Below are 134,784 nucleotides of genomic sequence, written 5' to 3'. Positions count from 1 at the left end.
GTGTCCCTTTAAATAGCCTGTTAGAGTTTAGACTTGTTCATAATCATCGTTAGAATAGGCCAGGTGTTGCAAATTTCAAAGCTTTATAAATATAGTTCTAGAAAGGGCATAAGCGAGCACTCACACTATGGCATCAAATAGAATTGATTTATTTATAAAACAATAGTGAATGTAGATAAGGTGTTGAAATATGTTGAAATGGTAGCAGCCTGGATAATAACAGTAGCAGCGTTAAGTAATTATCTGGGGGAGAAGAACAGAACTGGATCGCACATCCACAATGCTATGCTTTGATCTAACTCGCTTCTCAGCGCTATATTTAAGTGTACAGCCCCCCATACTGCATGCTGTACAAGATCATTTTGATCAAAAGGCATAAGCCCACTCACCACGCCAAGGTCGCCTCTTTGAGTGAGACCTACTCTGACAAAAAGGCGCAGCAACAATGCGGTGACAAAGCGGCATTGCCCTAGTAGCCGGTGGGACCCAGGAGTCAAACAGCACCTCTGCTGTCTGACAATGCCACCCATTGCACTGGGTCCCACCAACCCACCAGCACAGCACCACAAAAACAAAGGCCACCACGCAGTACTGCACCATGTGAACAGTTGTCTAACACAACATGTCCATTGCTATCAGGAGCTACAGGTCAATGACCACTTATATGCAGACTTAAGTAATAGCAGCAATCCGGTGTCACAATAATGGCAGCAATAGGAGGTCACATTAATACTCCTGGTATGTTTATACCAATGAATGTAAATCAAATCGGTTAATAGATATAACAAGTAAAATGGAACAAGTGGTAAAAATGATAAAAAAGTGAAAAAATAGTGAAAGATGTTGAAAGAATTCAAATAGAAATAAAAATTCCAAGAAAATTCCAAAAATGGTTATACAATTGTCTTAATAATATATGTCAACAATAATCCTGGTCACACGTGATCGGTGTAAAGAAATCTCAAAAGATATAATAGGTCCGGTGCGTTGGTTATTTGTATTGGAGTATATGGTCGCAAAGATGGCGGTTGCGTCTTAGTATTCCAAATCGCTATATTTGAATTGCGATATTAGTCTTTTTTATAAAGAGTTATTATTGTTATTCATTTGGATTATAGACCAGTAGGTGTAGTATGTCTTACCTCCTTCTGTATATTTCAGAATAGGCTGCTCTCGAGTTGACTCGGAGGCGAGTGGTGCGGAAGGCGCTGTGGCGTCTCACTTCGCGTGTCTCCAACTGGCAGCACCCGAGTATCGCAATGGTTCAGGTGAGACTTTCTCTTTCTCTTTGCTGATGTAATCCCAGTGTTGGTAGGTAGCAAAGGTCTGAGCAATTGAATTAAATATTCGGATCCTGCAAACTTAAAATCGCATGGCCATGCTTTTTCGTTGTTTTTAGTGGAGGTATTGCAAAGATATCCGATATGAATCTACCAGACGCGTTTCGGGATGATTCCACATCCCTTCCTCAGTGGTCATATATGGATCTTTGAACCTCCTTCTTTTATATCCTCCTGGATCCTCCTTAAAATATGGTAACTGGATTGATATCCAGCTTTAACCTGAATCAAGTGGATGCTGTAATTTTCATGCGGTATTGTTGCGGTTTTTCGTTTATATATGCGTTTTTTGTAAAATAGGTATATTTTGTTGCGGTAGATAACTGTATGTAATAAAAATTCAATATGACATAGAAAACTATATTTATTTATAACTTTTCCCTAAAAACAAATATAAAACCTTTTATTGTATATAAAATATCACTAAAATTACACTAAAATCTTCAAAAGTATAAATAATGCTAACCATTGGAATGTATAGGAAGAGATAGATGGTAATGTTGATGGAGAGGATGTCTGCTAGAGGATATGTTCTTCTCATCCTATTATGAGGTATTCAATGATAAAATAGACAGTGCGTTTATGATGCAGTATTGGTATAGTTTTTGTATATATGCGTTTTTTATCAAATAAATGTAGTTTATTGCTATAGGTGTCCGAATCTGATAAGATTCGATATAATGTATAGAATTGTCTAATTCTATATATTTTTTCTATCTCTTTTCTTAAAACAAACACGTGCAATCTATTTTTATGTGTAGAATATCGCTAAAATATTATTAGGTACTGAAGGAATAATGGCATTTTGGAATATATAGGGAGCAGATGTTACATAGATGGTATATTGTTCTCGCCGTATATCAGGGTAGATGAATCGTAGGAGTAGGAAGAGGTCCCAAATCAGAGGGAAGGTCACAGTGCCGGTAAACGGCCAGACATATGATCTACCGTCAGACATGGGGCATCGACCTTAAAGGAAACCAAATATTTCTAGTTCCGAATTCAGTCCTAGTGGTAAGAGGGACCCAAATTCATATATCTGTCTAGATTCTGCTCTGGACATTTTTTTTATGTAATTTCCTCCTCTCCAATGTTTGTTGACTTTTTCTAATGCCATAAATTTTGTATTTGATGGGTTATTATTATGGACCTCTTCGATAGAGAATGTTTCTTGTAACCTTTATTGATATTCATTTATTCTTGTTTTAAGGGTTCGCTTTGTGCGGCCAATATATTGGCGGTTACATGGGCATTGAATTAAATATATAACCCCCGAGGAATTGCAAGAAATACAATCTTTAATTTCCCAAACTCTTTTACGAGAAACACTCTCTATCGAAGCATTACAAAGAGGTCAATAATAATAACCCATCGAATACAAAATTTATGGCATTAGAAAAAGTCAACAAACATTGGAGAGGAGGAAATTACATAAAAAAAATGTCCAGAGCAGAATCTAGACAGATATATGAATTTGGGTCCCTCTTACCACTAGGACTGAATTCGGAACTAGAAATATTTGGTTTCCTTTAAGGTCGATGCCCCATGTCTGACGGTAGATCACATGTCTGGCCGTTTACCGGCACTGTGACCTTCCCTCTGATTTGGGACCTCTTCCTACTCCTACGATTCATCTACCCTGATATACGGCGAGAACAATATACCATCTATGTAACATCTGCTCCCTATATATTCCAAAATGCCATTATTCCTTCAGTACCTAATAATATTTTAGCGATATTCTACACATAAAAATAGATTGCACGTGTTTGTTTTAAGAAAAGAGATAGAAAAAATATATAGAATTAGACAATTCTATACATTATATCGAATCTTATCAGATTCGGACACCTATAGCAATAAACTACATTTATTTGATAAAAAACGCATATATACAAAAACTATACCAATACTGCATCATAAACGCACTGTCTATTTTATCATTGAATACCTCATAATAGGATGAGAAGAACATATCCTGTAGCAGACATCCTCTCCATCAACATTACCATCTATCTCTTCCTATACATTCCAATGGTTAGCATTATTTTTACTTTTGAAGATTTTAGTGTAATTTTAGTGATATTTTATATACAAGGAAAGGTTTTATATTTGTTTTTAGGGAAAAGTTATAAATGAATATAGTTTTGTATGTCATATTGAATTTTTATTACATACAGTTATCTACCGCAACAAAATATACCTATTTTACAAAAAACGCATATATAAAAACGAAAAACCGCAACAATACCGCATGAAAATTACAGCATCCACTTGATACAGGTTAAAGCTGGATTTCAATCCAGTTACCATATTTTAAGGAGGATCCAGGAGGATATAAAAGAAGGAGGCTCAAAGATCCAAATATGACCACTGAGGAAGGGATGTGGAATCATCCCGAAACGCGTCTGTAAATTCATATCGGATATCTTTGCAATACCTCCACTAAAAACAACAAAAAAGCATGGCCATGCGATTTTAAGTTTGCAGGATCCGAATATTTAATTCAATTGCTCAGACCTTTGCTACCTACCAACACTGGGATTACATCAGCAAAGAGAAAGAGAAAGTCTCACCTGAACCATTGCGATACTCGGGTGCTGCCAGTTGGAGACACGCGAAGTGAGACGCCACAGCGCCTTCCGCACCACTCGCCTCCGAGTCAACTCGAGAGCAGCCTATTCTGAAATATACAGAAGGAGGTAAGACATACTACACCTACTGGTCTATAATCCAAATGAATAACAATAATAACTCTTTATAAAAAAAAACTAATATCGCAATTCAAATATAGCGATTTGGAATACTAAGACGCAACCGCCATCTTTGCGACCATATACTCCAATACAAATAACCAACGCACCGGACACTAAATATTTGCAAGTGGACCTATTATATCTTTTGAGATTTCTTTACACCGATCACGTGTGACCAGGATTATTGTTGACATATTATTAAGACAATTGTATATCCATTTTTGGAATTTTCTTGGAATTTTTATTTCTATTTGAATTTTTTCAACATCTTTCACTATTTTTTCACTTTTTTAGCATTTTTACCACTTGTTCCATTTTACTTGTTATATCTATTAACCGATTTGATTTACATTCATTGGTATAAACATACCAGGAGTATTAATGTGACCTCCTATTGCTGCCATTATTGTGACACCGGATTGCTGCTATTACTTAACGCTGCTACTGTTATTATCCAGGCTGCTACCATTTCAACATATTTCAACACCTTATCTACATTCACTATTGTTTTATAAATAAATCAATTCTATTTGACGCCATAGTGTGAGTGCTCGCTTATGCCCTTTCTAGAACTATACTTTTACTATTAAGGTAGGGTGTCCTCAAGTCTAGCTAGTAGCACCTCACCATAATCTATTGGAAGTGAGCCACTCCTACAACTACTGTTTAAAGCTTTATAAATACCCAGACTCCTCTAACCTTGTCCCAAAAAACACTAGCAATGGGTTCTTCTAAGCAGCTGCCTAACACTCTGAAAATGAAAATAGTTGGGACCCACAAAGCCTCAAAATTACTGTTACTGTTAACAGTAACAGTAATTATGACCAGGGGTGCCCAAACTTTTGCATGACAGCGTATATTTACAACAGGCACCATATGCATTACCAGTGAGAGAGCATAGACCTCGCCAACAGTGCAACTGCCGACAATATTATATCCTATGGGGTAAGACTAAGATTAGATACCCAAAGGTAAGAGGGTTGAAATGAAAGGCACCCCCTCTTACAAAGAAATTGTATCCTTCACAGTTATCTAGTTTCAATGGATTACCTTTGACCCTGTTGTAGTGATCACTTCACCTAGTTGAACTTCTATGTGACTATAACATGCAATATTACTCAAGAATATACCAACAATGTACACATTATGTAATTCGTATTGCATGCTATTATGTCTCTCTGCACTTAAAGGGGTTGTCCAGGATTTTTACTTTGATGACCTATCCTCAAGATAGGCTATCAATATTAGATCAGTGAGGGTCTGACCATTCAGTTGTTTGGGAGTAGCTAAGGCTCCTAAGCTACTCAGACCCCTGTACATACCTGGACACTGCTGGAAAAAATTTGCAGGTGGCCTGTGACGGCTTGTTGAGACTCTGGGGAGTAATTGTGCATATGATAGGATGCATTGGACATTGCAGGTGAGCCACAGTGGAGTACTGTATGTTGCACTGTCTGGGAATATACATATTGCACTGTATACTTTCGGTGGCACATTGGTGGCAGTGTAAAAATGAACTAACCTGCTGCCTGTGTCATAAAGTTAGCATGTGGGCACACAGCTGGTGGACCTATGCTAGCTGCGTGTTCTCCAGAGGGGACAAAATAAGTAACTTTCATGGTCAGACGCAGGAGCCGCCTGACACAGCCCTGAGAACTTGATCTTGTATTCCTGCATGTAGCTAGCTAGAAGTGGAGGTGAGCAGCACTAGCTATATGGGTGTGCCACCTCAGGACCTTGGTCTGGCAATTTATAGTTAAGCACCACAGAGGAGTTGAGGCCAGAGTATAGGGGCCAAGAGGAGCCATATAGTCCCCAAATTCTGAAAGCAGCCTTGGCCTGTGGAGGAACCCAGGTCTGTATCAAAGACCAGCCATCCACTGTGACACCTGAGAAGGTAGACCTGATAGAGACTGCAGATTGTGCAGTACAGCACCATGTAGCAAAATATCCCTGATGTTGACTGCAGATATGACCACCTTCATTGCTGCCACGCTGAGCAGACCAGAGCCTGATTGTTGACAGCCAGGGAGTAGAGTGCAGTGTAAAGCAGGAGGAGAGGGAGTTGTTGCCAGTTAAAATAACACGGTTGTTGCCACCGGCTATGCAAATTTTCACTGCGTTGATGAGCAGACAATTATCGGAAAGGAAGCATTTCTTCCCGAGAATTGCCTGCTCCTCAGTGGAGGTAAAGAGCTAAATCTACATGCAGAGATCTCCTCCACTGCATGAGGATGAGCGATGGCTACTGCTATTTCTCTTCCACATACACATTCATTGTTTGTCCTGAAACGATAATAGAACTGAACGCACCAAAGAGTGTTTTGCTCGTTCATTGGGTGATCTACAGCTGATTATAGGAAAAGAGCGTTCGTTCCTGATAATCTGCCCAACAATTGGTCATTTGACAAAAGGGGAGCAGGTCACCGCAGCAGCCAGTGACTGGCTGCAGCGGTCACCCCCCCCCTTCCTCCGGTCGTCAATAGGATGTTGATTTCAGCACAGCGGGGAGATGAACAGCCTGCTGTGCAGTGATAGAGACGAAACCAGTAGGTGGGGACCAGTTAAGTAAGATCCCCACTGCGGGTCCAGCCACTCTTTGAGGTCTGTTGTAATGTCGAATAAACCCCTTTAAGTTATGCCTTTGTGCAGACTGTTTCTTTCCACCATCTTAGATTAGAGAGTCGTGCATACCACTCAGGGCCAAAAATATTCTGTCTGTATGGTCTGACGCCCTTTCATGCACAGATTTTAGAGTTACATAAAGAAGGAATTGCAACCAATGGGATGTGGGTATAACGTGTTTCTCAATGTATATACTGCTCTTCTGTTACACAATAATTACCTAAGAGCACTTCAGCTTATGTAAAAAGTTCAGAATTTGGCATTCGTTCAGTTGTGCCAGGAGTGCATGCCCACACAGAGTGAGACGATTCTTTTATAAAAAGGTTTATGCAGTGGAGATACCAATCCTTGTGGCAGGAGTGCCACCTAGAGGATGTCTTGGAATTTTGAGTATTTACATGGAATGAATGATGTAAAATCAGTGATATTTACTTCGTCTCTGATGTCATATTTACCATGCCTCCTAAGCGTCCTTCTTTTGGAAGAACAGCCCTCTTTTTGGTGTCCCCCTAACTGGCCAAAAAGTTGGGTGAAATGTAAATACAGTATATTCAGTGACCTTTCTGCAATACATCCAAGAGCTCCTGTTGCTTGGCTCCTTGCCTATATGAAGATGTTCAGCTCAATTTGCAGTCAAGCTTAAAACAACAGTACACCAAACATTGAACAAAGTTATACAAAATGAGGTTATGGAATTACTTAAAACTTAACTTTTACTGGATTAGCGAATATATATATATATTTAAAGGTCTTTAATGTTGAAATCATAAATAGGTGAGAAAAAATAATCAATATATTTCACCAATCAGGATTGGTCTTACCAGGTCTGATGTATTCTTATGGTTACATGTCTGGGAAGAATAACCATCAGTGGATCATCATTGTCAGTCTTTCCTGATTGGAGAGCAGGTAGTGGGATGGAGCCCCGGTATGCGTATAACAGGCTGTAGAGGGACATGTAGATGACTGGCCCTACAATCACCTTCTTAGATGAAGAAAATTAAGGGAGGTAGAGCACTATAAGTCCCTGTCTAGCATATAGAGAGCAGCCTACCCGATAGAGGCAACCCCGTCAGGAACCTGTCCCTGAGACGGCCATATCCCTAGCAACATCCTTCACTCATGTCCCAACATGACATGTTTCATCCAAAATCAAGGACTCTTCAGGGGAATAAAGAGTGAAAAACTAGCCAATACATAGCTAGTAAGAAAACAACACAATGTTTTTCTTTATAGGGACGTGGAGGCGCTCTATCCATCTATCCCTCATGAATGAGGACTGCAGGCCGTTGAATAATTTTTATGATCACGGGGTGCCAATACCATCAGCACAACCAGTTTGTTCTCCATCTACTCAAATTCTCACTTACCAGAAACTTGTTTAACAACAAGTTCTGCCACCAGCTCCGAGACACCGCAATGGGGAGTTCATGTGCCCCATCTTATACAAATCTGTTCCTGGGCTGGTGGAAGACAAGCTACATTTTTGGAGATGAGACATCAGTGGACACATGTTGTATCAACATGTGGTCTCGTTTTATCAATTAAATTTTTGTCGTCTGGAACGGTACAGCAGAAGCCTGGGCTGATACTTTAACCCCTTCAAGCAATGGCCAGTTTGGACCAAACGCCGGAGCCCCATTTTTCAAATCTGATGTGTCACTTTATCTGGTATTAACTTTGGAACACTTTTACTTATCCAAGCCATTCTGGGTTTGTTTTCTCATGACGCACCATACTTCATGTTGGTGGTGAATTTGATTTGATATTTTTACCTTTATGCATAAAAAAAATAGCAAATTTGCAGAAAATTTGGTAGAATTCGCTATTTTCAAAATTAGAATTTCTCTGCTTTTAAGACAGATAGTGATACTTCATAAAATAGTTATTACTTTACAAACATAAAGTATACATGTAATGACCGGGTATCCCAAAAAACCCATACAAGAGATCAATGTATATCATGCGAATGAAAATAGCAATGTCTTGTATACAGGCAACAAATCAATGTTGCTAAATATACAAAGTATGACAATCCCTTTAAAAAAAACACATAACAACCACTATAAAATCGCAAAGGTGTAATGCAAAAGTGAGGGAATATAACTACATGTTTAAATATGTATAAGTTAATAGAAACATGAGAATCCATATTGTGTACAAATATAGGTTTGAACTGAGTGTGCATTATCACACCACATGAAAAGTGTTAATGTTTTTAAATGTTTTATGTAAATTACATAATCACCATAATCGCATAGGAATTGATATAAACCGATACTATTGGCAGATACACCGAATAGACTGGAGAAGTGATATACAAACTTAAATAAAGCATGTGCAATAAAAATCTCTTATGGAGCTTGTGCAATATAAGAAACTGCAACTTATCCCAAAAAAACGCACCATTAAAGAAAGAAACGCACAAGAACCGCAACAAAATCGCAAGTGGAAAAATCGAGTATAAAACTAAATGGATGGAAACCACAACCAATAAAAATTGATAAACAGACTTTATATCCAAAATGAAGTAAAACAAGTATATAAAATCCATAATAATGGTATCGAACATAATCCATATCGGGTTTTGGAATCGACCAATTAAGGGTATAAAAACCCACAAGGCATATAGAAGGGTCATTACCACTGAAGAAGGGGAGAGCCATACCCGAAACGCGTCTGGCATAAGATCGGAATATGACCCTTTTCTAAAAAAGAACGGACCCTATCATGCGAATCAACAGTGCACTGTAAGATTTTTATACGATTACCGCTTTGACAGTATCGATTGTTGGATCGAAGACCGGGATTAAGAAAGATCGAAATTCCCAGTCCTGTCTGCTGGCTACGTCACTTCCGGAGCTACGAACCATTCTCCGAAACACACGTGGGATGCCGACTGAGAAACAGCCGGGACGCCGGTATCCAGCGGGTCCCGAAAAACTTGATCGACCAGCCAGGACAAAGGGAAGGTAAGCCCACAATAGTGGGTCATCATTACCGGTCCTAAGATCTAGAGGACCAGTGAACAATATTGCACAAAAAGACATAATCATACTTAAAGCAATACTAAGCAACCTTCATCTTGGCTATATCACTGACATCACTGCAGTGTTTTTTTCCATAAAGGACATAATCAATGAAGTCATTCTTATGCTACCTACTACTGGTGAATTCATTTGAAAGTAGCTATAGGTTATCAAAGGTGTAAGACACTCTACGAATATCAAGGGTGTACTGTATCATATGATGGTGTATCATACTCTATGACGCGAATTTATTGAGATAGCTATGATGCGACTTTTATTGAGATAACTATTGAATACTGATTTTCACACTATTAACATTTGAATATTCAAGTATTTTATACTAATTTTTTATCCTTTTATCATTATTATTTTATCTGTATATTAATAAATTGTGTGATTTGAACCCATCCATTAAGTTCCATATGTTGAGTGTGCCTTCTAGTACTGGTTATTATATACATTTTTGAAGGGTGAATCAATATAGATCTGAGCACCTCTCCGTGATCGTGAGGAGGTGAGCTACTTCCCAGATACTTCTATTTGGGTTGGTGCTCTGTATGTGCTAGGCAGGGACTAATAGGGCTCTACATCCCTTTTTTTCCTTCATCTACGGCAGTGATGGCAAACCTTTTAGAGACGGAGCGCCCAAACTGCAACCCAAAACCCACTTAATTATCGCAAAGTGCCAACATGAGAATTTAACCTGAATACTGCAGTCCAATATAGTGTATCTTCCATGTACTTTATCATTTAGCTATAGTAGCCTGCCTGCATTCAGTGCTCTGCCTGTGCCGTTCATAGTGCGCCCTGCACTGATAAATGGCAGGAAAAGTTTAAGGCATATTGGTAGACTATAGACTTTTTCCAGGGTGCCCACAGAGAGGGCTCTGAGTGTCGCCTCTGGCACCCGTGCCATAGGTTCACCACCACTGGTATAGGGTGATTGTAGGCCCAGTCATCTACATGTCCCTCTACAACCTGTTATACGTATACCGGGTCTCCATCCCATGACCTACACTCCAATCAGGAAAGATGACAATGACGATCCACTGATGGATATTCTTCCCAGACACGTGACTATAAGAATACATCAGATGTGGTAAGACCAATCCTGAATGGTGAAATATATTTATTATTTTTTCTCCCGTATTTATGATTTCAACATTAAAGACCTATACATATATATATATATTAGCTAATCCAGTAAATGTTAAGTTTTGGGGTGTCTGCACTTTGGTAATTTACTGTTCTGTAATGTTATACACCTCTGTGTAATGTGGCTCACTCAGTATGCTTGTGCATGGTGTAGGTACAGCCAGGGTTAATTATCCTGGTGCAGCCCTCTTAGGAGTTAGTTTAAAGGGACTCTGTCACCACTTTCTAACCCCCCCTTTTAAAAGTATTGTTCTCTCCATGGCGCCCCTGTGATTACAAAGGTGTTGTTAGAAGATAAATTTGCCGTCTCCTTTTGATAAAAAGAGCTTTTATCTAACCTGTCAATCTTCTTGATAAGGTGCCCAGGGCGTTTCTGATGGTCTCAAGCTGCCGCCCGCCGCCGCCGTTGGTGCCCAGCTCCTCCCCTGATGCTTTCAGCGCCGCCTGAATGTAATAAAATACGCCTCCGGCTCTCGCTCAGTGCCGCCTCCTCCTTTTCAAAGATCCCGCGCGTGCGCACAGGCCTGTGCCTGATGCGCCCGTGCGGACATTTACAATCAGCCTCATTGAGCGAAGTGCGCATGCGCGCACTTCGCTCAACCTCCTCATCAGACGAGCACTGCAGCCAGCCACTCAGAGCCTGCCAAGCGCTGTATGGAGCCGCAGGCTCTGAGTGGCTGGCTGCAGTGCTCGTCTTATGAGGAGGTTGAGCGAAGTGCGCGCATGCGCACTTCGCTCAATGAGGCTGATTGTAAATGTCCGCACGGGCGCATCAGGCACAGGCCTGTGCGCACGCGCGGGATCTTTGAAAAGGAGGAGGGGGCACTGAGCGAGAGCCGGAGGCGTATTTTATTACATTCAGGCGGCGCTGAAAGCATCAGGGGAGGAGCTGGGCACCAACGGCGGCGGCGGCGGGCGGCAGCTTGAGACCAACAGAAACGCCCTGGGCACCTTATCAAGAAGATTGACAGGTTAGATAAAAGCTCTTTTTATCAAAAGGAGACGGCGAATTTATCTTCTAACAACACCTTTGTAATCACAGGGGCGCCATGGAGAGAACAATACTTTTAAAAGGGGGGGTTAGAAAGTGGTGACAGAGTCCCTTTAAGGTGTGAGCTGGCTCCACCCCTAGTGTAAAGTGTGAAGATCGAGTCTCTTATCATTTGGACTTCATTGGGTATGATAATTATCCTGTCATATGTATATATTAAAGACTTGTCTGACATGTTTGTGGGAGACTTTGTCCATGTTAACTGATAAACTGAACAAAGAGACATGTCTGAAATATGTATACAAATTATTGTCCCACTAATTTGATAAAAATCCTTATGACCTGAAAATGAACAAAGAGATTTGTTTGAAATGTTTGTGCAAGAGAGTTACCATTGTCTGCCAAAGTTATTTTAGGATTCTGATTTATTGTGGATTTGGGAATTGGCCACTCCAATTCGGTGATGTAAGTTTTCTATTCTTTGTGTATACCTAACTTGCCAAAAGAAGGACATCATATCTATATACTTATTGTTATATTTCATAAAGTCATATTATCAACGCTCATTTGAAGTGTAATTGTCACCTTCATTTCAAGTTGCAGTTAAGAGTCTCTCTTTGTAGTTAAACCTGAAATCTTGCTCTTATCAGCAAAACACTAGTGTTAGAGAGTTCTAGGCAGTTCTAGGAAGAGCTTGAAGGAGATAGGGAGCAGACTCTTTGTGCTCCTTTTCACAGGCCTCCAACTTGAAGAATCCAGAGACTAACAGATCTCCGTGGGATCCTCTGCTTCTGCTACAACAAGAGAGGACGGAAGACAAGATTGGAGAATCTGCTGGCCCACTGATTAGTCAGTCAGCAAAGTAACCTGAATAAAGCTGCTGTGGAGGGGTAACAAGTTAAGACACCCTACACACCTCAGGAATGACTTGGACAGTAGTATCATTGAACCTGCACTCCGCTGTTTGAATTGAAAATATTTTTGATAGAATACAGTCGCCAGCCAGAGATTCTACTCAGAGAGAGACTTTAGCAAGGGATAATGTGACCAATTGCTTCCAACATTGCCTAACTCATGCACATACGTCTGGGAAAAGGATTTGCACTGTGTGCAGACTGCTGTTGCATGTTTTACAACTCCTATTTTGTACTCAAGTAAAGAAGGACATTTGTTTTGTTGAACCTGGCCTGGTTACTGACTCCTACTACACCACACTCTGGCCATTACAGTGCATGCACTACACTTCCTGCCAGGCACCCATACGAACACTTAACATCAAGGGCACCCCAAACTACCATCAGGCAGGACCACCTACTACAGGGAGTGCCCCGTGGGGAAAAAAATGGCACGCCTTACTTTTCACAGCACCGGCTCCAGGGATCTACGGCCTGGGGGAGACCAGTTTTACACATTCCCTAGTCGGGACCACTACCACTCCCATCCTCTGGTCTAGCTCCTCAGGGGCCTGCTGCAGGACAACATTAGTGCCGCAGCAATTATTTTTTACACTAAGCCAACTCTACCAATGCCTGTCTATGCAAGCCCACTCCCACCCACTTCTTAGTTCCCTGTAGTTTTAATCAAATGAATTAAGTAAAAACTAGTAAGGCTACTTTCACACTAGAGGTTTTTACGGATCCGTCATGGATCTGCAAAAACGCTTCCCTTACAATAATACAACTGCATGCATCTGTCATGTATTGATCCGGTTGTATTATGTCTTATATAGCCATGACATATCGTCATGAACACCATTGAAAGTCAATGGGGGACGAATGCGTTTTCTATTGTGTCAGAGAAAATGGATCCGTCCCCATTAACTTACATTGTGTGTCAGGACGAATCCGTCTTGCTCCGCACCACATCGCGGACAGAAAACTCTGCTTATGCCCGTTATGGGGATGCAACCAAACGGGACAGAATGCATTTTGGTGCTCTCCGTTTCGATCAGTTTTGTCCCTATTGACAATGAATGGGGACAAAACTGAAGCGTTTTCTTCCGCTTTTGAGATCCTATGACAGATCTCAATAGCGGAATTGAAAACGCTAGTGTGAAAGTAGCCTAATGTGCGTTTAAAGATCATAAGACAGGTGCCATCATTTGCAGCTCCAGGCTCATGACCAGGTCGTAATACTGCACCTTGGACTCCTGTATCCAGATATGACTGAATAGTGGCTGTATATACCAGGGGTATCCGTTATTACTGAACCTCCTGTTGTTTCTTCTCATTTTTTATATGAAAGATTTCTCATGTTTTCCTTCTATGAGAATGGGAACAACCTATACAATACTGTGATATGCTATACTACACCAATAATTAATCTGACAGCTCTATAGAGAAGTACATTATAACTATGGTAACTTTATACAGTTATGTGCTTTATACGCTTCCATATAGCGTCCCCAAAGATGACGGGGGATTAAAGGGGACTTTCTTCTATGCATGTGTCTGGTGTTGTAGTTCAGCCGCCGGCCGTGTGCACCACGCATCATGGAAGCGGACCCATTCACTTGACTGGCTCCTCAATTCCGGAGATGCGGAACGGAACACCGGAAGCACTACGGAGTGCTTCCCTGGTGTTTCTTTCAGTTGTTCTGCACCGCAAATAAATATGACATGTCATATTTTTTTGCGGTGCGATAAAACCACGGACCCATTCAAGTTGAATGGGTCCGGCCCGCTGCACGGATGTTGCCTGTGCATTGGGGACCTCAATTGCGGTCCCCAATGCACGGAAAGGCCGTGTGCATGCCGTCTTACACTGACATAATGCTGTGAAAGACGACGCTCATATACGCAGAGCCATTGAAATGAACGGGTCCCGATTTAGTTCGGATACTGTCCGTTCACAACAAGCATCACATACGGATGGAAAACTCATCTGTGTGAAAGGGCCCTTAGAGACCCCATATGTAGATATGCATGTGTTACTTGTGGTTTTTGGTGCGGATTTGTTGTGGTTTTTCTGCAGATCTCATGCTTCCATCGAGAAGGGTCAAATCTGCACGAAAAACCAAATAATTGACATGCTGCAGATTTCAAAACCCGCTCAGCAGGTCAAAAATAAAAAGATAAAAAGCAAAGAGTGCACGAGATTTGTCTAATCTTATACACTTTGCTGGTTCTGTATTACGCTGCGGTTTTTCCGCATGAGAATCTACGCGTAACTGATTGGCTGTAGATTTGCTGTTGCCGATTTTTGTGCAGCAAATTCTTAGGATTGAACAGCACCAGCAAAGTGGATGACAATTTAGGACTTCTCATCCACATGCTGCATAAAAAACCGCAGCAGAAAAACTGCGATATTGTGGATTTGAAATCTGCAATATGTCAATTTAGGCCACATGCATACGAGTACTGCTGAACGCACATAAGATCCGCACAAATTTCTGTGCGTTACTGCTCCGTATCTGCACCGAAATCTACAATTTCTAGATTTGGAAATCCACAATGCAGGTCAATTTCCGCTCAGAAATAATCTGCAAAGTGTAATCTCATGCACTTTGCTGGTACTGTACTACACTGCGTTTTTTTCTGCATGCGAATCCACATGGAAAAAAACGCATGTATTCCGCAACGTGGGCAGGTGACCTTAAGGGTCCATTCGCACGTCCGTAATTTGGGTCCGCATTCGTTCCGCAATTTGCGGACCCATTCACTTTAAATGGGGTTGGAACGGATGTGAATCCGCATCCGTTTTTTCGGGATCTGTTTTTTCAAAACACTTACGGACGTGTGAATAGACCCTAATACTTCGGATTTCATTGCGGATTTCACAATTTTTTAAAGCAAAGAATGACACTGCTTATGTCTAATCTCCAGTTTTTCTGCAACAAAATCTGCAGCGTGTGCACGCACACTTCGGTCACGTCTGAACCCAGCCTTAAAGTGGTTGTCGTGGAGCTGTGGCTGGTACTATAGTTCAGTTTCATTCACTTGAATGGGGACAAGCTGCAATACCAGATACAGGGCATGGACAAGAGTGGCGCTGTATCTGGATAAAGTTATTTCCTGGACATCCCCTTTAATCGCTCCTACTGTTTGTTCCTGTCTAATACTTGGCGGTAGGTTACTATAGGACCCCCTTATCTATAAATGTTCTTTGGCAGCTTGGAAGTAATAGTTTGTATTGGCAGCGCGTCTTGTCCCACACTGAACCAGATCTGCGAGTTACTCAGAGACGTGTCCTGTCTCCATGGAGAGACTAACACCTCATGGCTCGCCCTGGACACTGGCTCTCTTCTTTTTCATTTAATTTATTGATAAACCACTTGTCTCCGGGGTTGTTTAATGCCGTCTCTAACCAACAATCACCTGTCCTTAAAGATTGACTTTCATCAGCAGAACTCCCAGTTCTTTGTGCGGTCTTCTGGGAAGACATTGCGTCCTGAGAAGAAGAAGAAAAACAGACAGTGCTGCTCCTTAAAGAGGATCGGTCACCTCCCCGGACGTAGAATTGTGTTTCCTATGTAATAACAAGTCTGGAGCATCTTTTCTTATAACTAATTTAGCTCTAACCCTCACTAGACTTTCTCTATATTCAGACGTAGACTCACTGGTCTGTGCTGTGCTGCTGTGATACAGTCCTACATGCTCAGGGGCGTAGCTATAGGGGGTGCAGAGGTAGCAGTCGCTACCGGGCCCAGCAGCCTGAGGGGGCCCAAAGACCCTTGTGCCACATAAGAAGACACCGGTATTATAGAAAGTGCATGGTAGTCAAGTTATACCTCCGGCTGGAGGGAAGGGGGTTAGGTCAAAAATTTGGCATGGGGGGGTGTGCTGTTTTAATTTTTGCCTCCGGTCCCTAGCCATAAAGCATTGAAGAAAGGGGGCCCAAGCTGAAGTCTTGCACCAGGGCCCATGAGCTTTTAGCTACGCCCCTGTACATGCTCCTTTAACCTGGCCAAAGCCAAGGGGCTAACATGGCAGCTACATGGTGGTCTAGACCTGCTCCTCACCTCCATTAACTTCCTTCTCCTAAGGGTACTTTCACACTTGCGGCAGAGGATTCCGGCAGGTAGTTCCATTGCTGGAACTGCCTGCTGGATCCGGCAATCCTGACGCAAATGGATGGCATTTGTCAGACGGATCCGGATGTGGATCCATCTGACAAATGCATTGAAATACCGGATCCGTCTCTCCGGTGTCATCTGGAAAAACGGATCCGTTTTGCTGGAACACTTAATGCTGGATCCGGCATTAATTCATTTCAATGGAAATTAATGCCGGCATTCCGGCAAGTGTTCAGTATTTTTGGCCGGAGAGAAAACTGCAGCATGTTGAAGTATTTTCTGCGGCCAAAAAACGTAAGAGGGACTGAACTGATGCATCCTGAATGGATTGCTCTCCATTCAGAATGCATAAGGATAAAACCGATCAGTTTTTTTCCGGTATTGAGCTCCTGTGACGGAACTCAACACCGGAAAAGAAAAACGCTAGTGCTAAAGTACCCTTACTCTGACTCTCACACACTGAACAACTACTTCTTTCCTGTTCTAACTAAGTGGTGACAGCACCACCTAGGGGTGAAGGGTTGGAGTAACACCCTACCAGCCTGTTATTGGAATATACAGAGTACATACATCAATACATTACATTGGCAAATAGCAAAGTTTAAAGTGCCCTCACATATCAAAGAGTGGGACACTGCATCATTAGTATTGTACTCACTTTAAGGTGGATTTAAAATGTGAAAATTTCAATAAACAACCTCCATATGTCAGTTCAGTGGAGGTTAACTTCAGAAGATGGGGGTTTACTGCAGTCACGTCTGAGTTCATAGGTTTTGGCCTCTCTGTCAGATGGAGTGCCTTTTGCAGATAGCTGCCTGCCCTCTGTGGGACAGATAACACAGGGATAATCTTGCCTTTAAAGTTGTAGAAAAGGGAAACAGCCTTTTTTTTTTTTATCTTGGGCTCAAATAAAATTCTTTATCTCGAAGAACAAATATTGTGCTCTTCATTTACAAGCAGAAGCGATAACCTAGTGGAGTTCCCCCAGCGTCAGCAAAATCCAGCCATGCAACTGGCAGCTATGTCCTCTGTGACATTCTGCCATCAGGAGGGACCATGTTAGCGCTGAACTGCCAAAGGCTACATGCACACGACGATAAAAAAAAAATGGCCATGAAAAACGAACACACGATCAGTCTTTCATGGCCATTTTTCAACAATTTTGCATCCATAAAAATAAAATAAAAAAGCCATTTAAATGGATGATTTTCATTTTCATTTAAATCCCAAGTATACATTATGTCCCCCATAGTGGCCCTAGCAGTAGTAATGTCCCCTAGAGTGGCCCGCAGTATTAATAATGGCCCCATAGTGGCCCCTAGTAGTAATAATGGCCCCCAGGGTGGCCCCCAGCAGTATTAATGTCCCCCATAGTTGCTCCCGGCAGTAGTTATGTCCCCTAGATTTGCCCCCAGTAATAATAATGGCCCCCAGAGTGGCCCCCACCAGTAATAATATCCCTCATAGTCGGCCCCAGCAGTAATAATGTCCCCCAGAGTCCACCCACACATTCCCCTCGGAATACTGCATGAAGACTAGAGGAGTCTGGATATGTTCCCCATAGTGGCCTTCAGTAGTAATAATGGCCCCCAGCAGTAATAATATCCCCCATAGTGGCCCCCAGCACTATTAATAAACCTTAGAGTGGCACCCTGCACTAATAATGTCCCCCAGAGTGGCCCCCAGTAGTAATATTGTATCCCAGAGTGGTTCCCACCAGTAATAATGTCCCCCAGAGTGGCCCCCAACAGTAACAATGTCCCCCATAGTGGCCCCCAGCAGTAATAATGTCCCCCAGAGTCCACCCACACATTCCCCTCGGAATACTGCATGAAGACTAGAGGAGTCTGGATATGTTCCCCATAGTGGCCTTCAGTAGTAATAATGGCCCCCAGCAGTAATAATATCCCCCATAGTGGCCCCCAGCACTATTAATAAACCTTAGAGTGGCACCCTGCACTAATAATGTCCCCCAGAGTGGCCCCCAGTAGTAATATTGTATCCCAGAGTGGTTCCCACCAGTAATAATGTCCCCCAGAGTGGCCCCCAACAGTAACAATGTCCCCCATAGTGGCCCCCAGCAGTAATAATGTCCCCCAGAGTCCACCCACACATTCCCCTCGGAATACTGCATGAAGACTAGAGGAGTCTGGATATCTTATATTATGCCACCCCACAACATAATTCTGGAAGGAGGACCACTGTGGAGGCCTCCTCATGGCATTTGTAACGCCCCAGAGTGGCATTACCACCTTTGCACCTCGCTACTGTTTTTATTGGTCTAACCTCATGTCATCATATGAATTTATTTCAGGTCCAAACAATGTGCATTTCCTATTTTGCAACTGTTTATGTTATCATGTAATGCACCTGGTTCACCAGTAGGTGGCAGCAAGCATGGCAGAGCTACAGTTAGAGAGTTAGGAGGGGAGGGGACTAGTTAGTTAGAAGCAGTCTAGCTTACCCCCTGCTAGGGGAAGGAAGCAAGGGCTGGGCATGTCGCCGTTGGACGTGCTCAGCTTAGCAAGGCAAGCCAGCTAGAGCACCTTCAGCTCTGCTGGACATGGAGGCCACAGCTTAAAGCCTCAGAAGCCAGGAGGAGTTTTCCCTGGACAAATCTAGAGACAGACCAGACTACAAAGTGAAGTATAGCATAAAGAAGAAGCTGAGTTCTATAGCCACCCTGTTAGTACAGAAGAGCCAAAGAGCAATAGATGTAGCAGAGGCGAGTTTGTCTGCCAGAGTTTTAATGCTAAAGCCTGCTGGAACCAAGACAAAGTCTGTAACCCGTTCGGAGAAACGTTTATGCCAAGTAAAGCTGTTATTGACCTTTATCACAAGGTATGGACTCAATTTATTCTTCATCCCCAAGTTAACTACCCCCCTTATTTGCTGCTTCGGAAGACAACGCCTGGGTAGTGATGAGCAGCATATTCCTTTTCGGTCCAAAATTCGCCATAAATTCGTAAATTCTAGATCTTCGTGATCTCCAGTCATTATTTTCTTGATTGCGAAAATCAACAATGTAATATGCGCATATTGCACGCGGCATTACAGGCGTAGGTCACTTTTGCTACATTTTTCAAACTGCTAGAAGTTTCCTGAGACTGGTGAAAATGGTTGGCAGCAACTTTCGTGACTGTGAGGAAGAACTCCTGTTCACTACAGCATGGTTTTTTATTACATTTCACATGCATGGCAGAACAATAGCTTTATATACAGATAGAGTGCTCCAATATATTCGTGATTGCACAAATTGGCACTAATGATGCGCATATTTTTTGGTGCAATACATGCAACTTCACATTTTATCAGGTCTGAGTAGATATTACTGATTGGTGCACTAAGTATTATTGTGACATCACAGCACTATGTCTGTAGCATGTATGTATGGACAGCAGAGAAATATCTCTCACATGCACATTGCACATCCATTTTCCTGCCACACACTATATACCACACACACACACACAGCAATGACACTGCTCTCTCTCTCAGAACTGCAAAAAACAGCAGAAAATAGCTGCTGGGGAGGTTCTTATATAGTAAGGGGTAGGCAACTTTCCTATTGGTTGCTAGGGAGGTTGCTAAGCTCAGACATTGCAGCCTTCTCATTGGCCCACAAGCAAGAAGCAGTGAGGGTACTGATGAAAAAGAAATCTAGAATATTTGCGATTACGAAGATATAGCACTATATTCTAGATCTTTGCGAATTCTCGAAGTGCCGATAATTGCAATAAAAATTTGAATATTAGAATATTCGCGATCAACACTACGCCTGGGGTCCAGCGTATCCAGGTAGGAGCACCGTGACACATACAAAACAGTAAGGGACATTGTTGGCCACCCTATACCACTCAGCCATTCCTATACCTGGGTATCACCACCAACACCATTTCTTAAAGGGACTCTGTCCCGTTGTTGCTTCACTGTAACTGGCGTCCCGAATATTTCTTAAAGGGACCCTTTGCCACTGTCGGACGTTGCACAGTGCCCACGGGGTCTCCAGACTAATCTATGGCTATCATTGCATCTGAGACAAAAGCGGGACTCATCGCTGAACAGGATAAACCTCCTTTTCAGCCTCTATTGCCGTCTTGCTGTGCACTATGATAGCCTTTGAGAGCGGCAGCGTGTTGTCAATGGAACACCTGTAGCTGGATGTCTGGCTTATGACAGACACCTTCAACCTTCTGACGATTTGTGTAGACACTGTTTGCCGCTCTAGGCATGGGATGTGATGTCCAATCTCACTTGCAGTATCAGACAATCCATCCATACAGAGGTTCTTCTCTGTGCACCTCATCATTGTTCTCCCAACCACCGGGACAAAAAACGTTGAACAGCGTTGACATCCAGTGGTGTAGCGTGGGTGGGAAGGGGGTGAGTCTGGGGTGCGGTTGCCCCTAGCGCCAAATTGCAGGAGGCGCCAGACAGCAGGTAGTTAAGTGAGGGTCACGGGAGCCTATTGCTCCCATCCCCTCCTTTCTGCCTCATAGGCCTCAGGTCACTAGGCCTGAAGTCTTGAGGCAGTAGAACAGTGCAGGAGATTGCAATTACATCAATGTGACCTCCTGCACTGGATCTCATGAGATAACGTGATGACACGGCACAGGAGGGCACAGTGATGTGTTCGTGACCGCCTGTGCCGGGACACCCGAACTCAGGCTGCAAGCGGATGGAGTTTTTTTTAGGCAAGCAGTACTGGGGGCAATATGGAACTGGGGGAGCATTATGATTACTACAGAGACAGAGTTGAAATACATACACTAAGGCTGGGTTCACACTTGAGCGTTTTACAGCGCGCTCAAACGCGCTGTAAAACGCTCAACACATGAAAACCAATGCTTCCCTATGGCCCTGGTTCTCACTTGAGCGTTTTACAGAGCGTTTGAACGCGCTGAAAAACGCCCTACGCTCAAACAAGTTCTTGAGCTTCTTTGGGGCGTTTTGTTGCGCGTTTGCAGCCATAGGACACTGCTGTTAATCACACAAACGCGCGTAATACGCGCGTTGACTATGGACAAAAACGCGCGACAAAAACGCGCGACAAAAACGCGCGTTAAACGTGCATATCAAATATGCTCAGGTCTGAACACAGCCTTATACACGAGGGACCATTATACAGAGAGTAGGAGAGAGGGGGCCTTTATATATACATACAAATAATACAGAGTAGGATATTGTATATTCTAATAATACAGAGGGGCCATTATATATACTAATAATACAGAGGGGACATTATATATACTAATAATACAGAGGGGGCCATTATATATACTAATAATACAGAGGGGACATTATATATACTAATAATACAGAGGGGACATTATATATACTAATAATACAGAGGGGACATTATATATACTAATAATACAGAGGGGACATTATATATACTAATAATACAGAGGGGACATTATATATACGAATAATACAGAGGGGACATTATATATACGAATAATACAGAGGGGACATTATATATACTAATAATACAGAGGGGACATTATATATACGAATAATACAGAGGGGACATTATATATACTAATAATACAGAGGGGACATTATATATACTAATAACACAGAGGGGGCCATTATATATACTAGTAATACAGAGGGGACATTATATATACTAATAACACAGAGGGGGCCATTATATATACTAATAACACAGAGGGGGCCATTATATATACTAGCAATACAGAGGGGACATTATATATACTAATAATACAGAGGGGACATTATATATACTAATAATACAGAGGGGACATTACACTGCGTGCAGAATTATTAGGCAAATGAGTATTTTGACCACATCATCCTCTTTGTGCATGTTGTCTTACTCCAAGCTGTATAGGCTCGAAAGCCTACTACCAATTTAGCATATTAGGTGATGTGCATCTCTGTAATGAGAAGGGGTGTGGTCTAATGACATCAACACCCTATATCAGGTGTGCATAATTATTAGGCAACTTCCTTTCCTTTGGCAAAATGGGTCAAAAGAAGGACTTGACAGGCTCAGAAAAGTCAAAAATAGTGAGATATCTTGCAGAGGGATGCAGCACTCTTAAAATTGCAAAGCTTCTGAAGCGTGATCATCGAACAATCAAGCGTTTCATTCAAAATAGTCAACAGGGTCACAAGAAGCGTGTGGAAAAACCAAGGCGCAAAATAACTGCCCATGAACTGAGAAAAGTCAAGCGTGCAGCTGCCAAGATGCCACTTGCCACCAGTTTGGCCATATTTCAGAGCTGCAACATCACTGGAGTGCCCAAAAGCACAAGGTGTGCAATACTCAGAGACATGGCCAAGGTAAGAAAGGCTGAAAGACGACCAACACTGAACAAGACACACAAGCTGAAACATCAAGACTGGGCCAAGAAATATCTCAAGACTGATTTTTCTAAGGTTTTATGGACTGATGAAATGAGAGTGAGTCTTGATGGGCCAGATAGATGGGCCCGTGGCAGGATGGGTAAAGGGCAGAGAGCTCCAGTCCGACTCAGACGCCAGCAAGGTGGAGGTGGAGTACTGGTTTGGGCTGGTATCATCAAAGATGAGCTTGTGGGGCCTTTTCGGGTTGAGGATGGAGTCAAGCTCAACTCCCAGTCCTACTGCCAGTTTCCGGAAGACACCTTCTTCAAGCAGTGGTACAGGAAGAAGTCTGCATCCTTCAAGAAAAACATGATTTTCATGCAGGACAATGCTCCATCACACGCGTCCAAGTACTCCACAGCGTGGCTGGCAAGAGAGGGTATAAAAGAAGAAAATCTAATGACATGGCCTCCTTGTTCACCTGATCTGAACCCCATTGAGAACCTGTGGTCCATCATCAAATGTGAGATTTACAAGGAGGGAAAACAGTACACCTCTCTGAACAGTGTCTGGGAGGCTGTGGTTGCTGCTGCACGCAATGTTGATGGTGAACAGATCAAAACACTGACAGAATCCATGGATGGCAGGCTTTTGAGTGTCCTTGCAAAGAAAGGTGGCTATATTGGTCACTGATTTGTTTTTGTTTTGTTTTTGAATGTCAGAAATGTATATTTGTGAATGTTGAGATGTTATATTGGTTTCACTGGTAAAAATAAATAATTGAAATGGGTATATATTTGTTTTTTGTTAAGTTGCCTAATAATTATGCACAGTAATAGTCACCTGCACACACAGATATACCCCTAAAATAGCTAAAACTAAAAACAAACTAAAAACTACTTCCAAAAATATTCAGCTTTGATATTAATGAGTTTTTTGGGTTCATTGAGAACATGGTTGTTGTTCAATAATAAAATTAATCCTCAAAAATACAACTTGCCTAATAATTCTGCACTCCCTGTATATATACTAATAATACAGAGGGGACATTATATATACTAATAATACAGAGGGGACATTATATATACTAATAATACAGAGGGGGCTATTATATATACTAATAATACAGAGGGGGCCATTATATATACTAGTAATACAGAGGGGACATTATATATACTAATAATACAGAGGGGGCTATTATATATACTAATAATACAGAGGGGACATTATATATACTAATAATACAGAGGGGGCCATTATATATACTAATAATACAGAGGGGGCTATTATATATACTAATAATACAGAGGGGGCCATTATATATACTAATAATACAGAGGGGACATTATATATACTAGCAATACAGCGGGGACATTATATATACTATTAATACAGAGGGGACATTATATATACTAATAACACAGATGGGGCCATTATATATACTAGCAATACAGAGGGGACATTATATATACTAATAATACAGAGGGGACATTATATATACTAATAATACAGAGGGGACATTATATATACTAATAATACAGAGGGGACATTATATATACTAATAATACAGAGGGGACATTATATATACTAATAATACAGAGGGGGCTATTATATATACTAATAATACAGAGGGGGCCATTATATATACTAGTAATACAGAGGGGACATTATATATACTAATAATACAGAGGGGGCTATTATATATACTAATAATACAGAGGGGACATTATATATACTAATAATACAGAGGGGGCCATTATATATACTAATAATACAGAGGGGACATTATATATACTAATAATACAGAGGGGACATTATATATACTAATAATACAGAGGGGGCCATTATATATACTAATAATACAGCGGGGACATTATATATACTATTAATACAGAGGGGACATTATATATACTAGCAATACAGCGGGGACATTATATATACTATTAATACAGAGGGGACATTATATATACTAATAATACAGAGGGGACATTATATATACTAATAATACAGAGGGGACATTATATATACTAATAATACAGAGGGGACATTATATATACTAATAATACAGAGGGGACATTATATATACTAATAATACAGAGGGGGCTATTATATATACTAATAATACAGAGGGGGCCATTATATATACTAGTAATACAGAGGGGACATTATATATACTAATAATACAGAGGGGACATTATATATACTAATAATACAGAGGGGACATTATATATACTAGTAATACAGAGGGGACATTATATATACTAATAATACAGAGGGGACATTATATATACTAATAATACAGAGGGGACATTATATATACTAATAATACAGAGGGGGCTATTATATATACTAATAATACAGAGGGGGCCATTATATATACTAGCAATACAGAGGGGACATTATATATACTAATAATACAGAGGGGACATTATATATACTAGCAATACAGCGGGGACATTATATATACTATTAATACAGAGGGGACATTATATATACTAATAATACAGAGGGGACATTATATATACTAATAATACAGAGGGGACATTATATATACTAATAACACAGAGGGGGCCATTATATATACTAGCAATACAGAGGGGACATTATATATACTAATAATACAGAAGGGACATTATATATACTAATAATACAGAGGGGGCATTATATATACTAATAATACAGAGGGGACATTATATATACTAATAATACAGAGGGGACATTATATATACTAATAATACAGAGGGGACCATTATATATACTAATAATACAGCGGGGACATTATATATACTAATAATACAAAGGGGGCATTTTATATATACTAGTAATACAGAGGGGGCCAATATATATAATATTAATACAGAGAAGGTCATTATATATACTAATAATACAAAGGGGGCATTTTATATATACTAGTAATACAGAGGGGGCCAATATATATAATATTAATACAGAGAAGGTCATTATATATACTAATAATACAAAGGGGGCATTATGATAAGAAAAGGGGTTTTAGCAGCTCTCACCTTTAGTCACCTGTGTGAAGCACGGAAAAGGAGTGGCTTGAACCTAGCCACACTTGATTAGTCCAAGAGCACAAGAAAAGATTGTTTCCAGCTTCAGCGTATAAAAGTTTTCTTTATTTCAGCTTGTAGTATAAAATCCGACACAAAATCACATGGAGAGACACGGACAGATTGTGACGCGTTTCGGGCTGTGGTATTGAGCCCTTCTTCAAGACAATACATCAGTGTACTAAAAACAAAAGCTTTATATACCACACAAATGGATATGCTCCTCCCTCTTCAATTACTGAATTGATTGGAGACTGTGTCCCAGACCCAGGTGCTACTAGATTAGGAGAACCTCCCAGGAGCACATGGGTGGGGACACAGTACTTCAAACAAAACTTTCACATACAAAGAAACCAATACATGTATATATATATATATATATATATATATACTGATGAACTACATATATTGCAAGGTTAAATCATGCTTTCTATTCAAACCCTTTGGTATGCAAGTGTCTAAAATGAACATCCAATATGTTTCCCTACTTAGAAGTTTTTGTTTGCGATCACCTCCTCTGACAGGTGTGGAGGCCAGTAATTGAAGAAGGAGGAGCATATCCATTTGTGTGGTATATAAAGCTTTTGTTTTTAGTACACTGATGTATTGTCTTGAAGAAGGGCTCAATACCACAGCCCGAAACGCGTCACAATCTGTCCGTGTCTCTCCATGTGATTTTGTGTCGGATTTTATACTACAAGCTGAAATAAAGAAAACTTTTATACGCTAAAGGGGGCATTATATACACTCACCTAAAGAATTATTAGGAACACCATACTAATACGGTGTTGGACCCCCTTTTGCCTTCAGAACTGCCTTAATTCTACGTGGCATTGATTCAACAAGGTGCTGATAGCATTCTTTAGAAATGTTGGCCCATATTGATAGGATAGCATCTTGCAGTTGATGGAGATTTGAGGGATGCACATCCAGGGCACGAAGCTCCCGTTCCACCACATCCCAAAGATGCTCTATTGGGTTGAGATCTGGTGACTGTGGGGGCCATTTTAGTACAGTGAACTCATTGTCATGTTCAAGAAACCAATTTGAAATGATTCAAGCTTTGTGACATGGTGCATTATCCTGCTGGAAGTAGCCATCAGAGGATGGATACATGTTCTCATTCTGTTTACGCCAAATTCGGACTCTACCATTTGAATGTCTCAACAGAAATCGAGACTCATCAGACCAGGCAACATTTTTCCAGTCTTCAACAGTCCAATTTTGGTGAGCTTGTGCAAATTGTAGCCTCTTTTTCCTATTTGTAGTGGAGATGAGTGGTACCCGGTGGGGTCTTCTGCTGTTGTAGCCCATCCGCCTCAAGGTTGTGCGTGTTGTGGCTTCACAAATGCTTTGCTGCATACCTCGGTTGTAACGAGTGGTTATTTCAGTCAACGTTGCTCTTCTATCAGCTTGAATCAGTCGGCCCATTCTCCTCTGACCTCTAGAATCCACAAGGCATTTTCGCCCACAGGACTGCCGCATACTGGATGTTTTTCCCTTTTCACACCATTCTTTGTAAACCCTAGAAATGGTTGTGAGTGAAAATCCCAGTAACTGAGCAGATTGTGAAATACTCAGACCGGCCCGTCTGGCACCAACAACCATGCCACGCTCAAAATTGCTTAAATCACCTTTCTTTCCCATTCTGACATTCAGTTTGGAGTTCAGGAGATTGTCTTGACCAGGACCACAACCCTAAATGCATTGAAGCAACTGCCATGTGATTGGTTGACTAGATAATTGCATTAATGAGAAATAGAACAGGTGTTCCTAATAATTCTTTAGGTGAGTGTATATTCTAGTAATACAGAGGGGGCCAATATATATAATAATAAAACAGAGGGGGCCAATATATATTATAATAATAATAATACAGATGGGGCCTTTATATATACTAATAATACGGAGGGTGTCATTAAATATACTAAAAATACAGAGGAGGATATTATATATTCTAATAATACAGAGGGGGCCATTATACAGGGTGGGCCATTTATATGGATACACCTTAATAAAATGGGAATGGTTGGTGATAATAACTTCCTGTTTGTGGCACATTAGTATATGTGAGGGGGGAAACTTTTCAAGATGGGTGGTGACCATGGCAGCCATTTTGAAGTCGGCTATTTTGAATCCAACTTTAGTTTTTTCAATAGGAAGAGGGTCTTGTGACACATCAAACTTATTGGGAATTTCACACAAAAAACAATGGTGTGCTTGGTTTTAACGAAACTTTATTCTTTCATGAGTTATTTAACATGTTATTTGACATGTCGCCGAGGTTAACACGTGAGGAGCGGATAGAAATTGTGTTGATGTTTGGTGAACGCAGTAACCGGGTCATTGCAGCAGATTTCAATGCAAGACACCCTACGAGACCACCCATGTCCCATGCTACAGTTAGCAAACTGCTTGCTAAGTTTCGTGAAACTGGTTCAGTGTTGGATTTGCCAAAATGTGGACGCATGAAATCTGTCTCTAATGAAGAAACATCAGTGGCTGTCCTAGCTTCATTCAGCAAGAGCCCACAGCGTAGCACTCGCCGCATGTCACTGGAGAGTGTCATTAGTCGTATATCCCTTCGGCGGATATTAACTACTCACAAATGGCACCCTTAGGCCTCATGCACACGACCGCTGTGTGCATCCATGGCCGTTGTTCCGTTTTCCGTGATTTTCTGCGGACCCATTGACTTTCAATGGGTCAGTTGAAAACTTGGAAAATGCACCGTTGTTCTTCCGCGGCCGTGATCCGTGTTTCCTGTCCGTCAAAAAAATATGACCTATTTTTTTGACGGACAACGGTTCACGGACCCATTAAAGTCAATGGGTCCGTGAAAAAACACGGATGCACACAAGATTGGCATCCGCGATCCGTGGCCGTAGGATTTTTCAGAGCTGAGTTTTCACTTCGTGAAAACTCAAATCTGACAGTATATTCTAACACAGAGGCGTTCCCATGGTGATGGGGACGCTTCAAGTTAGAATATACTAAGAACTTTGTACATGACTGCCCCCTGCTGCCTGGCAGCACCCGATCTCTTACAGGGGGCTGTGATCCGCACAATTAACCCCTCAGGTGCCGCACCTGAGAGGTTAATTGTGCGTATCATAGCCCCCTGTAAGAGATCAGGTGCTGCCAGGCAGGAGGGGGCAGACCCCCCTCCCCTGTATTTAACTCATTGGTGGCCAGTGCGGCCCCCCTCCCTCCCCAGTATTATATTCATTGGTTGCCAGTGCGGCCTACCCTCTCCCCCCCCCCCACCTAATTAAAATCATCTTCCCCCATCATTGGTGGCCAGTGCGGCCTCCCCTCTTCCCCCCCTCCTAATTAAAATCACCTTCCCCCATCATTGATGGCCAGTGCGGCCTCCCTTCTTCCCCCCCTAATTAAAATCACCCCCCCCCCATCATTGGTGGCCAGTGCGGCCTCCCTTCTCCCTTCCTCCCTAATTAAAATCACCCCCCCCATCATTGGTGGCCAGTGCAACCTCCCCTCCCCCCCCAATTAAAATCACCCCCCCCATCATTGGTGGCCAGTGCGGCCTCCCCCCCCCCCCAATTAAAATCACTTCCCCATCATTGGTGGCCAGTGCGGCCTCCGCTCTCCCCCCCCCCCCCTAATTAAAATCACCTTCCCCCATCATTGGTGTCAGCGGAGTTCAGATCGGAGTCTCAGTTTAATCGCTGGGGCTCTGATTGGTAACCATGGCAACCAGGACGCTACTGCAGTCCTGGTTGCCATGGTTACTTAGCAATTTTTAGAAGCATTATACTTACCTGTGAGCTGCGATGTCTGTGACCGGCCGGGCGCTCCTCCTACTGGTAAGTGACAGGTCTGTGCTATAGGCAATGCGCCGCACAGACCTTTCACTTACCAGTAGGAGGAGCGCCCGGCCGGTCACAGACAGCAAAGGTAAGTATAATGCTTCTAAAATTGCTAAGTAACCATGGCAACCAGGACTGCAGTAGCGTCCTGGTTGCCATGGTTACCGATCGGAGCCCCAACGATTAAACTGGGACTCCGATCGGAACTCTCCGCTGCCACCAATGATGGGGGAAGGTGATTTTAATTAGGGGGGGAGAGGGGAGGCCGCACTGGCCACCAATGATGGGGGGGGGTTTAATTAGTGGGGGCGAGAGGGGAGGCCGCACTGGCCACCAATGATGGGGGAAGGTGATTTTAATTAGGTGGGGGGGGAGAGGGTAGGCCGCACTGGCCACCAATGAATATAATACTGGGGAGGGAGGGGGGCCGCACTGGCCATTAATGAGTTAAATACAGGGAAGGGAGAGGGGCCGCACTGGCCACCAATGAGTTAAATACAGGGGAGGGGGGTCTGCCCCCTCCTGCCTGGCAGCACCTGATCTCTTACAGGGGGCTATGATACGCACAATTAACCCCTCAGGTGCTGCACCTGAGGGGTTAATTGTGCTGATCACGGCCCCCTGTAAGAGATCGGGTGCTCCCAGGCAGCTGGGGGCAGTCATGTACACAGTTCTTAGTATATTCTAACTTGAAGCGTCCCCATCACTATGGGAACGCCTCTGTGTTAGAATATACTGTCGGATCTGAGTTTTGACGATCTAACTCAAATCCGATGGTATATTCTAACATAGAGGCGTTCCCATGGTGATGGGGACGCCTCAAGTTAAAATATACCATCGGATTGGAGAAAACTCCGATCCTATGGTATATTAACTCCTGACTTTACATTGAAAGTCAATGGGGGACGGATCTATTTGCAATTGCACCATATTGTGTCAACGTCAAACGGATCCGTCCCCATTGACTTGCATTGTAAGTCAGGACGGATCCGTTTGGCTCCGCGCGGCCAGGCGGACACCAAAACGACTTTTTCTTCATGTCCGTGGATCCTCCAAAAATCAAGGAAGACCCACGGAAGAAAAAACGGACACGGATCACGGACCTACGGACCCCGTTTTTGCGGACTGTAAAAAAAAAACGGTCGTGTGCATGAGGCCTTACAAACTCCAGCTACTGCAGCATCTCAACGAGGATGACCCAAATCGGCGCACTGAATTTGCAGAATGGGCAAAACAAAAATTGGAACAGGACCCTCAGTTTACGCAGAAGATTTTGTTCAGTGATGAGGCAAACTTTTATGTGAATGGTGAAGTTAACAAACAAAACCACCGCTATTGGTCTGACACTAACCCACATTGGATAGATCCCTCCAAGACTGTTGGAACAAAAAAATTGATGGTATGGTGTGGTATATGGGGTACAAAGATAGTGGGGCCATTCTTCATCAATGGAAACCTCAAGGCCACTGGATATGCGAAATTGCTACATGATGATGTGTTTCCCTCTTTATGCACTGAAGCTGGCACGTTCCTTGAGTTTTTCCAGCAAGATGGTGCACCACCACATTATGGGTGTCAGGTCCGAGCATTCCTAGATGAACAGTTTCCTGGAAAGTGGATTGGTCGTCGTGGGCCAGTTGAATGGCCCCCAAGGTCTCCCGATCTGACCTCCTTAGACTTTGATCTTTGGGGTCATCTGAAGGCAATTGTCTATGCTGTGAAGATACGAGATGTGCAGCACCTGAAACTACGGATACTGGAAGCCTGTGCTAGCATTTCTCCTGCGGTGTTGCTATCAGTGTGTGAAGAGTGGGAGTAGAGGGTTGCATTGACAATCCAACACAATGGGCAGCACATTGAACACATTTTATAAGTGGTCAGAAACTTGTAAATAACTCATGAAAGAATAAAGTTACGTTAAAAACACACCATTGTTTTTCTTGTGAAATTCCCAATAAGTTTGATGTGTCACATGACCCTCTTCCTATTGAAAAAACAAAAGTTGGATTCAAAATGGCCGACTTCAAAATGGCCACCATGGTCACCACCCATCTTGAAAAGTTTCCCCCCTCACATATACTAATGTGCCACAAACAGGAAGTTAATATCACCAACCATTCCCATTTTATTAAGGTGTATCCATATAAATGGCCCACCCTGTATATTCTAATAATACAGAGGGGGCTATTATATATTCTAATAAAGCAGGGGGGCATTATATATACTAATAATACAAAGGTCTTTTTTCTAGTGGCACTACAGGGGGCATTATAATACAGGGTACACTACAGAGGGTCATTATAACTACATGGGCATTGTAGCAGGTCTTTATAAATACTGGGGCTACTATAGGAGGCATTATAACTACTGCAGACACTATAGTGGACTTTATTACTACTGTGGGCTGTTATAGAGGTACCTTATAGAGGGGCCTTGTTACTGCTGGGGCACTATAAATGGCCTTATTTCTACTAGGGGCCCTATGGGGGCATTATTATTGATCACAATATGGAAGGTATTACTACTAATGGGATTGCTAATGGAGGTTCTGTAGGGAACACTATTACCATTGAGGTCAGTTTGGGAGCATATTATTATGGGGGACAATCTGTATGGCACTAGCACAGTACAGTGTTGAGGCACTAGGAGGGAGAGGATGTGTTCTGTGATACTCTGCAGAGATGAGACGCGGCAGAAAGAAGGTATCATGGCGGTCTTATCTCCGAATGGAGACATTGAGGAAAGAGTGTACATCAGAGGAGACATCACTGGATTTAAGTGGTATGTGGTACTGTATTCTCCTGTATATTTTGTCGCGATGTATGTATTGTCCATCCACAGTAGGGTTTCACAGTAGGGTTGGGGGAGGGGGGGATTGAGAATTTGGCCCACACTGCTGCAGCCCGGCCCACTGTGTTATCTGGGGTGTTACATAGGATTTTAGTTAAACATCTACTACATTATCTGTACTCAGAAAGTTATCACTGTGTTCTCTGTGGTGTTACATAGGACTGCAGGTGGCATGTCCACAGTTTGGGGGGGGAGCAATACTTGGCTTGCCCCAGGTGCCGGCAACCCACGCTACCCCAGTGCTGACATCTCAGACTAGGAGCACAGCCATCTGCTCTATTGAAAAGGCAAGGTCTCAGTTCAAGGATCCTGTCCCTCTCAGGGATCGCTGGCATGTTGATGAACAGGAGGCATCACACAATCATCCCACCTGACTTGATCAGATTTTTTAGGTTTCATGTTTCTAAAAAACTTTGCTTTCAATCTGGCCTTTTCCCCCCTCTACATGCCACAGATTGGAGCTAGGTGCTTGAAAATGTGATCATCTTCAGAACTCAGCGACATCTACTTTCTTGTTATCGGAGGTCAGCGCTCGACAGCAAAGCAGCTCCAGTCTCAGCCAGCACCACGAAAGATAGGGAGCTCAGACCTGAACAAATCAGACTTTGTGCGCAGCTTGGGCTTCTTGATTGATGGGGAATTAAGCTTCAGGAATCAAATCTCGGCTGTTGTGAAACTTTCCTTCTTTCACCTAAGGAACATTGCAAAAATTAAACACCTCGTACCTCCAGCAGATCTCCCAAACCTTATTCATGCCTTCATCACATCACAGTTGGACTACTGCAATGTTCTCTACACAGGCCTTCCAAACAAAGACCTGCATCGCCTGCAATGAGTACAGAATGCTGCTGCAAGGCTGTTAACAAGCCAACCCCGCCATTGCCACATAACACCAACCCTTCGCTCACTACACTGGCCACCGATAAAATGGAGAATTCTGTTTAAGATTGGCTTATTGACATTCAAATCCTTGCACAATCAAGGCCCTGGATACCTGAAGGACTTGTTGCAACTGCATCCCCCCCTGCATCACCCCCTAACCTTTCCAAGTGCAATCATGTAGTGAATTGATGGCTTTGTTTAGGAGCAATAGGGGCAAATGTCCAGACTCCAAAGCACCCTTGCTCCAGGGCACTACAGAATTGCAACTCCATATTAAAGCCTATTGCACACGACCGTATGGCTTTTTCAGTGTTTTGCAGTCCGTTTTTTCACGGATCCGTTGTTCCGTTTTTTGTTTCCGTTGTGCTTCCGTTTCTGTTCCGTTTTTCCTTTCCGTTTTTCCGTATGGCATATACAGTATACAGTAATTACATAGATAAAATTGGACTGGGCATAACATTTTCAATAGATGGTTCAGCAAAAAACGGAACGGAAACGGAAGACATACAGATGCATTTCCGCATGTGTTCCGTTTTTGTTTGCAGACCCATTGACTTGAATGGAGCCACGGAACGTGATTTGCGGGCAATAATAGGACATGTTCTATGTTAGAACGGAACGGAAAAACGGAAATACGGAAACGGAATGCATACGGAGTACATTCCGTTTTTTTGGGCGGAACCATTGAAATGAATGGTTCCGTATACGGACCGTATACGGAACGCAAAAAACGGCCAGTAAACGGGAAAAAAAAACGGCCGTGTGCAGGGGGCCTAATGCATACGGATTTAGAATGGGATGTCATAAAAGCTCCTGTAGGCGTCCCAATACTTTTGTCCATGTAGCGTACCTAGATGTGCACCACACTGATACCCCATTTTTATTACTCATAATTCAGATGATCTCCTCCACTATGACTATGCACGTAGCAGATCCATGTAAAAAGAGACTGTAGAGGAATGCAGAGAGGGGGATCCTCTGTGCCCTTTAACCCACTAACTGCAGACTGTGCTGTGTCTCATGACATCAGAGGGGGAGTGACATGAGCACAGGGCTCTGCTGAGCTCACACATCTAGCTACAGGGTGAGCCTGACACTGCAGCACTGTGCACGTTTCCAACTCAGCTCTGCTGTATCTCTGCAGCCTTTATTTTGAATTCTGCAGCATGGCCAGATTGCTGAGAAGCTTCAGCGTCCTTGTGATGAGGCAGCGGAGACTTCCACCTGTCACCTGTCCAGGCAGCAGGGCAAGGAGGGTGCACTCAGAGGCTGGTAAGGTTGCTAGGATGTTAGCATGCTGTGTGGTTGTCATTGTCGCTTTTACGTATGGATTATATGTGTGTATTATTAGTACTGAGCATTTCTGCATTGCAATCCATCTCATCTTGTTACGTGTATATTTGTAGAAGATATGCCCCCAATTGTTGTGTTTCCTGAGGTTTCCATTTTTCTGGTATCGCACACAAAATTGTGTCGCACGGGCGTTAAAAAGACACAAAAAGGGGGCTTGAGCTGTTAGGAAATGACCCCCATTGTAACAGAAAAATTGTGACAACATCCTTCCTAGATAGTCCTGCATCAGGCAGAGCTGCTGGCTGGAAATTTCCACTGTCTTTGCACCATCTGTGGTCATTTCCAGGGAATTACATCCAGAAGGTTAATTAACCCAACAGCCCTGTGGTTTTAATTAAGAAACATCATGGTTGAAGAGATATCTCCTGTACTAATAGCAGGGGGGGGGTCAGCACAATGAGGTAGAACTGACATTACCACATTGATCTCATTGAGGGTCTTCACCTCTCTACTAAGGCTTCATGCACACGACAGTTTTTTTTTGTGGTCCGCAAATTGGGGATCTGTTGTTCCGTTGTCCATTTTTGTTTCCGTTGTGTTTCCGTGTGTCTTCTATTTTTTTTTTTGGCGGACAGCCAAAAAAAAAAGGAAGGTTAAAAAAAAGAAATTTTTCCCAGGATACTGGTATATATGCTGGTCACCAGAAAAAACGGACGCGGACGACAGACGGTTGTGCGTCCGCTAACCGTTTTTCACGGACAAGAATAGGGCAGGTTATATTTTTTTGACGGACTGGAACCACCGACCACGGACGCGGATAACAAACGGTGGACTATCCGCGTTTTCAACAATCGTTTGCATGAGGCCTAACTGTAGGATGACATGAAATGTAGTACATGTGCTTCATAATATTTTGGGAATGTGTATTTCATATATAGATATAGGGCCAGATTTATCATTAGCTCAGGTCAGAATAATGGAGTGAAAAAGTCCCAAACGCTAAAACTGCGCACAAATTTGCGACTTTTTTCTGCTCTGCACTATGCTCGCCAGTTTTCTGAAAGTGGGCGTGTTTTCTTATGTAAATTAATCTCTAGACAGATTTACTATTGGGACTATTTAAAAAAGTCGCAAAAAAGTCGCAAAAAAGTCCCAATTTCACTCCAGTGAGGACCATGCTTATCTTATGAGACTTTTTAATAGAACATGCGACTTTTTCATAAAAACGTGCGACTTTTTCGTAAAGATGTGCGACTTTTGTAAAGCTGCTTACTGACGGATAAACTGCTACCGTCAAACCACATTTATTACAGTCTTAAAGGGCCGATCATAAATCTGACTTGGCTAAAACTGACTTTAGCCATATGTTAAAGTGGAGTGAGCTGTCAGAGTAATGATAAATCTGGCCCATAGACTTGAAATTCTGCTGTAGGTCAAGGGGTATGTGCGTCCATACAGTCAGCTCAGGGGTCAACTATCCAGTCAGGAAATTGGGCATGGCTCAGTGTAGCAAAGCTTTTTAGAGGAACCTACAGCCCTTCACATAGGAAGTATTGGGATTTCCTTTTTCCATCTTCACTCCCTTGTTGCATAGGGGGTCAGACAACTATCAGTCCGAGTCAGAGTCTCCCATATGGACAAAATATGCAGAAACCGGGCCGCAGGGGCAGTATGTGAGTGTAGTGTATGGTGAGCTGATGGGGGTAGTAGTTTTACTCACTGTTCTGTAGCTCCCTGGGCCGGCGTGCAGTAATGGGGGATACAGCACTAAATCCTCCGGGGCACTCTCTGTTACAGGGATCACCAGCCAGATGGTAGTCAAGGTGCCGTTGATGGTATAGGTGTTTAGGGTGCTTTGGAGGCTGGGACCCTGGTGTTCGTGACGCCAGCACCGTTAGGTGCAAATGAAGGTGGTACGAAGGATGAGGAGACAGTAGTAGTAAAACAGTTGAACTTTACTTGGTCAATTCTCTATCTTCAGGTAGTTGGTACAGTTCATTCATATGGTAAAGCAATAATGTAAATATTGGTTCAGCTGCATCCCTTGTAACAGGCTTGGCAATTTCAATTTGAAGAGTTGTCCTTGTCTCTATATCTGTCTATACTTCGTCCACACTCTAGCACTCAGGTACTGGATATAATAAACTCTTACTGGTCAGTAGCAATCAACAGGGCGGTCTCCCTAATGGAAGGTATCAGTCTTCTGCTCCATTCTTTGGAATGGATGCTCACTGAGGAATTACGTTCCACTATGTCCATAGAGGCATGTGGTAAAGGATAATTCTGCACACTAATCATCCGGCTGTGTCTAGGTAGTTTTAGGTTCCTCCTGGTCACTGTTGCTTTTGAAGTCCACTGGCTAATTTAGCTCTAACCTCCACTAGATTTTCTCCATATCCAGAAATAGACCGGTCTGTGCTATGCTATGCACAGGGCCGTCTTTAACACGGGGCAAAAGGGGCAGCTGCCTCTTGAGCCCCACTGGCCACTGGTGACGTGGGGGGCGGCGGCAGGGCACAGGGAGATGAGCGCTTCCATTGTGGAAGCGCTCATCTCCATAGTCATCTGTATCGCCGTCCTCAGGACAGCGATACAGACGGCTGTGCTGCGGCGGCGCAGGGGAGGGAGAGGCGTCTCTCTTCCCCGTTCCTCTGATAGGCTGCAGGCACTAGGCCTGCAGCCTATCAGAGGCCGGTGCAGACGGCGCGATGACGTCATCGCGCCGCCTGAGCCGTACAGCACGAGACACAGGCCGGAAGAGGCCTGCATCGCATCGCTGCCAGCCTGATCGAGGCAAGTATAATTTTTTTTTATTTTTTTTTTATATGGTACTACTACTACTGGCACATGATTTGGGGGCACCTGTTTCTGGCACATGATTGGGGGGCATCTATGGTGACACTTGTTACTGGCACATGATTAGGGGCACCTTTTACTGGCACTTGATTGGGGGGCATCTATGGGGGTACTTGCTACTGGCACATGATTGGGGCGTCTATGGGGGCACTTGTTACTGGCACATGATTGGGGGCATCTATGGGGGCACTTCTTACTGGCACATGATTGGGGGCATCTATGGGGGCACTTGTTTCTAGCACCTAATTGGGGGGCATCTATGGGGGCACTTGTTAGGACATGATTGGGGGCATCTATGGGGCACTTGTTGGCACATGATTGGGGCATCTATGGGGGTACTTGTTACTGGCACATGATTGGGGGGCATCTATGGGGGCACATGTTACTGGCACATTATTGGGGGCACTGTGGGGGCATCTATGGGGGCACTTACTGGCACATTATTGGGGGCACTGTGGGGGCATCTATGGGGGCACTTACTGGCACATTATTGGGGGCACTGTGGGGGCATCTATGGGGGCACTTACTGGCACATTATTGGGTGGCACTATGGGGGCATATACTGAGACCACAAAGAAGGGGTATTTTATATGGGGGAAGGAACACTATGGGGGCTTCTACTGAGGCCACAAAGAAGGGGTATTTTATATGGGGGACTCTGTATAGGGGTATTTTATACTGGGGCACATTAGGATGGGTACTATAGGGAAGAGGAGAGAGGAGTACTATGGGGGGCACTAAGAAGGGGTATTTTATACTTGCAAATTATGGGGGACACTGAGGGCATCTACTGGGGCACTACATATGGGGCATTTTACTGGTACATTATGGGGGGCACTAAGAAGAAGGGGGAGAGGAGCACTATGGGGCATTTACTAGGGGCACTATATAGGAATATTTTATACTGGCACATTATGGGGGCACTATGGGGACATTAGCTCAACTGGGGGCATTAAAAGGGGGTATTTTTTGCATGGGCACATTATAAGGAGAATTATTACTACTGGGGGCATTATAATGGGCTTTATTACTACTGGGGGTCTATGGGGAACATAATTACTAGTATGGGCACTATGGGAGCATTATTACTTCTGGGGCACAGTGGGGACATGTTGGGGGCACTGTAGGAGCACTATTACTACCATGTGTGCTCTAGCAGAGAATTATTCCTATTGGTGGGACTTTTGGGAGCACTATTACTGTGGGGGCACCTTGGCACAGTATCAGCTTACCACAATTATTTTTGGGGGACGTTATGTTTACACTATTAGTGTCAGGGGCGTAGTTATTTTAGGGCACTGTGTGCCAATAATTATTGAAGGGCACTATCTGCATGGTACTACTATTATCAGGGGGTTTATCTGTTTCTGCAATTATAGTATTGGGGAGCACAGTGGCACAGTATTGGGGGTGGTAGGATGATTTGTCCAGAAGATGGGAGGATGATGGAAAAGTAGTAAACTAAGATTTGTTTGTCAAACTGCAGAGATGAGATATGGCTGAAAAATGGTGGTCTGGTCTGAAAGGAGAAGATGAGGAAGGAGAATATCTACATCAAAGAGACGTCACTGGATGTAAGTGGTATGTGGCGCTGTATTACCCTGTATGTAGGGGTGGATGGAGGGGTTAGTAGTACAGTACTATCTGCACATTGTAAAAAAATAATAATATTAATCTGCAAAATACTATATATTTGTGTCAGAAGTTGTGCTTTTTAAAAAAAAAAATTCTCTATATTAAGGGACACTATGGTCACCAGAATCACAACAGCTAAACGTAGTAGTTCTGGTGTCTATAGCATGTCTCTGCAAGCTTTTTAATGTAAACATTGACTTTTCAGAACAATAGGCAGTATTTACATGACTAGGGTATTGTCGACTCGCTCCAACCTCCTAGCTGCCACCACCTCCCAACTTCCCTTAACCCCAAGAAAGACACTTACCCAAAGGAGGATTTAGTTGGCCACAGCAGCCATTTTATTAACAAAAACAACATAAATAACATAAATACCATAAACAACATATAACATCCCCAACGGCCTTCTTTCCTTAAGGCCCCTGAACGACCCCAAAACTATCCTAAACGGGGAGGGTCCTTGGAGCCCCAAAGCCTGGCGGAAATCTGCCCCGCCCCTCAACTAAATTACCTCTAGCTGTATAGCCGCCAGCTCAGAGGCAGAACTGTGCAAACCTGGGCTACACCTGGGCAGATTGCCCCATTTCCCCCTTCCGCCACCGCCAGATTCACCTTAATTCGGGCCTTTTTGACCCTCACTACCGACCTCGCGTCCCTCCACCTCTTCCTCGGCACGATATCTGACCACACTGGCACGACCCCCGGGAACTGCGTCCACAATCTTAACAAGTCGAACTTGATGTCCTTAATCAGCTCCCTAAACGGGCGCACCCCTAAGTCCTTTCCTCCCACATGCAAAACTAAAATCCCAGGAGCTTCATCTAGCCATGCAAACCTATAAAACTCTGGCAGAACCCTACTTCACACCATACCTCAAAGGCCCAGCCAGCGTATCACCGCCTCACATCTCCGAAACCCCAACAGCTGCCGTCCGGCCAGACCGCCGCGCGTAAAGCCCTCCAAAACACAAAAGAGTGCCCCAGGATCCACACTAAGCACGCTGGAACACCTGAAAAACAAAACAAGGAAACGCCACCATCAACCCCGTTCGAAATAAATAATTACCCCCAAAATACTCAGACCCCGTTAAGGTCCAGCCGAAATGAACGAGAACGGATGGATTCCCAACGCCCGATCCGACAGATCACCTCGTCCCCCAGACCCCTCCTCGCCGCCTCCGTGTCAGCCCCAATCCGAAACAAATGCCACCCAAAAAGCAACGGATCCAGCCCCAAACAAACCCTAAAAATCTAAATAAATTGAAAATGCGACAGAAACGACCCGTCTTCATTTACCAACAAAGGGTGACCTAAAACCCCCAGTAAACAAAAATCCCGGAGACACCTCACCGGGGCAAGTGTCCGACCCCCAGACAAAACCACCCTGCAACCCCTGCCCAACTGGTCTGTCTTTGACCTGCGGATAACAAACTCCACCCTATCCTGATATAGGTCCACGTCCTCTCTACGCAATCCCCCAGCCCAGACCCTGCTGGGGCTAACCAATTTGCCCAACCGCAAAGCCCCAAAAAAGGCCAAAGAAAAGGCCAAACGAAACAATTGCACTTCTGCTGTGGACATGCAAACCTGTTCTAACCTCGTAAACAATTGGCCTAAAAGCTGAAACGCCTCCAACCCTTCAAATCTTGCAACACCAAAAATGACTTCGACACATCCCGCACGCCCCTACACCTACACCCAAAAGCCACCCCCGCCATCAAACTTGTAATACGAGACACCGACCACCCTTCCTCCCTACAATGCCCCAACAGCAACAAGACCTCATCCTCCAACCCCTTCCCCCTTAAACGCTGCCTCCAAGACTCCCAGAAACCCCACGCCCTTATAGGCAGCCCATGTACCGCCTGCCAATGACCCCCGCAACAAATCCTCTACAGACCGAAGGGCAGATTCCACAACTCCGTCAGGCATATCACTCTCTGCTCGTCCGCATCCGGTGCCAGCTTCTGAAAGCGAATTGCTGACCCCAGGCACATGAGAAGCCACAATCCACACGTTCAACAACAAACAAACGAATTCCAAATGCTGTAAAAGCTGAACAACCGGAGGGTAAGAGTCCGACAAGCGATTAATGGCTTCCACTACCCCCAAGTTATCGCAATGGAAACGCACCTTCCGATTCCTAAAGGTGTGCCCCACACTGACACCCCCACCACTATCTGGAAAAGTTCTAGCAGAGCCATATTCTTCACCCAACCTTCAGCATTCCATTGTTCAGGCCACACCCCCGCGCACCAATGCCCTTAAAAATAAGCCCCAAATCCAATGCATTGCAACCGTATCGATGACAATACCCAGGAAACTTAAAGCCGTGGTTGACCCTTCCGTCTTATCCCGAGCCAGCGGTACCCCAAACTGTCTCGCCATCGCCTCAAAAGAATGCAGCATAACCGAGCATCCATTCGAGCCCGGGGGCCCAATATACAGAAAATCATCCAAATAATGAATGATATACCGCCACCCCGACCAATCCCGCTGCACCCATTCCAAAAACTTTCTGAACTTCTCAAAATACGAGCACGAAATGGAGCAACCCGTAAGAAGACATTGATCCAGAAAAAAAAAAAAACTCCCAACAACAGCCCAACAGATGCTGACAGTCAGGATGCACTGGGCAACAACCGGAAGGCCGACTCAATATCAACCTTTGCCAGTAATTTCCCTGACCGTATTTGCGAACCCAACGAACCGCCTTGTCAAACGACCTATAAACTACTGAACACAACTCGGGCGCAATCCCATCATTAACCGAATCCCCGTTGGGAAACGATAGATGATGAATCAGCCGAAATTTTCCAGGATCCTTTTTTGGAACCACCCCTAAAGGGGAAAACCTCCAATCCTGCATCGGAGGACCTGTAAACGGGCCTGACATGCGCCCCAACTCAACTTCCTTCTGCAACTTATCTGAGACTATACCTGGAAAATCCAGCGCCAAACGCGAATTCCTCCCCACCCCCACCGAACCTCTCCCTTCAACAAATGGGATCCGAAAACCCTCCCAGAAGCCGGCCCTCAAAAACTCCGCCTCCACCTGGTCCATATATTCACAAGCCACACAGCAGCTAGAGAACACTGTCAAGTCAGATTACCAGGGAAATCTGCAGAAAGTTGTCTGCACCTCAGTTAAGAGTAACTGCTAAGTTGGAGAGACTGTCCTGATTTCAACTATGGGTCATATAAAAACTGGAGGATGGTCACCAAACAGTCTGAGGTCAAAAACAGTAGCCAGGAGGGAGAAGGCAAAGAGTAATTGGGTAGCAAAAAAACAAGAATACTCACAACATGCACAAGGGCTCCATTCCGATTAACCGAATGGGCGTCCAGCCCTTTTCCCAGCACGTCGCCCTTCCCCTTCCCTTTCCTGCTCCGGATACACCGAGCGGCTCCATGCTCCCCCCCCCCCCCCCCCGCAAGATGAGCACTCATGCTTAAACTTGCACTTGTCCCCATACTTGCATGTGCCCTCATTAAAGAAGAAGCACAAACCCTTCTGAACCGCCGCCGAGTGCTCCGACTGTCCGGAACCCCTGGCTTCCCAGTGAAAGGACTGCCCTGCCATAACCGGAGCCGTCACCCGCAACCACACCGCTATATCCTTGTGGTCCCACCTGATACTAGGACGCACCGCCTTGTGCTGACGAAACTGCTCGTCATAACGCAACCAAGCAAGCCCCCCGTAAACCCGATACGCCTCCCCAATAGCGTCTAAATAACAAAAAAGGGCAGAACAATTCTCCGGTGCCTTTTCCCCTATAACACTGGCCAGGATCACAAAGGCCTGCAACCAATTTGAGAACGTACGCGGAATCGGATGAGAACGCCGCTTATCCTCATCCTCCTTTTCTTATCCTCCGTCCGCTCTCTATCCAGCTGAAAACGCTCGAAAGGGAGTAGAGAAAAAATGTTCACATACTCCCCTTTCCAAATTTTATCTCGCACCTCTTGCTTTAAATGTGCCCTTTGCCGTGTCATCCAAACGCGGTGCATCGCCATCCTTTATTAACGTCTATTTTTCCGTCCTTATCACCTCCCGACTCCGCTAAAGTCCTTCCAGCCCCACCACTACTACCGCTGCTCGCAGTCATCCCCTCTTGAACGAAGCTCCCCTCCCCTGAAACACCCCACGCCGCCAATGGCGACCCTGCCGTCGACCCAGGTGCCATTTAACCCCGCACCAACTCCCGTAAACCGGCCCAAAGCTCCCCTAACCCCCCACCCCTAGGGTCTCCATCAGATTTGCCACCGCCAAGGGGTTAACCCCTTGCGACTCACCTGGCTGCGCAGATGCTGTGACTCCGCCAGCCAGAACGCGAGCTTGAGGGTGTTGCGTGCAGTCGTCCCCCCTGTCCTGGGATCCTCAGGAAATCCTCTGCAGAGATTTCTTCTCCACCTGTAGCCCGGGCGTGCAGTTCCATTGCCGTACCACTAGGTGTCACCAAAGCTCCAGAAGACTGCGCTGTTCAGCCTTGGAAGAAGATGCTGAGCCTTCATCTTGGCCATGCCGTTCCTGCTGCTTACCCCTGCAATCTCTCCCACACTGGGCATCGGAACCTCTGTCCAGAGGTCCTGCCGCACCTGGTCCTGCTCCCCTGCCGCCCACATCCACTGAAGAAGAAGGGGATCCTCTCCCCAGGCCTGGGTCCCGCTGTGCTGCCGGATTCCTCCCGGCCCGTGCCCGCCTGGAACTAACCTGCCCCACAGCTGCATGAACCGGAGGGTCCCTGGAGGGGCTCCTCACTCTGCGCCGGTGCGGGGTGGGGAGGACAACTGATCCCTTCACTGTGCCCACTAAAAATGGCCCCTTTCCCGCCTTTGGTCCCCCCTTTTAACTATCTTCCTTCTCCTACCAGCCACTCCCCTCCCTTTACCGTCCTTAACCCCTTACCTGCCATTTTCTCTCTACTCCCTCCAAACCCAGTCATGCAGGCCTTACTCCAGGCTTGCAGCCCAGGTCCGGCCCGTCCTTTACTGCCAAGGAACACCTCTAGTGGCCACTCATCATTATTAAAGTTTACTACTCTACGAGGTGTGTGGATTTTTTTTGTTTTGTGTGTGTGTGTTGTGGTGGAGGGCGTGATTGCATGCTAGGGTGTGGGAAGGCGGGATCCAGGGGGCCCAAGTAAATTCTTGCCCAGGGTCCAATCAATATTAAAGACTGCCCTGGCTATGCTGCTGGAATATTGTTCTTGTTCTTAGTGCTCCCTTGGCCTGACCAGAGCCAAGGGGCTAATATGGCAGCTACATGGTGGACTAGGCCTGTACTGCTCCTCTCCACACCTAACTACTCAGATCTCTTCTCCTGTTCTACTGTTCTCTCCTGCATTAGCACACCCTCAGCTATATATATATGTGGTGCCAGCACCACCTAGGGGCGAACGGATGAAATGAAACTAAACAGCCTGTTAATCGGAATCACAGGGTACACAGATATAAATTATATAGTAATATACAAAAGTGACCACAACCATCACTAAGTGGGACACTGCAGATAGAGCTCGTATATCCCATATATCCAAGCATTCATTGTTTCTTCTCTCTGGCGGGTACTGAAACGCTGATGGCTCAGTGGTTAACACTTTTGACTTTCAGTGCTGGAGTCCTGCAATTGAATTTGGCCAGGGGTACCATGGAGTTATGGAGGGTTCACATCATTTTTTTTTTTGTTCTTCTGACAGATCAGAAGAACGGAAAATGGAACGGAGCTCCCCTTAGGCCTCATGCACATGGCCGTTGTGCGTCAGTTCCGTGCATTGGGAACTGCAATTTGCGGTCCCCAATACACGGGCAACGTGCGGTAGCCAGGAATGATCGAAACCCGTTCAACTTGAATGGGTCCGTGATCCGTCCGCACGGACAGAAACACCATGGAAGCATGTAACATAGTAACATAGTACATAAGGCCGAAAAAAGACATTTGTCCATCCAGTTCGGCCTGTCATCCTGCAAGTTGATCCAGAGGAAGGCAAAAAAAACCCTGTGAGGTAGAAGCCAATTTTCCTCACTTTAGGGGAATAAAAAATTCCTTCCCGACTCCAATCAGGCAATCAGAATAACTCCCTGGATCAACGACCCCTCTCTAGTAGCTATATCCTGTAATATTATTACACTCCAGAAATACATCCAGGCCCCTCTTGAACTCTTTTAGTGAACTCGCCATCACCACCTCCTCAGGCAGAGAGCTCCATAGTCTCACTGCTCTTACCGTAAAGAACCCTTTTCTATGTTTGTGTACAAACCTTCTTTCCTCCAAACGCAGAGGATGTCCCCTCATCACAGTCACAGTCCTGGGGATAAATAGATGATGGGATAGATCTCTGTACTGACCCCTGATATATTTATACATAGTAATTAGATCTCCCCTCAGTCGTCTTTTTTCTAACGTGAATAAGTATATGTCATAGTGCTTCCATGGGGTTCCATGCCCCAGTTCCGCACTGCAGCTCCGGATTGTGGACCCATTCAAGTGAATGGGTCCGCATCCGTGATGCAGGGAGCACACGGCCGTTGCCTGCATATTGCGGACCTGCTGTTTGCGGGCCGCAATACGACCACGGCCGGGCAACGGCCGTGTGCATAAGGCCTTAGTATGTTCTGCCTGTGTTTGTGTTTTGAGTTTCCTCCAGGTACTTTGGTTTCTTCCTTCACTCCAAGGACATAATGATATGGTTATATGCATGAGGCCTTAACCTATTAGTTTTGCATTCCGCAAGTCACGAATCCACAAAACGGATGCGGTCTGTGTGCCGTTTGCTTTTTATTTGCAGACCCCCTTGCTTTCAATGGGTCTGTGGTCTATATTTTGCCCACATAGTCTATCTTTTTGCGGAACTGACATACGGATGCGGAAAGCACACAAATCGTCCATGTGCCTTCCGCATCTGTATGTCCATTCCACGAAAAGACAGAATATGCCCTATACTTGTTTGCAAAATGTGAATGACGGACCCACTGAGGTCAATGGGTTTGCAAAAAATGCAGATGCCACACAGACGGCATCCTTATTTTCTGCAAAAGATTAGATTGGGAGCCCCAAGAGAGACTCATTAGATGGTAGGCTGAACTTGCTGATTTTGGTTTACACCTAATATGTGTGTCCAGCATATTCCCTCTCTCCCCATTGAAGACATATTTGCTTTCCTGAGTGGGAGGAATAGCCTGCCCCGGGAGCGCTCAGCTGACCTCTATGTGTAGTGTATGAGCACCGTTAAAGGGGTATTTGATAAGGGATAACTATTATATTGGTAGGGGTGCTAGCAGTCGGACCCCCATGATCATGAGAACGTGGGCCCCATACCCCCTGCAGCCCCCCTGAAATGAACGAAGCGGCTGATCGGGCATGCATGCGGCTACTCCATTAATTTCTATGGGAATTCCGGAGATACTGTACTCGGCTCTTTGCTCAGCTATCGCGGGAACTCCCATAGAAATGAATGTATCGGCTGTACGCATGCCCGACTAGCCACTCCGTTCATCTCAGGGGGGCTGCAGAGGAATATGGGGCCCCCTTTTTTGTGATCAGTGGGGGTCCCAGTCATCCTTCCCTACATGAAGTCCTTCTATTAATAAATCTAAATTCCATATAATTATGCACCAGCATTTCTGAGAGTGGGTGCCTCTGATACAGTAAAAATAATGATATCTGAGTCTATTGGTCTAACATGCTTCCCTAATGAGTAACTATTTACTAACCAGTGACTATTGTTGTGTGCCGTCTGAAATGTCACTATATTGCGGTGGGGGGACAGATATGTCTGGAAGTACAGTTTTGAGCTGAATTTCATAGGGAACAACCCTGGAATGGCTGCCTATAAGGCCTCATGCGGTGTGCAAATTGTGAATCCGCAAAATACGGATATCATCTGTGTTGCTTCCTTATTTTTTGCAGACCCATTGATTTCAATGGATCCGTGGTCCGCATTCTGCAGCCAAGTTTAGGACATGTTCTTTCCTTTTGCACAACGGACATACTCCTTCAAAAAGTATGCGGATCATTTGTGTGTTTTCTGTATCTGCATGTCTGTTCCGAAAATAGAATATGTCTGCAAAATGCAGACCACAGATTAAAAAAACTGACTGCACCCATATCTGCAGGTCATCATGGTGCCTTCTTGTTGTCCAGCATTGTAAAAATCCAGCAACCAATATAAAAACAATACCTTATTTCTTCATTTTTAAATGCAGAAATAAATGATTGTTTTTATATCGATGCTCGGTTTTCACGATTCTGGATTTCTATGGATATGGCCCAAGTCCCGGGATCATCCGTGCGCTGATGACATATCGTGACCTCCTAGGATTATGTTACTATTGCTGGACTGTCTGGCATTTTTTTTCTCTTTCTTATCTATGATTGTTGTCATCTCTAAACGTCCTGTCACTGTAATCGGGGATACATCAACCTACGTGTACCTTGGAAAACAAGACACAATTTATTTTAAAGGGGTTTTTCATCAGGATGGGTCCTCAACAGTGATGGCCAGTTCGCAGTGTTGGCCAACGAACTCATGCGGGCTGCCATCTTGTCTCACAAGTCCGGCGATGTGCCGGGAGCCGATCTGAATTGCGGTCACCGGGAGCAGGCATTTCCGAGAACAGCCGCCGGGGGCCTTCATCGTGCTGTTCTCTGAACTGCCGGCTCCCGGTGACCGCATTTGTTTCAAACCGGCTCCCGACACAGGCACAGGTAAGGGCTTACCTGTGCATCGCCGGACTTGTGAGTCAAGATGGCAGCCCGCATGTGTTCGCTGGCGAACACTGCGAACTGGCCATCACTGGTCCTCAATACCAGATCAGTGGGGTCTAACACCTGGCAACCCCACCGATCAACTGTCTTGGGCAGCCACTGGCACCTGGAAACTATACACTGGATGGAGTCTGAAGAAGGTTCCATGCACTGTATGTCTGTGCAAGGGACTGCAACTCAGCTCACATTTAGGGTGCATTCACATGACCATGTCCATTTTGCGGACCGCAAACACAGTTGTGCAAAACCCAGACATCGGCCGTGTGCATCTTACATCACGGGGGAGACCCATTGACTTAAATTGGGTCTACGATCTGCATGTTGCGGCTAAAGCTAGGACATGTCCTATCTTTTGCGGCATGGCCGCACAGTCCCGGAAGTGCCCCGGAGCCCTCGGTGCTGAGATGCAGTACATCGGCACCAAAACTACAGAGTGGACAGAGCCTTCTATTCACTGTGTCAGTGTCGGGGGCTGCATGAAACAGTGAATTGGTACTACGCCGGTTTTCCGGTTTGCATCAGCATTTCTGAAGGTAGCTGTAATTGTGTAATGTATTTCTTTTACTTTTATTGCTCCAATCTCCCGTTCTGGGCTGTGGTCACATGACCATGTCCATGCAGCTCTTTATTTCCTGCAATGTTAGGTCCATGGGTGGGGCAGCGGTAGGGGAGTGTCCATCTAACTACCTGGGTGGGAGGAGCTATAAACTAGCTGGGTGTGGTTAGGGGCGGTGCTGGAGCTGTGGTAGAGGAAGGAGAAGTGCATCATGTGTTTGTTGGATACAGGAACAGGAAGTGCTACATACAGGATGGAAACAACCAGAGGGATTGGTTTACATGGTGAAAACCGGTCAGGAGAGGCAATATTGAAAAAAAGCATGGGGAAGATGAACACGAGGTGATCAAGTACATGAGTATATCTGTTAAAAACCATAGTAAACCTAAAAAAAAACCTTTAAGACCTGCCAGTTCACAAGACGTTCAAGTTAGAGTAATTATGGTGATTCTGTGAGTTACCAACAGGGGGCGGTCTATGAAAGACTGTTATTTCCCTTCATTGGAATGGTGCTATATATAATAGGTGCTATATATTAATTGTTTGTGCACCGTTGTCATTGTCTATACCTGGTTGTCAGTCCTTTATTTCATAATTGGTTATGGCAGGATGCCTGGTTAATAAATAATAATGAGCCGTAGACTGTGCCTGACCTGATAATGTTATCTGCATCCTGGCTGCAATCATACAGACACACAGCTGACGCGCTTCCAACAAGACGTGACCTGAGCGGACTTCGAGTATTTCTGTCCCTCCTGTGCTGTCGGCATTCTTCACAAGTGCCAATCATATTCTACATGTCAGTGAATACTGCTTTGCACTTGGAGGTCATGTGCTCAGGACACATATATTTTGGTCTGGAAAAGTTATTTAATCCATTCATTTGGAATCGCTGCCATGTTTTAAAGGGATTGTCCAGGACTAGTAAAAAGGGCCTATTTTTCCATAAACGGCATCCACTTTTTCATCGGTGGTGTCCAGATGTAAATATTTACCCTCAAATATTGTAATATTTCTGCAATCTATTATTCCCATGCAGTAACAGTATCCTCATAAGAGTGACAGCCAGAGTACCCCCATAATAGCGACAACTAGAGTATCCCCATAACAGTGACAGGAACAATGTAAGCAATAATGCCAAAACCCACAATGTCCTCCAAAGATGCCCAGCCACAGTGCCCCTATAACAGTGCCAACCACAGCAACCACATAATAGTGACAGTTCATGTGCCTTGTAACAAAGCTAGCTATAGCATCCCATAATTGAGTCACATTCGGGGCAAGACATGTTAATACTCTATTTTGTGGTGTCTATTTTAGTGCCCTGTAAAAAGGGTACTTTGGACTATGGACGTTTGTAGATGTTTGCCCCTATTGCTGCTATACAAAGCCATTAACTCCCTACTTTATTGCACTTTGAAGGGTTATCTTGCACTATGACTTCTACTGTTTCATATGGTTGAACTGCATTTTGTATGTTTATTGTAATATATTCTGTTCATTATTGCGCTGTGTTTGTACTACACTGTGGGAAGGGTAATACACAGCTAGCTAATACGGAGAGACTTTGGGACTTTCTGTCCATGCACTAAGAAGCTAGACATCTTCTACAGTTACTATAAGGGACTATCCAAAATTTTGGAGAGAAAAAACAGACACATTGACCTTTTCTCTATCTGGTTTAGCACTGTTATGTCTGATAACTTGTTTATATTTGGGAAAACTGTCATTAGTCATTCCCATAGACATGCATTGAAACTCTATACCAGTCTATGGCAGACTGAAACTGCAATATTGTTTCTGTTTAGGTTGTGATTCGCTCCACTCCTCCCACTATACGCTTCTAGTTCTGTTAGCTCTTCTTATATACAGTTTCTATTAGAGCCCCTAGTTGTCTGCAGATAGAGACCAGTGTTTAGTAGAAGAGACTCTGCCAAACTGCACGAGTGACCCCCCAAACCGGACCGCTGCTTCAGAGGACTATTCTATAGGCACTGAGACTGATGATGTCACTGTTGTCTTCAGCGCACCATGCATGATGTCACTTGTGCAGCCATTAGCACCAGCAGATCTATCGTGTGTGCAGAATTTACTCATAGTCTAATTCATATAATGCTGGAGATTCTTGTGTTGAGCATGATTTACACTTAGGGTATGTTCACAAAATCTGCAGCGTATTTGGTGGCAGAAGCTGCCACTGTTTTTGCCTTGGTTTGCACTTTGAATGCAGAAGACTCCCTCATAGTTTTAGCACCACTGAATGGGAGTCGGACACCCTGCCGCTCTCACTGGAATTTTGGTGCGGAACCCTTGCCAAGATATAAAACTGCAAGTTCCGCCTTGTGAATGGACTCTTATTTGTGGTGGGAAGAGGCTTCACCAATAGTTGAGACACCTCTTGGACTTTGATTTCCCCATCTCTATGATGGGCAGAGGTTTTACAAACAGTTCAGACACCTTCTGGACTAGGGCAGAGATCCAACTCGTGATCCGATTACTTTGCTGAGTCTTTGATTTTCTGATTGGATGCAAATGATTTTCTTTTTTTTACCTTATATTTAAGGCTTAGGGTCACTTACAAGATACGATGAGTCTGTTGTTTCCACTGACTGGCAAGAGAAACTCACCCCAGAGCAATACTATGTGACCAGGGAAAAGGGCACGGAACTGGTGAGCAAAATACACACAGGAATTCTGGTAACATCACCATGGGCTCATTATTCCTGCCCATGAATTACATTGGCAAGTAAGGTGTGTTTACTGGTGGTAAAGAGTGACATCGTGCTACATTGTAATAACCTCCTGTCTGTCTGCTTAGCCTTTCAGTGGCATCTACCTGAACCACACTGAAGAAGGGACATATCACTGTGTGTGCTGCAACACTCCATTGTTCAGGTAAAATTGGAACACTGCATGTGTCCATTGTATTGTAATGTTACTTGCCTGCAATCTCACTCTAATGTCATTTCACATAGATTGGTTGAAAGGAAAACTCTGTTTAATGTCTTTACTAAAGAAGAAATCCTGGCACTAGCTATCGTCAATCAGCTAGTTTTTTTTATTGTTCACAAATATAGTTATAACAGGGACGCATTTTGGCCCATCCTGAGCCTTTATCAACCAGGGTGGGCTGAAATTCATCCCTGTTATAACTATATTTGTGAACAATAAAAGAAGCTAACTGATTGAAGATAGTGAGTGCTGGGATTTCTTCTATATTCCACTGGATCTGACCCTGCCACATACACCAGTGACCTCCGAGTGCCAACCGAAATCCTCTTTGTATGAATGTCTGTAATGACCAGGTGTTTTAACGTGAATTCAAAGATTCAAAAATAAATAGGCTTACAGGGGTTAAGTGATAAAAAATATTTACTAAGTGTGAATAACTATACAAACAACTCACATCCATGTACATTGTAACAAACAATCGCTCTAACCTTTGTTCAAACCAACAAACAAGCTCCATTTGGCCATGTTACTGGCATAGCACATGACCGAGGCCCAAGGTGATACGAGAATTGTAGTACCAGACATCCTTCTTCACATGATGTCTCCTGGAGCTTGTAGCTCTTTGTTAATGCACAAAAGATTATACCTTCTGGCACCTCTCCTAAGGGATGTCCAATGTGCAGAGCACATCATTTAGGAATGCGGCCTTCACTGCGGCACTGAACAATGGAGCCTTGTATATGTTACTGAGCTCACTACAGAATAACATTACATTATAAGGCAAATAATTAAAGGTAATAATTAAAAATGATAATCAAAGGAAAATAACCAATATGTATAACTACAAAATACACTTATAACACACCAGGCCTAGTTGGTCCTAACTTATTTACTACTTAATAGTGAGAAAACCTGTGTAGGACTTCTCTCTCCAGAAAAATTGCACTGTTAGCAACCAGTGGGGTAGTAAATTGCCAGGCAATTCTGTACTGGGCAGCAAAACCCAGCACCATAATGTGGTGGCTCTTCTATAAATATATTCAATATGCTTAATCATGCACCAATTAGAAACCCTGTAGGAAAGATTGGAGGAATGTGCGACCAAGGTTGTGGTAGTCAGCAACCCAACAATGCAAATGCAAAGTTAGTCAGCGCCTCCTAACAAAAGAAATAAATACATGCACAGATAATCTAAGGTGATTGCAATAGTATATGAATTGAAATATGCAGCAGTAATGGGGTGCCAAGATATATGCAAGCCAAGAACATTTGATTATTTTCTCCAGGGTACATGTACCACAGGTTGTGAACCTGGGGTCTATTGTAGGTCTGGTCGGCCACTGCACCCTAAAAGTAGCAGCCTCCTATTGTCTGTTGGATAACATGTACTTTTTAGACATAATGAGGGCTCTATGATGAGCCACTGACGACCAAGGGGCCCGTGTGCTGTTCCCATCCATGTCTATGTTTCTATGTTTCTATGGGTTGTCTACTTCACATGATGCATTTAAGGGGTACCTACTATTTTTACAAACTTATGACATGTCAGAGGGGCTTCTACCCCTTTTCCTTAGTAATTGTAGGGGTCTCAGCACCTGGACCCCCAGCAATCAAAACTTCTGACATTTCACTATGATGCCTCACAAAGTTAGTAAAAATGATAGACCGTTCAATGATGAAAATGAAGTAATTTTAGTTGTACTTTAGGTCAGTCGATTGTCTAAAGGCTCCTTTACACGGCCGACGATCAGGGCAATTCTTGGGAAGGCGCATTTCTAGGAACACTGATATCCGATAATAGCCTTGTGCAAGGATGTTGCAGATGAAAGAGGAAATGCTTGTTCATCAGGTGAAAGAGTCACTGATGTGGTCTTACTAAATCATAGTTTCCAGGCAGCAGATCATCCTTTGTAAATAGTGATCTGCTCCCGGAAACAATGATTATCTATGGAAACAATGGATTGAAGTAGTGATCACTAGTCCTCATGCAGAGGAGATTGTTGCTGCATGTAAATGCAGCTCTCACCTCATCTGATTAGTAAGCAATTATAGGGAACGTTTCTGATATTTGCCTGCGCAGTCAGCCCATGTAAAGGGGTCTCAAGAATGTCCAGGCAGTGTTGGTGGAAGTCAAGTAAGGACCAGTTCCACACTGTGTACGTGCCCTTCTGCATCTCCTATCTTTTATCTTATCTTACTAGTTTGGGATCTCCTCACTGAATTGCCCTGAGACTTTACAAAAGCCAATTGCTCCATCTTCCGTCGGACGTATTCATGGGCCACATTTTGCAGACATATTCTATCTTTTTGTGGAATGGACATACGGATGCGGAAAGCAAACAGATTATCCATATGCTTTCCGCATCCGTACATTTGTTCCGCAAAAGAATAGAACATGTCGCAAAATGTGGACCACAGGCCCATTGAAGTCAATGGGTCCACAAAAAATGCAGATGCAACACGGACGTTATGAGTATTTTGCTAAATTCTCAATTTGCCGACTGTAAAATATATGAAGCCTCAGAGTTAGAGCCCTGTAAAGTGTCCAGTATTTCAGGAAATTCTCTTGTTTATGGCAGATAAATATTAGACAAGCACATTGGCAGCAGTAACTGTGACTGTGTTGGTTGTTATTCAGCTTTTTAAGAAACAGATATAGAAACAAAAGTGTTCCAAAAGTACAAAGTTTACTAAAAGAGCTGCTGATATTAATATCGCATTGTCGCGGGTCAGTGTGGGGTCGGGGCGGCGATGACAGATTTCACAGGATTCAGCAGTTTTAAAGTCCAACTCATTTGCATCCAGCATACAACAGGGCATCCAAGTTATATAATCACTTGTATGATTTCACGTCCAAACAAAGCATAAACCTAAAAACAAAGTCCTTGCCCATCTGGGCTCTAACTGTACAGCAGTTACCTCACCTAGGTACTCTGAAGAAAACAGGGGGATCAGGCTCAAACAGCCAACAGGTCATGCAGCTTCCAGGCTGTGACCCTGACGGAGCATTTCAGCCCTGTATTTATCCCCACAGTAAGGAGCCCAGCAGCTACACATGGGATCACACCTAGGGGAAGGGGAAGAGCTTGTACTGGAGTGGGGGAGGGGATGGCACATCCCACTATCAACCTACATGCCATTCCATTAAAATCCAACCCATCAAATAACTTAAATTATGCTTTGCTAAAACAAAACAGCTTTCTGGATTCTTTTTTCCTCACCCATCTGATCATTCTGGGTGAGATATATATACCCCCTCCAGTACTTTACCATACACAGTGTTAAAACATATATAGAGTTGCAAGAAAAAGTAAGTGAACCCTTAGTCTACTTTCACACTCGCGTTTTGGCTTTCCGTTTGTGAAATCCGTTCAGGGCTCTCACAAGTGGTCCAAAACAGATCAGTTTGCATTCTAAATGGAAATCTCCCAGAATGCATGAGTTCAGTCTCCATTCCGCTCTGGAGGCGGACACCTTGCAGCGTTTTGGTGTCCGTCTGATGAAACTGGCACACAATGTAAGTCAATTGGGACGGATCTGTTCTCACCGACACAATAGAAAACGGATCTGTCCTCCACTGACTTTCAATGGTGTTCAAGACGGATTCGTCTTGGCTATGTTACAGATAATACAAACAGATCCGTTCTGAACGGATGTAGACGGTTGGATTATCTGAATGTATCCGTCCATGACAGATCCGCACAAAACACGAGTGTGAAAATATTGCCTGGATTTTTGCATTCATGACCAAGTAAAATGTAGCCTGATTGTTATTTAACCCCTTAAGGACCTATGACGTAGCTGTACGTCATGGGTCCGATCCCTAAACACGGCGCCCGCTCGCGCGTGCAGCGGGCGCCTTAGCCGTGGGGTCTCTGCCATAAGGCTGATCGCATACATCTTACCTTTCAGATGCCATGGTCAAATGTGACCACGGCATCTGCGCAGACCGGAACCGGAAGTCGCAAGTGTCTGATAACAGCGTTCCCCGGCTGAGATCGGGGAATCTGTTACCTCAATTTAATTGACCGAAGCCTCAAGCCAGCTTCTGAGTCAATTAGATGCATATATCAATACAGGCCACTAGGTGGCAGCCTTGTATTGATATAATGCAAATGAAGTCTTCAATGATTGCTATTTAGCCATCACTGAATACTATGGGCAATCGAATCATTGCCAGTTTTTGTCACCCAAGGTGACTTAAAAAAAAGTATAAAAAAAAAATAAAAAACCTAAAAATAAAAATGCCCATACTATTAAAATATAACAATATTAATGGCATACGGCAAATGGCGTAGCGAAAAAAATATATAAAAACAGCCAATTTGCCATTTTTTTGTCACTTCAACTACCGAATAATTTTTTTATAAAAAGTGATCAAAAATTCGCACACACTTAAAATTGGTATCCCTGAAAAGAACAGATCGTCCCGCAAAAAATGATCCCTCACACAGCCCCGTACACATAGCTACAAAAAAGTTATAGGGGTTAGAATATGGTTATGAAAAAAAAATATTGTATCACTGAAAAGAACAGATCGTCCCGCAAAAAATGAGCCCTCACACACCTGGAGAATGAAGATAACAGGTCAATTTTACCGCATAGTGTACAGTGTAAATTTTTTTCTAAAAACCTTTATCAGAATTGCGTTTTTTTCACAATTCTACCCCATTTGGAATTTTTTTCCCGCTCCCTACTACATGGTATGCAACCGTAAATGGTGCCATTAGAAAATACAACTTGTCCCGCAAAAAATAAGCCCTAATTAGGGCTCTTTCACACTTGCGTTCTTTTCTTCCGGCATTGAGTTCCGTCGTCGGGGCTCTATGCCGGAAGAATCCTGATCAGGATTATCCTAATGCATTCTTAATGGAGAGAAATCCGTTCAGGATGCATCGGGATGTCTTCAGTTCCGGACCGGAACGTTTTTTGGCCGGAGAAAATACCGCAGCATGCTGCGCTTTTTGCTCCGGCCAAAAATACTGAACACTTGCCGCAAGGCCGGATCCGGAATTAATGCCCATTGAAAGGCATTAATCCGGATCCGGCCTTAAGCTAAACGTCGTTTTGGCGCATTGCCGGATCCGACGTTTAGCTTTTTCTGAATGGTTACCATGGCTGCCAAGACGCTAAAGTCCTGGCAGCCATGGTAAAGTGTAGTGGGGAGCGGGGGAGCAGTATACTTACCCTCCGTGCGGCTCCCCGGGCGCTCCAGAGTGACGTCAGGGCGCCCCACGCACATGGATCACGTGATCACATGGCTCACGTCATCCATGCGCATGGGGCGCTCTGACGTCATTCTGGAGCGCCCCGGGAGCCGCACGGACTGTAAGTATACTGCTCCCCACTACTACTATGGCAACCATGACTTTAATAGCGTCCTGGCTGCCATAGTAACACTGAACGCATTTTGAAGACGGATCAGTCTTCAAATGCTTTCAGTTCACTTGCGTTTTTCCGGATCCGGCGGGCACCTCCGGCAAATGGAGTACACGCCGGATCCGGACAACGCAAGTGTGAAAGAGCCCTAAGGCTATGTGAATGGAAAAATAAAAAAGTTAGGACTATGGGAAGGCGGGGAGTGAAAAACGAAAACGCAAAAATGGAAAATCCCAGGGTCCTTAAGGGGTTAAGTCACAATTATAGACAAACACAATGCAAGTAAACTGATGGCACACAAATGGTTGTACCATGCATGTCTTTTGTAAAGCACATATAATATACATGGATAGTGCAGGGAGAAAAAGTAAATCGTTGAATTGAATAACCTGTAGATCACTCTGTAGCATCAATAATCTCCACCAAACGTTTCCTGTAGCTGCAAATAAAATCTACACAATGTTAAGGGGAAATTTTGGACCATTCCTCCCTGCAAAAGTGTTTCAGGGAGTTTGTGCTTTGGGTCATTGTCTTGTTGCATTACACAACTTCTCTTCAGGACCACTGCCTCACATTCTCCTCTATAATGTTTTACACCTTAGAATTCATTGTTCCCTCAATGACCACAAGGTGTTCGGGCCCTGAGACATCATAACAACCCCAAACCATGATGCTCCCTCCTCCATGCTTCACTGTTAGGATGAGGTTTTGATGCTGGTGTGCCATGTTCTTCTTCTTTTGTTTTTTGTTTTTTTGTTTTTAAATCACTTTGTGCTAAAAACTTTCATCTAATATGTCCATAGAAAATTATCCAGAAGCATCATGGAACCTGCAGGTGGTCTCAGACAAACTTAAGACAGGCCACAGTGTTTTTTGGACAACAACTGCTTAAAAAAATTGTTTGTAGATTTAGTCGTTACCTTTGGCTTTTTTACCACCTCTTTCGGGATTGACTGTGGTGCTCTTGAGGTGATCTTTACAAGACGGCCACTTCTAGGGAGAGTAGAAACAGTCTAAAATGTTCTGCATGTGTAGATAATTTGTCTAACCTTACACCCAGCTCTTCATTAATGTTTTTGCATTCTTTTCCTGCTTCATGTGTCACATCTTCTGAAAGTTGAAACATAGGTCACACTAGCCAGTCTTTCTTCAGAAGAACAGATTTGTCAGTAACCAGGCTTTGTGTTTAATGGGCTATATCACTGAACAAGAAATATTTCCCTATTAAAACATAACATTTAATTATTATTATTATTATTATTATTATTATTATTATTATTAAAATTCCACTTAAATTGCACAACAACAAAAATAGATAGTTTTGCCTAGGATTAGTGTCCAGGTAAGAGATTGAAGAATAATGGCAAAACTAATCCTAGGCAAAAGTAAAAAAGATTTTCATCCCATTAAAGAGCTTTTCATCCCAACGCGTTTCCCTCTTGGAATTAAGAGGTTCATCAGGGGATCATATCCGTATGGCACGGTGGCGCTGGAGAAGATAATCCTTCCGTTAGATAAGTGGCTTACGGCCACTCCGCTTGTAGGCAGGGCAAGTATAGCCGGTAGGGACAGTTTCCCACACTGCCTATGAGCGGACTTGTATACAGTTCTCCGAAATACAATCAAGACTCCTCAGGAGCAACAAAGTCCGACAAGACGGTATTCACCCTGTATCCATTGATCATCAAGGAGAAACCATTGTATATTTGGGGACTTGTACTCCTGTCGATGCAAATATTTGCCCTTGGTCAACATAACCGTGAATAACCACATGGTGTGATATACCTATTATGTGATTTGATTACACTAATCCTAGGCAAAACTATCTATTTTTGTTGTTGTGCTATTTAAGTGGGATTTTAATAATAATAATAATAATAATAATAATTAAACATTATGTTTTAATAGGGAAATATTTCTTGTTCAGTGATATAGCTCTTTGATATACTCCTGTAGGTATCCTTTATTGTGCCAGTGATTTGCCCTTTATTTAATGGGCAAACCACCTGTAAAACCCACATTTGCAATCCCCTCTCCATCATCTTATGAACAGGGTGTGTAAGTCAACTAACAGGTTTGACTTTTGGCTAAACCTAAGGGTCTTAGTCTGTCAGTCCCTTCGTTTTCACAATTAAAACCCCTATACAGGAATCTGGACTTCGCTGCAGGGAGGCATCAGGCCACTACCTCATGGAGTAGTCCCTGTGTGGTTGACAGCTGACCCAGAGACACAGGTGCAGAGCATTGAGGGATTAGTCAAAACTCATAATCAAGAACAGGCCAAGGTCAGGGCAGGCAGAGTACATATGAATCCATGATACAGATCCGAGGCAGGCAGCAAAGGATCAATAGTAATCAGGCACAGGTCAGGTCAGACACTGATCGGTACACAGGCAGACAAATAGAACCGAACACCTTTGCAGGGACTAGCAAGATACAGTAGAAACACTTGTTGATGATGTGCCCTACTCTAGGGGAAGGTGCCTTAAAGGGGTATTCCAATGTCAGACAATGGGGGCATATTGCTAGGATATGCCCCCATTGTCTGATAGGTGCGGGTCTCACCTTTGGGATCACCGCTCCCATTCATTTCTATGGGGCCAACGGAAACAGCCGAGCCAGCGACCCCATATAAATGAATGGAGGGCAGCCGTGCATGTGCGGTGCGCCCTCCGTGACTTTCAAAGTTCCGATTACTAGATAGGTGCGGGTATATCAGTTTACGAGATAGATGCGCATATCCTAGCGATATGCCCCCATTGTGTGAGATGGAAATACCCCTTTAAGTACCCAGAGGAGGCCAGACAGTAAGGATACAACATGTTAGCAAGCGAAGCATGGCTATAGTTGTCAATGGCTAAGGACTATAGCCGTGCCTCGCATCCTGACATGGTGAGATGGCGTCTGAAGCACCTTATGAGTCTCCCTTGGTGATGCATTGTGCTAAGAGTTCAGAAATACGAAGGGTAAATGACAAGGCAGGTTGCAAGATCTCTTGCAACGTTTCAGCATAGGGGAAGAAGTGTGTATGTATGGGAGAATAAAAGTGATGGATGTGCCCAAAGATCTCTGATCTTAAACAAAACGTGGGGGGCACGCTCACATCCCAACTGCCATCTATACTTAGCCTATACCAGTAGATCTACTTACAGATATCTCGTGCGTTTTAATATTATCCTAATAAAGTTAGTTTTTTTCGTTTTTTTCAGTAGGCACTGTATAGAAAGCAAATAATAAAATGCATTTTGTTTTGCTGCTTTTCACACACTGCGGCTTTCTACAAAGCAAAAAATAACCACACTGAAGACATCTAAAGTGATCAGCTAGATTTAATAGGAGAAGCCCTGGTAAAATGAAAAGAAGCTTCTCTTAAAGGGAACCTGTCACCAGGATTTTGTGTATAGAGCTGAGGACATGGGTTGCCAGATGGCCGCTAGCACATCCGCAATACTCAGTCCCCATAGCTCTGTGTGCTTTTATTGTGTATAAAAAAAAGATTTGATACATATGCAAATTAACCTGAGATGAGTCCTGTACGTGAGAGGAGTCGGGGTTAGGACTCCTCTCAGGTTAATTTGCATATGTATAAAATATTTTTTTTTACACAATAAAAGCACACAGAGCTATGGGGACTGGGTATTGCGGATGTGCTAGCGGCCATCTAGCAACCCATGTCCCCAGCTCTATACACAAAATCCCGGTGACAGGTTCCCTTTAATGGAACAAGCAATTTAAAGATTCTGTAATCTCCTTATTATTTATAGCTCAGAAACGAAGTATAATTCTGGGACAGGCTGGCCGTCCTTCTGGGAAGCCTATGGCACCGTCGGCAATGATGAAAGCAACACGAATGTATTACGGAGGCCGGATAACTCCTTAGGATGTGCAGGAACCGAAGTTATTTGCAAAGAGGTAAATCGGCAATATGGTTATCCCTATTTTTTTTAAATATATTTATATAGCAGTTTGAGCTCATTTTCTCAAAGATCCCCCTTGTAAACATGAATAACTTGATTCCTGCAGTGTCCACTAGATGGAGATCTTAAAGGGCATCTTTAGCAGAATTTTTACCTATGACACTGACTGACCTGTTATATGTGCGCTTGGCAGCTGAAGACATCTGTGTTGGTCCCATGTTCATATGTGGCGCATTGCTGAGAAAAATAATGTTTTAAATATTTAAACGCCTCTCCTCCTGCTCCCTCTTTGACCGCCTACAATCTGGCTTCCGACCCCACCACTCAACTGAGACTGCCCTTACCAAAGTCACAAATGGCCTACTAACAGCCGAAACAATACTGTGTCCTCCTTCTCCTTGGCCTGTCCTCTGCCTTCGACACTGTTGACCACTCCCTTCTGTTGCAAACTCTCTCATCTCTTGGCATCACTGACCTGGCCCTCTCCTGGATCACATCATACCTCACAGAACGAACATTTTGTGTCTCCCACTCCCGCACCACCTCCTCGTCTCATTCCCTCTCTGTTGGTGTCCCGCAAGGCTCTGTCCTAGGACCCCTGCTCTTCTCACTACACTTTTGGCCTGGGACAGCTCATAGAGTCCCATGGCTTTCAGTATCACACTTATGCTGACGACACACAAATCTACCTCTCTGGTCCAGACATCATCACCTTACTATCAAGAATCCCACAATGTCTATCTTCTATATCATCCTTCTTCGCCTTTCGCTTTCTAAAACTTAACATGGATAAAACAGAATTCATCATCTTTCCCCCATCTTGCTCAACCCCCCCCATAGACCTATCTATCATGATCAATGGCTGCACACTATCCCCGGTCAACCAAGTCTGCTGCCTTGGAGTGACCTTGGATTCTGCCCTTTCCTTCCGACCACACATCCAAGCCCTTTCCACCACCTGCCACCTCCAACTCAAAAACATCTCCCGCATCCGCACTTTCCTTAACTTTGAATCTGCGAAAATGCTTGTACATGCCCTCATCATCTCCCGCCTAGACTACTGCAACACTCTCCTCTGTGGCCTTCCATCTAGCACTCTCGCACCCCTCCAATTTATCCTCAACTCTGCTGCCCGACTAAGCCACCTCTCACCCTGTTACTCCTCTGCCTCTCCCCTCTGCCAACCCTTTCACTGGCTCCCCATTGCCCAGCGAATTCAGTTCAAAATACTATCAAATACATACAAGGCCGTCCACAACCTGTCCCCTCCCTACATCTTTGAGCTACTTTCCCGATACATCCCCACACGCACTCTCCGATCCTCACAAGACCTCCTTCTCTCCTCTCCTCTTATCACCTCTTCCCACAATCACCTCCAAGATTTCTCCCTCGCATCCCCCATACTCTGGAACTCGCTACCCCAACATATCAGACTCTCACCTACAGTGGAATCCTTCAAAAGAAACCTAAAAACTCACCTCTTCAGACAAGCCTACAACCAGTGTGTCACTACCAGAGCTTTGGGACGTTCTCACAGCTCTGTTTCTCCACCCCTGTGATGATGTCACTACTAGAGCTGGGAGGAGTTCTCACTACTCTGTTTACTTTTGGTTTCTTTCATCACAGCTGTTCTTCATGTGTTTGATTTCCCTCTCTTTATATCACCCCTCCTCCTATGATAGGATGTGGATTATAGTTCTCACTTCAGTTGTAGCTCTTGCTTTAGTTTCTTCACTTGTAGCTATCAGTTCACTGGACCTGTGTTCTGCTGCAGCTAGCACTCCGGATATTGCCAGCCTGTCCTTGGATCCGTCTTCTCTGCGGCTGCAACACCTTCAGCTAAGTGTGCAGACATTGTTGTGTTCCTGTTTATTTTCTGACTGAATCTGAGGTGGCCACGGTTCCCTCCATATACTGAGTAGGGCACTGGTGGCCGTGCCCCTTCCACTATTGTAGGGGTTACAGTGGTCATTAGTCTTAGGCACGTGGGCATGCCTCGTTCCGCCATTGGGATCCGGGCATGTGCTTTAGCAGAATAGGGAGAGCGTTAAGGGTCGGACAGGGGTCACCTTTTATCCTCCCTAGTTCTGGGTCCAGTCAGTAGCTCTGTACTGTGTATTACTATTGTTGCTCACATACAGCCGTGACACAGTGACCCTGCTGCCTCTATACTGCCATGACCAACTTCACCCGCACCTACTGTGTTCTTCTCCCATACCATGTAGATTGTAAGCCCTCACGGGCAGGGCCCTCTCTCCTTCTGTACCAGTTTGTAACTCGTCTTGTTCCTGCTTAGTGCACTTGTCTGTATTATGTATGTATACCTCTTCTCATATGTACAGCGCTATGGAATGAATGGCGTTTTAATAAGAAATAATAATAATGTATGCAAATGAGCCTCTAGGAGCAATGGGGGCGTTGCCGTTACACCTAGAGGCTCTGCTCTCTCTGCACCTGCCGTGCCCTCTGCACTTTGATTGACAGAGCCAGTTGTGATGATCTTTTCACTGCCTGATCCTGTCAATCAAAGTGCAGAGAGTGCGGCAGTTGCAGAGAGAGCAGAGCCTCTAGGTGTAACGGCAACGCCCCCGTTGCTCCTAGAGGCTCATTTGCATATATTAAAACATAATTTTTCTCAGCAATGCGGGCACATATGAACATAGGACCAACACAGATGCCTTCAGCTGCCAAGCGCACATGCAACAGGTCAGGTACATATCTGCTGACAGATTCCCTTTAAAGGAAAATTTGGATTTCAAAAAGCTTTTCACATTCAGTATCACAGTGACGTGTCAAAAGTTTTGCTCATTGGATTCCGGGTGCTGAGACTCCTGCCGTCGCTAATATGAAAGGGCAGTAGCACTCATAGAGGGGGTCACCATCTGAGGATCGTCTATTAGTCAGAGGCATCTGTTTGAATTGGTGCCATGTATTACCAATTTGTGAGTGCCCGCAGCTTCTCCAGATATAATAGCTGATCACCAGGGGTTTGGCCGTCAGTCCCACGGGGATCAGCTGACCGCCAGAAAGAAGAGGATGGGGCAGCCTGTAATAGGAAATGGTATCAGCTCCATTCACAGATGTGTTACTTTCCTTCCTATTAGATTTCTCCCACTGACTTATATTTCTTTCTTCTTTCCTTAGTGTGATGCTCACCTCGGCCATGTCTTTGATGATGGTCCCGAACCTTCTGGTCAGAGATTCTGTATCAACAGTATTGCACTCGCCTTCAAACCAAGTTAAATTCCTGCAATCTACTGGGAAAATAAAAGGGATGTGTAAGGGGTGCGTCCACACGTGATGGAAAATGTGTTGGTGAAGTCCACTGCGGCACAAACTGCGGCATAAATCTCACGTATTACACTGCTGACGTCACCCTCTCCATTGCAAAGGGTTAAATCTGCAGTGGAGATCCGCTGTGTAAATTGACATGCTGCAGATTTCAAGTCTGCACCGTGGGTCAATTCATGCCGCAGACTTTTTGCTCAGCATAATAAGACTACATGCACATGACCGTATGTGTTTTGGGGTCCGCAATTTGTGGATCCGCAAAATAAAACGGATGACATCCGCTGTAACAATGCCTAAAACGGACAAGAATAGGACATGTTCTATTTTTTTTTTGCGGGGCTACGGAATGGACATACTGATGCGGACAGCAACACGGTGTGCTGTCCGCATTTTTTGCGGACCCATTGAAATCAATGGGTCCGCATCCTATCCGCAAAAAAAAACGGATCGGACACGGAAACAAACAACGTTCGTGTGCATGTAGCCTGGATGAGATTTCTTATCATTTTGGATTTTCTGCATGCAATTCCATTGCTACTAATCGGTAACGTTTATACCACGTGTGAACCTACCCTAAAATGGGGTTTCTAGGACTTAAATATTTAAGGCCTGTCCTTAGGATGGGCCATTGATAATTTATAGGTGGGATCTGACCCCCCCAAGATCCAGACGATCAAATACTGATCTATCCTAAGGTGTATTTAAAGGGGTATTCCTGTTATGTGATGTTATCCCCTTTCCTGTGGATAGGGGATAACTATTAGATCAGCGGGGGTCGTACAGCTGGAACCCCCATGCTCATGAGAATGGGGACCCCAAATGAAGAGAGCAGCCCGTTCGGCATGAGCAGTGCTACTCTATTCATTTCTATAGGAGCTCCAGAGATAGCCGAGTACTTCTAAAGAAATGAATAAGCACATGCCCAACCGGCCACTCAATTTATTTCGGGTGTTCCACGAAGTCCCTGTTCTTGTGATTGTTGGGGGTCCCAACTGTTGGACCCCCACGATCTAATAGTTACTGGATGGGGGATAACGTCGCATAACAGGAATACCCCTTTAAGCTTTAGAAACCTCCTTTTTTGTATTTATGGGGAAGCCAGGATTTTATGTCATTTGTAACCTGTTGTCCTGTACGGTGTCTCTTGTGACGAGCTGCGTTCATTAACATGATACATATCCACATGTGTCCAGCATTCCAGTTTGTGAAACATGTGGAGCTACATTGCCGAATATTAGTAAATTGCAAAAATGTTATGTTTTATGTTAATCCTAGGCAAAAAATTCTGCAATCTGGAAATTGTAACATGGAAGAGAAGCCAAAGAAAATGTCTATCTCCCACTCTTGCAGCTCTATGAAATTATATACAAAACCTGAAACAGGTGTGACTGCGGCTAGAGAGGAGCCGTCCCCCGGAGCGTCACTGTGAACCACACACAATATAAGGGTCCATTCACACGTCCGCAAAATGGGTCTGCATCCGTTCCGCAACTTTGCGGAACAGGTGCGGACCCATTCATTTTCAATGGGGCCGGAATGTGCTGTCCGCATTTGCGGATCTGCACTTCTGTTCCGCAAAAAAATAGAACATGTCCTATTCTTGTCTGCAATTGCGTACAATAAAAGGCATTTTCTATGAGAGAGCCGGCGATGTGCGTTCCGCAAAATGCGGAACGCACATTGCCGGTGTCTGTGTTTTGCGGATCCACAAAACGCATACGGACGTGTGAATGGTCCCTAATTGTGTAATAATTTGCGACTTTTCACTGGTCACTTTTTAAAAGGGGCCAGGGCTTAGCAGAAGGGGGCGTTGCCTATGTGACCCGCCTGAAACTTGAGTAAATGATACAGTAGTTCAAATCTTTGCAGGCTCATTTCTAGCATGTATTTGAAAGTCTGTCTTTAAATGCACCAAATATTTTAAGACGCCCTGTCCAATGGGGGGAATGTATCATGCCCTGCACTCCAGAATTCTAGCATCAAAAAATCTCAAAATAGGGGCGGTCCCTAGCGCAAAACTTTTGTGACTTTTTCTTTTTGCTTTCTTACACCACTTGCTCCAGTTTTCAAAAGTGGGTGGGAATGGAGTTTATTTAGCTGTTAATGAGTTTCACCCCATATCATTGAGACTTTTAAAAAAGTCAAAAACTCTCTCCATTTTTAGGTTTAAAGATGCACCAGATATAACAAACACCAGGTGACATTGGACATACAGTCATGTGAAAAAATTAGGACACCCTTTGAAAGCATGTGGTTTTTTGTAACATTTTTAATAAATGGTTATTTCATCTGCGTTTCAACAATACAGAGAGATTAAAGTAATCCGACTAAACAAAGAAAACTGAAGAAAAGTCTTTTCAAGATCTTCTGTAAATGTCATTCTACAAAAATGCCTATTCTAACTGAGGAAAAAGATAGGACACCCTTGCCCCTAATAGCGAGTGTTACCTCCTTTGGCTGAAATAACTGCAGTGAGACGGTTCTTGTAGCCATCTACCAGTCTTCGACATCGGTCTGAGGAAATTTTACCCCACTCCTCAATGCAGAACTTTTTCAGCTGTGAGATGTTTGAGGGGTTTCTTGCACGTACAGCCCTTTTCAAGTCACCCCACAGCATCTCAATGGGATTCAAATCTGGACTTTGACTTGGCCATTCCAGGACTCTCCATTTCTTCTTTTTCAGCCAATCTTTGGTTGATTTACTAGTATGTTTTGGGTCATTGTCATGTTGCATGGTCCAGTTCCGCTTCAGATTAAATTTTCTAACTGATGGTCTCACATGTTCTTCAAGCACCTTCTGATACACAGTAGAATTCATCGTGGATTCTATGATGGTGAGCTGACCAGGTCCTGCTGCAGCAAAGCAGCCCCAAACCATGACACTTCCACCTCCATGCTTCACAGTTGGTATGAGGTTCTTTTCTTGGAATGCTGTGTTTGGTTTACGCCAAACATGTCCTCTGCTGTTGTGTCCAAATAATTCAATTTTGGACTCATCTGTCCAAAGAACATTATTCCAGAAGTCCTGGTCTTTGTCAACTTTATCGCTGGCAAATGTCAGTCTGGCCTCGATGTTTCTCTTGGAAAGCAAAGGTTTCCTCCTTGCACACCTCCCATGCAAGTTAAACTTGTACAGTCTCTTTCTGATTGTAGAGGCATGTACTTCTACATCAACAGTAGCCAGAGCCTGCTGTAGTTCTCGAGATGACACTTTAGGGTTTTTGGATACCTCTTTTAGCATCTTGCGGTCTGCTCTTGGGGTGAACTTGCTGGGGCGACCAGTCCTGGGCATGTTGGCAGTTGTTTTGAAAGCCCTCCACTTGTAGACTATCTTCCGGACAGTGGAATGGCTGATTTCAAAATCTTTTGAGATCTTTTTAAATCCCTTCCCAGACTCATAGGCTGCTACAATCTTTTTTCTGAAGTCCTCTGACAGCTCTTTTGCTCTCACCATGGTGCTCACTCTCACTTCAACAGTCAGGAGCACACCAAACTAAATGTCTGAGGTTTAAATAGGGCAAGCCTCATTCAACATGCAGAGTAACGATCTACTAATTATGTGCACCTGGTGTGATATACCTGTGTGAGATCTGAGCCAATTTAAGAGGGAATACATGTGAGGGTGTCCTATCTTTTTCCTCAGTTAGAATAGGCATTTTTGTAGAATGACATTTACAGAAGATCTTGAAAAGACTTTTCTTCAGTTTTCTTTGTTTAGTTGGATTACTTTAATCTCTCTGTATTGTTGAAACGGAGATGAAATAACCATTTATTAAAAATGTTACAAAAAACCACATGCTTTCAAAGGGTGTCCTAATTTTTTCACATGACTGTACCTGGTGCAAAGTACTCCACTGCGGACTCGAGCAAAGCTGACCTCAAATATTACCCCCCCCCCCCCTCTTATTTCTTGTAGGGCTATCTCAGCTGAATAAAATTATATCTTTCACTAAGGCCTCTTGCACACGACCGTATGGCTTTTTCAATATTTTGCGGTCCGCAAACAACGGATCCGCAAAAAATGCGGATGACGTCCGTGTGCATTCTGTATTTTGCGGAACAGAACAGCCGGCCCCTGATAGGACTGCCCTGTCCTTGTCAGTTATGCGGACAATAATAGGACATTAAATATATTGGGTTGTGACGGCTCACCTGTTTGTTATATATATGGGGCGGGTGCTCCAACTGATAGACACACCCAGTCTATAAAGTGCAGAGTAATTATAAAATGTAGGTTAGTTGTGCACACCTCATATGGAAGTATATTTATATATCCACACAAGACTTTCCTCGTATATAACGTTCAATATTTATTATACATATATACAGTCTCTTGAGTGTCTATATATCATTACCGATGCCTAAAGTAGTCACAGTATATATTGTTATACTCCTTCCAATGATTATATCAATAAAATATGTGGATACCTTGTGAGTAAATTGTAATAAATAAAATAAAAATATTAAAATATTATAGATTTAAATCTAGCTACAACAGGGTAAGTGCTCCAATAAAACGGTGAACAAGATGGGAGTATTCCTTTCTGATGGTATTCCTTTACAGCAATATATAAAGACATATAAGAGAACAGCAAAAAATAAAACATTAATATTGTGCAGTACAGTATTAAGGATTCAATATAAAATGCAGTATTAAAAAGTTCAATATTGTTATAATGTAAAATACAGAACCGCAATGAATCTGTTATACTTTATCCACATTATTTAACGATAATCTCACTGTGTGACGTGAGCCTGGATATTTGTATCCTATCCAGCGCTTAATCAAAGATTGTGTGCTGTCTGGTACCGTTAGGGTTATAGTTTCTCCCGCAAGGTGGGGATGCAGAGGGTACCTTATGATGTGCAAATGGTATTTCTTTCTCCAATAGTAATGTAGTATAGATGTGGAATCTATTTTCTGATTATATGATTCCCATTTGTCGGCCGACTTACTATCAACATTCATGCGTTGGAGGTAGTTGAGTATTATATTTTTTACTCACAGTTGGTTGTCTCCAGATTTCGCTTCTGACTTAAGTAACTTGGTAGTATTATATCACTTGTAGTAGCCTGTTTTATAAATCTCTCTGTGGCTGCGGCATCCCACGTGCCTACAGAACTTTTGCTGCTTGTCTCTGCCAAAGCACCTCCACGGTCGTGGGATGATTACCAGGTCTGGATTGCAGGTTGGCTTTTTAGGGCTGTAGTAAGTGTCATATGTATAATAAATATTGAATGTTATATACGAGGAAAGTCTTGCGTGGATATATAAATAATAGGACATGTTCTATCTTTGAACGGAAATACGGAAACGGAAGGCATACAGAGTATCTTCCATTTTTTATACGGAACGCACAAAATGGAACGTAAACGGGAAAAATAAATGTTTGTGTGCAAGAGGCCTTAGGGATCCATTCTTAAAGGGGTTATCCAAGTTCTCAACAACCCCCCCCCCCCCCATGTGCTGGGCCCCTCACAGGTAACAAGGTAACATACTTACCCCGCTCTCGGCGCCACTCCTGGTCCCAGCACCACCAATGCTGCTTCTCCCTGTACATGGATGAAAACATCCGGTATCGGGAGGGGGGGGGAGGGGAGCAGCCAATGGCAGGTTGGGATGGGGACAAGCCTCGCTGACAGATGCCCTTTAAGTTTAACTCCTTAATGCACCATGATTTGCCATACATTAAAGCACCATGACTTACAGGTATATCATGAGAATCGTGAGGTCACAGGAGCTGTTTCTGCTCAGTCGTCAGCAGGAGCCCAACTGGAACTGACCGCAAAAACTTTCAACGGTGGGGGGGGAGGAGAGAGCTGCTCTCTGACATTCCTGGGTGAAAAAAAAAGGATCGGGCAAAAAAAATGAAATCAACCAATCCTTCTCTCCCCCAACATCATCCGTCTTTACTTTATACAGAGCAGATGGGTGCCCCCCCGACCCCAGTCACCATGTTCTAGTCATAATGCTGCGATTTGCATTGGCCCCTTTCAGGCTCCATGTACGGCTGCGTCCCCTATGGTTACCCCTCTGGACAGGACATCAAAACAGGTCAAATGACTGTAATCTCCAGCGGTTATTACTTCCATTAGGCCCGTGGAGTGGGTGTTTTTAGTTAATAATAAAACTGGAATGGACGTCCTGAATAAAACGCAATGTATTGTACCCTCCAACAAGGCGATTCTCATCTAAAGGGGTCATTTTTGTCTTTCTTGGTCATTGAAACGTTCTCCTGCAGATGTATGGTCGTAGCTTATGCAGTTGTACAATGAGCCGGTTTCATCCACAAGGCCAGTAGTCACGTTATTTTAGCAGATAATGAGCACTTCCACTACGTTCTCATATTTTAATGGCATCAGGAGATATTAACTTCTTTCAAAAGAGATCCCCATTATCCCTTTATAGAAGTTGACAACACGTCGGTTGAAAAGCTATTTAGAATTAAGAATGACAATTACCTCCTATGATAAACGGGGTCACGGGGGCCATTGTGGTATTTCTCCCACATATCCAGGATTCCATGGGAAAGTCAGACTTCATTAAACACACAGACCCGAAAACAAGGTCTTTCCATTATGTCTTGTGCCGGAGCACACGCCGGGAGTTGTGAGGGGCTTCATTTCATGAGTTTCTCTTCAGACATATTGTATACACACGGCTGTCTCAACACCTTTCATGTTAATTGGACAATGTAGCTTCAAGTAGCTGACATTATCATGGGGGCCGCATTGGCATGTAAATGAAGGAAGAAGAAGAAGCTCCTTGGCACAAGCTCATTTCCATATCAATAAATGGAGACTGGCCGCTCTCCGCCGTATACACCTGTGGATCCTTTGTCTCCTTCACCACGCTGGATAAACACATTTACTTTGCAGAGTTCATTTCATTAGATCATTGCAGGTTTACACTGTGAGTGATTACGGCCCAGGGTTGTCCCAGAATGCTCCTCGGCTAGCGCTTATTAGTCGCTGCGCGGTGTTCTGCAGACCTTTAGGTCAGTCTGTGCGTCTGATCTGCCAACTTGTCAAGGACTAATTAAAAAAATTGGAGCTGATGGGGGTTGTAATCGTTAGCGAACGTCTTTTGGGCAATGCAAAAGTTGGAAATCCACAAAGAATTAGCATGTCGTAAAATCTGCCGTGCGGCAAAAATACGCATTCGTAAAATCTGCTGTGCGGTAAAAATACGCGTGTATTCATTTTTGCTGCTAATTTCATCCTTTGTGTTGCAAAAGGTAATATCGGTAGTGAAAATTTGGGGTCATTCCTCAACATAAGGGTGCATTCACATGTCCGCAAAATACAGATGCGGTCGGTGTGCATTCTGCACTTATTGTGGGCCCATTGATAAAATGCCTATTCTTGTCCGCAAAACGGACAAGAATAGGACATGTTCTATAATTTGCGGTTCGGCCACACGGATGCGAACATCACACGGATGACATCCAGGCGCTGTTTGTATTTTCTTTACGGCTCCCTAGTAATTAATGTGCCGTGTGCAATCCACAAAAAATGCAGATCGGACACGGACCATGTGGTCGTGTGAATGCACCCAATGGGAATTCGCTATAAAAAGCCCATTTTCGGGTGCTCTACTGGAACTGGAATAATGATCAAAAATCTGTGACACATCCGACACCTCAAAATGTGGCCTTTGTGTCCCCATACACACCAGTGTATTGTTGGCTGAACCTACTGAGGACGGCCGGTTCGTCTGACAATCTAATGTGCATGAGGAGCTCCCGACTCCCCCCCCCGATAGATGATGTCGGGGAGAGAAGAATCTAATAAACTGAATATTTTCACTCAGTCCTTCTCACAGGAGATAAGCAGCAGCCACCGGAAGTGTCTTTCTCTCCATTGACATACATTTTTGGCCGAACTGAACATGTATACACATGGGAGCGATGTCATGATAGGGAACAGGCTCTAGGCCTGAAGCCTATTAGAGGCTGGTGTAGGCGGCACAATGCCATCATCTTCATCATTGAGCTGCCTACAGCTAAGGACACAACAGCAAGAGGCCTGTGTCCTGCACCGCATCGCTGACAGCCGCACGGAGGTTAGTACTCGAGTTTATTATTTTTCTTTGGCAGCATGCTGTTGGGCCACTATGGGGGAAGGTTATTTATTTCTATCTGGGAAAGTTCCGTTTTTTTGTTTCTGTTGTGTTTCCGTTTCCGTTCCGTTTTTCCGTATGGCATATACAGTATACAGTAATTAAATAGAAAAATTTGGGCTGGGCATAACATTTTCAATAGATGGTTCCGCAAAAACGGAACAGATACGGAAGACATACGGATGCATTTCCGTATGTGTTCCGTTTTTTTTGCGGACCCATTGATTTGAATAGAGCCACGGAACGTGATTTGCGGGCAATAATAGGACATGTTCTATCTTTCAACGGAACGGAAAAACGGAAATACGGAAACGGAATGCATACGGAGTACATTCTGTTTTTTCTGCGGAACCATTGAAATGAATGGTTCCGTATACGGACCGTATACGGAACGCAAAAAACAGCCCTCAAAACGAAAAAATAAACTGTAGTGTGCAGGAGGCCTAAGGCGAAGGGGATGCACTAAAAGAGAGTATTTTTCTGTACTGGCACATGTTATAAAAGGCTAGGTGCACCTCTGCCACAATCTATATTTCAATCTAAAAAAAAGTGGTAGGTTGTGGTGGCTCACTAGCAAGTAGTTAAGGTATGGTGCTGCAAGCTCATATAGAGGGAATCACCCTACCCTCTCTTAAAGGCAAATGTAGTAATAGAGTAATGAGCGAGCACTCATACACTTGGCAACCAAATTGACATGTGCAGAAAATATTTATTATATCCCCATAAAATACAAGTAATAAAATTTATAAGAACAATGTAGCAATAATATACAACATTACAATCACATATATTGTGGTAGATATGATCAACACTATATTCATATGACTCAATAGTGTCGATAGATTCAATAATATATATCACACCAAGAAACTTCAAGTATATGCTGTTATTTGGGAAAGAGGGGGTATTATCTTCTAGCGCTCTATCCCAATTTGGGAAACTGAATGTCACTGAAAATGTTGTAGGTGTATTCACTGGGAGCGCAATATGTTCATAAAGTGTCCACAGGAATCCTGATAATGTGAAAAGTCTCTTATAGCATATCCTTTTAAGCTCGATATGAGCTTTGGATTGGAGAAAACTTTAAATCGATGTTTGGCTTACCGTCTAGCGTCTGCTGTCTCCCTATTGCTTCAATGGAGCTTTAAATATTTGCCGGCTTATTCAGTCGCTCCATACAGCAAGCTGGTTTAAATTTCGCAGGAGTTCCAAAGATCGCAGGAGTTACCACTCTGTTCCGCAATTTCCTTTGGTGCAGCTTTCGACGATAAGAATAGTTAATCCTTTACTGTAGAGATTTTCTTCTGTATGGCCATACAGTATTATCGGAGGCTTTTCAATGCAGGTACATCACTTGTTTCACCATACGCGTTACGGGTAGATTCACTCTCCCTTCCTCAGTGGTCGACCACTGAGGAAGGGAGAGTGAATCTACCCGTAACGCGTATGGTGAAACAAGTGATGTACCTGCATTGAAAAGCCTCCGATAATACTGTATGGCCATACAGAAGAAAATCTCTACAGTAAAGGATTAACTATTCTTATCGTCGAAAGCTGCACCAAAGGAAATTGCGGAACAGAGTGGTAACTCCTGCGATCTTTGGAACTCCTGCGAAATTTAAACCAGCTTGCTGTATGGAGCGACTGAATAAGCCGGCAAATATTTAAAGCTCCATTGAAGCAATAGGGAGACAGCAGACGCTAGACGGTAAGCCAAACATCGATTTAAAGTTTTCTCCAATCCAAAGCTCATATCGAGCTTAAAAGGATATGCTATAAGAGACTTTTCACATTATCAGGATTCCTGTGGACACTTTATGAACATATTGCGCTCCCAGTGAATACACCTACAACATTTTCAGTGACATTCAGTTTCCCAAATTGGGATAGAGCGCTAGAAGATAATACCCCCTCTTTCCCAAATAACAGCATATACTTGAAGTTTCTTGGTGTGATATATATTATTGAATCTATCGACACTATTGAGTCATATGAATATAGTGTTGATCATATCTACCACAATATATGTGATTGTAATGTTGTATATTATTGCTACATTGTTCTTATAAATTTTATTACTTGTATTTTATGGGGATATAATAAATATTTTCTGCACATGTCAATTTGGTTGCCAAGTGTATGAGTGCTCGCTCATTACTCTATTACTATATTTCAATCTGTTTGGCTCCTCCTGCTCTATAACATGCTGCCTGCAGTTCAGACACCATGTTTACGTGGCACGGCCCTTTAAGACAATGCCACACAGACTTCCAAACTGTTTCCCTTGAAATCTGCAGAGATGACTAATACAGTTATGTGTTTTGGGGTATATATACAGCAAATATCAATTTAATATTCCTTTAACCCTTACAAAAACCTATGGACAGGTCATCACGTTACACGTGGAATTTGCACCATTACATATTTGTAAATAACATATTGACCAGATCAGTGAAGGAATTTGACATTACTACAAAATGTTACCAGAAGTGACTTTTTAATGTGAATTTTTTTTATGAGACATGAAATCTTATGTTCTCAGCATCATGAAAACGCACAAATACACGTGCACCACAATGATCTGTATGGTGCTTTATCATTTTGTTACACAGAATGAATACCGTAATTTCAGAATGAATTGTAAAGCTTGCACTCTTTATAGTAAACCATCAAAGGATTAAAGACTAATTATATATATATATATATATATATATATATATATATATATATAAAGATATCAGTAAATTGCTGACTTGGTAACAATTCCAAATGGGGAGGGCATCCTTCTGAGAGACGGGGTGTTTCGACGGTAGCCATAGAGTCCATTGTAGCCGATCACCGGACTGATAGAAGATAAAAACAAGCCATGGCCCCTGGAGTGTTCTGCAGAATGACCTAGGACATGACATGAATACTGATGACACAGTGCAATCATAGGTGGCAGGGCTATAGACTGTACCAGTGACAGCCAAATTACTCATGGACCATGCAGAACGCATTGCACGGGCCTCATTACTGACCCCGTCCCATACAGACCACCCCTGGACAGCTGCAGACAGTAGCAGATTGCTGCACTGAGGCCCAGGGGGAAACATGAGAATAATAGTAGAAGAAGAATAAAAAAAAAAATTGGTTGAGGTGGAAAATGGGTGAAAAGGTGAAATAACGTAATAGCCATACTGAAGACAAGAGATAAACCACTGTACCTGACCCCGAGCTGTTTCTGGTTTGTAGGTAATGAGCAGCTGCACTGTGGTGCTGGAAACGATCAGCGAGGTCACCAAGCGTTGACGTCCCTCCCCATGACTGCAAAACCAAAATGTCATACTGTGTCATAGGAAAGAAGCAGAAGTGTAACATGAAGCCCACCGCCATGTACATGTGCAATGTGTAGTACTGGTGGCAGGGTCCAAGAGCGTCTGCCACCTCTGCACTCCCTAGGTCAGGGATGCCCAACCTACAGCCCTCCAGCTGTTGCAAAACTACAATTCCATGCCTGGACAGCCTACAGCTATTAGGGCATGCTGGAAGTTGTAGTTTTGCAACAGCTGGAGGGCCGCAGGTTGAGTATCTCTGCCCTAGAGCTACAGCTCTGGAATGAGTAGTACATCTGGAACTATGGGTAGTCAATCTCAGTGTTCTAGAGGTAGGTTTAGGGAACCTTTACAACCTATACATGCTCTTGGAATCATTTTTATGGCTCCAATGCAACTAAAATAAAAAATGAAGCAACTTTGCAAACAGTTCTGAGAAAAAAAAAATACACTACCATTTTGTGTATACAGCTCCTGTGCAGATCTATGTGACTGTCGCTAGGTAGAAGCTTACATGTATTTGGATGCTGCCTAGCAAATCATCCATATGAAGGAGGCCATTATACGTTATTACATTTACTGGTGCCTCCATGTGAGATATATACATGAGAATATACATGTAACTAAATGGTAATGACAGTAACAATGACCCTCTGACTACTGCTTAGAAAGGTGGATATAGACAGTGGTGCACTCACCACGGAGACAAACCATTACACTGTTATGGGACCTGGGTAGAGGGTGGGCCCAGGGGTGATCCTTCTCCTGTTTCCCACATAGGACCACAGCATTTTCACAAGGAAGAGCTCAGTGCAAAGCGATTTTACAGCTTCCATTGAGCACAGTGGCAACTGTATAAATTCCTATGCACTGAGCTCCCCCTAGTGGTGATTGCAGGCAGACAGTTTCATTGTGTACTATGTGGAGGGAAGCAGGAGATATAGAGATGTATATGGGAGATTTATTAATGTTTTCATGACGGTCGTATTTTGTTGTCTTAACAAAGAGCACCTGCTCCACTTTCTCCTACACAGAAGTATATATATATATTATCCACTTAATAAAAAAGTATTGCTATGAAGCCCTATGATATCTGTGTACGCCCCTGGGTATAGAAGTGATTTGTAGATTTCTATATTTTTGGCTAGAGTCAGTCATATGAGCTGGCCACCAACATTTTTGCATATAGCATGAAGCATTAAATAATACTAATATCACATGCAGGGCAAATATTTACAAGAGATGAAGAGTACAGTATAAAATCAATATACACCCAATCTATGGGCAGGATGTTATAGAGCAGGAGGAGCTGAGCAGATCAATATATAGGTTTATGGTAAGATGAAGTAAAACAAGTAATTTATACTTTTAAATCTCTGTTCTTTTTATACTTTGGAATCATATGGGCGGTCCTTCTCAGTGATTGACAGCTATCTCTACATGCTGATTCAGGAAAGGCTGTCAATCACCCAATTAATAGGAGCGCCCACTTGACTCCTAAATATAGAAAGAATAGAGATTTAAATGAATAAATTGTACATTATACTTTCCCCATAAACTATAAATCAATCTGCCCAGCTCCTCCTGCTTTATAACATAGCGGAATTTATTCCACTCACTTTTACCCATGAAATGTTGGAGTACCATTTTAAATTGAGTAAAAGGGAAAGAATACAGTACCACCATAATACTATCCAATTACAGTGCCATACTGTTCCCAAATAATGCTACAGTGTCAGAAAAAATCATCCAGACCCAACACAGTACCGCCATATAATGAACACTATATTGTGCAGTGCTAACGGTGCTATATAGTACACAAATGCCACCACACAGCTAGTGCCATGATATAAGCTAGAAACAGGGATGACCAACCTGCGGCTCTCCAGCTGTTGCAAAACTACAACTACCAGCATGCCCAGTCTGCCTACAGCTATCAGCCTACAGCAGGGCACGGTGGCGGACAGCCGCAGGTTGACCAGCCCTGAGCTAGAAGGACGTTTTAAGCGCCGGGCATGTGTAATGGGTAAATGAAGGCACCAAGGCAATCACCCCTTTTGCCCATGCTCTGCAAATTCCAAAGAGAGACTTAGCCTCAAACAGAGACCATACCATGCACTCACCTGTCCTGTTCTCCTCAGCAGCGGTGGCACAGGTCTACTGAGAAAATAACTGTGTACGTGGTGGTCTTTTTGGGCATTGTAAGGAGGTATGACGGAGCCAAGCTTTGGCAAGGAGACACTGTAATCCTTAGAAATTCTTTCGACAGCCACACAGTCCAGAACAAACCTCTTCTCCCTCGTCTGAAGTTCGGCTAAGGATGGAGACGGTGCAAAGCGACTCAAGAGAAGCATTTTTTCTTTCCTCGGGGACACCACAGGTTCTGCCATTGCTGCAGCTGATACAAGGAGCTGTGCAGTGATTTTCTAAGGTCTACCTGATTCCTAATGAATTCAGGACAGTCAGTACACAGCGGAGCTCATGGGGTGTTGCTATAGACACACGGTAACACAAGTTCAGGCCTCTTTTACTAACAATTAGTCTTTGGTCTCAGTACAAGCCTCCTGAGCAACACACGTACACGGCAACAAATCTAGAAACACAGGAGGCACGGTTGTATTTTTATCATGTACACACTATGGACTGTTGGGGTCCACAAAACTTCACCCAAGAAAAATTCTATGGTGTAAAGTATTTTTATGGTATAAATTGTGTTTGGGGGTAAGTTTTTAGAGAAAATTCCAGGACATGTTTCTAGTACATCTAGTACTATGAAGTCAGGAGAAAATACAGGAGACCTGAATACCTTCTCCCCAACACTTTTGGTCCCTGAAGTTCAGTGTGATTGCTGTTGGGTGGGCAAGCAGTGATTTCATTGGCCCTTTCCCTTACACCAATAGCATCTCTATCTATCCAGGGGTCAAGTCCTGGGAAAAAATGTGTGGGAACTCCCCCAAGATCCACTGCCACCCCAACCCCCCCCCCCCAACAAAAAAAATTAAAAAATATTCCGTCATTATTCCCTTTTATTCCAAAAGTTGTGTCCTTAATTACATATGGTTTGTGATTCTGTTTGCCACCCTTTAGTGACTGTTTGCCAACCCCTTAAGGACTGAGCCAAATGTACACATTGTGATCAAAACAAAACGTAAACAAAAACTGGAATTTGCGCTATATGTCTGTTCAGGCGTAATTCGTCTTTTTTATATTATAAGCTCCCCTTATATATAATTTAGTTACAGTTCTGAAGACTCAGGGGTGCTGGCTGGCTTGGCCTCAGGGGTGCTGGCAGTCTTGGCCTCAGGGGTGCTGGCTGGCTTGGCCTCAGGGGTGCTGGCTGGCTTGGCCTCAGGGGTGCTGACAGGCTTAGGCCGAGTTCACACGAACGTGTGTGACCCGTGACTGTGCTGCGGCCTGCAAATAGTGGGCCGCAATGCACGATCGCTGGCCGTAGGTCAGCCGCATCGGATCGCGGACCCATTCACTTTAATGGGTCCGCGATCCGCCCGTTCCGCTAAAAGATAGGACTTGTTCTATCTTTTTGCGGAACGGAAGTACGGGACGTAACCCCACGGAGGCACTCCGTAGTGCTTCCGAGGGGTCCTGTCCCGTGCGGCCGTTCCGCGATTCCGGATTTGCGGACCCATTGAAGTGAATGGGTCCACATCCGTGATGCGGAATTCACACGGAACTGTGGCCGTGTATTGTGAACTTAGCCTTAGCCTCAGGGGTGCTAGCAGGCTTGGCCTAAGGGCTGCTGACAGGCTTAGCCTCAGGGGTGCTGGCAGACTTGGCCTCAGGGATGCTGGCAAGCTTGGCCTCAGGGGTGCTGACAGGCTTGGCCTCAGGGGTGCTGGCTGGCTTAGCCGGGCAGAAGGAGTGTGGGAGACTGTGAGGCTTTTTTTCTCAAAGCTGCTCCGAAAAAAAAAAAAAATTCATTACACCTCAGGTCAGACCACCAATCAGACCCCCAAAGTTAATCAGACCTCAGCTAACAGCCCCAATAAGTTCCCCAATGTTAATAAGACCCCAATAAGACCTCAGATCACACCTCAGCTCAGACCCCAATATGAATGATCCCCAATAAGACCTTAGATAAGAGCCCCATGTCTCATAGCAGCCCCCAGTAGCCTCATAGCAGCTCCCATTAGCCATATATCAGCCCCCAGTAGCCTCATAGCAGCCCCCAGTAGCCTCTCCATCAGCCCCAGTGCCTCTCACCAGCCCCCAGTGCCTCTCCATCAGCCTCCAGTGCCTCTCACCAGCCCCCAGTGCCTCTCCATCAGCCCCCAGTCAGTGCCTCTCCATCAGCCTCATTAAATATAAAATAAAAAAAAACACTTACCCTCTCCTGCTCCTGGACGCAGCCGCTCCTCTCCTCCTATGCAATCTGCATCCTGCTGTCGGCTGTGCTGTGAAGGCTGCGCACAGCGTGACAGCACAGAGCGCCTCAGCCCTTATGCCTGTGCGCAGCCCTTCACAGCCGACAGCCGAGGACCAGGAAGCGGTGAGTACAAAGCCTTCACCGCTTCCTGGTCCTTTTGCCCAGCGTTAAAGATGGCCCTGAAAGGGAACGGCGTTCCTGCTATAAAAATAAATAAATCCAGGAACGCCGTTCCCACACGTTCCTGCAGGACTTGAGCCCTGTATCTATCTCCTATCTATCTCTCTATCCACTATAACATTTAGGGCCCATTAATTTTGTGGAACGCGAGCATTCATTTAAATGGGGCCACAAAAGATGCAGACAGCACCCCGTGTGCTGTCTGCATCCGTGGTTACGTTCCGCGGCTATGCAGAAAGGATAGAGTATGTCCTATTCTTGTCCACAATTTCTGACAAGAATAGGCATTCACTATTATGGCTGCAGCCATGTGCGGTCCACGAATTGCGGTATTCGTGTTTTGCAGATTCGTAAAATACTACGGCTGTCTGAATGAGGCCTAAAGGGATTTTCCAGGAGTATAATATTGATGGCCTTTGTTCAGGATAGATGATCAATGTCTAATCAGTGAGGGTCCGACACCTGGCACTGTGCCTGATCAGTCTAAAGAGGCTCTGGCGCTCGAGTAATTACTGTAGGCTCCTCACAGCATTGTATAGTTGCTGTGCTTGATATTACAGCCCAGGCCCATTCACTTGAATGGGACTTAGCTGTGCCTAGGCCACATGACCAATGACGTCACTACATGACGTCACTATCCTAGGAAGAAGTTGCATTACTCAACTGAATGCTGCAAACAGTCGAAGGCTCTTCAAACAGTCGATCTTGGGGGTACCAGGAGTCAGACCAAAACCGATCACATATTGATGACCTATCCTGAGGATAGGTCATTAATACTGTACTCTGGAAAACCCCTTTAACCCCTTAAGGACATCGGCCCTATTTCACCTTATGGACTTGGCCATTTTCTGCAATTCTGACCAGTGTCACTTTAAGTGCTGATAACTTTAAAACGCTTTGACTTATCCATGCCATTCTGAGATTTTTTCGTCACATATTGTACTTCATGACACTGGTAAAATGAAGTCAAAAAAATTCATTTTTATTTATAAAAAAAATACAAAATTTACCAAAAATTTGTAAAATATAGAAAATTTCCAAGTTTCAATTTCTATAATATATAGTAATACCTCCAAAAGTTATTACTTTACATTCCCCATATGTCTACTTCATGTTTGGATCATTTTGGGAATGATATTTTATTTTTTGGGGATGTTACAAGGCTTAGAAGTTTAGAAGCAAATCTTGAAATTTTTCAGAAATTTTCAAAAACCCAATATTTAGGGACCAGTTCAGGTCTGAAGTCACTTTGCGAGGCTTACATAATAGAAACCACCCAAAAATGACCCCATTCTATAAACTAAACCCCTCAAGGTATTCAAAACTGATTTTAAAAACTTTGTTAACCCTTTAGATGTTCCACAAGAATTAATGGAAAATAGAGATACAATTTCAAAATTTCACTTTTTTGGCAGATTTCCATTTTAATAATTTTTTTCCAGTTACAAAGCAAGGGTTAACAGCCAAACCAAACTCAATATTTATGGCCCTGATTCTGTAGTTTACAGAAACACCCAATATGTGGTCATAAACTACTGTACGGGCACACGGCAGGGTGCAGAAGGAAAGGAATGCCATACGGTTTTTGGAAGGCAGATTTTGCTGGACTGTTTTTTTTTACACCATTTCCCATTTGAAGCCCCCCTGATGCACCCCTAGAGTAGAAACTCCAAAAAAAGTGGCTCCATTTTAGAAACTACGGGATAGGGTGGCAGTATTGTTGGTACTAGTTTAGGGTACATATGATTTTTGGTTGCTCTATATTACACTTTTTGTGAGGCAAGATAATAAGAAATAGCTGTTTTGGCACCGTTTTTATTTTTTGTTATTTACAACATTCATCTGACAGGTTAGATCATGTCATATTTTTATAGACCAGGTTGTCACGGATGTGGCGATACCTAATATGTATACTTTTTTATATTTATGTAAGTTTTACACAATGATTTCTTTTTTGAAGCAAAAAAAATCATGTTTTAGTGTTTCCATAGTCTGAGAGCCATAATTTTTTCAGTTTTTGGGCGATTACCTTTGGTAGGGTATGATTTTTGCGGGATGAGATGACGGTTTTATTGCCACTATTTTGGGGTGCGTGTGACTTTTTGATCGCTTGCTATTACACTTTTTGTGATGTAAGGTGACAAAAAATGGTTTATTTAGCACAGTTTTTTTTTTTTTTTTTACGGTGTTCATCTGAGGGGTTTGGTCATGTAATATTTTTATAGAGTTGGTCGATACGAACGCGGCGATACCAAATATGTATATTTTTCTTTTATTTATGTAAGTTTTACACAATAACAGCTTTTTTAAAACAAAAAAAATGATGTTTTAGTGTCTCCATATTCTGAGACATATTTTTTTTTATTTTTTGGGCAATTGTCTCAGGTAGGGGCTAATTTTTTGCGGAATGAGGTGACGGTTAGATTGGTACTATTTAGGTGGGCAAACGCCTTTTTGATCGTTTGCTGATAACTTTTTGTGATGTAGGGTGACAAAAATAATGGTTTATTTAGCACAGTTTTTATTTTTTTATTTTTTACGGTGTTCATCTGAGGAGTTAGGTCATGTGATATGTTTATAGAGCCGGTCGATACGGACGCGGCGATACCTAATATGTATACTTTTTTTTTTCCCCCTATTTTTTACCAATTTGTTTTTACTTTATTTGGGGAAAATGACGTTTTTGTTTATATTTACTTGAAACTTTTAATTTTTTGGGGGGAAAACTTTTTTTTTTCATTTTTTTTTTTTCACTTTATTTTTTGTCCCACTTTGGGACTTGAACTTTTGGGGGTCTAATCCTTTACAATGCATTCCAATACTTCTGTATTGGAATGCATTGGCTGTATGAGTAATACTGTGTGTATTAAAAATACAGCTTCCGGCCTGTGAGATCCAGGGGGCTGGATCTCACAGGCTCTTCACCGGAAGGCAGCGCGATGCCTTCCTTAGGCATTGCGCTGCCTTCCATGCCATCAGGTCCCCCCCACAGCCCCATGGGGACCCGATGGCACCGCCGACCACCGCCGCGGGGGGGTCACGGGACCCACCCGCGCATTTAGCCGCGGTGCCTGCTCAATGATTTGAGCAGGCACCATGTTCCGATCACCGCCTGCCGGGCGGCGGTGATCGGAACTATAGATGACGTACCGGTCATGGGTCCTTAAGGACTCGGGAACCATGCCGTACCGGTACGTCATGGGTCCCTAAGGGGTTAAAACCACTGATAGGTGATGTGAATAATACTCATTATCTCGTAACAATGGCAACTGTCAAAGGATGGAATGTATATCAGACAGCAAGTGAACAGTCTAGTCTTGAAGTGAATCTGTAGGAAGCAGGAAAAATGGGCAACTGTAGGGATCTAAGCGATTTTGGACAAGGGTCAAATTGTCATGGCAAGATGACTGGGTCAGAGCAGGTCTTGTGAGATGTTTCTGGTGTCAAGTTAGAACATATTAAATGTGGCCTGAAACAAGGCAAGCGGTGGGGGCGTGGCTTGGTTGCCGACAGGAATGGCCGCTTGAATCCAGCGCTCTGGCACCCAGCGACTTTTCACTGCAGATTCCCCCGACTATCGGCTACCCACATACCTGTATAGTGGACCCGAAGAACCAGCATGATGCCCCAAGGGAAAAAACAGCAGCACAAGCAGGGGAAACTGGAGTTCTACTTTGATAATGAAGCGGAAGGCGCGAACTCCAGTGCGCACCCGCCATCTTCTCCGCTCACCCCTGCACAGCATCGCTCTCAGTGTGAAGATGTCAGCTCCTCGCAGCGTGGACAAGACCTCCATCTCTGAGCCAGGTTATCTTGCAGGCGTCCTCCAGCAGCTCCCCACTTCTGACCAACCTGCCTCAGGGAACTCCCCTGTACACAATACTTATTCAAGGATAGATCTTTTTCTCCTTGATAGATCCATGTTACAACTAGCCCCCAAATCTACCATTGAAACTATTAAGTGGTCTGACCACGCAGCCATCTCCTTATCTGTCACAGAAACATATAATGTTAGAGATACCGTTTGGCGATGTAATGATTATTTACTTTCTCACCCTGAATATAAGCCCATCATAGAGAAGGAGTTACGAGAATACTTCTCGATTAATGTAGGTTCGGTTACTAGCCCCTTCAGCCTTTGGAATGCCCATAAGGCGTTCGTTAGGGAAATTCTTATAAAATTGGGTCACCGTGCGAGGAGGGAACGAGAGCGTCAAATAGATGATATCTCAACAAACCTTTCCGCTTTGGAAGCTCTAAATAAATCCATCTTTACGGAAGAGCGCAAATTGCAAATTAACGCCCTGAGACTGCAACTCAAAGAGTGCCTTCTTCATACATACGAAAAGCAACTCACCTCAGTCAGGGCCCGCTACTATTCTCAGAATAACAGAGCAGGGAAGTTATTGGCGTCAAGAATTAAACAAAGAACAACTAAGTCCAGGATTCCTTTTCTTCTCCACTCAGATAATAAGACTAAGGTATATAACCCCAAAGATATCGCGAACCAATTTATGGAATTTTACTCCTCTCTGTACAATTTAAACACATCCCTACATACCTATCAGGCTACTCTAGAGGAAATTAACACCTTTTTAGCCTCTCTTTACCTTTCTTCACTAACGGCACAACAACAGGATACTTTATCTCTCCCATTTACGATAACAGAAATTTCCCAAATCATCTCATCTTTACCCTTGCCCAAATCCCCAGGCCCCGACGGCCTATCTAATACCTACTATAAGACCTTCACACCAGATATACTCCCCCACTTGATGTCAGTATTCTCGCAGGCATTTCAGGAGGGCTCCTTTCCTCAAGAAATGTTAACGGCTACGATCGTAACTCTGCCAAAACCTGGCAAAGCTCAAGATAAACACCAAAACCTCCGGCCTATATCCCTCCTGAATACAGATGTTAAAATCTACGCCAAAGCACTAGCTAATAGACTCTCAAATGTCCTTCCATCGTTGGCAGCTATAGATCAGGTGGGATTTGTCAGGGGGAGACAACTCACGGATAACACTAGGAGGGCACTGAATATCCTTGACTGTATTCTGCACCGTAAAATCCCTGTGTTTTTTATCGCGCTGGACGCCGAGAAGGCGTTTTACTGCTTGAACTGGTCCTACGCCTTCTCGGTTCTGGAGCACATGGGACTGGGGAAAACCCTGATCACAGCCATAAAAGCGTTATACTCGAATTCCGCAGCAAACGTTTTTGTTAATGGGGCAGTGTCAGCTCATCTCCCGATCACCAACGGTACCCGCCAGGGCTGCCTATTATCCCCACTCATCTTTGTTTTAGCCATCGAACCCCTGGCCCAAGCCATCAGGCAATATCCTGGCATTAAAGGTATAGAGTTTGGGAACACACAGCAATGTATCTCTCTCTTCGCTGACGACATCTTATTGTCCCTATCTTCCCCACAGTCATCATTAGAAAATGCCTTAGAGGTTATAGAACGCTTTGGGTGTATATCTTATTATAAACTAAACGAAAACAAATCACAAATTCTCCCCTTCAATATCCCTCCACCTCAAATGGCCCAATTGCAATCTAGATTCCGTTTAGACTTGCAATCCACTAGCATTAAATACCTGGGGATTAATATTACCTCGTCTATCCCTCTATTGTTTCAACATAACTATATCCCTCTTTTAGACACCATAAAAAAAGATATTTCTACTTTGGCAGACATGAGATATCCTGGGTAGGTCGTATTGCAACTTTCCAGATGGTGACCCTGCCTAAGCTCTTGTTTGTTTTTCGCACGGTTCCAATCAAAGTACCTTCCCACTTCTTTAAAAATGCTCAAACCCTTCTTAACTCCTTTATTTGGGCATGACGTAAACCAAGAATATCCTCGATATTGCTATACAAAACTAGAAGAGGAGGAGGGTTGGGACTCCCGAAACTAGAAGATTACTTCTTACAATACAAGCTAACCTCCTCTATGGGTGGTGGAAAGGTGATACCTCCATCCCGTGGATCCAAATAGAAGCCTCCCTGGCCTACCCACGACATTTGAGATTGCTTCTCATTGATTGTCTCAACCCCTCTCCGACTAAGTTTCTCAACCTCCCATATCTATTAGACTGCGCCGTCCACCATTGGCGCACATTCCATAATAGAAGCGCACGTGAAACTATGAATATTTTATCTGTAACTCCATTACAAATGCTAGAATTAAGGCTCACTAACACTTCACTCTCATCTTGGAGATCCAAGGGTCACAATTATTTGATGACGGTTGGGTTAAGTCCTTTACCGATCTCTAAGTGGAGTTTGATCTCATGCTTACAGATTTATATAAATTTCTGCAAATACGCCATTTACTACAATCTCGACATCCATGTGTTGTATCGGCCAATAGGCAGTTGCTTGAGCTATGGGGATCCGCATCTTTATCGTCGAAAAATCCCAGTCTGAGAATTCTTTACCTCAGCCTAGGAGACAAATCCAACTTTCAAAAACTAAGACCCTTCATAGCCGGGGACAAGGAACTAGGAAAGCAAGTCCCAATATCTAGTTGGATACCAGCCCTCAGATTTATTACCACTACCTTTTTTGGCATCTCCTTGTATGAAGCGGCCATTAAAACGTGTTTAAGGTGGTACCTGACCCCTGACAGGCTGAGTAAAATATTTCCCGGTACTTCCAGCTTATGCTGGCATCAGTGTGGAGCAAAAGGTACACTTCTATGGTCCCTATGGTCATGTCCCAAATTAGCCAATTTATGGTCTGAGGTATTCGCCTTAGCCTCCAAATTTAGCGGAATACGTCTCGAACCCTCGCCCTATTGGGCCCTCATGTTTATGAATATGCAGATCATCCCTGGTTCTCATAGAATCCCCATAGCTCACCTATTTGTGACCACCAAGCTTCACATTACCAGGTACTGGAAATCAATAACGATCCCGTCCCTGTCAGAGATAATTCACCATGTGCAGCAAAATTGTGTTTATGAAAAAAATTATGGCATACAAAGACCAAAATTCCAAAAAATTCTACTCTCAATGGCAGGCCTGGCTAGATTTTCATCCTTCGGTTTGTCCGTAGTGGTTGTTTCAAATCAGAACAGCAGGTGACTAGCAGTGATGTTTGTTTGCTCTGTTATAACTGTTTAAGGTTACGTTGCTTACCTTTATTGAGAATTTATTATTGCTCTTAGTAATACGGTGTCACACAGTTGCGTGTCATTAACTCATCCTTCATGTAACTCATAACTCAGAACTATGTTAGCAATTTTATTTTACTGCTGAAATGTGAGCAATTGTGTTCTTATGTCTGTCTATGCTATCGATGTTCTTTCAAAAATCAATAAAAATGATTGAAAGATAAAACTAGGCAAGCGGTGAACCGAGGCCTGGGTCATGGACAATCAAGGCTCATTGATGCACATAGAGAGTGAGGGCTAGCTTGTCTGGTTCGATCTCATAGAAGGCCAACTATAGCACAAATTGCTGAAAAAGTTTTTTCGGCTCAGTCTTAGTCAGGGCGAGCTGCAGCAGAAGGGACAGATAGTGTAGGGATAGGAATAGTTTTTTTTTTAACAGTAGTGTTGAAAGGTGTTACAGACCAAAAAGTCCTTTTAAGGACAATTGTTTTATCTGGTTGCAATATATATTATTAGCGCAACCTGCGCTAAATTGCATGGAATGCCGCTGCTGACAGTGAAACAACCTCTGCTACATGTGTTGTGTTACATCCTAAATATCTGTGACATTCAGCGCAATTGTTTGGCCGCTGCTGATAGCGACATTACCTGTGCTACATCTCCTGTATAATGTTTGCGCATCCCAAATATCTGTGACATTCAGTGTAATTTTTTCTTAGCCGCTAGTGACAGCAACATTACCTGCGCTACATCTCCTGTATAATGTTTGCGCATCCTAAATATCTGTGACATTCAGTGTAATTTTTTTGCCGCTGGTGACAGCGACATTACCTGCGCTACATCTCCTGTATAACGTTTGCACATCCTAAATTTCTGTGACATTCAGTGTAATTTTTTTGCCGCTGGTGACAGCGACATTACCTGCGCTACATCTCCTGTATAACGTTTGCGCATCCTAAATATCTGTGACATTCAGTGTAGTTTATTTGCACATACACTTACAAAACCTACGCTACTGTACGTGTGACATACTTGTAAGCATATATACTATTTATTATGCTAAAGGCAAGCAGTAAGGGACCGGGAAATGGCCGTGCTGCTGATGGTGCACGCAGAGGCCGTGGCCCTAGGCGCGGTGAAACTGTGCCTGCAGCCAGAGCACAAGAAACACACTCACCTACCCCTACGATACCTAGTTTCATGTCCCAGTTTGCAGGGCGGTGCAGGACACCACTCTCGACGTAACACCAGTGCGACCAAGTGGTCGGTTGGATTGCAGCAGATAATGCTTCCAGTCGTTTAAGCACCACCCTGTCTTCCACAAAGTCCAGTCTCAATGCCACCAATATAATAACCGGATCAATGATTTTAATATTACGAAGAGGGCAACAACATGTAAACTAAACCACAAAAAAATTTGCAACGCCACACTTCGAAAAGAAAGTGGTAAATACGACCTTTATTAAATGTAAAATATTACAATACAATACATAGATAATTATTTAAGACAGCAGCCATAACAAAATGGAGGACACAAAACCAAGAAGGAGGCTGAGGGGTCAGCACATGAGGGACACTGCGAACATCATGAACAGAGCAGGCATCCACATTCACCTGTCAGTAAGGAGCATAAGCTCCCGGACAAAACCAAGGAATAAGGAAAAAGCACAAGTGACATGTGGAGAAACATAAAAGTAGCAAATACCCACCGTGTGCTGGCTCCTCAGCCGCCGCCTCCCAACGCCGTTTCGCCAGACACGCTGGCTTCTTCTGGGGAGGAAGCCAAAAGTCTGGTCAACAGAATCCTCACCCTGATCCTCCTTCCTCCCACCATGAAGAGTCTTGGCAAACAAGTGATTCCACACTCGGATCTTCCGAGGAGATCTTTTCATCGCCATTCCTTGATTTGGGCCTCTCGCCAAGCCTGCTTGAAGAGGGACATGAGGAGATCTTGTGCACTGATTCCCAAACTTTTGAGCATCCACAGTCAGAAGAAGATGACGGTGGGGATGGGCAATTAGTGTTTCATGAGGTGGATGATGAGGATGAGACACAGTTGTCAATAAGTGAGGTTCTTGTTAGGTCAACAAGTCAGGAGGATGGCCAGAGTGAGGAAGTGGAAGAGGACGTGGTGGACAATGAAATCACTGACATAACCTGGGAAGGTGGGAAGCCGAGCGAGGACAGCAGTACAGAAAGGGAGGGATCCGCAGCACCGCAACAGGCTGGGAGAGGCAGTGGGGTGGCAAAAGGGAGAAGGCGGGCCACACCAAACAGGACCGCAACTGTTTCCCGGAGCACCCCCTTGCGGAAATCTCCCTTGCCAAGGGGTAGGTGATCCGCAGTCTGGCCAATCTCCTGTCCAAGACGCAGGCCCGGATGTCTCCCGCCATGCACCTGGACCTTTGCAAGCACCATCAGCTAGCACATACACTTCTGTGTCCCAGCGCAGCATACAGATGTCCATACCCCAGGCCTTTGAACGAAAGCGCAAATACCCAGCCACCCACCCACAGGCCAGAGCACTAAATGCGCACCTTTCCAAATTGCTGGCAGTGGAAATGTTGCCATTTAGGCTTGTGGACACTGAGGCTTTCCGCAGCCTGATGGCGGTGGCCGTCCCTCGTTACTCAGTCCCCAGCCGCCACTATTTTTCCCGGTGTGCCGTCCCCGCCTTACACCAGCATGTGTCCCGTAACATCACCTGTGCCCCGACCAATGCAGTTATTGGGAAGGTCCACTTAACGACTGACACATAGACAAATGCTTTTGGCCAGGGAAGCTACATTTCCCTGACGGCACACTGGATTAACATTGTGGAGGCCGGGAGCGAGTCGTACCCTGGGATGGCGCAGGTGCTACCAACGCCAAGGATTGCGAGCCCTACTTCCATCAGGATTTACGCCATCACCTACATTAGTGGCTGCAACACCCCCTTCTCCTTCTCCTCCTCCATTTCCACCTCTGAATTATCATCTTGCAGCAGCAGTCAGCCATTAGTTAGTAGCTGGAAGCAGTGTAGCACTGCAGTGGGGAAGCGGCAACAGGCCGTGCTGAAACTAATTTGCTTAGGTGACAAACAGCACACCGCCGCAGAGCTGTGGCAGAGTATAAGGGACCAGACTGAGCTGTGGCTCTCGCCACTCAACCTACAACCAGGCATGGTTGTGTCTGATAATGGCCGTAACTTGGTGGCAGCTTTGGAGCTCGGCAAGCTCACACACATACCAAGCCTAGCCCACATGTTCAACTTAGTGGTTCAGCGGTTTCTCAAAACCTACCCCAATTTGCCTGAGCTACTGGTGGAGGTGTGCTGCGTGTGTGCCCATTTCCGAAAGTCATCTATAGCTGCCGCCGGTCAGGCAAAGCTGCAGCAGCGCTTACAATTGCCAGCTCACCGACTGTTGTGCCACGTGAGCATGCGCTGGAACTCCACGTTCCACATGTTGGCCAAGCTTTGTGAGCAGCAGAGGGCAGTAGTGGAATACCAGCTGCAACATGGTCGTCGCCTTTCCAGTCAGCTTCCGCTCTTCATAAGCGACGAGTGGGCATGAATGTATGACCTCTGTGAGGTTTTACACAACTTTGAGGAATCAACACAGATGGTGAGCGGCGATGTCGCTATTATCAGCGTAACCATCCCACTTCTGTGTCTACTGAAATGCTCGCTGCTCACAATGAAGGCGGACGCTTTTCATGTGGAAGAGGTGGAAATGGGGGAAGAAGACATTGCACAGGGTGATAACCAGACCACCCTCTGTCCGTCTTCTCAGCGCGAATTGGACGATGAAGAGGAGGAGGAGCAGGAGACGGTTGCCTCCACTACAGAGGGTAGTATGTGGCAGGCGCAGCACTATGAAGTGCATTTTGCGCGGTGGCATTAGAAGAATTTTGATATCTCTGACTTTTAGTCTAACCAGACTGTCTGTTACTCTATAATTCCTCTAGCGCCGTTCCATGGAAACAGTAGGTTCAAAGAGCACACCAAATGCTTGAAACAACTTCTTTATTAACTTCAACTTTACTTCATATATAACACTGCCACCTCCGCAGCAGATAGTCCATGTACATAACACGTTTTAAAAGGATATCACAAAATGGCGGCATGCATAAGATGGTGGTTCAACTGTTCAATCTTGTCATTCAACATAACATGGTGGATATATTTCTCTCTTCGGCATCTGTACTGTCACTTTAAGTTATTTAAGCATTTTATGATCTCTCTGAGGTCTAACTAATAGTTCTACTTGCAGTATGCAGTTAGCAGTGACTATTTGCAGATTGGTTGAGTATGATCTGGTATGGTTGTATGCAATTTGTATTGCAATATGGAATCTGAATGCTTGCAATTTGTAGCTTGCAATTTGTATTTGCAATTGAATTTGGTGGAACTGTAAGTATAACTGGTTCAGTATACAGTTCTAATCACAATACTAACAATATGAACATTATATAACGGTTCAAAATACCTATTTTGGACTCTTATTCCCATAAAAACACAGCTCTCAGTGGAGTGAATGTCTTTTCAGCTCCTGTCTCTGGTGAATAATTATTCTAGCAGCTCCTGCTAGGGGAATTCCCAGACAGGCTGTGTGTGAGGCTGGCTGTGATTGGTGAAAACTCTTGCTGTATGAGAAGCTAGCTGTGATTGGTCTAGACTTCTGCCCAGCAACAACAGATAAACACTGACGGTACCTCTAATGGCTATGAAACATCTCAAGGCGTTGATGAAGGCGTCAGTTGACATATATTCTAACATTTCCAGGTGAATCGCTCTGGAACTCAGACATATAAATATTAGTCCATATCTCTTGTACTCCTTGCGGTTCTGTTTTGGTGATGAATGGGCCAAAACAATCCATTCTGCTATAAAGAAATGGTGGTGATGGGTTTACACGATCTGCTGGTAAATCTGCCATTCTTTGTTCTTCTGTAGGTCTATGTGCCTTTCTGCAGACTACACATTTACTAATATACTTTGCTATAACTTTGCTTCCTTTCACAATCCAGTAACCACATTCTCTCAAACAGCTTTGGGTAAAGCTTCTTGCTTGATGCAAGGATATGTTGTGGTAGTGATCAATAATCAATCTTGTGAAGGTAGAGTTTTTGGGTAGAATTGCTGGATGCTTCACTCTGCTAGGTAACAATGCATTTTCCAGTCTCCCTCCCACCTTCAGTATACCATCCTGCAGAACAAGATTAGGCTTGTACAATGGGTGGTTGTTTGGAAGCTATTTAGGTTCTTGACTAAGTCTCTTCAGCTCTTTACTGTAGAATCTCTGTTGAATGAGTCTTATGACTTCAGCTTTCAGTCTTTCTTCTACATTCAATGATTCCTTCTTTCTAATTCCCGTTGCCAAACGTTGAATTCGAGCTACTATGTTTATGACTGTATTCCATTTTGAACATCTGGCTAGTCTTTCAAGTATGTCATCTTGACATTTGGCAGCAGTGCTCAATGTTTGTACAACTTTTACTTCTGGATCACCCATAGACAATTCTGTGTAACCTTTACTGGGCGTGATTTCCTTTTCCCAAAGGAACTCTGGATCGGTGAACCAGTTTGAATTTTTAAATTCTGTTACATTCAGGCCTCTTGAAGCATGATATGCTGGGTTATGCTTTGTGTCAATGTGATGCCAATGTTCCGGATTTGTTATTTCCAGAATTTTCTCAACTCTGTTGGCGACAAAGATATAGAATCTTCGAGCTTCGTTGTTTATGTATCCTAGGACAACCTGTGAGTCTGTCCAAAAATATTCTTCATCTATTTTTAATTCCAATTCTTCTCTCAGAAACTTGTTTACTGATGCTGAAACTACGGCTGCTGTCAGTTTGGTAGGTGCAACTCTGGCCTTCCCCATAACCAGGGCGCAGTGTATCTTTTCTTCTCCTATTACTCTGATGTAGGAGCACTGACCATATCCATAACTACTGGCATCTGAAAAGTGATGAAGTTCTATTTTCTAGTACTTTCCGAAATCATGAGGTACAAAACATCTGGGTATCCCAACTTCTCTCAAGTTTTGCAAGTCTCTTATCCAACTCTCCCACCTTGGCCTCAAATTTTCAGGTATGGGCTCATCCTATCCCAACTTCTGTCTGCATAATTCTTGCAATATTTCTTTTGCTCTGAGGATTACTGGGGCCAAGAATGCCAATGGATCAAATATAGAAGCCACTGTGGAAAGAATGGTTCGTCTAGTTGCAACTTTCTCTTCAACAAATACTTCAAAGAAGAACTTGTTGTTCTCTACATTCCATCCCAATCCAAGTACGTTCTGAACTGGAAGATTATCATAATTGAGATCTACATTCTTCATTGTTGCTGCACGTTCAGATTCACTGATGGATTCCAGTACCTCTCTGTTGTTTGAGATGAATTTGTGAAGGCGCAGGTTTCCTCTTGCACATACAGTAACTGTTGGCTTTCTTTCACTAGTTTGATTGCAGATTCTGTAGACTCTAGACTTATGAGACCATTATCTACATAAAAGTTTTTCTTCAGAAAATTTGCTGCTGATGGCCAATCCTTTTCATTTTGATTAGCCAGGTACTTCATACCATAATTGGTGCAACCTGGAGATGATGCTGCTGCAAACAAGTCTACTTTCATTCTGTATTCTGCTGGCTCTATATCTGTATCTCCATTCTCCCAGCATAGAAACCTCAGGAAGTCTCTATCTTCATTTTTCACATGAAACTGGTGGAACATCTTTTCATCATCACACATGACCGCTATGGGATACTTTCTGAATCTACAGAGTACTCCAGGCAGAGTGTTTGTAAGATCTGGTCCTTTTAGTAGATGATCATTCAATGCAACACCATTGTACTTTGCTGAGCAATTATATACTACTCTAATCTTATCTGGTTTCTTTGAGTGGTAAACACCTTGATGTGGGATGTACCACACTTCTCCTTCTTTAGGTTTGTTATTAACTTTCTCTGCATGTCCTTCTTTGAGGATGCTTTCCATGAATTTCAAATAATCCTGCTTGAATTTTGGATCTCTTCCCATCTTTTTCTTCAAACATTTCAATCTTGCTAGGGCAAGATTTCTGTTATTTGGCAGACGAGGTTGTTCTTTAAAATGTAAGGGCATTTCAAGATGACCTTGTTGATTCTGTTGAATACTTTCTTCTAGAGTGTGTACAAACTTTATGTCTTCTTGAGATACACTCGTTTCTTTAGAACTTATGTCTGCAAAGTCGAATTTAAGGATCTTGATTACTTTTGCTGGACTTACAGTTGGTAACTCTTGGACAAATATTCAATGACACAATCCTGTCACCTGTCTTGAGTTTGCGATCTGCTGTTTTCCTCCAACAACACCCCATCCTAGATCAGTTTGAACAGCGTAGGGTTCACCCTTCCCTCCTGTGATTACCTTTCGTGGTACCAAGGCTTCGGGACAATCGTAGCCTATCAACAGTCCAACACCAAACTCCTTCAGCTGGGACATTTCATGAGATATGACAGATAGGTGCTCCCTTTCATTGGCTGTTTCACAGGTAGGTATGCGATCTCGTTCTAGAGGTATATCGTCTTTTGTATAAGCTGGATGTAGATCCAATGTGCAGTTTGAATGAAGTCCTCTAACTCTCAGTCTTTTGACCCTTTGACTGTTCACTAATGTGTCTCTCCCCGTCATTGTGGTGAGTTTGAGCTTCACTGGTTCTGTAGCCACTTGTAATTTCTTGCAGATTTCTTGATCAATGAAGGTGACATCACTCTGGGCATCCATTAGCGCATAGGCGTATACCTTCTTGTTCCTCCTTTTAGGATTTGAAATGCACACTGGCACAACCATTGATGTGCCATTGCTTTCTCCTTCCCTCACTCTGCAAGAGAATACCGATACTTTATTTTCTTCCTCAGTAGCTTTAGGTATTGAGGATTTATCTTTCTTTGGATGTTCTTTATGTAGTGGTGTAGGATGGCGTCCTTTGCAAACGCTGCATGTGGCCTTTATCTTACACTCCTTAGTAACATGGCCTTTTCTTAGACATCCAAAACACAGTACAATTTTTTTCTTTTCATCTGGGGACTTCTCCTTCAATTGTTGGCACTTGTGTATGGAGTGGTTCTCTCCACAGAACATACACTTGAAGGTAGTCTGAAGATTTGTCGGTTCTGTCTCTCTACTGATCCCAGTAGTGACTTTGGACTTGCTCTCGTAGGTATCTGGACCTTTAGCTGTTGTGTTGGTTGCAAAGCTAGTTGCTCTTGCGTGTCTTATATCCCTCACAGGCTTTTCTTCTAACGATTTTAAGACGTAAGATGCTGTTACTGTATTACATGCTATCCGTGCTTCCTTATTGATGAACTCAGAGAACTCTTTAAAACTTGGGAAGTCCTTAACTAGATCTAACTGTTCAGTCACATAGCGATTCCATCTGTAAGCCACTTCTTCAGGTAGTTTAGTTAGCATCCTGTGGTTTTCTAGATAATCGTTCAGTACTTCTAGTCCTCGTACATGTGGGATGGCATTGCTGCATGCTTGCAGGAAGTCACCATACTTTTGTAGTCTGAAGTGTTCTTTATGACCTATTTTAGGCCAGTTATTCAGGTACTCTCTGAAGGCTCTTTGTACTAAGACAGGATGACCATATCTTGCATTCAATTTTTCCCAAGCTTGCTTGTAGGCTTCTTTGTCTTTTCTATAGAAGTTACCTTCAACAACTTCCTTGGCTTCTCCACCAACATATCTCTGAAGGTAGAATAACTTGTCAACTGGACTGAAGCAATGATGCTCAATGATCATCTCAAAACTTGCCTTCCACTCTATGAACTTCAGTATGCCTACTGAAAATACAGTAGGTTCCGGAACGGGAAGTCTAGCTAGGACTGTTCTCTGTGGTCTTGCTGGGACAATGGTTGTAAAATTCTCCTGAGCATTGCAATGGCATCTAGGAATAGAATCATCCGGTTCTATTTTCTCAGTTACTTCAGAATTAGGTTAGTCAGTTTCTTCATCTTTTCCGGTAGAGATAGAGGGTAACTCCACACACCTTTTTCCTAACACTGGACTAGGCCTCTTTTTGTCTTTCTGAGCAGGGATGGAAGGATAATTACTTATTTCCTCACTAAGTGCTGGAGATTTCCTTCCATTCTCCTGGGATTATGTAGGAAAGTAGGAGTCTGCTTCTTCACTTAGTACAGATTTGAACCTATGACTACTCTGATTCATATCCTCTTCGTGTACTCTAAGTCTGGCTTCTATGATCTTAACTTCTTTTTGCCTTTCCAGACTTTTCAATTCAGCTTCCATTTGATGGCGCTATGCCTCCATTTCAGATTCCATCTGATGGCGCTGTGCTCCCATTTCAGCTTCCATCTGATGGCGTTGTGCATCCTTTTCCGCTTCCTTTTAAGCCATCAGTTGGTGCTGCGCCTTGATGGCAGCTTCCATTTTAATTTCTGCTTTCTTGACAGAAAGTTGCTCAGCTAATTCCTTTCTTTTGGCTGAAGTATTTGAGGACTCTGATATGGGGGCGACACTTCTGCTAGCGAAGGAAGTCCCACTTGTAATTGTGGTTCCACTTAAGGACCTAGCATAGTCTCTCATAAAAAGCTTGTTCATTCTCCTTCTTGCTTTAACCTCATCATAGTTTACTGCAGATGATAGTTCTCTCATGAGCTTTACTAAACCTTTAGTGACCGCAGTGCATGTGTCCATGTTCCTTACAATATTCTGGGAAGGTGTCGTAAGTGACCGCAGGTTGACATATGCTACCATGAGCTCTGATTCAGATTCTTCTACCGTATCTACCATATCACTCAAGTCCCTTTTTATACTTTCTTGCCTTAGCTTTCTACGAATGTCTTCAATGTAGGATTTCCACTTCTCATACATTCTGGCGAACTTATTTCCTCTTAATGCTGCTTCTTGATCCAAATTTTCCAGCATCTTTGGGGTCGGTTTTCTGGCACATGATAACCCTCTTAGTTCATGTGCTTGGGCTATATTTGTTTGAGGCAAGACTAATGCTGCAAAATAATCTTCTACCTCAGACAGGTTCCCTTGCTATTCAACTTCTACTCTATCTATTTTTGTATCCTCTAACAGTGGCATGGTAATACTAGGCTCAGACATTTTACTTGAAATGCTATAACAATCAATACAAATATTAAGAGCCCTTTCACTTTAAATGCAATATTGACAAATGCAGAAATAAAGGTCTTTCACTTTAAATTTAACTGCGATAAATGCAGGCAATAAATGACTTTCACTTTAAATGCAATAGAGTAATACAAACTGTCCTTTGTTTTACTTTAAAGTCTTTATTACTTTAAAGTCTTTATCTGAACACAAAAATGTCTCTTTATGCCAAATCCTATATGCAATGATAAGTAATAAAGGAAAGCTCTGACCTTATTCTGAAGAGCAGGATACTGTGATCTGAAGGTTGCTGGAACAAATGTCTGTCTTAAAGCAGACTTGTCTTTTCTTGATGTGATGCGATGCTCTGCGCTGAGTTGCGATGCTCTGTGCTGACTTGCAATGCTTTGTGATGACTTGCGATGATCTGTGATGACTTGCGATGCGCTGGCTTGGATATGCTGCTGCAGGCTTTGGGCCTAGTGCCGGGAAACTAGCTGATTTCAGTAAGTGGTCTCTCGGTGGATAGCGGTGCAGGCACTCTAGCCCTGGACTTTGGCCTCCAACCATGCGTCTCTTTCTCTCTCTAGGGATCGCAGGAGGGTTGGAGCTCTTTCTCTGACTATCTTGCCTTTGCCGTTCTTCCACTTTAAGAGTCGGCTGCAGTTTGACTAATGCTCACGTTCTATGGCTTCTATGGTAGCTCCGCTAAGGTGTCTTTGCTTGCTCGCTCAGGGAATAGTTGCTGCGCAGCGGTATATGCTGGCGCTCCACTACTTTAATGCGCTCTTTACTGTGCAAGTTGAGGAGCGCTATCGCTTCGCCCTCTGAGGGTAATAGTTCCACTGTGGCAGGCGCAGCACTATGAAGTGCCTTTTACGCTGTGGCATTAGAAGAATTTTGATATCTCTGACTTTTAGTCTAACCAGACTGTCTGTTACTCTGTAATTCCTCTAGCGCCATTCTATGGAAACAGTAGGTTTAGAGAGCACGCCAAATGCTTGAAATAACTTCTTTAATAACTTCAACTTTTCTTCATATATAACACTGCCGCCTCCGCAGCAGATAATCCATGTACAAAACACGTGTTGAAAAGATATCACAAAATGGCGGTATGCATAAGATGGTGGTTCAACTGTTCAATCTTGTCATTCAACATAAAATGGTGGATATATTTCTCTCTTCAGTATCTGTACTGTCACTTTAAGTTATTTAAGCACTTTATGATCTCACAAGCTGGCTGTGATTGGTGAAAACTCTTGCTGTATGAGAAGCTGGCTGTGATTGGTCTAGACTTCTGCCCAGCAACAACAGATTAACACTATGCTTTCTGTTGTTTCTGCTGTGTCACCGAGCTTACCTTACATTACAAAATGAATCTTAAAGGCATATTATCTTTTTCTGCTTCTGTGAACACAAAATATAACAGTTATATGGCATCCAAAACATGATGCCACAGTAAATAACTCTGCTTTTGTCTTTAACACATAAACATAGGAACTGCATTAAGGCTATTGGCAGGTCTAGCTGTATACACATATAAGCTATACTAGCAACCTAGGACAGGTCCTAGCTGGCCAGCTACATAGTACCCATGGAAGTTTAATTCTATCTTGTCAGCGTGGATGGGCCGAAGAGGATGAGGAGATTGAGAGTCATCCTCCTGATGAGGACAGCAAAGTCTTGTCTGTTGGGACTCTGGCACACATGGCTGACTTTATGTTATGCTGCCTTTCCCGTGACCCTCGCGTTATACGCATTTTCGCCAACACAGATTACTGGTTGCTCACCCTTCTCGACCCCCGCTACAAAGAGAACTTCTCATCTCTCATTCCTGTGGTGGAGAGGACTAGCAAAATGGTGCAATACCATAAGGTCCTTGTATTGGAGTGATGGTTTCTTGTAATTTTTGGCAGCCCTTTCCCTTAGTGCATAGTCTTTATGAGTGTAGGAGTCCCACTACCTGAACAATTGTACCACAATGTGAATGAGGCCCTCCTTTATGTGATATACAGGTTGTATCGGAGTGCCTCTTCCTTGTAATTTTTGGCAGCACTTGCACTTTATATACAACCATTTCAGTAGTGTTTCCATCAATTTATGACCTTTTCATGTGAACCAGACACCCTCCCCTCTTCAGAGCAGGGGGTGCCTGGTTTGATGCTCAGGTTCTCCCATTGACTTCCATTGTGCTCTGGTGCTTTGTAGAGCAATCAACACTATTAAAGGGGTTCCCCCACAATAAATATTCTACAGTTCTCAAACCAGCACCTGGATCTGAATACTTTTGTAATTGCATGTAATTAAAAATTTAGCATAGCCTCTGAGTTATTCAACAAAATGTATCTGTATAGCGCCACCTGCTATTTGTTTCTTTTCTTATTTCTTTGTCCGGCTCACTGAAATGGCCACGCATGCTCAGTTTCAACTGCCTCCTGAGTCGTGGTAGAAAGAGCATGGACACGCCCCCTGATCAGCAGCAGAAAAGACACTCCCCTTGAGCTGTCAGCTTGATATGAATCTAGCAGGGAAAGGAATTGAGAGATCTCTGGATTGCCATGTACTATATGATTTCTTATTTTCATTTTTTATATTAGTCATGGGATAACCACTTAAATGCTAACAATACAAAAATATCAATCAGAAAACTTGTCCAACATATCCAGTATCTCCTTGAACTGGCATCCATAATTTTGTCTGAAATAACATGGGTAGAAATATTCAGCTGAAATCTTATAAATCCTACAACATCATTCCAGTTGTAGGAAAATCCAAAGCAAGTGAACGCTCACATTGTCTTGCATAGAAAGATTTTGGCCAATTAATGAATATAAACCACAGTACCAATAACGACTGAGAGAAATATTCAAGTACAATTTTTTACCACCATGGAACGAATCGCTATTAGTTGGAGAGATCCAACACTGGTACCATGCCTGTGGCAGTCCATGTGTACCTAAACTGTATAGTGGCATATGCCTTCTATATGGCTCCACTGGCTGTTGTGTGTGGCCCGGAGTGATCCGCCTCTGCTTATTTGCTCCATTTGTACACAATCTGACTGTGACTGTTGATGGTGGAGTCCAAACTCTTTAGAGAACCTTTTCCTGATGAGCATCAACAACTCTTCTTCTGAGGTCCTCAGAAATCTCCTCTGTTAATACCATGATACACTTCCACAAATGTGTTGTGAAGATCAGACTTTGATAGATCCCTGTTCAATTTTTTACCCCCATGGAACGAATCGCTATTGGTTGGAGAGGTCCAACACTGGTACCATGCACGTGGCAGTCCATGTGCACCTAACCTGTATTGTGGCACATGCCTTCTATATGGTTCCATTCTACAGAACTATAGGAACTTTGTATACCATCATATTGTGTCTTTCTATGGCCCCCTGAGATATCCTCTTAATGCTTCTAGAGGAGAATATCGTATACTTCCAATGTATGTCACATTTTTTTTTTCTTTTTCAGTTCAGATATAGATCCTAGAGAAAACACCCTGTGTGCCTCTATATGACATTAGAGGAATTACCTTGGAACAGTCAGGTCCCGCAGACTTGTGTGGGTGCCATATTATGTTTCTGTAGGGAGAAGTATTATGTGCATGTGTACAAGGTCAGTAGAATTACATTGGTCTATGGGTATTGTCAGTGAAAAGACTGCATTGTTGTTTCCGCTATCACCTCCATATCTTCACATGTGAGATGAATCACGACCCAACTTCAAACGAGCAGATCAAGCCAATGTCAGGCGGTAATCTAATTGCTATAAATCTCATATCTAAATCTCTTATAACTCAGTGCAACTGGCTCTCCTTCCATCATCACTTCATTAACGTCACTACAGTCATTTGCCGCCCATCTTTAGTCTTTGAAGTTCAAAGTCAACCCACAAATTTTCAATCTATGTCGTCTACGTCTCACAATACCCCCAGGACACCAAGGTAAATACTGTGACTGTATAGACAAGAGCTGACTGTGATAGCAGCCCAGCTTAGGAATGGAACGAGATGACTAGGAAAGGGTGTGAGTCAGAAGCTGGACACACTCATTAATTAGGAGGCTTCACAAAAAAGCCTTCACATCTTCGTTTCTGCTGTCGAGCTAGTGATCAAGGCCCATGCTCAAGGCTGAAGTGACTGAAAAGACAAATAACGTAGCACAGTGTTTGTATGCAGAACAAATAAGCTTTCAAAAAATACGTGAGTCCAGCTCTTCCAGGTGGTAGAAATATAATCCAATTCGGCTCTGATCCATTTTGTCGAAACTCCTTAACGAAATTGCAAAACAGGAGCAAATAAGCAGTGGCGGATCACTCCAGGCCACACACAACACCCAGTGGTCACCTGCATTGTGAACGAGTCTCGTAGCTAAAATAGTCAAAACTTGTGAAAGCGACATCATTTCTAGGGAAACTATACTGCAATGCTACCGAAATGTATTTCTACAAGGAGGAAATCAGAAACTAACATACAGTGAGGAACAGAAGTATTTGAACACCCTGCGATTTGGCAAGTTCTCCCACTTAGAAATCATTTATGGGTCTGAAATTCACATTGTAGGTGCATTCCCACTCTGAGAGACAGAATAAAAAAATAAAAAAATTCAGGAAATCACATTGTATGATTTTTAAAGAACTTATTTGCCTTGCACTGCTGAACATACCGTATTTTTTGCCCCATAAGACGCACATCCCCCCCCCAAAAGTGGGGGAAAAGTGCCCCTGCGTCTTATGGGGCGAATGCTGGCAATTTACATTGCAGACTGCGATGTATTAGTGAGGAGGGATTGCATTATGATGGTGGGGGGGATCTGTGGATGGCATTATAATGGTGGGGGGGATCTGTGGATGGCATTATGATGGTGGGGGGATCTGTGGATGGCATTATAATGGGGGGATCTGTGGATGGCCCTGTTATGGGGTGGTGGATCTGTGGATGACACTGTTATATGTGTCATCCAAAGGTCACCCCATAACAGTCCCATCCACAGATCCCCCCATCATAATGCCATCCACAGACCCCCCCCATCATTATCCCATCCACAGATTCCTAGGGAGGGACTGTAGTAGGCGGGGAGAGCGGCAGGGCAGTGCAGGTACTGTACTCTGGCCCCGCCGCTCAGTATGTACTGTATTATACGTAGTGTTAATCATCATATCTAAACTGAATAATGATGCGCTCCCCCTGGTCCCCATGTGTACCGTACTTACCGGTACACATGTCACGCTCCTGTAGTAAGCACTAGCAGCTAGCAGGCAGGCCGGGGGGCCGTAACTCATGGAGGTCACGTGCCTGCTCCGCCTACTTTATGAATGAAGCAGGCGGAGCAGGCACGTGACCTCCATGAGTTACGGCCGCCCGGCCTGCCTGCTAGCTGCTAGTGCTTACTATAGGAGCGTGACATGTGTACCAGTAAGTACGGTACACATGGGGAGCAGGGGGAGCGCATCATTATTCAGTTTAAATATGATGATTAACACTACATATAATACAGTACATACTGAGCGGCGAGGCCAGAGTACAGTGCCTGCACTGCCCCGCCGCTCTCCCCGCCTACTACTACAGCCCCTCCCTAGGAATCTGTGGATGGGATAAAGATGGGGGGGGGGGTCTGTGGATGGCATTATGATGGGGGGATCTGTGGATGGGACTGTTATGGGGTGACCTTTGGATGACACATATAGCAGTGTCATCCACAGATCTACCACCCTATAACAGGGCCATCCACAGATCTCCCATCATAATGCCATCCACAGATCCCCCCACCATCATAATGTCATCCACAGATCCCCCCACCATCGTAATGCCATCCACAGATCCCCCCCACCATCATAATGCCATCCACAGACCCCCCCCCCACCATCATAATGCCATCCACAGACCCCCCCCATCATAATGCCATCCACAGCTCCCCCCATAACAGTGCCATCCACAGATCCCCCACATAACAGTGCCATCCACAAATCCCCCACCCCATAACAGTGCATCATCCACAGATCCCCCATAATAGTGTCATGCACAGACTGCCATTAGTTCAAACCCACCAAAAGCACACCTTTTGGTTAAAACATTTTTTTTTCTTATTTTCCTCCTCAAAAACCCAGGTGCGTCTTATGGGCCGGTGCGTCTTATAGGGCGGAAAAAAAATAACACCTGAGAAACAGCAAGAATTCTGGCTCTCAAAGACCTTTACTGTGACTTTAAAAAGTCCACCTCTACACCAAAGAGCTGTCAAAAGACACCAGAGACAAAGTTGTGAACCTCCACAAGGCTGGAAAGGGCTACGGGGCAATTGCCAAGCAGCTTGGTGAAAATAGATAAACTGTTGGAGCAATTGTTAGAAAATGGAAGAGGCTAAAGACGACTGTCATTCTCCCTAGGACTGGGGCTCCATGCAAGATCTCACCTCGTGGGGTATCACTGATGATGAAAAAGGTGACGAATCAGCCCAGAACTACAAGGGAGGAGCTGGTCAATGACATGAAGAGAGCTGGGACCACAGTTTCAAAGGTCACTGTTGGTAGAACACTAAGCCGTCATGGTTTCAAATCATGCATTGCACGGAAGGTTCCCCTGCTCAAGTCATCACATGTCCAGGCCAGTCTGAAGTTTGCCAATGACCATCAAGTGAGGCCGGACGAAGCGGTACGCTTCAGGGGAGGCCGGCATGAGGGGTTTTGTTAGCGAGGGTTAGAGTAGGGCAAGGGTTAACTGGAAGCGTGCAGGGAAAGGGGGAGGAGCCAGGAAGGGGCGGGGAGCGGCAGACTTAAGTAGTGGTGAGGCAGGTTAGCGCCCGCCATTTTAGGAGCAGAGAGCCGGCATCTGATCTGCAGCATCGCATACTGCAATGGCAGAAGCAGTGGAGGCGATGCTGCGGCGTTTGAGAGAAGCGGCGGACACCAGGGGCACTGACTGGCTGGAGCAGCAGGTGACCGCATTGCTAGGGGGGGCGGAGGTGGGTACGTCTAGCCCTAATCCAGCATCTACACGGCCGCGGCGGGTACGGCCGCCGGCGCGCCTTAGCCCCGATTTACCCCCCCGGGTCCGGCGCCGTGTCAGGAGCCCCACAAGGGACCCTCCACGCCGGGGGCCTTCCAATGCTCCTGCGGCCTCCCGGCGTGGGAGGAATCCATATGTCCGGCGGGACCCTGTGGAGGCTGTGGGGCCTCCCCCTCAGCCCAGCGCGGCAGCATCAGGGGAGTCAGGACCGGGTTCTGCAGGATCCCCTCCTGTCCTCAGGAGGCGGAGGCCTGCTCAGCGTGGGAGCGGTGGCGGCAGCAGAGGCGGCAGCGGGGCTGCGCGGTCGGCCAGGGCGGCCCGGCGCAGGCCCTTACAGGATGAGCCCCTTTCATTGGCACACGAGGCTGCGCCTGGAGGTGCCAGGGACGGGCGCAGGCCTTGCCAGGATTCACTTCTTTCAGAGGAGGAGGACGAGGCTGCTCTGGATGGCTCCCCTTCCCAGAGCAGGCCTCTTGGGCGTGAAGATGCGTATGTGGAGGACAGGGAGTTGCGCAGGCCATTTCCTGAGGGCGGACAGTTTGCTACTGGTCCTGACACCGGTGAGGACAGAGGGCTTCCCAGAGCCATCCCTAACGCGCCCAGCAGTGAGCCGGCTGGGGTGCTGCCGGCGAACAGTGCCAGTACCCATCAAAGGACCGTCGCGGATCCAGGAGTCGTCCGTCAGGAATCAGGATCTTCGGCTGCCGGGTTCACAGCACCCGGGCAGCTAGGTGAGACATCACTGGGAGCATTGTTATCTTTATTTAATGGGGCGCCTGATGCGGGTGGGAACAATAGTGCTATTATCGGTGGTTTGGGGCGCTTGCTGTGTGGTTTAGCTGGGGTTAGTCAGGATAGGGGGGGAATTGGGGCCACCCCCTTAGCAGCGTGGGGGTTGGGGACAGAAAATAGCAATGTACCGGCGACCGCTAGCAATAGCAATGTAACAGTGACCGCTAGCACAGGTGTAGCGGAATCAGTGTCAGTGCAGACGCAGGCGGGAGGGGATGAGGATAGGCCCAGGTTAGATGACGCCGCAAAAGGGGAAGTGTATGTCTGCTTTGAGGGTCCCCTGGGAGCGCATTTGAAAACGGAGGTGCGTGAAAAAATTTGGAAGGGAGAGTATATAGAAATTTTTTCGCTGCTTCCTTTGGAACGCTTCAATCTTGATGTGGTCAAGAAGGATGGAGTAAGGAAGGAAGATGATGATAAGCAGCGTTATCGCCTCATCCCTAGGTCATTTAGTAATTGGCTGCAGGCCTTTGCTATTTTGGCAAGTGTAATTGGGGAGAAGAGTCCGGAATGCTGTTCCCCTTTATTTTGCTATCTGGATGCTATTTGGGAAGCCTATAGGGTGTATGGGGGTTCAGGGTGGTTACGGTATGACGAACAGTTTCGTCAGAGGAAAGCAGTCCGTCCTAATATGAGATGGGACCATAAAGACATTGCGTTATGGATGAGGGTGACAGCGCCAGGTAGGAGTGGTCAGTCCTTTTGGAGTGAGTCAGGGGTTGGGGTACAGCAAGGTACAGGGACGCCCCCAGTTGGAAGAGGATACTGCTTCCTTTTCAATGAGGGAAATTGCAAATTCGGCCAAAAATGCAAATTTAGGCATGAATGTTCCGTGTGTGGCGGGGGCCATGGGGCTAGCAGATGTTTTAGAGGGGGCAGACAAAGGGGTGGGGATAGTTTTGCAAAAGGGGCGGACCCCAGTGCGAGTGGAAAGGATGGTGGGTCATCTAAATAGATATCCGAACCGGGAGTTAGCCGAATTTTTGTGTTTGGGGTTTCAGTTTGGTTTTCATTTTCCTTCACACCCGTTACCAGTCATGGAGAAGCGGAAGAATTTGCGCTCGGCATTGCAGTTCCCGGACATAGTGGCAGAGAAGTTAGCTAAAGAGGTTTCCCTAGGGAGGATGGATGGTCCGTTTGTTACATCACCCATCAGTAATTTGCGGGTTTCCCCTTTGGGTTTGATCCCTAAGAAGGAGCCTAACAAATTTAGGTTTATCCACCATTTATCATTCCCTAAGGGTGCGTCGGTCAATGAGGGCATTGACCCGGAACTTTGTTCCGTGGTTTATGCTTCCTTTGACGCGGCTGTGGAATGGGTAAGCAAGCTGGGTCCGGGTACCCTGTTGGCAAAATGTGACATTGAAGCGGCATTTCGATTGTTGCCAGTTCACCCGGATAGTTTGTATTTACTGGGTTGTTTTTGGAATGGCGCTTATTTTGTGGATAGGTGTTTGCCAATGGGCTGTTCAATATCGTGTGCATATTTTGAGCGTTTCAGTTCTTTTCTGGAGTGGGTGGTTGTTCAGGAATCAGGTTGTCACTCTATCATTCACTATTTGGATGATTTCCTGTGTTTGGGGCCGGGAGGATATAGGGTTTGTTCGTTGCTGTTATCCACATTGCAGTCTGTTTTTGAGTGTTTCGGAGTCCCTTTGGCGGTGGATAAAACGGTGGGGCCGGCTACTGAACTAAGCTTTTTGGGTATTGTCATCGATACGCAGCGGATGGAGTGTAGGCTACCAGCAGACAAAGTGTCAGATTTAAGAACAGGGGTGGCGGCTGCATTGAGGGCAAAAAAGATTCGCCTGCGGGACCTGCAGTCATTGTTGGGCAAATTCAATTTTGCATGCAGGATCCTCCCGATGGGCCGCATTTTTAGTAGGAGGTTGGCTTCGGCGACAGGAGGTGTGGTGTCTCCCCACCATTTTATTAGGCTAAGCAGTGAGTTGAAAGGGGATTTGAAGGTTTGGGATTCCTTTTTACAGCAGTTTAACGGCAGAGCTTTAGTTATGGGAGGGGTTGTTGATGTGTTTGATTTCGAATTGGATGCTGCGGGTGGAGTGGGTTTTGGGGCGTACTGTGAAGGGCAGTGGTGTGCGGGTAGGTGGCCTGAGTCCTGGGTACTAAAAGGGTGGGTAAAAAACGTGGCATTGTTGGAACTCTTCCCCATTGTGTTGGCAGTCACGCTCTGGGGGGAGAAGTTTCGGCACAAGAAGGTTCGTTTCCATTGTGACAACTTGGGAGTTGTGCAAGCCATCAATAGTGTAACGGCTTCTTCCCCCCCCGGTTATTTGCCTGTTACAGCAGTTGGTCCTTTGGTGCTTGTCCCTTAATGCTTGGGTGTTTGCGGTGCATGTGCCTGGTTCCTCTAATTGTATAGCTGACGCACTTTCTCGTTTGCAGTGGGAGCGGTTTCGCCAGTTGGCCCCGGAGGCGAGTCAGGTCGGATTGGTGTGTCCAGAGTCGTTGTGGGAGATCCTGGAGGTACCGTAGTCTTTCTGTTGCAGGCGTCATTGAGTGAAGGCACTTGGAGGATGTATGATAAGGCTTGGAGTATGTGGCAGCGGTGGTGTAATGACCTGGGGGTCGAGGTACTGGGCGGGGAAATTCCGTTGTTGCTTTTCATTGGCCACGTGAAGGAACAAGGTTGGTCGGTGGCCAAGATCAATGGTTGCATGGCAGGCCTGGCTTTTGGATTCAAGTTGCGGAGTTCCCCGGACATTACTAAGTCCTTTTTGGTCCGACAAGTTTTAAAGGGTTATAGAAGGTTTCGGCGCGTCAAAGATTCCCGCCTACCGGTGTCTTTTTCATTGTTGTTACAGTTAGGGGAGCAGGTAGCTGGAGTGTGTCATTCGGCTTGGGAGGTTAGATTGTTTAGATTAGCCTTTGCACTGGCGTTTTTTGGGGCCTTTCGTTTAGGGGAGTTAGTGTGTGCGAGTGTGCGGCGGGAAGGGGGTCTGAGGAGTGAGGATGTAACTTTATATGACGACAGGGTGGTGATTTCTCTGAGATTTTCAAAGACGGATCAGGAGGGGAGGGGTCATTTAGTGTCATTGTTTGAGGTGCCGGGATGTTTGTTGTGTCCAGTACGGTGTTTGCGGGATTTCCAAGGAAGGTCAGGGGTCGCGGCTGGCCCTCTTCTCAGACACGAGGATGGCTCCTTTTTATCGCGATTTCAATTTATAGCGGTATTCAAGAAATGTTTGCGTAATCTGGGAATGGACTCTGGCAAGTTTACGGGTCATTCCTTCAGGATAGGTGCTGCCACGGAGGCTGCTCGCTTAGGGGTGCGAGATGAAGTGATTAAACGTATTGGGAGGTGGGAGTCGGAGCGTTTTCGGCTGTATGTGCGTTTAGGGGCAGTTTAAGGCTGTGTCTAACCATTGTTTTGTCTCGTTCTTTTTTCAGGTGACGCCCCGTTGTTAGTATGGATCCTGGGCCATTCATTCGTGTTCTGGGGGGCAGTGCGGGCGGATGTACGGCAGAATGGGCGTCAGTTGGGGTTTGATCGGGGGATGGCCATAGTGAGATGGATCGGACGTAGAGGTATGTTGTGGGGTAGTGTTTTGCAGGAGGTTCATCGGCAGGCCAGGTTGGATAGAGTCCCAGATGTCTTGGTGTTACATGTTGGGGGAAACGACCTTGGGGTCCGTCCTTGCAGAGAATTGATCAGGGATATTCGTTTCGATTTTTTGCGTTTATGGTCCCTCTTCCCGTCCGTTGTCACAGTTTGGTCTGACATTGTCCCCAGGAAGGTCTGGAGGGAGGCGAGATCTGTGGACAAACTGAATAAGGCTAGGATTAAGCTGAATAGGGTGGTTGGGCGGTTTTGTGCCAAGCATGGGGCAGTGGTGGTGCGGCACCCCGAGTTGGAAGCAGGAACAGGAGGCTTTTGGAGACAGGATGGGGTCCACCTCAATGCGGTGGGCATTGATTTGTGGTCACTTGATTTACAGGGAGGTATTGAAAGAGCCCTCCGGGTGTGGCGGAACGCGCGAGCTTAAGGTCTGTCAAGCTGCGCGTTGTTGGCGGGGGGAGGTCATAGAAGCTGGGGCTACTGGATGGTAACGGTGAATGAGAGGGCCTCAATGGTGGGGCTGGACTCTCAGAGTTGGGGCACCTGGTTGGCTTGGTATGGCGTCCGTCAGTTGGTGTCCCCGAGCTTGTGGTACGCGGCTGGGGGCAAGATGGAATTGCCGTGGTGGTTTGTGGTCGTTTAAGGTGCAGTTAGGCGGCTTCTAGGACCTCCCTTAGTCAGTTAGATATATATATATATTTATATATATGTCATTGTTATATCAATTGTTTATGTTTATTCATGTTATTTATATTATTTAATAAAAAACGGCTGCTGTGGCCGATTTAATCCAAACAGTGGCTGTGTGTGGTTATTGGGAGTGGAAGTGGGGATGGTTAGTTAGCTAAATGATGGGGTAGTGGACCCGAGCATAGCCAATAACCCTACTCAAGTGAGGCCGGACGAAGCGGTACGCTTCAGGGGAGGCCGGCATGAGGGGTTTTGTTAGCGAGGGTTAGAGTAGGGCAAGGGTTAACTGGAAGCGTGCAGGGAAAGGGGGAGGAGCCAGGAAGGGGCGGGGAGCGGCAGGCTTAAGTAGTGGTGAGGCAGGTTAGCGCCCGCCATTTTAGGAGCAGAGAGCCGGCATCTCCCTCCCTCCCACCCCTAGTGTTTACAGTTGGACGTTTCAGGGCGGCAACGTTATATTATAGAGTGTATGTATATATATATATAAAAAAAAAAAAAAAAAAAATATATAGATAGATAAATATATATTAAAAAAAAAAAAAAAAGTGGACAATGGGTTATGGAAGGGGTGTTTCTTTAGGTGTTGCGTTTGTCGCAGCAGTCGTGGCGGGGGGAGGTCATAGAAGCTGGGGCTACTGGATGGTAACGGTGAATGAGAGGGCCTCAATGGTGGGGCTGGACTCTCAGAGTTGGGGCACCTGGTTGGCTTGGTATGGCGTCCGTCAGTTGGTGTCCCCGAGCTTGTGGTACGCGGCTGGGGGCAAGATGGAATTGCCGTGGTGGTTTGTGGTCGTTTAAGGTGCAGTTAGGCGGCTTCTAGGACCTCCCTCGTCAGTTAGATATATATATATTTATATATATGTCATTGTTATATCAATTGTTTATGTTTATTCATGTTATTTTTATTATTTAATAAAAAACGGCTGCTGTGGCCGATTTAATCCAAACAGTGGCTGTGTGTGGTTATTGGGAGTGGAAGTGGGGATGGTTAGTTAGCTAAATGGTGGGGTAGTGGACCCGAGCATAGCCAATAACCCTACTCATGTGGTCAGATGAGACCAAAGTAGAACTTTTTGGTCTAAACTCCACTCGTCGTGTTTCTTCACTCGTCGTGTTTGGAGGAAAAAGAAGGATGAGTTTCATCCCGAGAGCACCATCCCTACTGTGAAGCATGGGGGTAGTAACATCATGCTTTGGAGGTGCTTTTCTGTGAAGGAGACCATTTATTGTGAGATTTTGAGCAACAACCTCCTTCCCTCAGTCAGAGCATTGAAGATGGGTCGTGGCTGGGTTTCAAACATGACAACGACCCGAAGCACACAGCCAGGATAACCAAGAAGTGGCTCCGTAAGAAGCATATCAAGGTTCTGGAGTGGCTTAGCCAGTCTCCACACCTAAATCCAATAGAACATCTTTGGAGGAAGCTGAAACTCTGTGTTGCTCAGCGACAGCTCCGAAACCTGACAGATCTAGAGGAGATCTGTGTGGAGGAGTGGGCCAAAATCTCTGCTGCAGTGTGTGCAAACCTGGTCAAGAACTACAGGAAACGTTTGACCTCTGTAAATGCAAACAAAGGCTTCTGTACCAAATATTAACACTGATTTTCTCAGGTGTTCAAATACTTATGTTCATCAGTGCAAGACAAATACATTCTTTAAAAATCATACAATGTGATTTCCAGAATTCTTTTTATTTTATTCTGCCTCTGAGAGTGGGAATGTACCTACAATGTGAATTGTGGGAGAACTTACAAAATCGCAGGGTGTTCAAATACTTCTGTTCCTCACTGTATATGTCCTATACTTTCTACTTAAAGGAGTATTCCAGCTATAGACATGTCTGTCTGATTTTAACCAAACAATTCTATTTTTTATCTCATCTGTCCTACAAAATATTGTCCCAGTAGTAAATTGCAGATGGGGATCAATTTTCTTTTTGACAATCAGCAGCCTTCTTCTTTGCAATCCTGCCATGCACACCATTGTTGTTTAGTGCTTTCCTTATGGTAGACTCGTGAACACTAACATTAGCTAATGTGAGAAAGGCCTTTAGTTGCTTAGAGGTTAAGGCCCCTTGCAGACGAGGATGTCTGGATTAGGTCCGGATGCGTTGCGAATGCGTTCAGTGAAAAATGCGCAATTTCGCAGGTAAAGTCTTTCAGTTTTGCCTGCAATTATGTTCAGTTGTTTAGATTTTACCGCGTGGATACAATGCGTTTTGCATGCGCGTAATAAAAAACTGAATGTATGCAAACAACATCTCTTAGCAACCCTCCGTGAAAAACGCATTGCATCCGCGCAGTTCCGTTCACTTCTATGGGGCCAGCTTTGCGTGAAAATTGCAGAATATACAGGGAGTGCAGAATTATTAGGCAAGTTGTATTTTTGAGGATTAATTTTATTATTGAACAACAACCATGTTCTCAATGAACCCAAAAAACTCATTAATATCAAAGCTGAATATTTTTGGAAGTAGTTTTTAGTTTGTTTTTAGTTTTAGCTATTTTAGGGGGATATCTGTGTGTGCAGGTGACTATTACTGTGCATAATTATTAGGCAACTTAACAAAAAACAAATATATACCCATTTCAATTATTTATTTTTACCAGTGAAACCAATATAACATCTCAACATTCACAAATATACATTTCTGACATTCAAAAACAAAACAAAAACAAATCAGTGACCAATATAGCCACCTTTCTTTGCAAGGACACTCAAAAGCCTGCCATCCATGGATTCTGTCAGTGTTTTGATCTGTTCACCATCAACATTGCGTGCAGCAGCAACCACAGCCTCCCAGACACTGTTCAGAGAGGTGTACTGTTTTCCCTCCTTGTAAATCTCACATTTGATGATGGACCACAGGTTCTCAATGGGGTTCAGATCAGGTGAACAAGGAGGCCATGTCATTAGATTTTCTTCTTTTATACCCTTTCTTGCCAGCCACGCTGTGGAGTACTTGGACGCGTGTGATGGAGCATTGTCCTGCATGAAAATCATGTTTTTCTTGAAGGATGCAGACTTCTTCCTGTACCACTGCTTGAAGAAGGTGTCTTCCAGAAACTGGCAGTAGGACTGGGAGTTGAGCTTGACTCCATCCTCAACCCGAAAATGCCCCACAAGCTCATCTTTGTTGATACCAGCCCAAACCAGTACTCCACCTCCACCTTGCTGGCGTCTGAGTCGGACTGGAGCTCTCTGCCCTTTACCAATCCAGCCACGGGCCCATCCATCTGGCCCATCAAGACTCACTCTCATTTCATCAGTCCATAAAACCTTAGAAAAATCAGTCTTGAGATATTTCTTGGCCCAGTCTTGACGTTTCAGCTTGTGTGTCTTGTTCAGTGGTGGTCGTCTTTCAGCCTTTCTTACCTTGGCCATGTCTCTGAGTATTGCACACCTTGTGCTTTTGGGCACTCCAGTGATGTTGCAGCTCTGAAATATGGCCAAACTGGTGGCAAGTGGCATCTTGGCAGCTGCACGCTTGACTTTTCTCAGTTCATGGGCAGTTATTTTGCGCCTTGGTTTTTCCACACGCTTCTTGCGACCCTGTTGACTATTTTGAATGAAACGCTTGATTGTTCGATGATCACGCTTCAGAAGCTTTGCAATTTTAAGAGTGCTGCATCAGTCTGCAAGATATCTCACTATTTTAGACTTTTCTGAGCCTGTCAAGTCCTTCTTTTGACCCATTTTGCCAAAGGAAAGGAAGTTGCCTAATAATTATGCACACCTAATATAGGGTGTTGATGTCATTAGACCACACCCCTTCTCATTACAGAGAGGCACATCACCTAATATGCTTAATTGGTAGTAGGCTTTCGAGCCTATACAGCTTGGAGTAAGACAACATGCATAAAGAGGATGATGTGGTCAAAATACTCATTTGCCTAATAATTCTGCACGCAGTGTACAACATGCTGCGATTTTCACGCAACGCACAAGTGATGCGTGAAAACCAATGCACATGTACACAGCCCCATTGAAATGAATGGGTCCGGATTCCGTGCGGGTGCAATGCGTTCGCATCACACATTGCACCCACGCGGAATACTCGCTCGTGTGAAAGGGGCCTAATTTTGATTCCTTTGTGAACTTGTAGACTATTATATGCCTTGCTCTTGGCGTGGTCATTATATGTCGACCACTTCTGATGAGGGTAATTATGGTCTTGAATTTCCTCCATTTGTACACAGTCAGACTGTGACTGTGGATTGGTGGAGTCCAAACTCTTTAGAGATGGTGTTGTAAATGTTTGCAGCCTGATGAGCATCAAAAACTCTTCTTCTGAGGTCCTTAGAAATCTCCTCTGTTAATACTATTATACACTTCCACAAATGTGTTGTGAAGATCAGACTTTGATAGATCCCTGTTCTTTAAATACAACAGGTCGCTCACACACACCCGAGTGTCATCCCATTTATGTCACCTTCAAATTATCCTAAAAGTTCACGTACTATTGCCACTCACAGACATGTGATATTGAATCAGTTTCCTTAGTAAATAAATTGCCACGTCTAATATTTTTGACTCATTTGTTTGATTTGGTTATCTTTAACCAATCTATAAAATATAGAAAATTCTGAAGGGTTCTAAAACCTTCAAGCACCATGTAATATCAACCTCCATATGCCACTTTTATGCCTAAAGAAGAGACTTCATTCATTTTTATAGGTGTGACTAGGGCTACTATATGGCATCTAAAGCAGCACACTAGAGCGAAGATTTATCCCAAAAGTTTTTTAAAGGCAAATTAGCCTAGTTGCTCACAACAACCAATCAGATTTTATCTTTCATTTTTCAGAGCTCCTTTGGGAAATGAAAGGATGGCGGGGTGCGTGTGGTCTTACCTGGAGAATAGATGGCACCAGAGAGCCCTGAACGGATCTCACAAACGGAAAGCCAAAATGTGTGAAAGTAGACTTAGCTGCGCGGGTGCGCAGCAATTATAGTGCCCCCGCTCACAAGTTTTTAAAGTCTGCTCAGCGTTCACCCTGCTGGCAAAATGCCCACATTTATTTCTCCTATGTCCTACTCCTACAGAACGATCTGTGTGCTGCTCAGCAGAGCACTGCCTTCCCCATATTGCCGTGCTACTGATGCCTCCTCCTTCTTTTTCCGACCGGAAGAGGAGGACTGAGCACGCAGCAGCAGGGCAAGGTAACATGAAGGCGGCGGCAGCGCCATCTTAGAGGCTAGAGTGAGTCTCTAATGAGTATGGTGTTTTGTTTCTTCTCCCTTCAGCTCAGGGTAAATATATGAGGAGAGGAAGTGTCAGACTGTCGCCTTAGCATCAGCAGTAAGAGTTAGAATGCACTCAGCAGCACTACACCGGCCACATTGTTTCTCCTGGCTAGCATCATTGTACAGGTTCTTCTAAAAAAATTAGCATATTGTGATAAAGTTCATTATTTTCTGTAATGTACTGATAAACATTAGACTTTCATATATTTTAGATTCATTACACACAACTGAAGTAGTTCAAGCCTTTTCTTGTTTTAATATTGATGATTTTGGCATACAGCTCATGAAAACCCAAAATTCCTATCTAAAAAAATTAGCATATTTCATCCGACCAATAAAAGAAAAGTGTTTTTAATACAAAAAAAGTCAACCTTCAAATAATTAAGTTCAGTTATGCACTCAATACTTGGTCGGGAATCCTTTTGCAGAAATGACTGCTTCAATGCGGCGTGGCATGGAGGCAATCAGCCTGTGGCACTGCTGAGGTGTTATGGAGGCCCAGGATGCTTCGATAGCGGCCTTAAGCTCATCCAGAGTGTTGGATCTTGCGTCTCTCAACTTTCTCTTCCCAATATCCCACAGATTCTCTATGGGGTTCAGGTCAGGAGAGTTGGCAGGCCAATTGAGCACAGTAATACCATGGCCAGTAAACCATTTACCAGTGGTTTTGGCACTGTGAGCAGGTGCCAGGTCGTGCTGAAAAATGAAATCTTCATCTCCATAAAGCTTTTCAGCAGATGGAAGCATGAAGTGCTCCAAAATCTCCTGATAGCTAGCTGCATTGACCCTGCCCTTGATAAAACACAGTGGACCAACACCAGCAGCTGACATGGCACCCCAGACCATCACTGACTGTGGGTACTTGACACTGGACTTCAGGCATTTTGGCATTTCCCTCTCCCCAGTCTTCCTCCAGACTCTGGCACCTTGATTTCCGAATGACATGCAAAATTTGCTTTCATCCGAAAAAAAGTACTTTGGACCACTGAGCAACAGTCCAGTGCTGCTTCTCTGTAGCCCAGGTCAGGCGCTTCTGCCGCTGTTTCTGGTTCAAAAGTGGCTTGACCTGGGGAATGCGGCACCTGTAGCCCATTTCCTGCACACGCCTGTACACGGTGGCTCTGGATGTTTCTACTCCAGACTCAGTCCACTGCTTCCGCAGGTCCCCCAAGGTCTGGAATCGGTCCTTCTCCACAATCTTCCTCAGGGTCCGGTCACCTCTTCTCGTTGTGCAGCGTTTCTGCCACACATTTTCCTTCCCACAGACTTCCCACTGAGGTGCCTTGATACAGCACTCTGGGAACAGCCTATTCGTTCAGAAATTTCTTTCTGTGTCTTACCCTCTTGCTTGAGGGTGTCAATGATGGCCTTCTGGACAGCAGTCAGGTCGGCAGTCTTACCCATGATTGCGGTTTTGAGTAATGAACCAGGCTGGGAGTTTTTAAAAGCCTCAGGAATCTTTTGCAGGTGTTTAGAGTTAATTAGTTGATTCAGATGATTAGGCTAATAGCTCGTGTAGAGAACCTTTTCATGATATGCTAATTTTTTTAGATAGGAATTTGGGGTTTTCATGAGCTGTATGCCAAAATCATCAATATTAAAACAAGAAAAGGCTTGAACTACTTCAGTTGTGTGTAATGAATCTAAAATATATGAAAGTCTAATGTTTATCAGTACATTACAGAAAATAATGAACTTTATCACAATATGCTAATTTTTTTAGAAGAACCTGTATATAGTGATAAGGGCTATGATGGTATAACCTGGGCATCTCCTCTCTAGTACAAAATTATATATGTATAGTTGGTATAAGTTATATATCTTGTAGTTATATGGACCATGATGCTGGTATAACCTAGGTATTTGCCTGTATTATACAAGAGACGCCCACTTGCCCAGGTTATACCAGCATGGTCTATATCACTATATACAAGAAGATGTATAACTGATACCAGCTGTACATATATTTCTGTATATAGGAAATACCCAGGTTATACCAGCATGGTCCATATTGTTGTATACAGGAAGATGTATAACTTATACCAGCTGTACATATCTAATTATATACAGGAGATACCCAGGCTATACCAGCATGGTACATATCACTATATACAAGAATATGTATAACTTATACCAGCTGTACATATATAATTATATACAGGAGATGCCTAGGTTATACCAGCATGCTCCATATCAAAATATACAAGAAGTAACTTATACCAGCTGTACATATAGTGGATATAAAAAGTCTACACACCCCTGTTAAAATGTCAGGTTTCTGTGATGTAAAAAACTGAGACAAAGATAAATCATTTCAGAACTTTTTACACCTTTAATGTGTCCTATAAACTGTACAACTCAATTGAAAAACAAACTGAAATCTTTTAGGTAGAGGGAAGAAAAAATATAAAAATAAAATAATATGGTTGCATAAGTGTGCACACCCTTAAACTAATACTTTGTTGAAGCACCTTTTGATTTTATTACAGCACTCAGTCTTTTTGGGTATGAGTCTATCAGCATGGCACATTTTGACTTGGCGAGATTTGCCCACTCTTCTTAGCAAAAACACTCCAAATCTGTCAGATTGCGAGGGCATCTCCTGTGCACAGCCCTCTTCACATCACCCCACAGATTTTCAATCGGATTCAGGTCTGGGCTTTGGCTGGGCCATTCCAAAACTTTAATCTTCTGGTGAAGCCATTCCTTTGTTGATTTGGATGTATGCTTTAGGTCGTTGTCATGCTGAAAGATGAAGTTCCTCTTCATGTTCAGCTTTCTAGCAGAAGCCTGAAGGTTTTGTGCCAATATTGACTGGTATTTGGAACTGTTCATAATTCCCTCTAGCTTAACTAAGGCCCCAGTTCCAGCTGAAGAAAAACAGCCCCTTGGCATGATGCTGCCACCACCATGCTTCACTGTGGGTATGGTGTTCTATTGGTGATGTGCAGTGTTGTTTTTGCGCCAAACATATCTTTTGGAATTATGGCCAAAAAGTTCAACCTTGGTTTCATCAGACCATAACACCTTTTCTCACATGCTTTTGGGAGACTTCAGAGGTGTTTTTGCAAAATGTAGCCTGGCTTGGAAGTTTTTCTTCGTAAGAAAAGGCTTTCGTCTTGCCACTCTACCCCATAGCCCAGACATATGAAGAATACAGGAGATTGTTGTCACATGTACCACACGGCCAGTACTTGCCAGATATTCCTGCAGCTCCTTTAATGTTGCTGTAGGCCTCTTGGTAGCCGCCCAGACCAGTTTTCTTCTCGTCTTTTCATCAATTTTGGAGGGACGTCCAGTTCTTGGTAATGTCACTGTTGTGCCTTATTTTTTCCACTTGATGATGACTGTCTTCACTGTGTTCCATGGTATATCTATTGCCTTGGAAATTATTTTGTACCCTTCTCCTGACTGATACCTTCTAACAATGAGATCCCTCTGATGCTTTGGAAGCTCTCTGTGGACCATGGCTTTTGCTGTGGGATGCGACTAAGAGAATTTCAGGAAAGACCAACTAGAGCAGCTGAACTTTATTTGGGGTTAATCAGAGGCACTTTAAATGATGGCAGGTGTATGCTGACTCCTATTTAACATGATTCTGAATGTGATTGCTTAATTCTGAACACAGCTACATCCCCAGTTATAAGAGGGTGTGCACACTTATGCAACCACATTATTATTATTTTTTTTTCTTGCCTCCACCTAAAAGATTTTAGTTTGTTTTTCAATTGAGTTGTACAGTTTATAGGTCACATTAAGGGTGGAAATAGTCCTGAAATGATTTATCTTTGTCTCATTTTTTTTACAGCACAGAAACCTGACATTTTAACAGGGGTGTGTAGACTTTTTATATCCACTGTATATAATTATATACAACGATTATCTCTTGTTTGATTGTATTATCGTCCATCTTTTACTAAGCATTGTCCATCTCTAAGCCGACCCCGCTCAGCAGCTGCGAAGGCTTAGAGGGAACACTGGTGATGACCCATACATACCAATGTTCAGGTTAGTAAAATCGGGGCATCCAAAACTCCACCCCTGGGAATGCCCAACTTTGCCTGGAAATGCCCACTTATGGGTGGGGTTATCATTAGCTCTGCCCATTTTTGGCCCGGGACAGCCTGAGTTTGTGGGGGCCATCCCTGAAAATCAAGGACAGTCCCTACAAATTTGGGACAGTTGGAAACTATGGATGACCTGATGAAGGAGCTCATTCATCAGATGATCTGGGGTACAACTTGCAGGATAACAGGCCAAACTGGATGGACAAATGTCTTTTTTCGGCCTTATGTACTATGTTACTGTGTTACATTTACACTGGGCAATTATTGGGAACGAGCGGTTCTGCAAACTATCCCTGATAGTTGCCCAGATATTCGACCTGTGTAAAAGGGTCTTAAAATACAAAATCTATCATACTAAAACTCCTTAGATCTAATAACCCAGTCCTTTATTCCAAAGCCTTTTCTCTGCCCTCTAAATTATTCTTCTTACCTGCCCCACAAAGTCTACCATGAAGTTACCTGGTAATTTGGCTTCACTTTGCATCTAAAATGGTGCTGAACTGTTCTCTTAGAAAGAAGTATGGCTGAATGGAACTTACATAGGGGAACGCAGGTGGTACTATTATGATTGTATCATGACACTGTGGGCACTTAAGCTGGCAGCATAGTGATTCACTTCTACTTCATAACTTAAAGATCTGAGCCTCAATACAAAATCTAAAACAGGACTCCAGAACTACAATGTGCATTTTTCATACTAGTGTGGTTTTAGTTGGCAGAGGTGATTTTGAGCACGCTCAGGCTTTGGTGTGACTGATACCGCTGCAACTTCCCTCCCCATCATGGCTACATCCGTGGGAATAGGAGTACTGTGGGTGCCTCTGTTATGGGGTAACTGAGCTTCTGAAAAGGCATTAGAAAAATGTAATACGGTGAACCTCTAACCCAGCCCAGCTACTGTGCTGAAAACATGGCCTCCGGTAACACCAGTGCCCTCTAGTGGTAGTCCCTGGAATGTCATGTTATAATACTGGAATCCTTTGCATCGCTTCAAGAAATATTAATATCACTTAAAGGAGTTGTCTCACTTCAGTAAATGGCATTTATCATGTAGAGAAAGTTAATACAAGGCACTTACTAATGTATTGTGATTCTCCATATTGCCTCCTTTGCTGGCTGGATTCATTTTTCCATCACATTATACACTGCTTGTATCCAGAGGTTACGACCACCCTGCGATCCAACAGCGGTGGTCGTGTTTGCACACTCCTGCGGTCCCGGCCACCAGAGAGGCTGGCGCCTTTTTTTTATAGTGCGCTTTGCTGGAGTGCAGGGTGGTTGTAACCATGGAAACAAGCAGTGTATAATGTGATGGAAAAATTAATCCAGCCAGCAAAGGAGGAAATACGGACAATCACAATACATTAGTAAGTGCCTTCTATTAACTTTCTCTACATGATAAATGGCATTTACTGAAGTGAGGCAACCCCTTTAACCCCTTCCCGACACATGACCTGTGAATTACTCAGTGTAATACACTAACAGGCAATGCATTACAATACAGATATTGATTGCAGAGGGGATCAGACCCCCAAAAGTGGAAGTCCCAGAGTGGGACAGAAATAAAGTTTAAAAAAAAGTTAGAAAAGTGTTTTTAATAAAAAAAAAAATTGTTTCAAGTAAAAACAGAAAACAAATCCCCCCTTCCCCTAATTTTATAATAAAAAAAAACAAAAAAAACCACACATATTAGGTATGACCGCGTCCATAACGACTGGCTCTGTAATTATATCACATGATCCACCCCGTCCGACAAACACCGTCAAAAAATAAATAGAAACTGTGTCAAAAAAGCCATTTTTGTCACCTCACATCACAAAAAGTGTAACACCAAGTGATCAAAAAGGCGCATGTCCCCCAATATGGTACCAATAAAACTGTCATCTTATCCCGCAAAAAATTAGCCCCTACATAAGACAATCGCCCCAAAAAAAAAATATATATAGCTCTCAGAATATGGAGACACTAAAACATCATTTTTGTTTGTTTCAAAAATGCTATTATTGTGTTAAAGTGATATAAAATTAAGAAAGTAGACATATTAGGTATCTCTGCGTCCCTAACAAATAGCTCTATAAAAATATCACATGACCTAACCCCTCAGATGAACACTGTAAAAAAAAAAAAAAACTGTGCCAAAAAAGCCTCATCCCACAAACTATGGAGACACTAAAACATAATTTTTTTGGTTTCAAAAATGCTATTAATGTGTAAAACTTAAATAAATAAATAAATAAAAGTATACATATTAGGTATTGACACGTCCATAACAACCTGCTCTATAAAAATATCACATGACCTAACCCCTCAGGTGAACACTGTAAAAATAAATAACTAAAAACTGATTTTTTTGGTCACCTTGCCCCATAAAGCGTAATAATGAATGCTCAAAAAATCATATGTACCCAAAAATGGTACCAATAAAAAGTCAACTCTTCCTGCAAAAAACAAGCCCCTGCACAAGACTATCGGCAGAAAAATAAAAAAAATATGGCGTTCAGAAAATGGAGACACAAACATAATTTTTATTTTCATTCTTTATTATGTAAAACTTAAACAAACAAAGAAAGTAGACATATTTGATATCATTGCATCCATAATAACCTACTCTATAAAAATAGCACATGATCTAACCTGTCAGATGAACGTTGTAAAAAAACAAAAAATAAAAACCGTGCCAAAACAGGCATTTTTTCATTACCTTGCCTTACAAAAAATGTAATATAGAACGATTAAAAATTAAATTTACCTCAAAATAGTACCAATAAAACTGTCACCTTCTCCTGTAGTTTCCAAAATGGGGTCACTTTTAGGGAGTTTCCACTGTAGGGTGCATCTGGGGGGCTTCAAATGGGACATGGTGTGTAAAAACCAGTCCAGCAAAATCTGCCTTCCAAAAATCATACAGCGCTCCTTTTCTTCTGAACCCCGCCGTGTGCGCTTACATCAGTTTAGAACCACATATGGGGTGTTTCTGTAAACCACAGGATCAGGGTAATAAATATTGGTTTTGGCTGTTAACCCTCGATGTGTTAAAGGGAAAATGGATTAAAATGGAAAATCTGTCAAAAAAGTTAAATTTAGAAATTTTATCTCCATTTTCCTTTAATTCTTGTGGAATACCTAAAGGGTTAACAAAGTTTGTAAAATCAGTTTTGAGTAACTTGAGGGGTGTAGTTTCTATAATGGGAGGGGGGGGGGGTTCTACTATGTAAACCCCACAAAGTGACTTCAGACCTGAACTAGTCCTTAAAAAGTGGGTTTTGGGAATTTTCTTAAACATTTTCAGAATTTCTTCTAAAATTCTAAGCCTTCTAACATCCTAAAAAAAGAAAATGACATTTACAAAATGATGCCAACATAAAGTAGACATATGGGGAATGTTAAGTAATAAATATTTTATGAGATATCACTTTCTGTTTTAAAAGCAGAGAAATAGACATTTTGAAAATTGCTAATTTTTCGAAATTTTTGGTAAATTTGGGATCTTTTCATAAATTAGGGTGAAATATATTGACTCAAATTTATGACTATCATGAAGTACAATGTGTCATGAGAAAACAATCTCAGAATGGCTTGAATAAGTAAAAGCGTTCCAAAGTCATTACCACATAAAGTGACACATGTCAGATTTGCAAAAAATGGCCTGGGCAGGAAGGTGAAAACTGGCCTGGGGTAGAAAGGGTTAATATTACTTATCAATATTACTTAATAAAAAAATAATAATTATAGCCTTGTTTTTGATGACCCATTTTCAGGATACCTGGTACCATTTTTGCCACATACAAGCAAGCCAAGCCAGTACCATGCTGACTACATAGTTGCCAACTGTCCTGAATTTGGTGGGACTATCCCTGATCTGATTTTCAGAGACAGTCCCAGCAAATTCGCGATGTCCCGTTCCGTAAATGGGCAGTGTTAGCATAAACCCTGCCCAAAAAATGGCGTTCCTTGGCTGGGTCTGGGCGTTCCTGGGGGCGGGGCTTATATGTCACGATTTTACAAACTGAAACATTGGTAGGTATGTGTCTAGCGACTGGTCAGAGAGAATCGACAGTACACTGCTACCAGCTACATTGAGGAGGTACCATATCCACAGAGGAAGACACACTACCTGGTACCAAAAGTGAGTAGATGCCAGTAGGGTAGAGCTCTGTTCACATCACATTAGAGCCCTGTACACATTACATTTGAGCCTTCCTTCAGAGGCATGTGGGGTAGATTTGCCTGATTTATCAAACTGGTGTAAAGGAAAACTTTCTTAGTTGCCTATAGCAACCAATCAGATTCCCCCTTTTATTTTCCAAAGGAGTTCTGAAAAATGAAAGATGCAATCTGATTGGTTGCTATGGGCAACTAAGCCATTTTTCCTTTGCACCAGTTTTGAGTCATTCATCACCCCCAGACATGAGGCCTCATTTATCAAAACTGAAAGGAAAACTATTCCTGCTGTCCACAGCAACCAATCAGAGCACAGCTTTCATTTCTTAAACTGCTGTGGAAAAATGAAAACTGAGTTATGATTGGTTGCTCTGTCACACTGCTCTACATCCATGTACCTTGTTAGACTAGGGAGTGATGGCTAACCTCTGGCACTCCAGCTGTGGTGAAACTACAACTCCCAGCATGCTCCATCCATTTCTATGGAGTTCTGAGAACAGCCAAGCAAGTGTACATCTTGGAAGTGGTAGTTTTACCACAGCTGGAGTGCCGGAGGTTAGCCGCCATTCTATACAAAGTTATATATGGCTAACATTTCAGCCTATGGACAATGTATGTCGCTGTATGCCTATAGAGTGAAATATGCCGCAGTTAGAGGTAGACATTGGGAAAGCCTCCCTACGTAATCTTTCAACGAAAAAGGTTTAAATGTGATGTGAACGGAGCCTAAAGGTGCCATGCTCATCCTCGGGATGCTGCGTAGTCATAAAAGCAATAAATAACCTAATTATCTATTTAAAAAAAAAAATCTAAAAATGCTGTCTCAATCTATATTAGTATAAAACAGAATATTAAATTAAAAACAGTACACAATCAGGAAAAGTGTGATGCAGTTCACAAAACAAACACAAGGAAGCGCCATATACCCATAAACTGGTGGGTGAGTACACGGAAACAGTCACCAAAGCTGGTTTGGTTTTACTAATTGGCCTGAAAGGGTCTTAATGACCAGCTAAATGTTTATAATTTTGCCTCTGTAGTTTCAGAAGCCCAAAAATTTTTGCACAGCTTGGAGAAATAAATTCATGTATAACTTACATAATGTTTTTTTGCTGCATGAATGTAAAAATTTAAACATTTTCCACATTGCTTCTTTAGTTTGGTTTTTATACCATTCAAGTTTGACAAAAAATAAACTGCTAAATGAATTCCTCTGGTTATTACAGTCCTGTGGATATATGTAGATTTTTCATTTTATGTACTGCGTGCACAGTAAAATGTATTTTAAATTAATCACTTTTTTGTGAACTTTTTTATTGTTCTTTCTCAAAGTTCTTATTACATTGTTTTAATCCTATTTGGGGATCACTATTTTAGTCTTCCTTTACCCATAATAATTTTTTGTTAAAAATACCATGCCCTTTTTCTTCCAGTTGTATGCTTAGAACGGGTATTTTTTTTCTTAGAGAGTCCTATAAGGAAAATGCCTGGAAAAATGCCTATTCTAAGCATATTGATAAAAAAGGTTAAAAAAAAAAGCCACAAACAAAGGGCATGTCTTTTTTAACCACAAAAAAATGGAAACAACAAATGCATGCTGCATCTTCTCCAAAATGGCAAAAACTGTTACAAACGCAACACAAAAATGCCTTGCAAAAAAACACCCTGTTTAGGGCTCATTCACACGAACGTGTGCTGCCCGTTGCCATATTGCGGACCGCATTTGCGGATCCGCAATACACGGCCACCGTTCTATGTGCATTCCGCATCACGAATACGGACCCTTTCACTTCAATGGGTCCGCAAATCCGGAGATGCGGAACGGAAGCACGAAACGGAACACTACGGAAGCACTACAGAGTGCTTTCTGGGGTTCCGTTCCGTGCCTCCGCACCGCAAAAAGATAGAACTTGCTCTATCTTTTTGCAGAACGGACAGATCGCGGACCCATTCAAGTGAATGGATCTGCGATCCCCCTGCGGCTGCCCCACGGATGGTGCCCGTGCATTGCGGACCACAATTTACGGTCCACAGCACGGGAACGGGCTTCACACAGTCGTGTGAACAAGCCCTTATAGTGAACTTCATAGCTCATTATAGACTTTAAAACCTGGCTGGATAAAAAATGAAAGAAAAAAAAAACACAATGAAAAAAAACGAATCTATAGAAAACTGGGGGGAAAAAACTAAGAATGTGTGAAACCAGCCTAACAAGTCCTTTCTTGGTCTCCCTTGCTGACTGCAGATGGGTTTCATAGTCTCAGACTAGGGAAGTCCCCTATAGATAATGTCGTGGTCACAGACCACAGTGATCAAGGGGTTACATGGTCATTAATTTGGCATCTTGAGCAACTGTAAGGCCTCTTTCACACGAGCGTGATGGATTAGGTCCGGATGCGTTCAGGGTGCGTTCAGTGAAACTCGCACCATTTTGCAAGCAAGTTCAGTCATTTGTGTCTGCAATTGCGTTCAGTTGTTCAGTTTTTTCCGCACAGGTTCAATGCGTTTTGATGCGTTTTCACGCGCGTGATAAAAAACTGAAGGTTTACAAACAAAATCTCCTAGCAACCATCAGTGAAAAACACATTGCATCCGCACTTGCTTCCGGATGCTATGCGTTTTTCACTGAAGCCCCTTTCACTTCTATGGGGCCAGGGCTGCGTGAAAAACTTAGAATATGGCCTCATGCACACGGCCATTGGGCAGCCGTGGCCATATTGCGGCCTGCAAACGGCGGGTCAGCAATCCACGGCCGCCGGACCCATTGACTTGAATAGGTCCGCAATTCCGGAGATGTGTAACGGAGTCACGGAACACCGGAACGCAACACAAAAATGCCTTGCGTGGTGTTTCTTTCCATGGTTCCGCACTGCCAAAAAATATCACATGTCAGATTTTTTCGCGGTGCGGACATACCATGGACCCATTCAAGTTGAATGGGTCCGGCCCGCTGCACTGATGTTGCCCGTGCATTTGAACCGCAATTGCACGCATTGCACCCTTGCAGAAAACTCGCTCGTGTGAAAGGGGCCTAAAAATGTGTAAGAATATTTATTCTTGGATATTTGCCCTGCTGGAATGATGCAGACACTGGGGCAAAATGAGAACATTTAAAGGGGTTGTCCACCTTTAATTAACCTTAGGATAGGCCATCAATAGCTAACTGGTGTGGGTCCGAGACCCTGCACCCGTGCTGATCTGCCCCAGCAGTGGAAGCAGACCTCTCTGTCTACTTTTTCACTACAGCGCAGCTTGCAACTTTAAATTACTACCATTTAATTGTATGTACTGGGGTGAAATTGAAAAAAAATGCTATTCTGCCAATGTTTTCTAAATTTTGTTTTCATGGTGTTCACTGTGCACTAAAATGACTTCATGACCTTATTCTGCAGGTCAGTAATAATAATATTAATCTTTATTGATATAGTGCCAACATAGTCCACAGCACTTTACAAGGGGGTTCATGAACAAACATAATTACAAATACCACAGCAACAGACAAGTCAACTGTTAAAACAAGAGGAATGAGGGCCCTGCTCACAAGAGCTTACAATCTATGAGGAGATAGAGGTGACACAAAAGGTAACAAGTGCTTGTTTTGTCAGTGGTCTGGCCATCTTAAAAAAATAGGGGAGTAGATTTAAAGCTACATGATGCAATCACCAGCCTACAGTCCCTGACAAAAGTCTTGTTGCTTGTGTACAAATTGACCTGAAGTGCCGCTAAAATATATTTCTAATCAAGGTTTTGTTACAAGAAATGGGTCATTTTAATCCCAACAGCTTTTGTAATAATGTTTCAGTGCAAAACGAAACTGACAAAAAGTATTCTAATATTCACAGGTTGGTAAAGCCCATTGAGTCCATTTTTGCCAAGACATAAGTGTTGTCGCCTTGTCATATGAGCTTCACCTGTGACTAATAATGGATCAATTAGGTCTCAGGTGTGTATAAAAAGAACCCCAGTACACTAGACCTTCACATCAACTGCAACTAGACCTCTGCAAACATGCCTAAGATTCACCCGGAGACTAAAGTGTTGATTATCAAGAGGCTGAAGACCAGATCCACTGCTGATGTGGCGGACACCTTCAATGTGTCTCAGCGTCAAGTTCAGAGGATAAAAAATAGATTTGAAGAGACTGGAGACGTTTTGGACAAGGCCAGGTCAGGCCGACCCTGCAAGACAACTGCTCGAGAGGACCGTTTGTTGGCTCGAAAATCCAAGGCCAGCCCATTTTCCACTGCAGCAGAGCTCCACGAGACCTGGTCACCTGAAGTCCCTGTGTCAACCAGAACAGTTTGTCGGATTCTGTCTCGAAATGGCCTCCATGGTCGAATCAGTGCCCATAAGGCTACTTTCACACTAGCGTTCGGAGCTCCGCTTGTGAGTTCCGTTTGAAGGCTCTCACAAGCGGCCCCCCCGAACGGATCCGTCCAGCCCTAATGCATTCTCAGTGGACGCGGATCCGCTGAGAATGCATCAGTCTGGCACCGTTTGTCCTCCGCTCCGCTCAGCAGGCGGACACCTGAACGCAGCTTGCAGCGTTCGGGTGTCCGCCTGGCCGTGCGGAGGCAAACGGATCCGTCCAGACTTACAATGTAAGTCAATGGGGACGGATCCGTTTGAAGTTGACACAATATGGCTCAATTTTCAAACGGATCCGTCCCCCATTGACTTTCAATGTAAAGTCAAAACGGATCCGTTTTTTGTTCATGGTAATGCAAACGGGTTTGTTCTGAACGGATCTAAGCGTTTGCATATAGGTGCGGATCCGTCTGTGCAGATACCAGACGGATCCGCACCTAAACGCAGGTGTGAAAGTAGCCTAAGCCAGCATTAAACAAAAGACAATTGAAAAACCGTGTGGCATTTGCCAAGGCCCACAGCCTGCTAAAAGGATGGGCGCTGGAAAAGTGGCAGAAGGTGGATTTTTCAGATGAATCTTCTGTTGAATTACACCACAGTTGCCGCAAATATTGCAGGAGACCTACTGGAACCCGCATGGAGCCGAGATTTACCCAGAAAACTGTGAAGTTTGGTGGAGGCAAAATCATGGTCTGGGGTTACATCCAGTATGGGGGTGTGCGAGGGATCTGCAGGGTGGAAGGCAACATCAATAGTAAAATACCAAGAAATCTTAGCTACCTCTTATATTCCCAACCATAAAAAAGGCCAAATTCTGCAGCAGGGATGGTGCTCCATCGCATACTTCCATCTCCACATCAAAGTTCCTTAAGGCGAAGAAGATCAATATGCTCCAGGATTGGCCAGCCCAGTCACCAGACATGAACATCATTGAGCATATGTGGTGTAGGATGAAAGAGGAAGCATGGAGGACGAAACCAAAGAATATTGATGAACTCTGGGAGGCGTGCAAGACGTTTTCTTTGCTATTCCTGATGACTTCATCAATAAATTGCATGAATCCTTGCCAAACCGCATGGATGCTGTCCTTCAAGGAAGTCATACAAGATATTAAATTTGGATCTCACAGCACCACTACTTAATTTGCTGACATATTTTTGGATTTGCAGTAAAGTTGTTCAATTTCTGTATAGGCGACAAAACTTTTGTCTTGATTAAATGATAAATCTTTTTTCAGTGAAACTAATTTATTCCAGTGCATTAAACATCATTTGGAAGGGCTTTAGCTTTTCATATGAGCTATTTCTAACACCAATTGATTAATTAAAAGTCAGGTTAATAGCAGGAGTTTCTACAAAATAGAGAAGCGACAAGACTTTTGTCAGGGCCTGTATATCTATAGTGCTTCTGAGCGCATGGGGAATGGATATCTGCTGATGGATCAGGTTCAGAAGAATGATAATGAAGGGGGAAGGAGGTGAATGGAGAAGAGTTAGATTCGGGGATGTGATAGGTGACCCTAAAAAAATGTGTTTTAGGGAGCGTCTAAAACTGTGAATGTTGTGAATGAATCTGATTGCTTGGGGTAGAGCATCCCAGAGAAATCGTGCAGCTCGAGAGAAATCTTCGAGACGGAAGTGAGATGCTCAGATTATGGTGAATGAATATAGGGGGCGGGTATGCTGCCTAGGCGTTATAGCAGTGCCACACACTGAGATGAGATATCAGGTTTAGGTAGGTTAGTAGATGGAGAGAACACAAGAAGTTCAGTTTTTGAAAAATTCTGTTTCAGATAGAGAGAGGACATGATGTTAGAGAGAGTGGACAGTCACTGGTGTTCTGTGGTACAGCAAGGGTGATATCATGGGAAGAAGTATATTGTTGGGTGTCATCAGCATAGAGATGGTTACTGAAAACCAAATCTGCTGATGGTCTGTCCGATCGGGCCTGGGTAGAGAGAAAAGAGGAGAGGACCTAGGAGTGAAACCCCGAGGAACCCCAACAGCAAGAGGGGGAGAAATGGAAGTAGAGCCAGCAAATGATACACTGAAAGAGCAGCCAGAGGAAGAGAAAAAAAAAAAACAAGACAGAACGGTGTCCTTAGCCCCTTGTTTGCAGAGTCCTTAAGGACCCATGACGTATCGGTACGTCCTAACTTTAAAACTAAATTGCGGTGCGGCGGGGGTTAATCGGAACAGGATGTCCGCTGAAATTATTCAGTGGGCATCCTGTCACAACGCAGCAAACCGCAGGTCAATTAAGACCTGCCGTTTGCGGCTTTTACCTGCGGTTGCGGCGGCGGCGGCAGGTGGTGTCATCGGGTCCCCATGCGGCTGTAGGGGGGACCCGATGGCATGGAAGGCAGCGCGATGCTTTCCTTAGGCATCAGTGCTGCCTTCTGGTGACGAGCCTGTGAGATCCAGCCCCCTGGATCTCACAGGCTGGAAGCTGTATGAGTAATACACACAGTATTACTCATACAGCCAATGCATTCTAATACAGAAGTATTGGAATGCAATGTAAAGGGGATTAGACCCCCAAAAGTTCAAGTCCCAAAGTGGGACAAAAAATAAAGTGAAAAAAAGTTGAAAAATAAAGTTTTTCCCCCCAAAAATGTAAAGTTTCAAGTAAAAATAAACAAAAACGTAATTTTCCCCAAACAAAGTAAAAAAAAATTGGTAAAAAATAGGGGGGAAAGAAAAAGTATACATATTAGGTATCGCCGTGTCCGTATCGACCGGCTCTATAAACATATCACATGACCTAACCCCTGAGATGAACACCGTAAAAAATAAAAAATAAAAACTGTGCTAAATAAACCATTTTTTGTCACCTTACATCATAAAAAGTGTAATAGCAAGCGATCAAAAAGTCATATGCACCCCAAAATAGTGCCAATCAAACATTCATCTCATCCCGCAAAAAGTGATACCTTACCTAAGATAATCGCCCAAAAACTGAAAAAACTATGGCTCTCAGAATATGGAGACACCAAAACATGATTTTTTTTTTGTTTCAAAAATGATATTATTCTGTAAAACTTACATAAATAAAAAAAGTATACATATTAGGTATCGCCGCGTCCATATCAACCTATTCTATAAAAATATCACATGACCTAACCCCTCAGATGAACACCGTAAAAAATAAAAACTGTGCTAAATAAACCATTTTTTGTCACCTTACATCACAAAAAGTGTAATAGCAAGCGATCAAAAAGTCACACGCACCCCAAAATAGTGCCAATAAAACCGTCATCTCATCCCGCAAAAATCATACCCTACCCAAGGTAATCGCCCTAAAAATGAAAGAATTATGGCTCTCAGACTATGGAAACACTAAAACATGTTTTTTTTTTGGCTTCAAAAATGAAATCATTGTGTAAAACTTACATAAATAAAAAAAAAGTATACATATTAGGTATCGCAGCGTCCGTAATAACTTGCTCTATAAAAATATCACATGACCTAACCCCTCAGATGAACACCGTAAAAAATAAAAAATAAAAACTGTGCTAAATAAACAATTTTTTGTCACCTTACATCACAAAAAGTGTAATAGCAAGCGATCAAAAAGTCACACGCACCCCAAAATAGTGCCAATAAAACCGTCATCTCATCCCGCAAAAATCATACCCTACCCAAGGTAATCGCCCAAAAACTGAAAAAATTATGGCTCTCAGACTATGGAAACACTAAAACATGTTTTTTTTGCTTCAAAAATGAAATCATTGTGTAAAACTTACATAAATAAAAAAAATGCATACATATTAGGTATCGCAGCGTCCGTGACAACCTGGCCTATAAAAATACCACATGATCTAACCTGTCAGACGAATGTTGTAAATACCAAAAAATAAAAACGGTGCCAAAACAGCTATTTCTTGTTACCTTGCCTCACAAAAAGTGTAATATAGAGCAACCAAAAATCATATGTGCCCTAAACTAGTACCAACAATACTGCCACCCTATCCCATAGTTTCTAAAATGGGGTCACTTTTTTGGAGTTTCTACTCTAGGGGTGCTTTAGGGGGGCTTCAAATGGGACATGGTGTAAAAAAAAAACAGTCCAGCAAAACCTGCCTTCCAAAAACCGTATGGCATTCCTTTCCTTCTGCGCCCTGCCGTGTGCCCGTACAGCGGTTTACGACCACATATGGGGTGTTTCTGTAAACTACAGAATCAGAGCCATAAATATTGAGTTTGGTTTGGCTGTTTACCCTTGCTTCGTAACTGGAAAAAAATTATTAAAATGGAAAATCTGCCAAAAATGTGAAATTTTGAAATTGTATCTCTATTTTCCATTTATTCTTGTGGAACATCTAAAGGGTTAACAAAGTTAGTAAAATCAGTTTTGAATACCTTGAGGGGTGTAGTTTACAGAACGGAGTCATTTTTGGGTGGTTTTGACTTCAGACCTGAACTGGTCCCTAAAAATTGGGTTTTTGAAAATTTCTGAAAAATTTCAAGATTTGTTTCTAAACTTCTAAGCCTTGTAACATCCCCCAAAAATGTAATATTATTCCCAAAATGATCCAAACATGAAGTAGACATATGGGGAATGTAAAGTAATAACTATTTTTGGAGGTATTACTATGTATTATAGAAGTAGAGAAATTGAAACTTAGAAATTTGCAATTTTTTTACACATTTTTGGTAAATTGGTATTTTTTATAAATACATTTTTTTTTTTTTTTACTTCATTTTACCAGTGTCCTGATGTACAATATGCGATGAAAAAACTGTCTCAGAATGGCCTAGATAAGTCAAAGCGTTTTAAAGTTATCAGCACTTAAAGTGACACTGGTCAGATTTGCAAAAAATGGCCTGGTCCTTAAGGTGAAATAGGGCTGAGTCCTTATGGGGTTAAGGCCGGTAGATGGTGATTAGGATATGCTGGTCTACAATGTAAAATGCTGCAGAGAGATGGAGGATAATTAGTAGAGTGTAGTCCCCATTGCCTACAAGAATACCAAATTTATATTGTTTTACTACTTTTAAAAAAAATACAAATTCTGACACCCAAAACTATTCTATATTTCTGTCTACAGAACTGTGTGAGGGCTTAAACTGCAGGGCAAACTGTAGTTTTATTGGTACTATTTTGGGGTGCATACATCTTTTTGATATTTTTTATTCATTTTTTTCAGGGTATTAGGGGGACCATTTTTCAGGGAATTCAGTCATCTTGAGTTTTTTTTCAATTGTGACTATTTTAATAGTTCAGACATTTTCAGATGCTGGTAATGCCCAAGATGTTTATTTTTTATTGTTTCTTTTTTATATGTAAAATTGGAAAAAAACTAATAATAAAAATTATTTTATTGTTTTTCTATATTTTTAAAGACATTATGGTTATCTCTCTTATCTTAGGGTTATCTCTAATCAGGACCCAAAAAAAGAGATAGCTAGTATTCGTTCCTCTGAAGGTATAATTACTCAAGATCAGGAATGCATTAAAGAGGCATTCGTGAAATATTGAGTAGTGTTTCAGATGAAGCGATTGACTCATATTTGGATTCTATCTCTCTTCCAGTGCTTACAGATATCCAAAGAGAATTCCTTGATGTGATCTCTCATCACAAGAGTTAGAGGCCGCTTTGAAAGCTTGTGTGGGAAACTCCTCTCCAGGATCTGATGGACTCCTATATGAGTTTTATCGTAAATACAGGGAGGTCGTTCTCCCCCATCTTTTGAAGGTATTCATCGGGGCAATAGAGGACGGTAATCTTCCGGAATCAATGACTGAAGCTGTAATAGTATTAATTTTGAAAAAAGGCAAAGACCCCTTATGGGTTCATATAGGCCAGGCATGCTCAACCTGCGGCCCTCCAGCTGTTGCAAAACTACAAGTCCCACAATGCCCTGCTGTAGGCTGTTCGGGCATGCTGGGAGTTGTAGTTTTGCAACAGCTGGAGGGCCACAGGTTGAGCATGCCTGATATAGGCCTATTTCTCTACTTAATACAGATGATAAGCTTCTCTTAAGGATTCTTACTACTAGGTTGTCTAAAGTTATCTCATCTATCATAAACCCTGATCAAAACGGGTTTATTCCCAACAAGGGCACTCACTACAACCTACACCGCCTTTTCACCAATATTCAGTCCTCCCGGGGGGTCTCGCGTTCCATCCTGTCCTTGGATGCCTCAAAGGCCTTTGATAGGGTGGAGTGGAGATTCCTCTGGAGGGTATTAGAGAGGATGGGATTTGGGAGTAAGTTCATAATATGATTAAGCTCTTATATAAATCCCCTAAGGCGAGGTTGTAATATCCATAAGATGCTTACAAGGTATATTTCTTTGGAAAGAGGTACTCGCCAAGGATTCCCACTCTCTCCACTATTATTTGATATTTATATTGAGCCTCTCGCTGTCAGGGTCAGGCAGGATCCCAGGATTTGGGATATTGGGAATAGATGATCGTATTTCCTTATATGCCGATGATGTTTTGTTTTATATACAACATACTAATACTACACTCTTGAGAGTTATTCGAGTTGTCAACTCCTTTGGTGAGGTTTCGGGCCTTGATATTAATTGGTCTAAGACAGGGATGCTTAACCTGCGACCCTCCAGCTGTTGCAAAACTACAACTCCCAGCATGCCCTAATAGCTGTAGGCTGTCCAGGCATTCTGGGAATTGTAGTTTGGCCACAGCTGGAGGGCTGCAGGTTGGGCATCCCTGGTCTAAGACGATTCTGATGCCTTTAGATTTTTAGTAATTTGAAGATTTCTGACTCATATAAATATTTAGGCATCACTATTTCATCCAAGATTGAAGACTTTCTACAGCTTAATCTTATCCCATTGATAACTAAATTGAGATCTAAAATAAAGATATGGCTCCGACTCCCGCTATCTAAAGCTGATAGAATATCGTTGGTAAAGATGGTGATTCTGCTCCAATTATTGTACATCCTTAGGAACTCCCCAGTATGGATTGAAGATTTTTAAACTGATTAAGAGAATCATCAATGACCTACTTTGGGGGAGAAAGCGAGTAAGGCTTAAACTAGAGTATTTCTACAAGCCGTTGGAACGGGGAGGATTAAAGGGCTATTTTATAGCATCACCGTTATGGCAGTATTATGAATGGGAGAAAAGCCCACTTTATAGAACCTTGCTTAAGACTTCTTCACATGACAACATC

General features: G+C 43.6%; 2 protein-coding genes across 2 annotated transcripts; one reads left to right on the top strand and one right to left on the bottom strand.

Annotated features, from left to right (window-relative positions):
* Window positions 1-34,911: 34,911 nt before the first annotated feature.
* On the top strand, window positions 34,912-64,780 carry MSRB2 (methionine sulfoxide reductase B2). Its single transcript, XM_040433020.1, has 5 exons — window positions 34,912-35,127; window positions 51,525-51,631; window positions 51,780-51,856; window positions 61,057-61,204; window positions 64,354-64,780. Exons 1-5 carry the CDS (start codon window positions 35,022-35,024, stop codon window positions 64,450-64,452), a joined length of 537 nt encoding a protein of 178 aa, XP_040288954.1. The 5' UTR covers window positions 34,912-35,021; the 3' UTR covers window positions 64,453-64,780.
* Window positions 64,781-75,359: 10,579 nt separating this feature from the next.
* LOC121001925 (uncharacterized protein C17orf98-like) lies at window positions 75,360-78,338 on the bottom strand. The gene is made up of 3 exons (XM_040433166.1): window positions 78,060-78,338; window positions 75,829-75,928; window positions 75,360-75,517 (listed from the first exon to the last, which is right to left on the bottom strand). The coding sequence occupies exons 1-3, from the start codon at window positions 78,324-78,326 to the stop codon at window positions 75,360-75,362; spliced, it is 525 nt and encodes a 174-aa protein (XP_040289100.1). The 5' UTR covers window positions 78,327-78,338.
* Window positions 78,339-134,784: the final 56,446 nt, after the last annotated feature.

Source organism: Bufo bufo, chromosome 5, assembly GCF_905171765.1.
Source record: "Bufo bufo chromosome 5, aBufBuf1.1, whole genome shotgun sequence".
In the NCBI taxonomy this organism is placed as follows: Eukaryota; Metazoa; Chordata; class Amphibia; order Anura; family Bufonidae; genus Bufo; species Bufo bufo.
The sequence above is the reverse complement of the archived record's forward strand: the minus strand, read 5'-3'. Positions and strand labels throughout refer to the sequence as shown.

Bases quoted from the DNA above. Each gene is read 5' to 3' on its own strand.
- MSRB2 (XM_040433020.1), top strand. From the start codon at position 35,022: ATGGCCAGATTGCTGAGAAGCTTCAGCGTCCTTGTGATGAGGCAGCGG. The intron at 35,128-51,524 runs GTAAGGTTGCTA...CTTATATTTAAG, and splicing joins GAGGGTGCACTCAGAGGCTG to GCTTAGGGTCACTTACAAGA. The intron at 51,632-51,779 runs GTGAGCAAAATA...CTGTCTGCTTAG, and splicing joins GGGAAAAGGGCACGGAACTG to CCTTTCAGTGGCATCTACCT.
- LOC121001925 (XM_040433166.1), bottom strand. From the start codon at position 78,326: ATGGCAGAACCTGTGGTGTCCCCGAGGAAAGAAAAAATGCTTCTCTTG. The intron at 75,929-78,059 runs GTGAGTGCATGG...TTGGTTTTGCAG, and splicing joins TGCTGAGGAGAACAGGACAG to TCATGGGGAGGGACGTCAAC. The intron at 75,518-75,828 runs GTACAGTGGTTT...GTCATGTCCTAG, and splicing joins CAGAAACAGCTCGGGGTCAG to GTCATTCTGCAGAACACTCC.